This window comes from Odontesthes bonariensis, chromosome 8 (genome assembly GCF_027942865.1).
Source record: "Odontesthes bonariensis isolate fOdoBon6 chromosome 8, fOdoBon6.hap1, whole genome shotgun sequence".
In the NCBI taxonomy this organism is placed as follows: domain Eukaryota; kingdom Metazoa; phylum Chordata; class Actinopteri; order Atheriniformes; family Atherinopsidae; genus Odontesthes; species Odontesthes bonariensis.
In genome coordinates, this window is record NC_134513.1 from 27500033 (window position 1) to 27644211 (window position 144179).

A 144179-nucleotide genomic window follows, 5' to 3' on the forward strand; every position below is an offset into this window, starting at 1 on the left:
GGTGATGAAGATGTAGGCGCCTGCAATGGCTTTTACTTCCTGCTTCTGAAGATTGCAGACGTTTCTGCTTCCTCCTGCTGCTTACAGCTTTATTCACTTTTAAATCATTCTACTTCTTTCCACAAGTCTTGGATATAATTTTATTTGAGGTACAATGTGATCGACACCTCCACCTCTCGGTGTCTAATGAATGAGTTAATGCGATAATAACAAGTTGACTCGCCCAGCCCTGTTTAAAATAATGGATGAAAGTAAACTAAACCCAAATTAATGAAATAAAATACAGCTGAAAGCTAAACTAAAGGTAGGTATTGAGCCTCTTTTTAAAAACAACAGTCTCTGCAGCCCTGAGGTTCTGTGGCAGGTCCATAATGGAAGGACGTCTCACCATAAGTTTTTGTTCCAACTTTAGGAACAACTAAAAGGCCGGTACCAGAGGACTTCAGGGTCCGCGAGGGCCAATAATTTAAAAGCAGATCAGAAAAATAAGACATTTATAAACAACTGAAAGAACCTTAAAATCAATCCTCAAACGGACGGGGAGCCAATGCAGCGGTTTTAAACCTGGTGTCATGTGTTCCCGCCCTCTGGTCCTCGTCAGCACACGTGCAACTGATTCTGTAATTGTCGGTAAGAAATACTTTTTTTTGGGAAGACCAGAGAGCAGGGCATTGCAATAATCTATTCTACTAGAAATAAAAGCATGCATCAGCACCTCCGTGCTGGCAAGAGAGAGAAATGGGTGAACTCTGGCAATATTTTTAAGATGATTAAATCCTGTCTTACATTTCTATTACATTCTATTTCTGTGGGCTACAGAGATAATTGGCAATCTTTCTGGAGAAAACCTGGTCTGATGAGGAGAGACGGCATCCATCCCACTTTGGAAGGAGCAGCTCTCATTTCTAGAAATATGGACGAATTTATTTGTCACCCTAAAACATGACAACCCAGGGCTCAGAGCAGGATGCAGAGTTGTAGTCTTACACACTTCTCTGCAGCTTCCCACCTGCTGCTACCCACCCAATCAATTAACACAAAAGGAGCAAATCCTCTTGTGCAAAAAGAAATTATGAAAACAAAAACTTTAACTGAACAAAAACATCAAACTATTAAATGTGGTTTGCTGAATATCAGATCTCTCCTTTCCAAGTCTCTGTTAGTGAACGAGTTGATTTGTGATCATCATATTGATATATTTTGTCTTACAGAAACCTGGCTGCAGCAGGAGGATCATGTTAGCATTAATGAAGCAACTCCCTCTGACTGTTTAAATGTTCACGTTCCTGGAACCACAGGCAGAGGAGGAGGAGTGGCAGCTATCTTCACACCCTTGATCTTGTGCTGACTTATGGCATTGAGAGTGAACAGTTAACAGTGTTCCCTCATAACCCTGTCTTATCTGACCATTTTCTGATTACCTTTGAGTTTACATTACTTGACTATACAGTTTCTGAGAAGAAATTTACGTATAGAAGGTGTCTATCAGAGGATGCTGTAACCAGATTTAAAGAATTAATTCCATCATCCTTTTCTTCACTGCCATGTGCAGATTTGACAGAGGTTGACTACCTAAACTTTACTCCAGCAGCACTTGACTCTCTTGTTGACAGCACTATAGTTTCAATGCGTACAGCACTGGACAATGTTGCCCCTCTGAAAAGGAAGGTAATCAGTCAGAAGAGGTTGGCTCCTTGGTATAATTCACAGCTGCGTGCTTTAAAGCAGACTGCAAGAAAGCTGGAGAGACAGTGGCGTTCCTCTAATTTAGAAGAGTCTCAGTTAGTCTGGAAAGATAGTTTAATAACGTATAAGAAAGCCCTTCGTAAAGCTAGAACTGCTTATTATTCATCATTGATAGAAGAGAATAAGAACAATCCCAGGTTTCTCTTCAGCGCTGTAGCCAGTCTGACTAAGAGTCCGAGCTCTGCTGAGCCAGTTATTCCTTTAACTCTCAGCAGTGATGATTTCATGAGCTTCTTTATTAATAAAATTGTTTCTAATAGAGAGAAGATTGATGGAGTCCTTCCCACTATTATCAGTGATGTATCATCAAGTACAGCAGCTTTAGAAGTATCTTTAGAACCTGATTTGTATTTAGACGGCTTCTTCCCAGTTGATCTCTCTGAACTAACAACAGCAATAGTCTCTTCTAAACCATCAACTTGTGTTTTAGACCCAATCCCAACCAGACTGTTCAAGGAGGTATCTATAAAACCAGATGAACCCAATAGGTTGGTCAGACTACAAGCATGTCTTAAAGACATAAAGACCTGGATGACTCAGAACTGTCTGCTGCTAAATTCAGACAAAACTGAAGTCGTTATCTTTGGACCTGAGCGCTTCAGGGAGAAATTGTCTAGCTATATAGTTACTGTAGATGGTATTTCCTTGGCTTCTAGTTCTACAGTGAGGAACCTTGGAGTTATTTTTGACCAGAACTTATCATTTGACTCGCATATAAAACAGGTTTCTAGGACTGCCTTCTTTCATCTTCGTAATATTGTTAAAATCAGGAACATCTTGTCTCAGAGTGATGCAGAAAAACTAGGCCATGCATTTGTTACTTCAAGATTGGACTACTGTAATTCTTTATTATTGGGCTGTCCCACATATTCTCTGAAAAGCCTTCAGCTGATCCAAAATGCTGCAGCCAGAGTTCTGATGAGAACTAACAGGAGAGATCATATTTCTCCAGTTTTAGCTTCTCTTTATTGGCTCCCTGTTAAATTCAGAATAGAATTTAAGATTCTTCTCCTCACATATAAAGCTCTTAATGACCGAGCTCCATCATATCTTAAAGATCTCATTGTAAGATATTTTCCTAACAGAGCACTTCGTTCCCAAACTGCAGGTTTACTTGAGGTTCCCAGAAAAGAAAAAGTTTTCAGTGCAATCTGTTGGTTTCCTTAGCTAGGAAATTGTTTTTGAATTGACTCTATATAAACAAATTGGATTATTTTATGAATAATTATGATTACAATTAATTGAATTCCAATTGGCTTGAATTGGACTTTATTATCTAAGTGCCTTGAGATGACATTTGTTGTATTTGGCGCTATATAAATAAAAATGAATTGAAAATGAAAATGAATTAAACCCAATGTACCGTCTTCTAAGTGTGCAGCACTGCTTCAACACAGAACTCTTAGAAATAAACTTCCTAATAATTCCAAGTCGGTCTGTGAATTCGTATGTGTAGTCCACTGATAGTGGATTTATGGCACAGCTTCAGGTATAAAACCCTGGATTATACTCAAGGGCAATACCAAAGTGGTCCATGTATACAGTATATGACTATATAATGAGGTATAAGCAGTCAGCTGTGGTGTAGCTCACAGTATGTATAGCTACAGTACAAAATAAAACCTAAACATAACTAGTAGTTACCTTAAAGTTTACTGCTCTCACACCAGAGGTACTCTTACAGTACATGATAACATGATTTATACTCCCGAAAGATCTATTTGTTGTACTAAATCACGGGACAGTATGACAAATGCGTACTTTCAATGCAAAACAGGATATCACCAAAAATGAAAACTTCAGACAAAACTAGACATCGAGCAGAGCTGGAACACAAAACTGACAACAAACTCACAAGAAGGGAACAACAACAATGAGGGTCTGGCTATGAAAAAAGGAAACTGAGAGCATTCATATTGAGGAGGCTGATGATTAACACAGGACAGGTGGTGGTCTTTGGCTAACTTAAGCCAGTTTTACAGGCTGAGCAGAAAACAAGAGTTTAACTGAGTAAATGGAAGAAGACAAAAGGACACGAAACAGAGATCCAGCATGAGCCAAACGGAACTAACCCAGATTCCTGAAATCAAAATGACCAAGTATGACAAATGGAAGCAAAAACCCACAGGCTGTGACATACAGGGTATATTTTAGAAATACACTAAAACTTTTTTCTTGAGTCCACTTAGTAAAATTCGTTTAAAAATGAACGTTCTTTTATTTTGCCAAGGCTTTCCCAGCTTTCTTATCTTACCAATCAGCTTCAGGTTTGACTGAAAGATCTGCAGGAACACACACCAACACACCAGTTTGCCCGCGTGTGGTGGTTGTAGGCCGTTGTGAGTGTGTGTGTGTGTGTGTCTGTGCACGTGTGTGTAAGTGTTTGTGAATTTATGAGGGCACGATATTATAAGTGAATGTGTTTACGTGCACGCGCATGTGCTACAAATACTGAACCATTGATATTTAGCAGCTCCTCAACAGACAAAAGAGGAAATACAGAATGTTCCACGTGTTTCTAAATCTCAGCTCTGATATTAATCTGAGCTTTAAACATCTCAGAGTGCCCAAAAGGCAATATGCTTGACTTTAGTAAGAATACACCCTCTGCTATGTTACAAACACATGCATGATTGTAGATCCTCTGGATGAGAGAGCTGCAGAGATATTCCTGCCGAGGAGTTAAAATTATTTTAGAGTTATTTCCAAGACTCAGCAGGTTAACGTAATACTTAAACCCGATCTCAGTTTTTCCCCATTTAAAACCTACTAGCAGGTCCCACTAGTGAAGTGGACAAGTGATGTGTTGGACCCGTGATGATTTGGTTTCGTTTCCTTGCCATGGAAAAGTGAGACCAGCTGTTGTGACGGAGGCTAATAATGCACGGCAGTGACAGCGGGCACTGCTGTAGCCTCAGATGATTGTGTTTGGAATTAACACAAAAGACGTACTCAGGGACCAGAAGGACATGAGAGGACCGAGACCAAGACGCAACCAACTCCGGGGGCTCCTGTCCACAACACAAGCCTGACTTGCGAGTGCGGAGCAGACGCTTCCAGCCACAGCCTCATACTGTACGCATGGAAAGAGCCTGACTGCTGTCCTGGCAGCCGAGACTCAACGCCCATCTGCCATCAGCCTCTCAACCTGCTCCCTGAGGGAGGGGAGCCACAACCTCCCAACACAAAGCTGTTGATATCTCTGGGTCCTATTTATAAACTTTCGCCTCTGACGTTTAATGATGTGTTATGACGTATTAATCACGTGTCATGCACGTGTTTTACATTGACGTGCATTGACGTGTGTCGTTGAGGCATTATCATCACATATGTTGTGAGCTCTTTGTGACGTATTAGAACCGAGGTTACCATGGAGACCTTCAGACCAAATCTCTGTCACACCCTTCACACTCCCAAGCGAGAGAGGAGGGGCCCACAGTGACACCCATCCCGAGTGCTTCACTGCGCAGCAAATGTGTCAGTGTTATTTTTTTTTAGTGTTGGTGTAAATTAACAGGGGTTACTATTCATTTTACTCAGAATTGATCAAAATGAACTTCCCTGCAGTTCTTTCCTGATAGTGAAAGAACTCCGTCGTTCTGAGAATCACTCTGGATTTACACTCAGAGTCAGCACTCAGACTGCAGTCACACTTGTCTTCCAAGTCTCTTCTTTCTACGGTAAGTTAAGTTTCGGTCGATAGAATTTTCTCTTTTTTAATGATTTTAGCGATTTTTTTTGTTTGTTTTATGTGGTTGACTTTGGCCTCTAGCTACCTAGCGAAGTTGTCTAGCTAGCTAACGTTAGCTTAGCTCGCTAGCCCTGGCCAACACTCCGCTGGACCAAGGTTTAGCTAACATTAGTTCCTCAAATTATTAAAAGTATCTTGAAAGGAAAGGCTTTTTGAAACAGCATTTCACCTTCCTTCATCACGTCAGTGTCATGTGCATTCCCCCTCTCTCGGCCCCTGCTTCCTGTCTGTCTGAACTTTCCTATCCATTAAAGGCACAAAAGACCTCAAAAAATTTCTTTAAAGAAAATAAAACGTGTTAATGCGGTGGGGACGCGTCCCCGGCACTTTGTCTGATGAGCAGATTTTTCCCCACCACTTTAAAAAAGTAGAGAAAGTGCAAACGCCGCTTTTGGTGCAGAACCTAAAAGGTATAATTCTATATCATGGCATTCTCCTAACCAAAGACTATTTGATCCGCTCTGCTTTCACTCTCCTTGTATGAATGCGCTTGCGATCAGCCCCCATTGCTGAATAGCAACTATGTTGAATCCGCTCCCACACACTGCGCTTGCGGTCTGCAGTCTGTTACAGTGTAATGAAAGACGTCGCTGGTGTTGCAGGTGAAGATTCGTCAGTGTTTATGATGCATATCAGGCGAGAGACAATGAATGAAAACTTATTTCACAGAGGGGTTGCTGCTCGTTCACTCTTGCTCGTCGTTTCATAGCCTGGCAATGTTTGAAAACTTTGTCAGGGCAAGGGCTGTTTGTAGCCAGGCTACGTCTCCTGATGCGCTCTTGCTTGGTCGAGGTTTGTCTGAGATTTGTTGGTGTGTCAAGGGCTGTGCAATAACCGAAATCGTGTCTTGTACTAAAATGCGGATTTTGAAATACGAATAGGGCCTACACTTAAGTTTGTCCCAACCCAGGATGTTTCACTGCGGTCACGCCATCTGCGCTTCGGAGAGGCACGGCGCGCTAGCTACACTTGAAAATCGAGTTCCCGTTTACATCGCGTCGTACGGTAAAGCGTGTGCGCGGTTTTATGGTGCATTCAAGTGCACCCCGTAAACTCAGAAATCTATATCGAAGTTGACAGTTCAGTGTAGGCATTAGGATGGAAAATAAATTATAGTTTGAGTTGTGTAACGGCATCATATACAGTTCTGTTAAATCATTTTTAAATATGTTGAGTTTTAAATATGTTAAATCTGATTGCTACATCAGATTTATCAATCTTAACCCATTGACTCCCAAGTCACGTAAAACTACGTTTTTACTGCCCATGCGTTGGCTCCCACATGGTAAAACTACGTTTTTCCGTTTTTTTTTATGGATTCTGAATCTATACATTCTAATGCACATTCTGTGTGATTTTTGTAATTATGTGATGAACAGAACTGACATAGATGGCAGTCAAAAACTGGTGTCATCATCTGGACATTTTGATCATTACGCCAATGGCTTTGCGTCAACTGAAGAACAATTTTGATAACGCTGCATTGATTGTTGTGCATTTCCACATTTTGTCCAATCGCACGTGTCGGTTTCCAGAGGGTGACGGGAAAGTAATTTAAACAAACAACAAGAAGGAGAAAAAGACACGAGGCGGTCTTATGAACATGTAAACTCCTTTGACACAAAGACACGCAAATCCTCTGACCCGGATATGTATCTAAAGTGTGACAGGCTGACAGAGCGCACGTTTCACAACAAAAGCCCCGATCTCAGCTAGTTGTTGATTTTGGTGGATACCTATGGAGGTAGATTTGTTTCTTTATTATTCAATCAAAAAAAAGGTTGCTTCAATCAAAAAATATATTTTCAATCAAAAAAACCCGTTTCAATCAAAGAAAAAAAGTGTTTGAATGCAAAAATATATTTGAGACTCAAAAAAATGCATTTGAACACTATTTTTTTTGCTTGAAAATGTTTTTTTTGATAGAAGTGAAGGTTTTTTTGTTTGAAGCAACTTTTTTGATTGAAGTATTGTTGTTTTGTGTTTGGGCCATATTATGGGTAGGACATTTGTGTCTTTATAATTCAATCAAAAAAGAAGTTGCTTCAAACAAACAAAAAATATTTTCAATAAAAAAATCACTTCAATCAAAAAATAAACCTTTTCAATCATAGAAAAAATGTTTTTGAATGCAAAAAAATATTTGAGACTCGAAAAATTGCACTTGAACACTTTTTTTTTGATTGAAAATGTTTTCTTTGATTGAAGTAATCTTTTTTGTGTTTGGACCATGTTATGGGTAGGACATTTGTGTCTTAATTATTCAATCCCAAAAAAGTTGCTTCAATCAAAAAAAAAACATTTTCAATCAAAAAAAAATATTTTCAATCAAAGAAAAAACTGTTTAAATGCAAAAAAAAAAAAAATCATTTGAAGTGTTTTTTTTTTTGATTGAACTTTCTTTTTTTTTGAATGAAGTGAAAAAAGTTTTGAATTCGTTTTGTTTTTAAATCATTTTGACACAAACGTACCGCAGTGGGCGGGTGCTTCCCCATTGGTCAGACATGTTTGAGTGACAAGTGTCTACACCAACGACGTCTTTCTGACAAGCAAGTCATGGTCGCCACTCGCCAGCGAGCCAGGAAGCAGTGGTCAGGCAGTGGTGGAGTAGTTGGTAAGTAGATAAAACCGTATTAAAATGATTGGTGTCACGTTATTAGCCTACTCTGTTTGATATTTCGATTAAACATACAGCTTGCTAACTTAGCTCACGTTGACTAATTTGTGTGATTGTGTTAGATATCTGACGCCTCATATTGTCAGGCAGGCTAGCAGGGTGCGCTAACGGCTAATTGAATTGTTTATTTCACTTAAGTAACGTTACAGAGGCTTGCTATGTGCTAGTGCTATATTGTGTTATAATACGTAACGTCATTAGTGGTCAAACAACAGTCCACAGGCCAACTGTTGCCCACAGCGCTGCCTGTTTAGCAGCAACAGGTCATGCAGAGCCTGACTCTATCTTCTCACACAGCCCACAGGATTACAGCTATTTGACCGTCCCGCTCTCTCTCTCGCTCACGGGTAGTGGTCTCCCCACCATCACAGTCAAATGCTCGCAGACACAGAGGCAGATGCTGTTATTTTGAGAGCGGGGCTTACATATGCCGTCCCGTACGGAAAATAATGTTGCATACCACCGGTAACATGAATATATATTCCGTTGCTCGGTGCGCAAACTAGCTATGTCAGGCATTATTTATAAGTAGCCTAATGTCCCGCACAACTCCACATGGAAAACTGGCAGTTCAATGAAGTGATGCTTATTGTCTGACATAGTGTACAAGTAGTTACTAGCTTAAAGTATTGTGCCAATAATGATCCTTCTGGTAAATTTGGCATTCAGTTGAGACACAAAAGCTCTTAGTTTAATGAAAATCCTTGGAAAAGAAGACAAGATGGTTTGTTTAATTAGTATTCATTTATTTAGATTTCTAATATCATATAGTATTGTCCTGTCAACCCATTACAAGTCTTGCCTTATTCAGTGTTGATTTATTGACATGTTTATGTAAGATGTTTTATTAGAAGGTGTGTGAGTGAAAGTTGTCTGAAGTTGTATTTTTCTATTTTATTGCAATGCTGATTGATAATGTAGGACTCTGGTCCTGGCTTGGCCTAAGTTTTGGTGTCTCTAGGTGCTGTGCTCTGTAGGCATGACACATTAATTTCTTTATGTGATACTTTATTTTTTGCATCAAATTATTTGAAGTATTGATAAGCAGTATTGATATCGATACAGGTATTGCTGCACTCTCAATTATAACTGCTCAATAGTGTCGTATGGTTACTTTTATTATACAAGCCATCAATTTTGATGGCTTGTTAGTGTAACCGTTAAGCATAATGGCATTAATGCTATATATAGCGTACACTTAGCCAGATATTTTTTATTTTGTTTTGTTTTTTTTAAAGTAGCTAACTAGCTAAAGCCTTAAGTAGCTGAAATTAAGTTGTCTCGTGTCTCTGTCTGCAGCAACACACACACACACACACACACACACACACACACACACACACACACACACACACACACACAGACAACGATAGCTACCTACATTAACTGCAACATCTTTCCAGGCAGCAGATGGACTAATTGTTTTTCCTGTTGATCAAATTATGTTTTTTTAGGCCAAGAACTCCACTAAAACTTTTTGGAACAGGATTGCTTAATAAAGGTAAGAATGGATGGGTAGATTTTATTTATGGTTTTGCTCTTTTTATGTGTCTGGTGTATTGTAGGTCATAACCATTTTCACAACAGCCATCTTTTCTCCCTCCCATTTAGAAAGACCAATACTACACATCACCTCTGCTGCTGATTCTCCATTTTGGGGTTGTGCTCCCCATTATCTATTGCAGGTAATGCACTGACTATCTCATACAAGTACACTTATACATGAATTTCAAAATTGCTCCTCTTATAATGCTAAATTTTAATTTGCAGGCATCCGATGGCACAACAGCTCTTACTGAGGTTAAGGGATAGGTTGGTTTCTGTCATCAATAGAGTACCCATTGATTTTGAGTACCTCCTGTTTGTGTGCACTCAAGAGTTGCAGTTTATTCAAGCTGGCACACAATACATGGATATTCCCGCAGAGCTGGCTGATGGTCTGCAACAGTTGACTGTAGTGCTCAGTTCACATCTGTCACAGAATCCTGTTCCTCCACTATTTAATGATGTAGCCACCACTTGTTGGAGTGGGAATGTAGGACGGCCAGAACTACAAATGAGTCGTGACACACTACAGACGTTGCTGGATACCTCTTTACCTCTAGTTCATTTAGTAGAAATGCATGGCATTTCACGGTCAACCCTTTACAGAAGAATGAAGGACCACAACATGTCAGTGAGGGCATGCTATTCTGTAATTTCTGATGAAGAATTAGACCAGAAAGTCAGGGCTATTAAGGCAAGGATGCCGCATGCAGGCTACAGAATGGTCAAAGGAAGTCTCCAAGCAATGGGCCTTCGTCTTCAATGGAAAAGAGTGAGGCTGTCTTTGCAGCGTGTAGATGGTGCAGGTATCATTGCCAGGATGATCCAGCTTCGTTGCATTGCTCGACGAAGCTACTCTGTCCCTGCTCCCCTGTCTCTCGTCCATGTTGATACAAATCATAAACTGATAAGGTAAATTAATGTCTTGTCTGGCAGAACTTATTTTACGTTTGTATGACGTTGCTTGTTGACCAATTTACTGTGTTGTATGATGTGGGAGTTCTACATACATGTAATACATAAATGAATTATATATTTTTTCAAATGCATTTTTTAAAGGTATAACATCGTCATCTTTGGAGGGATAGATGGATTTTCCAGGAAGGTAGATATTTTATTTTCTATTCATTCACAACATATTTACCCTTATGAACAACTCCAAAACATACATGGTATGCGTCTACCTCTTTCATAGATTTTGTATCTGGACGCAGCAGCTAACAACAAAGCAGCAACTGCTTTTGGCTTCTTCATGGAGGGTGTTCAGAGAAATGGATGGCCCTCAAGGTATATATTCAAATTGCAGGAGAAATAAAAGAACGACGTGCTGCTGTACATTATGAAGTTATGTCATATATGGGGGGGAAAAGCATTTGCTTTTCTTTCAGAGTGAGAGCTGATCAAGGGGTGGAAAATGTCGACATAGCCAGGTGCATGTTTACTGTCCGAGGAACAGGCCGTGGAAGCTTTATTGCAGGCAAAAGTGTCCATAACCAGAGGTAATTAAATGAACTTGTCGCATCTACACTTGACATCTGCTTTTTTGATAATCCTTCTCAGAGTGGAGGAGTAAGCAGTGCTCTGCTGCTTAGCAACAATAGACCATTTTTTATAGCAGCTCCTTTGAGAGAACTGAAGGTAAACTTGTATTGTATTAATGTGACTAACAGGAAGCATTAATTACATTATCAATTTGTGTCAATCATGTGTCAGTCTGACCGGATGTTGGTTTACCCTCTTCTGTCAAGATGGCTGCTTTCAACAAGCTCCATGGTGTGCTGGTTATAGTTGGCAGTCATCTTTTACATTGAACAGTGGTCACAAACCTTGGCACAGATTTCAGCTTGCTCTCTCCTATACTCTCCATTCCTGATTGAAATTTCCTGGTGTGAACTGGCGGACACACACACACCGGCATAAAAGTGGCTGCACCACTGAAAAGCCATAAATGCCATTTACTTATGAACAGACAGCACCAGTGTTTCTTATTCTAACCATTGTCTGTCTGCCTTTTTTCAGGGTGGAACGCTTATGGAGAGATGTTTGGAATTCTGTAACATCAAAGTACTACAACGCACTACACAGCTTGGAAGAAGAGGGCTTCATTGATCTGTCTAATGCGATCCACCTCTTCTGTGTGCAATATGTGTTCGTACCTCGTCTGCGGTCAGATCTACAGCATTTCACAGACAGTTGGAACAACCACCCGATCCGCACAGAGGCAAACCTTACACCTCAACAGATGTGGAACATTGGAATGCTCCAAGCACCTGTGCCTGAGCCAAATTATGCAGAGGTGGGCATGTAATACTTGATTGGCATGGCAGTTTTTCCCTTAAGCACTTTGTCTATTATCATTAATTTGTTTGTTGGGCCATGCAGCTGCAGCACATAGACCATCAGGAGGAGGTATCTGAAGACACTGACCATGGGATTGTTGTTCCTTACATTCCATCCCCCCTGTCTGCAGAGAATCTTGCTCTGCTGCAACATGAAGTGAATCCTAACTCTGACTCCTTATCCTTTGGTCAGGATATATACCTGCGTGCTCTTCAATTTGTAATGAGTGAGTGACGCTCCACACTATTAAGTGCTTAATGATTATAGCAAACATGTTTTGAAACAATACAAATACACAGCTAATCATTTCAATGTTATGATTAAAAAGCGGCACTAAGAAAATGTCTTTACTTTTTACAAATTCCTAGAAATAAATTTTAAACATATTTTTCTAAATGCGTTCCAAAAACCAACCCAACCTTTGTATGTTGAAACCCACAGCCCATGCGTAAATGGACAGACACCACTCAGCTTTGAATGAAGGTAACTAACACATGGTTACTCACATACACCATGAAACGTTACACTACAGGCATTTAAGTATTTTCTGTCAATGTCCAAAATTTAACCTATATATAATAATCTAAAACCTGATTACTATAACATATAAAACTATTTGTTCTGCTAGACCCCTCCCCCTTTCAACAGCATAAAGAGCAACAGTATAACCCACTGCAGCCCTAACACGCCTGGGGCTGCATGATGGATCACTACACCACCTTACAGATCACCTCCACAAGTTCATCAATGTCCTCTTCTGCCTCCCCGGCTTCCTGTTCCTGTTAAAGAAGTCCTACACCACTTCCTCCACCGACCGAATGAGGTCTTAAAAGTATTTTGAGGTCTATAAAAAGTCTTATAAAAGGTATTGAAATAAACTTTTGCATTCCTGCATATACCCTGTATAATAAGTTTGAAAATACATTTTAAATATGAAATGTTATTGCATGTCTGTTATATTGATTTATACGTGAATTTTTGAAATGTGAAGCAGTTGGAAAACATGTTTTTAAAAATTGTTTATGTTATTGCTAGTAGTTTTATTTTTGTTGTTCATAATAGCACAGTATTTGGAAGTGGTCATTTTTGATCAACAATGAATACGTCCAAGGATCTTTAAACCCTAAAATGATAACTAGTGTTGGTCTTTCATTTCCACATTGTGATGTTTCCCCAAACCATATTTTATTTGCCATAAATCAGAAAGATAATGTATGGAATGTGTGTTGTGGAGCTCTCAAAGCTGCTGATCCTGCTGCTGCTAGCTGTCCATATGGGAAAAACATTCATAAATTATGATTAAATGATAATTAGAGCATTAAAACATAATCTTCAGGAAATGGTGATTTTGAGGAAAACTTGCAATGATGTAACAGAATATGTTTCATATAAAATGTAAAATTGTTTCATATAAAATTCCCATATAAATATGTAATTATACAGCAGGGGAATAAACGTAAGGTGACAGCACAAACAGCTGGTTTTACTGAACATTTGTTTTATATAAAGATTTTTAATTATCTGTTTTCGGTAAGTAGAATCATAACAATATGTAGGTCGAAACAAAATCCCTCTCTGATCAGCTGTGTACACATGATGATACAGATCAACCTGACACGTAAGGGGCTCTTCAATTCAGTGGTGCAGTGGTAGCACACGTCTCTCAGCTGGGACATGTGAGTTCAAGTCTCAATCTTTGCATTTTCCTTCTGTCGCTTCCACGTCGATTTGCCGGCGTTTAATCATCTGTTTGAAAAACGACCTAAGAAAAACTTTCATTTCAGCCCCTCTATTGCCTCAAATAGACGACAGGATGAACCTAACTCCAAGCGACGCTGAAGTTAGGTTCCGATTCGTCAGCTTCCGATTCAACCCGATTCGGTTCGTAATGTACAACATTAATCAGACGTGAGAAAGACATCAAAATGTTTGCTGGGTAATCATATCTGTATGTACACACATCTCTAAACATGAAAAATGCATAAACAGAAGGAGCATCAGACCCTCGCATCCTGACGAGGACCACTTTAATTCAAATTATTTTATTGCTGGAACAAAATACAGAACATTAATGACCTTACAGTAGATCCTGAATCGTCCTGCCGCCACATAGGAAGATTTGAATAGCCTAATCAATTAAGTTTGCTGCCTGCTTGTTGTGTGTAAAAACGATCGGTGAAAAATACAGTATATTCAATATAACAATAATATTTCAAATGAACATTATCATATGACAATGAATTACATTATCGGCTCAAATAATAATAATTATTATTCTTATTATTAACAACAATTCTTATTATAGTAACAAAAGACTATAACTTTAACAAGATTTTTAACACCTCTATGGCACTTTCTGGTCTCTTCAGTGGTCAACACCTAATGTCAAATGTCAGACTTATACCCACCCTTCTCTGGGAAACAAGCAGAAATGCAAAGAAATACATCCCTCTTTAAATTTTGCTTTGTATAATTTTGAGCACAGTGTATCAGACACATGAGAGCAATAGCAACTGTCCAAACATTCAGAGCTTTTGAGTGTGTTGCCAATTGAAATTCTGCTGTCATGTTATCAGTTTCTGCTTGTTTCCCAGAGAAGGAGGGGGTGTCAATGCTGGTATACCATTAATTGTACAGTATATTTCAGAACGTTTCTATATGCAAGACTGATTGCAAGAAAATAACAGAACACCCAGCAGACAACAGGAGACATTTTGCAGGAGTGGTGATTACTAGTAGTCTGAGAGGATCAGGGTTGAACTAAAATTAACTGACTAAACACATCAGGTTTAGTAAAACAAAAAGTTAAACTCTATCAAACCTGGAACCATATCGGATTGCAATTTCAAGGTTGGACTTAAATGCATCACTATCTTTCAGATGTGCTGTGGGGAATGTTATAGTGGTGCTGCATGCACTCACAACAGGGTAGCATACTGTGTGCTTTGGCATGCGTTCAAGACAAGTGTGATCGAACAGGACTGTGATTTTGAAATTCTCCCTTTCTGAGACCAGCATGTGTCTGTGAGCCTGCCCCGTGAGCCACTGCATCACTCGAGGAACCGAGAGCGGTGCTCCATTGTCTTCTTCATCAGGCTGACTGGTGTCCCCATCTTTAGTTAAGCATAGTCAAATGCAAGAAAATGGTGAAAAAGTTTCATATTCAGTTTGATGGATGACATTGACATTGGTGCAGCTCAGTTGATTTGAAAGCAAAACGTGATTTTAGAAAAATTACCAAAAGCGGGGGGGAGTAAGCTGCACTAGTAGAACAAGCATAAATTGCACAGATTGTAGGTCGCTCATGTAGCGTACCCAGACTCCCCACAATGTCTGTGATTTACTTGCATATGACCTTAAACCAGCTGCTGTAGACATGGAGTAGCTCTGCTACCAACATGTAAAAATGTAATGCCAATACATACCCTCCAGCTCGAGAAGGAAATCTTGAAAGAAGTTCAGTATCTGCGTCTCTGTCCTTTGTTTTACTGAACCTGTCTCGCTCATCACTGGAGCCAGGCTGGAGATGATGTAATGTGAATCAACCTTGAAACATAAAGTACATTGGGCTGGTCAGTTTGGATTGCATCTTAGAAGTCAAGACAGACAAGAGCATAGCTAAAACCAATTATATTTAGCACACCAAACAGTATGAGACGTGATATTTAAGTGGGAGTCTAATTCTAAAATTTCATGCATTTCAGACAAACGGAAAGTCACTTGCCGTTAGATCACGAGTAAAATAGTGGGGCGAGGAAATAATGAACCACTTTAAATTGAACAGTAGAGTTATTATAGGTCGGAACCACCAATCAAAACAAAATCCCACTCCATAAATTGTCTAAGAGGGGGACTAAAATGGCTGTCTCTCAACTGAAGGTAACACAGAAAGCCATCTCCAAGTGTGGGGTGTGAGACAGGTTTTGGACTGGTTTTGGACTTAGGCATTCATGTTACTATTTTATAAATGTGGATTCTATATGCAGATTTTTATTTTACTGTGTAAAGCACTTTTAATCACTTTGTGCTTAAAATTTGCTATTTCAATACAGTTGCCTTGCCTTAGGCTCGTTAGCAAGACTGTGTTTTATGAGCACCCGTCTTGTTTATTTTACCTTGTCATCATCCCCAATCACGAAAAGATTCCGACATTCCTTGGGTTTCCTTTGCATGACTGACAGTAGTTGTTAGAGTTCAAGGCCTTCTTGCAGTTGTTGAAGCATTGGTGTACGCTTCGTGGTGGCATGTAGCAAAACAGCTCTAACAAAAAGATAGACATTGGACATTAACTTTAGTGCCTATCTTACTGCAGACTTTTTGAAAATATTGCTGAATCCCAGATTTGTGTGTCAAACGATTGTACGCAAGGTTTAAGCACAGATTTGTGCGTATGCACTGGGTGTGAATGAGGCCCAATGACTTTAACTTGTCATCTGTAGACCATGGTTGGCTCACTGCACCTTGGTAAAAATCCATGAAACGTTTGGTGAGCTATAGAAAAAACAATGCATACCTTACTATGCTGTCTTTGTGCTCCAAGGTGATGGGGCCCGTATATCCACAGTTAAGAATTTCCTCTGTGTACTGTGTCACGTCAGTTGCATTTTCAATCTGAAAGCATATTTTCCAAACATAACTTCCAGAAAAAATATTTTTCACACAAGACTTTCATAATGGGAAGGATATGCGCTTGAGATTTCAACACACCATTTCGATTAATGTGGACAACTCTGCATCATGCACATTTTCTTTTGTGATGTCCTTCAGTGTCCCGGTCACCAGATACTGGTAACACCACTCTTGAAGAAAGCTTGGAGGCGGTCCACCTTGGCCAAGGCTCACTGCAAATATTTCACCAGCAACTCTGGATATAAGAGGGGGAAATAAAAAAGTGATGCTATGACAAAATTATGTATTGACCTCCCTGTTCATTCACACCATTACCATGGATATATTTTTTTCCTCTATTATCTAAAAACTATGCTAGAGAAAGTTGCTTGTTGAAAATACTTCCATGTGAGTATATTCCTCCAGCAACAAGAGTCAGTTTGCCATTTAGGCCAACATCCTCTGCTTACCCCATGTGGTGAAGGCTGAAGGAATATAATTTAAATATGAAAGTGAATATTTAGGTTAATTGTGACTAATTTATCAATCCATCCCAAAGATCACATTCTTCAGACTAAAACCACCTTGTGAGATCACAGTGACCTTAACCTTTGAACTCCAAAATCTAATTAGTTCAGAGTCCAACTGGACCTTCTGGCCACATATAATCAAATTCTGCCAAGCTGTTTGTCCTGAGATATCCAGTTACAAAGAGTAGGAAGTACTACACAAGTCCTTGCTTGTGTTGTAGGAACTCTCAATGTACGTCGCTTTGGATAAAAGCGTCTGCTAAATGACATCGTAACATTGTACTAAGCCGGATAAGACAAATACAATGCACGAGGTGAAAATATAAATTCATTCCTATGTACCCAAGTCCCTGTGACATACCAGCATCATGTCAGGGGGGTGCACTTGTACACCAAGGTGCCTCACGTTACAGAATCAGGAGATAAGTTCCTGGCTGGAATGGCCAGGAGCCAATATTTGGAATGGTTACTTACTATGTACCCAAAGTCACAGAGTCAAAGTGTCTTAAGACAAGATATGTAGAGGTGTACCACGAGCAATATCTTTTATGTAATGTAATGTAGTCTATTCCTCTAGCAGTGAGTAGTTGTACACACCATTATAGTATACACCATTGTGTAAATGCAAGTAAATAAGTAATACTGTTGATTAATATGAGAATATGAATAAGAGTAACAAACTTAAAATAGTTTTTGTCCAGGTCAGTGATGGAGTATTTTGGGATCTTCCCCTTCTTCCCCCCTTCAAAGAGGCGCGTCTCTATCCCAGCAACCATCTCTGTGGACATAAACAAACCAGAGAACAGCCTCAGTCACAGGGTTTTATTGTTGATTTAGAAGTATTACACACTTGTGACTGGCTTACTACTTACCAGACAGGAACTCCTTCCTTAATGCCCCAGTGTCGATGCCAGCTTCTCCTATGAAGGTAATTTTCAGTTTGTTCGCTGGGCCTCCAGTCTTCTGGCGCTGCCAAAGCTTTAGACCTCTCTCCAGCATGTTGTCCCTCGAGACACAAATGTTGAAGGTCTTCCCCGTCTCAACTTTTGAGTCAACCCAACGCAGAACACCTTCTTCACTGTTAAAATAAATTATTACATCTTACAAATCTAAAGATATTTTGGCAGCAAAATCAAAGTTTCAAGATCCCTTTTCTTTTTTTTTACCATGAGATGTCATCTATTGGATCTTGTGTTGGTTCTTGCAGATCATGGGGACTTTCAGGTCCAGCATCTGGGCTCCATACAGGACTACAACTAAGAATGGAAGTTACAATGAATTCCATCTAATCACAGCAAACTAAAAAATGTGATGTTATTATATGCAAAGGACATACACCACTTGTCTGTTTTATTTATTTATTTATTTTTTTACTCTTAAGCACATTGAGTCTGCACCTGTCGCACGAAATGTGCTATATAAATAAATGTGACTTGACTTACCTTGTTCCACAGATACTGGCGTGGAACTCAATGTCCTGGCTTGGGAAGTATTTGTTGCATATCGGGCATTTTGTCTTACTTTGCTAAATGGGAAGATGTATGGACAGGATTAGTTCCAATTTTTATAGCAACCCTCTCAGCATAAATGGTAAATAGTAAATGTTCATTTGATCATTTATGGTTTCACTCAAAATCAGGAGTAATAAAAATATAAAACATTATATTATTATTGCAATAAATATTATTCTGTCCTACATAGAACCATACCTTGTTCGATGGTGGCACATCTAAAGTCGCAGGAACAGAAGAATCAAGCTCCTCATCTTCTTGCTGAAAATGCAGCCAAACAATGTGTCAGATAACTAGATAACACTCTGATTGACAGTTGTCAGTCATTTAACATTTAAACAGGCCAAGAGTTTTTTAATCTAAACAGCAAAATTAATTTTTTTAAACCAGGTTTTCTTATAGTTATGGTTATTTTCACTCAGACTTTTGTGGATGCTTAATCAGACACTCGGCTTTGATATAATATATGTATTTTTAATATTCAAATTCATGTTTCCAGGGGCTTTTTTAATTTATTATGACTACACTTTATTTTCTCATAATGATGTTTCTGTTTATCTTATGCCAATAACAGACATAGATGATAACAATTAGAGAAGAAAAAAAAACACTAAAAAAAACACCATTTCGATTTTGGGACAGTTTACATTCACTTCGGGATGGTTGAGACCGTTTTTCAGGAATGTCCAGGGACAGTTTTAAAAAAAGTTAGTCTGGAGGCCTGGTGGCAACATTCACCTTTCACTTGCATTAAGTGGAAAAATGTGACAAGAAAGGCGTCTCACCTCTGAATCACAAAGAGCTGTCGAAGACGTCCCTTCACAATCACCTTGCACATGAAGGGCTAGCATTTGCAATGGCATGACCATTTTGCACTGTGTGCATGTAGCCTTTGGCATGAGACTGAACTCTGGAGCATCCACTGGCAGTGGTGTCAGATCAATCTTCTCTTGGAGAGGAGCAATATATAACATAAACTTCCCTCCTGCGGAGGCGCTTCTAAGAACAGAGCCAGTGTATCCCTCTGACTCTAAGGCGACAGCGGTCATTCTCCTCCTTCCATGTCCACCTGCAAATTCAAGTTTTATGGGAATTAAAAGTAGTGCCAACCAAGTATATTAACATCAGTGTGCTGAGCATGGCATTCAGCCAGTGTAAGTTGACCCATTCATGGCATACTTGTAAGTGAAAAATAATGACATGAGGAAAAGTATTATCGACTGTAATGATAATGAAATCGAGGACAAAAAGTTAAAACGTGCACAATTAGGTGTTCTGCATTATAATAATCTACAATGTCATGTTTCAGAAAAATATATTAGATGTTTTTATGTTTAGATACGAGCCTCTATGACATCTCTTCTTGAGTTAAGCTCTAACATTATTCACTAAATTTCCCATATCTCCTTGCGGCAAGTTTGGTTATCACATTATGATCACTGTACACATGGATGTGCCCACTTAAAAAAAAAACAAAAAAACTGTCAAGTCAGTATTTTCGAACAGCTTATTTAGGGAAACTCTGGAAACTCCTTTTGAACTCGGAAAAGCCTTGTGTAGTGCAGGGCTCCACACTATTTAAAGATTCTATTCAAATAGCCTTATGTTAATCTAATGTCTTGTTTAACATACCAGCTGCTTTGTATAGAAGCCATCCTCCTTCAAGACTTGCCATTTTCGGGTAGGTGCTCTCCAGTAAAGTGGACAACTACAGTAATAAAGACAGAACATTTCAGGAAGGTATATCTGTAAAAATCGATCGTGGAGAAGGCAATGATAGAGGAGGTAGGGGGAGATAAAGAAAGATGCTGCTCCTCACCTCTTCATGGCTTAAGTCTTTAGTGATCGAGAGAGTCCTCTTTCCCAGCCCTGCCTGTAGTAGCTCCAGTTCATCTTGTGTGGTCGGGGTTGTTTCTGCTTTGTCACTCAATAAGAAAAAAGCCATGTCAAATCCTTTCCATGGTTTATGTTTCTTGTCTCTGTGTTTGTCTGCAGATTTTCTTTTGAAAAATCCAGGGAATGATCTGCAAAAAAGTAAAAAAATGTGAGACCCTTGTTTGTAAAATAGATTTGTAATATTTTACAAAAAGGGGTCAGTAAAAAATGAAATTTGCATGGGATGGCTGTGTATGTGGAATAACATTTCACAAATCCCCTACAACCTGCATGTCATGACTCGGTCCATGTTATAGTTCTGTTTCCTGTGTCATCTTGTTGTATTGACTTCTCCTCTCGTTTCAGATTCCCCTTCCCTCCTCGTGTGGTTTCGTCCTCCTCCTTGATTGTCTGTCCCCACCCTCAATACTTTCACCTGTTCTGTGTGTGTGTATATATAGTCCCTGTGTTTCCCCTGTCCGTTGCCAGTTCGTCTTTTTGTCCCCGTGCGTTACTTCATAGCCTTTATTGCTCTGTAGTATTTTCTAGTTCCTTGGTATTGACCCCTGCCTGTGTTCTGGTTGACCTCGCCTTTGCCTGATCCCTGTCTGGTTTGTTTGCCCCCGCTGATGGATTACTTGTGTACCGAACCTGTTTTTCCAGTAAAGACTGTTACCCTGCCTAACGCTGTGTTTGAGTCGTGCATTTGAGTCAAGACTATTGTTGCTACACCCTCAGCTCTGATACCGCATGGCTGACTTGAAAAATAAATGCACTACTGCTGGCTGGCTACACTACCTGGACATCTCGTTTTGTACAGTTGAAGGGGTAGGCATGTCCTGACTCCTCTGCCTGGGTTCTTCTATGGTGCGATTAAGCACTGACAGAAAAGTCTGCGCAGCGGCAGTGGCTGCCTGCTTGTCATACTGGGATGAGAGATTAACCACTGTTATCAACAATAACACCATCAATCACTTTAGATGAAGCAGGTAGAGTCTAAAAAGACTAATATTTTTTTTTTTTTTTTTTAAAGATTAAAAAGTGTGAATCCAGTCAACAGCAAGTGGAGTGTAACCTGAGTATGTGATAATCGCCTTGCCATGAAGACATGCACAAGAGGTGATGTGTAGTATTGGTCTTTCTAAATGGGAGGGAGAAAAGATGGCTGTTGTGAAAATGGTTATGACCTACAATACACCAGACACATAAAAAGAGCAAAACCATAAATAAAATCTACCCATCCATTCTTACCTTTATTAAGCAATCCTGTTCCAAAAAGTTTTAGTGGAGTTCTTGGCCTAAAAAAACATAATTTGATCAACAGGAAAAACAATTAGTCCATCTGCTGCCTGGAAAGATGTTGCAGTTAATGTAGGTAGCTATCGTTGTCTGTGTGTGTGTGTGTGTGTGTGTGTGTGTGTGTGTGTGTGTGTTGCTGCAGACAGAGACACGAGACAACTTAATTTCAGCTACTTAAGGCTTTAGCTAGTTAGCTACTTTAAAAAAAACAAAACAAAATAAAAAATATCTGGCTAAGTGTACGCTATATATAGCATTAATGCCATTATGCTTAACGGTTACACTAACAAGCCATCAAAATTGATGGCTTGTATAATAAAAGTAACCATACGACACTATTGAGCAGTTATAATTGAGAGTGCAGCAATACCTGTATCGATATCAATACTGCTTATCAATACTTCAAATAATTTGATGCAAAAAATAAAGTATCACATAAAGAAATTAATGTGTCATGCCTACAGAGCACAGCACCTAGAGACACCAAAACTTAGGCCAAGCCAGGACCAGAGTCCTACATTATCAATCAGCATTGCAATAAAATAGAAAAATACAACTTCAGACAACTTTCACTCACACACCTTCTAATAAAACATCTTACATAAACATGTCAATAAATCAACACTGAATAAGGCAAGACTTGTAATGGGTTGACAGGACAATACTATATGATATTAGAAATCTAAATAAATGAATACTAATTAAACAAACCATCTTGTCTTCTTTTCCAAGGATTTTCATTAAACTAAGAGCTTTTGTGTCTCAACTGAATGCCAAATTTACCAGAAGGATCATTATTGGCACAATACTTTAAGCTAGTAACTACTTGTACACTATGTCAGACAATAAGCATCACTTCATTGAACTGCCAGTTTTCCATGTGGAGTTGTGCGGGACATTAGGCTACTTATAAATAATGCCTGACATAGCTAGTTTGCGCACCGAGCAACGGAATATATATTCATGTTACCGGTGGTATGCAACATTATTTTCCGTACGGGACGGCATATGTAAGCCCCGCTCTCAAAATAACAGCATCTGCCTCTGTGTCTGCGAGCATTTGACTGTGATGGTGGGGAGACCACTACCCGTGAGCGAGAGAGAGAGCGGGACGGTCAAATAGCTGTAATCCTGTGGGCTGTGTGAGAAGATAGACTCAGGCTCTGCATGACCTGTTGCTGCTAAACAGGCAGCGCTGTGGGCAACAGTTGGCCTGTGGACTGTTGTTTGACCACTAATGACGTTACGTATTATAACACAATATAGCACTAGCACATAGCAAGCCTCTGTAACGTTACTTAAGTGAAATAAACAATTCAATTAGCCGTTAGCGCACCCTGCTAGCCTGCCTGACAATATGAGGCGTCAGATATCTAACACAATCACACAAATTAGTCAACGTGAGCTAAGTTAGCAAGCTGTATGTTTAATCGAAATATCAAACAGAGTAGGCTAATAACGTGACACCAATCATTTTAATACGGTTTTATCTACTTACCAACTACTCCACCACTGCCTGACCACTGCTTCCTGGCTCGCTGGCGAGTGGCGACCATGACTTGCTTGTCAGAAAGACGTCGTTGGTGTAGACACTTGTCACTCAAACATGTCTGACCAATGGGGAAGCACCCGCCCACTGCGGTACGTTTGAGTCAAAATGATTTTAAAAAAAAAACGACTTCAAAACTTTTTTCACTTCATTCAAAAAAAAAGAAAGTTCAATCAAAAAAAAACAAACACTTCAAATGATTTTTTTTTTTTTTGCATTTAAACAGTTTTTTCTTTGATTGAAAATATTTTTTTTTGATTGAAAATGTTTTTTTTTTGATTGAAGCAACTTTTTTGGGATTGAATAATTAAGACACAAATGTCCTACCCATAACATGGTCCAAACACAAAAAAGATTACTTCAATCAAAGAAAACATTTTCAATCAAAAAAAAAGTGTTCAAGTGCAATTTTTCGAGTCTCAAATATTTTTTTGCATTCAAAAACATTTTTTCTATGATTGAAAAGGTTTATTTTTTGATTGAAGTGATTTTTTTATTGAAAATATTTTTTGTTTGTTTGAAGCAACTTCTTTTTTGATTGAATTATAAAGACACAAATGTCCTACCCATAATATGGCCCAAACACAAAACAACAATACTTCAATCAAAAAAGTTGCTTCAAACAAAAAAACCTTCACTTCTATCAAAAAAAACATTTTCAAGCAAAAAAAAATAGTGTTCAAATGCATTTTTTTGAGTCTCAAATATATTTTTGCATTCAAACACTTTTTTTCTTTGATTGAAACGGGTTTTTTTGATTGAAAATATATTTTTTGATTGAAGCAACCTTTTTTTTGATTGAATAATAAAGAAACAAATCTACCTCCATACGACTGCCCTGACGGCCTGAAAAGGTGAGCTTGATATGTGTACACGGTGCCTAGGCTACAAGACATGATCACAATCAACTTCTCTAAAATCCAATGTCGAGTTTAGGACGTTTAGTGACCATAAATAATCTGACAGCCAGCTACTGTGCCACGTTTAGGTAGCAAAAAAAAAACACCGACAGCCAGCTAGCTTGCAGTCAACGTTTTATATGGCTCAGAAAATAATATAGGCCTAGGCTAATATGATTTCATATTTCAACATGAATTCTTTATAATTCGTAATTTTGACAGAAGTTTCCTAAAATAAAGTCAATCATTCAGATTCACCAGACACCTTGAGAGATAAGCAAAAGGGAGGGGCGCGGGCGTTGTGGGGGGGGGGCATGCACGAGGTGCTGAAGATTTTTGTTGACATGGCTCCCAATAGGCGCCCCCTTTTTTGAACTTTTACACTGTTAGTGTTAAAGTACACTGCTACACTGTTAACACCTTACACTGTGTACCGCTACACGCAGTGCTTAATTTGTAAAGTGGGAGGTCCCGGAGCGCAGAGGATGAGTGGCTCCGGTGTGAAAAAAAAGCGTGCGGGGGGCGCTTTCGAGCAACCCTGTGCGCCACACCGAAAATAATCTGCGCATGTACTGTAGGCCTAATAACGATAGTCACATCAAATCCAGCACTGCTTTACAAGCTCTCTGGCTAACTGTCCAATAGAACGGAAGTGTGCACCCTCCTTTTCCGTAATATAGATATTTTCAGTATCTTGTTTCATGACAGAAATCACCAACAAGACGCATATCAAAACCAGACATTAGCCCAATTCGCACGGGATAAGTATTACCTATGGACCCCCCGTAATTCGGAATAATTGCGGAGAATGTCTGAGTTCTTAGTCCTGTGCGAATGCGCCATGTCCGTGATTTGTGGGGTAATAATTCCGCCGCGAATTACCTACTGTATTTCGGCGATACACAGACGTCCTGTGGTAATTTAAGTCCCGTCTGAACGCACACCTGTGTGTTCAACCTATGTGTACAACCAGGTACAACGGGGCAAAACAGGAAGTTACGACAATTACGGAATATCCGCTCATGATGTCTGTGATTTCAGTAGGCTAAATTACAGACTTTTGCTTGTCCCGTCCGAATGCGCCACAAAAAATTACAGAGGTGCGGGGGTAGTTGCGAATTACCAGTGATCCATAGGTAGGATAATACTTATCCCGTGAGGATTGGGCTGTAGACACTAAACAAACTTTAATTTATTTGTTTAAATATTTCATTATTTTTTTTAAATAAAGATTGTTTGTCAAGAGAGGTGGCGGATCGCGGATGACGGCTATAAATAGCTGGCGGAGCCAACGTCAGAGGTTCCGGAGCGCGCTCCGGCTTGCTCCCCCTCAAATTAAGCCCTGGCTACACGGTTACTGTTACACTGCTTAATATTTCAATAAAGACAGTGTGCTTATAGTGAAAAACCTGTGAGGTTGTTTTGTTGTTGCTGTTTTTTTTTAGGGGGGGGGGGGGGGTTGCCCTTTCTTCAGGTTAGAGCAACTGCCCTTCAAGATTCCTGTGCACGTCCCTGTTCTCAGTTAAGAAGAGGTACATCAATGAGAAAACAAGTGGTCAGTTTAGGGAGGCCATAGCTATGTTACCAACAATGAGCGCAGAGTCAGTTGAAGGACTGCTGGATCATTTCAACTTGAAAAATTTGAATGTAATGGAAGCTGTTGCACCGATAAGAATCAAGAGCACCTTGAGCAACCAGAAAACACCATGGAGAAACACCACTACGGTCAAAAACCTGAAAAGAGAATGCAGGAAAGCTGAACGTAAGTGGATGAAAACAAAGCTTCAGATTTACTATGAGCTGTACAAAGAAAGCCTGCGTAGTTATAACAATGAGCTGTGCAAGGCCAGACAGCTGCATTTATCTGAAATGATTAATAAGAATGTCAACAATTTTCCAACTCTGTTTGCTATGGTTAAAAAACTCACAAATCCTCCTAAACAGTCAAACCCAGACCTCCTCTCCACAGAGAAATGCAACGAATTTGCCAACTTTTTTAGCCACAAAATCAAAACAATTAGACAAAACATTAAACTAATGTGTCTAAAACCTAGAAATAACTCTGATGTTATGTCAAAATTAAATTTTGTTTATTTAAAAATCCTAGAGGAAACAGTTTAGCATCTGAAATCAACAACTTGCACTCTGGACATAATACCATCAGACTTTTTAAAAACCGTTTTTACCTCAGTAGAAAGTGATCTCCTACAAATAGTTATCAGCTCACTGGCATCAGTGAGCTGATAACTCTAGACGCCTCTATGATGAACAGCTACAGACCTGTCTCTAACCTCTCTTTTATATCCAAGATTATTGAGAACGTTGTATTTAACCAGCTCAACGAATTTCTGAATAAAAGTGGAAGTCTTGATAACTTTCAATCAGGCTTCAGACGTCATCACAGCACTGAAACAGCTCTGGTCAAAGTGTTAAACGACATCAGGTTCAATACGGATTCTGGTAATGTTTCAGTCCTGGTTCTGTTGGACCTCAGCGCTGCGTTTGATACTGTAGATCACAGAATCCTGTTGCACAGGCTGAAAAACTGGGTTGGACTTTCTGGAGCGGTCCTTAACTGGTTCAGGTCCTACTTAGAAGGCCGGAGTTGTTTTGTTACAATTGGCAGCTATGAATCTGAGCGAGTGGCCATGACTTGTGGAGTCCCCCATGGGTCAATTCTTGGACCTCTTCTGTTTAACTTGTATATGCTCCCTTTCGGTCAGATATTGCAGAATTTTAACATCAATTATCACAGTTATGCAGACGATACACAACTTTATGTGTCTCTGTCACCGGGCGACTGCAGCCCAGCAGACGTACTGTGTCAGTGTCTGGAGGAAGTAAACACCTGGATTAATCTGGCTTCCAGTCAGTCACAGAATAGATTTTAAAAGCCTGCTGATGGTTTACAAATCCCAGAACGGTTTAGGCCCAAAATACATCTGTGATATGTTCAGAGAATATAAACCCAGCAGAGCTCTTAGATCCAAGGACTCAGGTCAGCTGGTCCAGTCCAGAGTCCAGACTAAACATGGAGAAGCAGCATTTAGCTGTTATGCTGCAAACAAGTGGAACAAACTGCCAGTGGAGATTAAACTTTCACCAAATGTAGACATTTTTAAATCCAGGTTAAAAACATTTCTGTTCTCATATGTCTATGCATGAAATCTGCACAATATCTTTTAATTTCTTGCTTGTTTTTAAATTAATTTAAATTATTTTATTTGTTTCTCTTTATATTCTTTTATGTATTTTTAATGCTTCTTCCACTCCCTGCTGCAATGCTTTTATTTTATGTGAAGCCCTTGGAATTGTTTTATACATGAAATGTGCTATATCAATAAATTTGATTAGATTTGATTTGCATTTACTGGAAGAAAATGCATCCCAAGACTTTCATTGGAGCTTAAAGAGCAAAACATTTAGTCACATAAGCTCACAGAAACATGTTGGCTTACATTTCTGATCAGTCATCATTAACAAAAGAATTACTAACAACGTTGTGGTAGGAGATCGGCACAAAAGCCCAATATCAACCCCTTCTCTTTGTGTGCTTTGCTTGTGTGCTCATCAGAGGTTGGATAAACAAATTAACAATGTTCTCAGGACTAGTTTTTTCCAGTTGTGTCTCCTGGCCAAAGTTAAAATTTTTTTAAATAGTCATGACCTTGAGAAAGCCATCCATGCCCTAATAAGTTCAAGGTTAGACTATTGCAATGCACTTTATGTTGGCGTCTCCCAGTCTTCTCTCAGTCGCCTTCAACTTGTGCAGATACAGGGCGCGGTACAAACACTCGAAAGTTTGGTTACACTTCCCTAAAAAAGATGACAACAGGGCAAAAAGTGGATATTTCATCAAAGAGAGGAAATACTACCAACATGCAATAATTATGAATGAATGTCGTGTTTTCGATCCGTTCCGGACTAACGTTGGTGAATCTTAACCCAGCAGCAGCAGAAACGTTAGCAACGTTAGCAACGTTAGCATGTCCTCGGCTAACACTGCAGGTAACTGACAAACTAACAAACACTGCCTATCATGTTGGCACCATTTGCCTCATTGTAAAACCTGCTATTAGTAATGGTTAATGTAAAATAAAGGCCTTCTCATGCATTACATTTAAATGACCATCCCGAGAGGCAGAGTCCGATTGGCTCAGAGCCAGAGGCTGGTGGTACTACCTGCAGTTCACTTCTACCTCAAGCTTCTCCTTTCACCAGAGCAGGGAGGAGTTAAATTACCCAGGCTATGATAGACCAATGTGGACCTCACCGTTGTTGGATTTGTGAGGTCACGAGTCTTGTTACTTCTAAACTAAACAAAGTTGATGCTAATCGTCCGGTTTGTTTCCAAATGAGAATCGATAAAGAACCGAATCGCTAAGCAGAATCGAAAATGTAATTGGAATCGTAAAAATCTTATCAATTCCCATCCCTACTTATGTCTATTTTATCTAAATATATTTCCCTAATTTTAGTGTTTACTATCGTTCCATAACTTCTAATTTTTTTCTTTTTCCCAACCTGTTTCTAATACAGGAAAAGTACGTACCGAGGTACGTACCGAACCGTGAGTTTTTTGTACCGTTCCACCCCTAATAGTTACTAGTTACTGCTCCCAAAAAGTAATTAAGTTAGTAACTCAATTACCACATTGTAGAAGTAATTAGGGACTCAGCCAAGTAACTTTGGCGTTATTTTTTATGTTCTATAACGGTGTTATGTTCTATAACATCTTTAACATCAAATATGTTTATATTAACTGATTGAATTCATTCAAGGTAAACACAAGAAACTTGTGCTAAAGGAAAAAAAAAATGGACCAGACTCAGTGAATATTTCCCTATACTCCCTATATAGAAGATATAAAAACACTAAATACAGTAATTTAGAACCTTCGGTATTTATTTGAACTCAATAGATTGCAGCCTGCCATATGATGTATATAAATAAATTAATAAATAAATTCTGAGCCGAAAAATGGAGTGTTGTTTGTTTTCGAGTGGCTCCGTCTCCTTCGCTGGGGCTCATGCTAGCTGCCTTTGGGCTTGGGGTTGGGTTAGCTAGCTGCCTTTGGGCTTGGGGTTGGGTTAGCTAGCTGCATTTGGGCTTGGGGTTGGGTTAGCAGCTGCAGAAGCAACAAGTGCTTCATATTCGCATGGGTTGATGTAAGGGGCTTCATTAGATTTGAATTACTTGAGGCAGACGTGGATAAAGTTTTTTCCCTGGGCATAGCGTGCATGTTACATACACATTCTTGCCTTTTATCTCCACGGGTGAGAAGTAGTGCCGGTAATTCCAGTTAAAGAACGCTACCTGTGAACTTCCCTGGCTCGTCGCCGCTGTCTTGTGTGTGTTTAGCGCGTGCAGTGAGACAGCGTGAGCAGGGCATGATCCGCCCACACAGCCAATCATCATCGCATTTGCAACGGTGTCATCATCCCCACCCCTGCTCTCTCCAGGCAGCATGCAGCTGATGTGTAGCCGAAAGCCTACAACCAAATTGTAGTAATGCGCCACTTTATATTCTCAGTAACGATAACGGCGTTGTAATGATGGGGAAAGTAATTAATTAGATTACTCCGTTACTGGAAAAATAACGCCGTTAGTAACGCCGTTATACTTAAACGCCTTTACTCCCAACACTGGCTGTGTGTGTATTTGCATTGACTTGATGCCGCCCGCTGAAATAAAGAAATAATAAGAAAAAAAATAAAACTGAAGAATCAATTTAGGAATAGGGCCAGTGAACGGAAGTTTTTTTATTATTATTATTCTTGCTGGTCACATGCATGTAAAAAGACAAAAAAGGGGTAGAACATTTTCAGTTGGTACCTTGTGATGTGTGCACATTTTGAGAAATTGCCAATGTACTTTTGACCACTGTTAGTTGTATTTCTTTTGTGTGTGTGTTTACATGGCAGTGACTATTTAGGTTTTATTTTTGTCATTTCTCCATTACGCTGGAGTTTAGGGGGTTTAAAGAGACCGTATTGGTGGTTTTAGGTTTATATTGATTGCAGTCACCACTGTCTAACCTGTACTGTTTCACTTTAGTCTTTGTTTTTATTTCTTTATTTATATATATTTTTACCTTTTTTTTTCTTCTCTGTCACCTTGAGAATTGACTAGATTGAAATGGCATGGAAATTAAATCCAGGTTCATTGCTTAAAGTTCTCAGGCACCATGGCTGACTTCTGACAGAGCCATCTTAAATTTTATAGTATACCGTATTTTCCGCACTATAAGGCGCACTTAAAAGCCTATAATTTTCTCAAAACACGAAAGTGCGCCTTATAACCCGGAGCGCTTTATATATGGATTTATTCTTGTTGTGCTTACTGACCTCGAAGTGATTTTGTGTGGTACACGGCGCTCTGTCAAAATGTTTTAGTAAGACTTTGGTAAACTACAAAGCCGCACCGCAGCATTACGGCTACAGTAGTCATGAGCGTAGCGGAGTGATATATATTGTGCTTCACCATAATATTTACGTCAAGAGACAAGATAGCTTTTTCCACATCTCTCCGTCCCTATTGATCTGCGACTCCAAAATTGAACATTCTAAATGTGACGTCACGAGCTACCAAAGCTACCAAAGCTACCAAAGCAAATTCTCAAGCGAAGCTTCTCCAGCTACCTCCGCTACCAGGTAGTGTAGGTCGCCCTTGGTGTACACGCAGCATTATGCTACTATCTGCCAATGGATCGTGGATGCCTGGGCCAAGGTATCAGTCTCAACTGTGGTCCGAGCTTTCACGAAGGCCAGAATCATCACTGAACTGCCAGGTAACAGCAACGACACTGACTCTGATAATGACGAGAGGGATCAGGGCATGCTGGATGCCGTAATCGCCCAACTGTTTAACAACTCGGACACTGAAAATGAAGAATTTGAGGGATTTGGGGACGAGGAATGAACTGAAAAAGTGTGTGTATTGTGTTCAATTATACGTGTTATATCTGAACAATTTTGAGAGTTATTGTGAATACGTTACGGTTTGATTTAGCGGTATCAGACTTTTTTTTACATGTTACAACTGAGCAAGGTTGGGAGTTATTGTGAATAAGTTTAATAAAGTTTGACTGACTGACTTATCTGACTGTTTTGTTTCGCTAAATGCGCCTTATAGGCCGGTGCGCTTTATATATGAAAAAAGATCAAAAATAGACCATTCATTGACAGTGCGCCTTATAACCCGGTGCGCTCTATAGTGCAGAAAATACGGTACTTCATATTTTATACATTTTGTCTTGTGGACAACTTTTCAGGCTGAAGTCTTTTCTTCGTTGAGTCCCTGGAGGTTCTAGTGCCTGAAAGGACTTAGGTGCTGTTTACACATACCTGGGTATTTTGAAAAACGAAGACCTTTCCCTTCGTTTGTGCCTTTCGTTTATACACAAATGGAGTTTTTTCCTCCGAAAACGAAGCTAAAAAAAAACTCCGGCAAAAGTGGAGATTTTTTAAAAACTCTGTTTAGCGTTTGTGTGTAAACTGGTTGAAAGAGACAAAAACGGAGTTTTGGGAATGGAATGAGGAGTTGTCGTCATAGTACAGAGCCCCGCCCCTATCCGCCATGTTGGCAGGATGCTAGCGTGAAAACGCCATTCTCTCCGTCCATTGTTTATCTAGCAAGCATGGAGGTACTAGCAGCATTTCTGTTGTTGAGAGCTATACTCGCTTGTTTGATTTTGAAAATTACAGTCATACAATGTATTGAACAACAAAGACATTTTTCACGGCTTTAGCAGTTTTATAGTCCAGCGCAACGTGTAAAAGTAACTCAGTCTCACTATCAGTCCACACACATGAGCCTGGCGCCATATTTTCTTCTTGAAAAGGATCCGGAAGTTCTTCCTGTCAGCGGTTCTCTATTAGGCTTCTGATTGGCTTGTGTGGAATTCTCATTGTTCTAACACTGCCACCATCAGGCTTGGCTTAATTTAACAGCTCTTGATAGCGTATTTATGCGGATCAATATAGACGTGGTTTTTTTTAAAACGGGGCTGTGTGCACCTAGTTTTTTTTGCAAACGAAGGTTAGAAAATATGCGTTTATCAAAATACGTGTGTAAACAGCACCTCAGTTTCCCCTGACACAGTGAGGGACCTATACAGGGACACATATTTCCATTGATCCTTATTGTTGTTACCTTTGAGTTAGAACTTCTTTTCATAATTTAGCATTGACACAGAAGCAGTTTAAGTCAGAGCAAGTGTAAGAAGGCTAAATTGACAGAGATGATTTACAACTTTCCATTAGTTTAGGTCATGGCACCCCACTGTGAATATAAATGTATAAACACATTTCTAACACTTTGCATGAACCGTACAATAATGACAAGTTTGAGTTCAAGTTGTGTTGAATTGTTTTTTGAAGATACAGGCTGTTGGTATGCCTGCTAGGCATTGCTGCCTGATGCGCCTCCACCAGTGCCCTCTATGCAAAAGTGCTCCCTTGAAACACCTATGGGGAGGAACGGGTCATCAGCTGGGGACCACCAGTCACAGATGTTTCGCTCCTTTAACCCCAGTACATCTCTTGGTGGTGGAGCGATGGCTGGTATCTCTACCTGCCACCCCCTGCTGATGCCCTAGGTGTTCTGCCCCCACCCTCTATCTCTCCTCCTTAGCCATAGCCAGAAGCTGCCCTTCTCTGCCTCCTCCGCCAGTTCCTTAGTGGCTTTCCGGTTCCCTGCTCCTGTACAGCCAATGTCTCGAAGCAGGCGAACTATTGAGGAGCCCACGAAGCCCCTACACCCCACCTCAACAGGGCATGTAATGGCTTTCCAGCCAGCCTCCTGACACTGCCGCCAAGTCTGCATACTTGGAACGCTTGCGTTCATTGGCAGCCTCCATCCCTTGTTCCCACGGGACAGTGAGTTGCACCATCAGGACGGTCTTGCTTGGGACTGACCACAAGATCAGATCTGGCCGGAGTGATGTTTCCACTATCTCCCTGGGAAACTGGAGCTGTCTCCCCAGGTCAACCCTCATGGTCCACTCTCCACCGGGTGAGAGGAGTCTTGGTGTTGCTCTCTGGTGGGTGGGTTTGGGATTCTCCCTTCTTTTCAGTTTCTTGTATTCCATATCTAGTTTGCTGCTCTCTTTATCGGACAAACACATTTTTTCAAAGGCTACTTACCACTCTGAAATATGTTCCTGTACTTTACCTTCACCTGCTTCCAGGTACACTTTTTGCTGTTAAGATAGCTCCTGTTGAGATGTAACAGTGAAAAATTAATATGTGGGTCACACTCACGATAATATAGTCACAAAGTATGATGATGCGTGTCGATTATTGGGTTATTAATAAAGTGAGCAGGGCCAGTATATTTGTGCTGTACATCTCATACAGAGACAATTCAACATGCTTTATGTAAACACATTATAACACAAAGAGGAGAGCTTAAATACATGAGGACGGTAAAATAAATGTGTAACAATTGACAATGGTATGAAACTTTCATAATTTACGCATTTAGTCTGTCTGCAGTTGTTAGCCATGCCGTTTCTTCCCTTTATTGATCGCAGCTGTATTACCATTTCTGATGATGACACTTTTAAAATCCTCATACAGCTCCATAAGCATTATTTGTTCAGCTGCCGAAAAAATAACAGCTCTTGTCTTGCTCTCCTTTTCACACAGATCTCTGTTTTTCCATCATCCACTCGTCAGGGCTTCTTACGTTCCTCGTGCACTCGCACTTAGCCAGGCTATGTAAGCCTCGCTTGGATTAGCCTCGCTGAGATAAAATCTGAACTGGTTTAGTGTAACGACTTGAGGCTTAATTGGGAGATGGTGTTAGTTCAAGCGAGGCGTTCCTGATACAGCCTGGCTCTCTTTAGCTACTTACGTGAAACACCCCTCTGGTTCCATCAGAGTAAAGGCATGTTGTACCGATGCAACTGACAAAGCAAACAATGTCAAAAGAATAACAAGGGCAGTGTCATCTTGGCTACTGACAACTGCTCCACAGAAAATGAAGCCTCAGTGGCCTAATGGATAAGTCACTGGCCTCTTAAGCCTGAGATTGTGGGTTTGAGTCCCATCTGAGGTCTGTAGCAGAGTGGCGCAGCGGAAGCATGCTGGGCCCATAACCCAGAGGTCGATGGACCGAAACCATCCTCTGCTATGTATAAATTTTCAAATCAAACTCAACATCTCTCATTACAAAAACCTGGAAAAGATGATGTAACATTCAGCATAATCACAATTGACACTTGACCAACTCTGAAACCCTTTCTACACACTCTTAATTCAAACTAGTTTGGTGTGCACATGAGTGTTCTCCAAAGTCCACTTTTCTGATATAAGTAAGAAAAAATTATTATTGTTGTCAAAAGACTGAAATCTTTCACTTTTGTTAAATGGATTAGAGGATCGTTTTCCCTGATTTCTTTAAGTTGTGTTTTTTATTTTGAATAGTCACATGGATAAGGCACTGGCCTCCTAAAGCTGGGCATACACTGTGCGATTTTTGGCCCAATGTCGACAAGATTTTCACTCGTGCGACTATTTTGGAGATCGGGCCGAGTTTTGGCTCAATCGTGCGTCTCGCATCGTGTAGTATACATGGGGTAACGACAAACGATTAAGCCCTCCAGACCACCTCCCGATCGTTCGGATGAAAATCAAACTTGTTTGAAATCCTGGTCGCCGCTCGTGAGGCTCTCGCACAGTTGAAGCAGTTGCACGCGGCGATTGACCTCATCCTGTCACACTACGCATGCGCGAACATAGATACGGAAGAGAAAATTGTCAACAGAAGAAGAAGAAGACAACAGAACACCATGGCAGCACAACGTGTCAACTGGACGCCGGCAGTGGAGGGTCGGCTTGTTGAGCTATGGCAGGCACAGCCGTGCTTGTTTGATGTGGCCTCACAGTCCTACCATGACCGCAACAACAGGGATTGGACGGCAATTGCAGGTGACTTGTAAGTTTTTTTCCAGACTAGCTATTTAACGATGTGGATAACAACTGTTATCAACAGCTGTTGTTGTTGTTGTTAGTGTGTGTGTGTGTGTGTGTGTGTGTGTGTTGAATTCAAGATATATAGTTTGACGGTTGGAGTGGAGGAATGTTAACATGTCAACATGATCCGGCGTCAGACTTGCCCTTTTTTTGGTTACAATATGTCCAGCATCTGAAAAGAGACGTTCTGATGGAGTGGAGGTTGCAGGCACAGACAAGTAGGATTTGGCTAGAACTGCCAGGTTGGGGAACCTTCCTGCATTTTCCTTCCACCATTGAAGTGGGCTAGGATCCCTTGGAATGCAATTCTCCCCAAAATACAAAAGAACCTCATTTCTCACAGATTCACCCTCACCACTGTCCTCCTGGCCAATATCCTCAGTGCTGCCCTCCCCCTCAGAGTCCGAGCCAAGCAGAATGTCCAGCAAAGAGGTGTTCTTTTGCTGGGGACTGGGCGAGTGCTCCTGCTCAATCGTTTCCAGTTGTTGCTTGGCTCTTTTGATATAAATTATCAGAGCCTGAATCTGTACTTGTACCTTCAAAGCATTCTCGGGTGACAGGAACTTCATCCTACGAAAGCGGGGGTCAAGGGCAGCAGCAATGATGGCCACATTTTGTCCATTCTCTTCGAAAGCAGACTCAGACTCCCACCTTGCCTTCATCTCTTGGTCTGCAGCAATCTGAAAAGAGTTCACAGAAGCAGACTTGTATGTGGTTTTCTTTGTAGACTTATGGAAACCCTTCAGCAGTGGAGGTAAAACAGATATTGTGACATAGGACTCTCCACTGAGAAAAACAGTGGCCTGTTCGAAAGGCTTGAGGACCTGCTCCAGTTCCTCTAGTAAGATCCACTGATCATTCCTCAAAACCATGTATTGCTTCCCACGCTGTGTAACGTCTGGGTCAGAAAGTGTTGGGACCACCGGCCACCGTTGTTCCAAAAGGCGACTCACCATGTAGTATGAGCTGTTCCATCTTACAGACACATCCTGGAGCAGGGTATGCTCAGCTGTACCCCACTGTTTTTGTTTCTGTTTCAGCTTGCTGCTAGCCGGCCCACTTGTCTTGAAATGCTTCACAAGAGACCGTGCAGCCCCGAGTGTCCTGTCGATCATGGGGTTGTTCTTCAAGGCATGATTTACCACCAACTGAAGCGAATGGCAGGCACAACGATGTGATGCTACCCCATGTTTCTCCTCTAGGATGCGAAGAGCTGCAACAACATTTGCTGCGTTATCATGTACAATCGCCAGTACATCATCTCGAAGGGAGAAATCAAATTTATCTGCCACCATCTCAACCCAAGAGGCAATATTTTCAGCAGTTTGGAGCTCCTCAAGCGGCATTGTAGTTAAGCTAAACAAGGTCAGCTCCCAATTTTCATTAATGAAATGACAGGTGACACCTAAATATGCCTCAGTGGCCAGAATGATCCAAGCATCAGTTGTTAGGGATAGTTTGGAAATGCTTTTTTTTAGTTCACTTTTCACTTTGTCCATGGTAACCATATACTTCTTCTCCATTAAAGACATGGTTGGTAATCCTGTTCAGAAACACATTTTGTAATACTGGGTGAAATGGTCCATCTATCCTGAAAGAAATCTACACAAGATGTATTTAGAAAAAGGGACGAAAATAATCAGACCTCTGTGGCAGCTGCAGGACTGAGAAAAAGCTGACCAATCAGATGCCTCTGCTTTCTGCCTACGCCCCCCTCTGCCGGCTTCCTGCTCCATGTGCGCATGCGGTTCTACCGGCTTTGGATGAAGCACTGACGGAATGGGGAGGGGGGGGTGGAGCTTAGAGGAGGGGACACTTTCGAATCTTGCTAGCTCTCTTGCTAGCTCTCTAGGATTACCTACCATAGCTTTAAGTCAGTGAAGTGGCGCCTGGATGGAAGGGTGTATCCGGAGTGGAAAGTGTTTATCATTTCACGGAAGCCTTCACCTTCAACAATCGCAAGGGGCCTCATGTCCTTCACAATCATAGAGACGATCCTGTTTGTGTACACACTAGCCTCCTGGGGTGTGCAAGGTGCCTGGTTCTTTTTATGAAAAAAGTCCGCCACACTGCTTTGCTTACTCCTGTAAAGGCAAAAAACATAAAGTACATGAATATTCACAGCAGCAAATCAAAAATATAGCATAGTCCACATCATTCCTGTTATTATGATACATTTAGCTAACAGTAGGCTATACTACAGCCATCTCAGAGGCTCAACTTAAAAAATGATTTATGTAATTTAAATTGTAAACTTGTAATGCGTGTTTACTACTTGGATCTGGTTGCTACTAGATCGTGGAATTTCGACAGTCAACAGGTAGACTAGAACTACATAATGGCAGAGTATAAAATCCACCGTCCGGTGTTAGCAAATAGATAACACAGAAGAAACATGTCGGGACTGGTAGCGCTAACAGCTTTAAACTAGGCAAACATGGGACCTGTTCTAGTCATAATTAAAAGACGTAAATTTTACGCCGGGAATATAACTGGACAACAACTCAACAGTCTAAAGTAGCGTTTATTCAGAGAGGATCTTGAATGAACAGAACCTACGGTGTTTTGCTGCCATCCTTACGAGCTCCAGGGTGCTTTCGTTTTAAGTGTTTGTGCATCGTTGATGTACTGCTGTGGTACGCCAAATTAAATTTGCATAGTCTGCAAACAACCACATTTTTAGCAGCATTACGGGTGAAAAATTCACCCTTAATGCTGCTAAAAATGTGGTTGTTTGCAGACTATGCAAATTTCGGTCATTAAGGGTGAAAAATTCACCCTTAATGACCGTGTGCGTGATTCTTTAGCTATATGCTCTTCAGTGCTCCAACTACTGCTTGCCGCCGCCATCGTTATGAATTCTTCTTCTTCCGTTTTAAACTAAGACATCTACACCGATTGGCGACTCTGGTGCATATTTACTGCCACCAATAGACTGGAGTGAGAGTTCATATAGTAGGTCGTTTCGAACGGGGACTTCAACCAAAAAAAAATATAAATTAGCGACGTATAAAACGTAAATTATTCATGTCGACGAATTTATGACGTCGAATAAGTCGAATACGTCGACTATTTGACCCAGCTCTAGTGCCAAAGCATGCTGAGCTGTTTGATGAGAGATATTACAATTGTATTGTATCTGGTAATCTTGCTGTATAGCACCACCTACTTTTCAGTTCAAGTTTGACATAGATTTAGTCAGCAGTCAAATGTTTACTCAAGTCTCATCACGAAAAAATACAGAACTCTTGCATCTACCGCCATGAGGGAGCAGTCAAGCTCGAAGCCACGCCCATTGCTAACAAAGCTAACAAAAAGGCTGAGAGACCAAATGAGGGCAGTTGGGAAAAATTTTGACATTAAATCTCTTTCTTTAAAGCTGCAGTCGGCAGGTTTTCAAAATTACGAGTCTAAAAATTCGAACTGATACAACTTTCAGGTCCCTCCCTCAACCTCTAAAAAGTTCCGAATCGCCCCCCTAACCCCTCCCCCTCTGTGGACGAGGTTGAGCACGTAAGTTCACACCAGTGTGAGCGCACACAAGCTGTGTGCAGACTCACGCTCAGCAGCGTGTGCACAAGCTGTGATTGACAGGTAGGATTCCTCCACCCTAACTCTATTGGTTAAAAACAGTCGGGAGCGCTTGGTTTTTGCAAGCATAATTACAGGCTTCAGAGGGAGGTACAGATTTCGTTATTTTTCCTAAACAGACTATTTAATATTCTACTTCCAGAATCCCATGACAGTTCAAGCTAATATGACTAAAAAAAAGTTGCAGACCGCAGCTTTCTTTAATAAGTCGCACCAGGAAGTTATTGACTACTTGTTTTGTGCTACTTTACTTGTTACCTACACAGCAGATATCAACCTTATGACAAACATAAATAAATCGAACACATACTCTAATGAAGGTATGAGAGGTGGTAATGATCGAGGCCACGCCCACAGACAGCTACAGCAAGTCTCTGTGGCGCAATCGGCCAGCGCGTTCGGCTGTTAACCGAAAGGTTGGTGGTTCGAGCCCACCCAGGGACGAGTGTGTGTACCAACAAATCTACCGGTCAGCAACCAGTTGTAGGTTTGGTAGCAAAGCAATAGCTGTAATGGGCAAATTGTCCCACTGAACTTGGAAGTTATCTTTTAAGTCATTTGGTTGACAAGAATTAAGGTGCCAAAGCCTGCTGAGCTGTTTGATGAGAGATATTACAATTGTATTGTAACTGGTAATCTTGCTGTATAGCATCTCCTACTTTTCGGTTCAAGTTTGACATAGATCAGCAGCAGTTCACTCGAGTCTCATCACGCAAAAATACAGAACGCTTGCATCTACCGCCATGAGGGGGCAGTCAAGCTCGAAGCCACGCCCACTGCCAACAAAAGCCAGGCAGAGTCTCTATATCGTAACTGTTAGCGCGTTCGGCTGTTAAACGAAAGGTTGGTGGTTCAAGCCCACCCAGGGACGTTCTGACTTATGCGTATCACGTGAGTTCAAGTAAACATTCTGCCGCCAAAATGCTCTCCTTACGCATTATACACGCTCCTTGGCAAAATATTTCTCCAAGGGTGACCTGTTAAGTACAGTGTAATGCATGACTCAACCTGAAGGCTCCTCTGTCTTTTGTAAAAATTGCACAAGCAAAGTGAAAAAACAACCTTTTTGTCATATTGCTATGAAAGTCACACACAAACAAGAAAAATTCAAAAAGGTTGAGAGACCAAATGAGGGCACTTGGGAAAAACTTTGACATTAAATCTCTTTCTTTAACAAGTCAGACCAGGAAGTTATTGACTACTTGTTGTGTGCTACTTTACTTGTTACCTACACAGCAGATATCAACCTTATGACAAACATTAATAAATCGAACACATACTCTAATGAAGGTATGAGAGGTGGTAATGACTGAGGCCACGCCCACAGACAGCTACAGCAAGTCTCTGTGGCGCAATCGGCCAGCGCGTTCGGCTGTTAACCGAAAGGTTGGTGGTTCGAGCCCACCCAGGGACGAGTGTGTGTACAAACAAATCTACCGGTCAGCAACCAGTTGTAGGTTTAGTAGCAAATCGATAGCTGTAATGGGTGACTTGTCCCACTGAACACACAAGTTATCCTTTAAGTCATTTGGTTGACAAGAGTTAAGGTGCCAAAGCCTGCTGAGGTGTTTGATGAGAGATATTACAATTGTATTGTAACTGGTAATCTTGCTGTATAGCACCTCCTACTTTTCGGTTCAAGTTTGACATAGATCAGCAGCAGTTCACTCGAGTCCCATCACGCAAAAATACAGAACGCTTGCATCTACCGCCATTAGGGGGCAGTCAAGCTCGAAGCCACGCCCACTGCCAACAAAAGCCAGGCAGAGTCTCTGCGGCGGAATCGGCCAGCGTGTTCGGTTGTTAACCGAAAGGTTGGTGTTTCAAGCCCACCTAGGGATGTTCTGACTTATGCGTATTACGTGAGTTCAAGTAAACATTCTGCTGCCAAAACGCTCTCCTTACGCATTATACACGCTCCTTGGCAAAATATTTCTCCAAGGGTGACCTGTTAAGTACAGTGTAATGCATGACTCAACCTGAAGGCTCCTCTGTCTTTTGTAAAAATTGCACAAGCAAAGTGAAAAAACAACCTTTTTGTCATATTTCTATGAAAGTCACACACAAACAAGAACAATTCAAAAAGGTTGAGAGACCAAATGAGGGCACTTGGGAAAAACTTTGACATTAAATCTCTTTCTTTAACAAGTCAGACCAGGAAGTTATTGACTACTTGTTGTGTGCTACTTTACTTGTTACCTACACAGCAGATATCAACCTTATGACAAACATTAATAAATCGAACACATACTCTAATGAAGGTATGAGAGGTGGTAATGATCGAGGCCACGCCCACAGACAGCTACAGCAAGTCTCTGTGGCGCAATCGGCCAGTGCGTTCGGCTGTTAACTGAAAGGTTGGTGGTTCGAGCCCACCTAGGGACGAGTGTGTGTGCCAACAAATCTACCGGTCAGCAACCAGTTGTAGGTTTGGTAGCAAAGCGATAGCTGTAATGTGCAAATTGTCCCACTGAACTTGGAAGTTATCTTTTAAGTCATTTGGTTGACAAGAATTAAGGTGCCAAAGCCTGCTGAGCTGTTTGATGAGAGATATTACAATTGTATTGTAACTGGTAATCTTGCTGTATAGCATCTCCTACTTTTCGGTTCAAGTTTGACATAGATCAGCAGCAGTTCACTCGAGTCCCATCACGCAAAAATACAGAACGCTTGCATCTACCGCCATGAGGGGGCAGTCAAGCTCGAAGCCACGCCCACTGCCAACAAAAGCCAGGCAGAGTCTCTATATCGTAACTGTTAGCGCGTTCGGTTGTTAACCGAAAGGTTGGTGGTTCGAGCCCACCCAGGGACGAGTGTGTGTACCAGCAAATCTACCGATCAGCAACCAGTTGTAGGTTTGGTAGCAAATCGATAGCTGTAATGGGTGACTTGTCCCACTGAACACACAAGTTATCCTTTAAGTCATTTGGTTGACAAGAGTTAAGGTGCCAAAGCCTGCTGAGCTGTTTAATCTTGCTGTATAGCACCTCCTACTTTTCGGTTCAAGTTTGACATAGATCAGCAGCAGTTCACTCAAGTCTCATCACGCAAAAATACAGAACGCTTGCATCCACCGCCATGTGGGGGCAGTCAAGCTAGAAGCCACGCCCACTGCCAACGAAAGCCAGGCAGAGTCTCTGTGGCGCAATAGGTTAGCGCAGAGGTCTACAACAGGGGGTCTGCAGAGGTACTGCAGGGGGGTCGCGAAATCTTTGGTTGATTAGACGAATTATTTTTTTTTTTTTTCAAACAGTTTTTTCTCACAAATTGTGTGCAAATGTTTGCCATCCACAGATGGTTTGAGGATTCATTGTCCCACCTACATGCATGTTTAAAGTTCAAATCTGTGAATTATTTGAATAGCTCAGTGTTGTATTCAAGATGTTTGTTTATAAATGGCAGTGGCACGGCCACCCTGTACCTTGCACATGTTTAAAATAAAAACATGAATATATTAACCTGTGTTTTATTTGAATAGGTTAATATTGAATGTACAATAACAGAGTAGCTATGTTTATACACGGCACTAGGCCCCGTTAAATATAAAACACAATTGTATGCCATATAAATAGTAGGGGGGTCCCTGCTCCAACTCTCCATCAGTTTGGGGGTCCCTGGCCTGAAAAACGTTGAAGACCCCTGGGTTAGCGGTTCGGCTGTTAACCGAAAGGTTGGTGGTTCAAGCCCACCCAGGGATGCTCTGACTTATGCCCATTACGTGAGTTAAAGCAAACATTCTGCCGCCAAAACGCTCTCCTTACACATTATACACGCTCCTTGGCAAAACATTTCTCAAAGGGTGACCTGTTAAGTGTTTATTTGTAGTCACACATCAAAGCATATCAGCGCTGGGCTCAGTGGGAAAGAGCTCCCGCAGGAAGTCTGTCAGACTGGCCCTGATTTCCGGTTATCATGTTTATTTATAGTCTCATAGGTTGGACTCACATTCGACCGAGTATGATTGGACATGAGTAGGTTCAACATGCTTCGTCATATTCTCTGGATCAGCCCAAAACAATGTGTGTGTGTGAATCTGCCCTTGCTTTCCCAGGCTTTCCTAATTGTTTTGTCTTTTTACTCCTGGATCACTTTAGGTCATATGGAAAAGTACTGAGACTTATTTCATTCATAATGTCTAAGAACAAAGCCAATTATACCAATCCCCCTTTTGAAGTGATTTTATCATTTCAACTAATTCAGTTAAATAACTGAGGTGGGAATGTAATATTCTGTATTGTGTCACATCTGTATTAGCAGTAGCAAGACTTTAGCAGCCACCCCCCAAACTGCAGGAGCCACTTACCTTTTGAGATGTAGCACAACCAGTTAGGAGACGTTTGTCATCCCCCTTTTGATGTGACTTCATTCAATTCAATTCAATTCAAAAATACTTTATTTATCCCAGAGGGAAATTAAATGTTGATGTAGCTCAATTAAATCAAAGAGTTATTATAGATGCTGATGGCTGTGGGCAGGAAAGATTTCCTGTAGCGGTCCGTTTTGCATCCAAACTGAAGAAGCCTTTGACTGAAGAGACTCTGTTTTCTGATAACAGTCTCATGGAGAGGATGTTCAGGGTTGTCCATAATTCTCTTGATTTTATGCAAAATCTTTCTTTGCATTATTGTCTCCAGAGGTTCCACAGTCGTCCCCAGAACAGAACCAGCCTTCCTTATCAGGTTGTTGAGTCTTTTTAGGTCCCTGGTTCTGATGCTGCTGCCCCAACAGATGACGCAAGAGGAAATGACGCTCTCAACAACAGACTTGTAGAAGATCTGCAACATCTTGTTGCAAACCTTGAAGGACCTTAGCTTCCTCAAGAAGTACAGTCTGCTCTGTCCTTTCTTGTAGATGGCTTCACTGTTGTGTCTCCAGTCCAGTCTGTTGTCCACATGAACACCAAGGTATTTATATTCCTCAACCACCTCCACTTCTTCTCCCATGATGGAAACAGGGTTTGATCTGACCCTGTTTCTCCTGAAATCTACAATCATCTCCTTTGTTTTGTTAACATTCAAGATGAGATGATTGTTCCCACACCATGCCACAAAGCGGTCCACCAGCTCTCTGTACTCAGCTTCTTGTCCATCTCTGATACACCCGACAACTGCAGAGTCATCTGAATACTTCTGTAGATGACAGGAGTCTGACTTGTACTGGAAGTCTGAAGTGTACAGAGTGAAAAGGAATGGTGAGAGTACAGTCCCCTGTGGTGCTCCTGTGCTGCTGATCACCTGGTTAGACACACAATTCTTCAGTCTGACAAACTGTGGTCTGTTTGTCAGGTAGTCATTAATCCAGGTGATTGTTGAGGCCTCCACCTGAGTCTTCCGGAGTTTCAGACGAAGCAGATCAGGCTGGATTGTGTTAAATGCACTGGAGAAATCAAAGAACATGATCCTCACAGTGCTGCCTGCTTTATCCAGATGACAGTGGGTTTGTTGAAGCAGGTGTATGATAGCGTCTTCAACTCCAACTCCATGGCGATAAGCAAACTGCAGGGGTTCCTGATATGTGCTGGTTTGCTTACACAGGTGGGTCAACAGGAGTCTCTCCAGGACCTTCATGATGTGGGATGTCAGGGCAACAGGTCTGTAATCATTGATGTCTGAGGGGTGAGTTTTCTTTGGTACCGGAACCAGACAGGATGTCTTCCACAACAGTGGTACCTTCTCTTGGGTCAAGCTAAGGTTGAAAAGGTGTTGCAGAATCCCACAGAGCTGCTCTGCACAGGCCTTCAGGACTCGGGGGCTGACACCATCTGGACCTGCAGCCTTGTTCCGGTTCAGTCTCTCCAACTGCCTCTTCACCTGACTTCTAGAAACAGAAAAGTGGGAGGGGGAGGCAAAGGGGACAGCAGCATCTCCTGATTGGGTTGAAGACAAACTAGTGGAAGCAGAAGAATCCATGACTGAGGTGGAGGTGGAGATGTTACAGGAAAGCTGTGGGTCAGAGGAGGGTGGGATGTCTCTTTGGCTGGGAACAGGAGGGGAGGATGGTGAGCTTGTTCCTGAACTGAACCTGTTGAAGAATGTGTTCAGCTCATTTGCTCTGTCCAGACTCCCATCCATCTGATCCTCCCTCTGCTTGAGGCCTGTGATCTTCTTCATTCCTGACCACACATCTCTGATATCATTCCTCTGCAGTTTACTCTCAAGCTTCTTTCTATACACCTCCTTGCTCTCTCTAATCTTGACTTTGAGCTGCTTCTGTATACTCCTCAGTAACTCCCTGTCTCGCTCCCTAAAGGCTCTTTTTTTCTTGTTCAATAGTTCCTTTAGCTCACTGGTGATCCAGGGTTTGTTATTAGGGAAGCATCTCACTGTTCTGGTGGGGATGGTGTTGTCCACACAGAAGTTTATATAGTCAGTCACACACTCAGTCATGGCATTAATGTCCTCTCCATGTGGCTTACAAAGAGAAATCCAATCGGTTGCATCAAAACAACCCTGTAAGGCTTCTTCAGCTTCCTCTGACCACTTTCTAACAGTCCTTTTTGTGACAGGTAGTCTCTGGACAAGGGGTTTATATGCTGAACAGAGAAAAACAAGGTTGTGATCTGATTTTCCCAGGGGAGGTCTTGATTTGGAAATGTATGAATCCTTGACATTTGTGTAAAACAAATCCAATGTCTTGTTTTCTCTGGTAGAGCAGCTGACAAACTGTTGAAAAGTTGGCAGTGTAGCAGAGAGTGAGGCATGATTAAAATCACCAGATATTGCCACAAAAGAATTGGGGTGTTGTGTCTGTATCTTAGCAACAACGGAACTGATGACATCACATGCAGTGTCGGCAACAGCTGAGGGTGGAATGTAAACAGCCACCAAAACAACACTGGTGAACTCTCTTGGCAAATAATATGGACGAAAACTTACTGCCAATAGCTCAATGTCAGGACTGCAGAGACGACTCTTCACAGTAACATGTCCTGGGTGACACCATCTGTTGTTGACAAGCACTGCCAATCCACCCCCTTTCCTTTTCCTGCTACTCTTTAAATCTCGATCTGCTCGTACAGTTAGGAAGCCTGGCAGAGAGACGCTGGAGTCCGGTATATGATCCTGTAGCCATGTCTCAGTAAAACACATAATGCTACATTCCCGATATTCTTGCTGAGTCCTTGTCAAGGCTAGAAGTTCATCCAACTTGTTAGCTAACGATCTTACATTTCCCATGATGACGGATGGCAGAGATGGTTTGAACTTCTTCTTTCTTTCTCTCCTCTTTGCTCCTGCTCTGCATCCACGACGCCTCCTTTTCAATTCCAGTGGGAATCAGTTGTCGAATTATTTCTGCTTTTCCAATATTAATCAGCTGCTCCCTGTTGTAAACCACCTTGTTGCTATGGTTATGCATCATGACAAAAGAGTAAAATATACAAAAGTATTGGGAAAAATTAATCCAGCTGCACAGCATCCAAGGCAGAAAGGAACAGTTGTCCAAAAAATGCAATTTCTTCCAAGAAATAACGGGAATGAAATTTAGAAAAAAAGAAAAATCTCAATGTTAGGTACAGAGCTACTCCAACGTGCTGCCACACTCAGCAGCGCATTCTAGAATGGGTGACTTGTCCCACTGAACACACAAGTTATCCTTTAAGTCATTTGGTTGACAAGAGTTAAGGTGCCAAAGCATGCTGAGCTGTTTGATGAGAGATATTACAATTGTATTGTAACTGGTAATCTTGCTGTATAGCACCTCCTACTTTTCGGTTCAAGTTTGACATAGATCAGCAGCAGTTCACTCGAGTCTCATCACGCAAAAATACAGAACGCTTGCATCTACCGCCATGAGGGGGCAGTCAAGCTCGAAGCCACGCCCACTGCCAACAAAAGCCAGGCAGAGTCTCTGTGGCGCAGTCGGTTAGCGCGTTAGGCTGTTAACCGAAAGGTTGGTGGTTCAAGCCCACCCAGGGACGTTCTGACTTATGAGTATTACGTGAGTTAAAGCGAACATTCTGCTGCCAAAACGCTCTCGTTACGCATTATACATGCTCCTTGGCAAAATATTTCTCCAAGGGTGACCTGTTAAGTGCAGTGTAATGCATGACTCAACCTGGGAGCTCCTCTGTCTTTTGTCAAAATTGCACAAGCAAAGTGAAAAAACAACCTTTTTGTCATATTGCTATGAAAGTCATACACAAACAAGAAAAAAATCAAAAAGGCTGAGAGACCAAACGAGGGCACTTGGGAAACAATTTGACATTAAATCTCTTTCTTTAACAAGTCAGACCAGGAAGTTATTGACTACTTGTTGTGTGCTACTTTACTTGTTACCTACTCAGCAGATATCAACCTTATGACAAACATTAATAAATCGAACACATACTCTAATGAAGGGATGAGAGGTGGTAATGATCGAGGCCACGCCCACAGACAGCTACAGCAAGTCTCTGTGGCGCAATCGGCCAGCGCGTTCGGCTGTTAACCGAAAGGTTGGTGGTTCGAGCCCACCCAGGGACGAGTGTGTATACCAACAAATCCACTGGTAAGCAACCAGGGGGGTATTCCTTGAAAGTAGCTAAATATAGCCAGGCTATAGCCAGAAAGCGTCGCTTGAACTAGCACCATCTCCCAATTAAGCCTAGAGTTGCTCCACAAAGACATTTCAGCTTTTTAAAAGTGTCATCACCAGAAATGGTAATACAGCTGCGATCAATAAAGCGAAGAATACGGCATGACTAACAACTGCAGACAGACTAAATGCTTTTTAAAAGTTATGAAAGTTTCATACCATTGTCAATTGTTAGACATTTATTTTACTGTCCTCATGTATTTATGCTATCCTCTTTGTGTTATAATGTGTTTACATAAAGCATGTTGAATTGTCTCTGTATGAGATGTACAGCACAAATATACTGGCCCTGCTCACTTTATTAATAACCCAATAATCGTCACGCATCATCATACTTTGTGACTATATTATCATGAGTGTGTGACCCACATATTATTTTTTCACTGTTACATCTCAACAGGAGCAATCTTAACAGCCAAAAGCGTACCTGGCAGCAGGTGAAGGTAAAGTACAGGAAAATATTTCAGAGTGGTAAGTAGCCTTTGAAGAAATGTCTTCGTCCAATAAAGAGAGCACCAAACTACATATGGAACACAAGAAACTGAAAATAAAAAAGATCAAGCTCGAGATTATGAAACTGGAGAGGGATGTTAGTATAAATTCAGATAAAGGAGAATTTCGTGTTGTGAACTGTATTTAATTCTGTTTTCTCTCCACAGCTTGAGAAACATGTAATAATAATTAAACAATTCAACACAACTTGAACTCAAACTTGTCATTATTGTACGGTTCATGCAACGTGTTAGAAATATGTTTTTTACATTTATATTCACAGTGGGGTGCCATCACCTAACGTGTGGAAGGTTATGAATCATCTCTGTCCATTTAGCCTTCTTACACTTGCTCTGACTTAAACTGCTACTGTGTCAATGCTAAATTATGAAAAGAAGTTCTAACTCAAAGGTCACAACAATAAGGATCAAATGAAATATGTGTCCCTGTATAGGTCCCTCACTGTGTCAGGAGAAACTGAGTCCTTTCAGGCCCTGGAACCTGCAGGGACTCAGACTTCAGCCTGAAAAGTTGTCCACAAGACAAAATGTATAAAATATGAAGTATACTATTAATTTAAGATGGCTCTGTCAGAAGTCAGCCATGGTGCCTGAGAACTTTAAGCAATTAACCTGTATTTAATTTGGCCAAAGGTCATTTCCATCCGTGCCCTTGTTTTAGCATGTGCATGTGCATGTGCATGTGCATGTGCATGTGCATGTGCATGTGCATGTGCATGTGCATGTGCATGTGCATGTGCATGTGCATGTGGATGCCCTTGTTCCTGGATCAGGATATGGCGTGAGGAGGTACGGCCAGCATGCATAGCCTCTGTCCCCAAGCAGGACACCATTGAACTCTCCTGCAGAATAAGAGAAATGTTGGATGGATATACATGTGTTAAGACTTTAGGCAATTTGATGCAATGTGTGCCTTATATGGCAATCTATAATAAAGTATGACGAGCACTTTAAATTCCTTAAGATGACCTCTACACCTGACCTCTCATTAGATTACCAAAATTCTGCCTATGCTACACCTTACTTCAAAAGTACACTCCTTCGGGTAAGTAAAATTCTTGCACCTTGTGCAAACCTCTGTGCCAGTGAGGATGCTCGGAAGATCCTAGAATCATGAACTGATCCCGGCCATTGAGCCTCAATGTTGGAAATGAAATGACCTCCATCACAGATCATCTGTATGCTCGGAGGATAGGAGTCAATGATGAGCTTTCACAGGACATAAATGTAACATTGCTCAGCATTACTCAAAGGGGTTGATGTGGTATTTTTCAAAATGAGAAATCCAGTTCAGAGTCTATGGACAATTATCCCCAAGTGTACCTGTACATTTAGGATATGGAAAAAACGTTCGGTTTACATAGTCAGCCTCCACGGGTCCAGCAGGGGCCTGGACAATGTGACAATGTTTAAATCAAGACTGAAAGTTCTATTTAGATGTGCATATGACACCTGAAAGTATTTTATCTGCACTCTTCATTTTTAAATTAATTAATGAAGGATTTTTTCTGTTTTTTGGAATGATTTTATTGCCTTCTTGTGATTTTATGTAGCTCTAAAGCACTTTGAATTGCCTTGAGTACAAATTGTGCTCTACAAATTGCCTTGCTTTGGATGCGTACATGGGTACAGTGTAGTGCACCGATAACATTAGGGAAGACTGAAAGGGGCACCTAAAAAGATTTGGGATTCATGTTTGAACCTTATCAGAGGATGAAAGTCGAAGTGGACTTGACAGATGGGTTACCTCCCCAAAGGACCAGCACGTGTATGATTTCCTGTGAGTTCCATCTTCTTCATTTTAAAACTGATTTGTACTTTTGATTGTGAAACTGCCACCAAGAAAGCAGCTACATTGGCAGTGGTGGGATTTGAACCCACGCCTCCACAGAGACTAGAGCCTAAATCCAGCGCCTTAGACCACTCGGCCACACTTCCAAAAGCCGCTTTTGGACAGACCGTTCTAAGAAAGTAGTTATCAGTACTATCCTCCTTGAATTTCGTTCTGATAACTATCCTTCCCCAGCGGAACTGTTTCAGTCTGCATTCGCACATGAGTCGGGACCTGATAGGGACTGATGCGCCGCGCGCAGCCGTCTGCTTCAGTGACGTGTTAGCCGTTAGCCGTTTAGCGCTACATTCAAACACAAAACAAAACGGTAAAAGTAATGAGAGTAGAAAAAACACCACCAAGAAGCTAATATGGAGAGTGGGGAGGCCACCGTGTTTATGGTCTGCATGATGGTGATATTAATCATGGACAATCACATCAGGCGTCTAATATCGAGGCTGGAAAAGCTCACAGGGAGAGTCAGGAGATACTTTTTCATTTCATGAAGGAAGAAAGGAGAGCAGAGCGCTGCAGACAAATGAGACCAGTGTAAGTTTAACTTATTAAACACCCGTTGTGTCTGTGTATGAGTAAACATTTCAGCCGTCATAGCATCATGACATGGGCCGTAGCTACCGACCACCACACACCTCCGTCAGATCGTTCTATAGAACCATGAAAAGACCCGACCTCGGAGAAGGAGCTAAATAGTTATAGGAACTAAGGGAGAAAGCCCCGAGTTCCTGTATGTCCGAACACGGGAGAAAACGGCCCCGCGGATTAAAAGGTTATTAGAACTGCCAAAGGTTCCTACAGTCCGAAAGCGGCTAAAGATACCTTTGAGCCAACTACAAGGGAGCGTCACCTTTAAAAGACGGACTGAACTGAAGGATTGTAATCAACAGTTGTCAGTCGACCCTGTAAGATGAAACTTTTCTAAATCAGAATAACAACTGATGAGTACCAGTTGTAGTCTTGCCACTATGCAACAACATAGATATTTCTTGTGCTCTTCATCTAACGCCATGAAATCTTTACAGAAGAGAGCATAGCAAGAGAAGAGTATAAACTGGTGGAACTCAACAAGATGATCGACTAGCAGAGGATGGTTTTGATCCATCGACCTCAGGGTTATGGGCCCAGCACGCTTCCGCTGCGCCACTCTGCTTTTGCAGTTTAGTCTGTAGGCGTAAGACAGGAAATTGTGTTGGGAGATACATTTGAGGATTTAAAGCACCTCGGAACAAGCGCTGTGCAACTCAGCTTCCATGTGTCTTGGTTAAGGTTTTGGAAATCTAGGAACCTCCAAGTTACCATCACAACATTAGCAGTCACCGCAGTACTTTCAATGGCGTCTTCAGGCCGTTTTCAGTTCAATCCCTTTACACCACTATGTTAACAGGCCACCTCATTAGTAGATATACAGAAGTTTAAAATCTGCTACTTCAAATGACTTTGGTCTCTATGGCTAGTATCCCCAACATTGCATCTCCACTGGGATGATTTTCTTAGGATTCATTGTATTAATTCCCAGCCAGCATGTCCATGTGGGGCCCATAAGGTTTAAATTTGGGCTGCAGATAAGGGTCCCAAGTGGGTTTGTCCGCAGTTTCCACGGTGGCCCCACCTGTATTCGCCCATATGTATTTGAAGTTTCTGTGTGGCTTTGGTTGGACTTTGCATTTAGCCAATTTAAACTTGAACATTCTTTTACTATGTGATGTGTTTATTTGTATTGCCTTTGGAATAATTGAAGGCTTAGGGTAACCCTAACCCCTAACCCTCAAGTTGCACTTTGAAACCCATATGGGCAAACACAGGTGAGGCCACCGTGGAAACTGCGGACAAACCCACATGGGAACCTTATCTGCAGCCCAAATTTAAACCTTACGGGCCCCACATGGACATACTGGCTGGGAAGGCTTTAAACAGTGCAGAATTAATGGTTTGCCCTCTGAGTCATAGTGTACAAATGTTAGACCTACTGACTGACCACGCATAGCATCTCGCTGTCCTCAGCCATATCCATGACCTGCATTTACAAAACCCCAAAGAGTAACGGCCAAAAACAAACATGAGCCTTGGAAAAGATAGCTTGCCAGCCAGCTGCCAATGTCACAGTGGTAACATCCATTTTTTTGCATGTGCTGTTTCACTGTTTATTCTGTGACCCTGAAGGGACTCTTTAGTTGTGTGTGACATTAATGTATAAGCTTTAATTAAGGACTTATTCTAACATCTGTCCCAGGTAAACTCCTAGGTGTAGATTACCTGTATAGCCAAACAGGACAGGCCTTGCAGGACGTGGATCCTGACTCTGAGGCAACAGACCAGCTGTTGGAGGATGAGGGCACAGAGGAAGAGTTGGAGGACGAGGGCTTTGGAGACAGCAGTTTGGACCTCAACCTGGATCCTACTATTGAGATGCTGGATCTGTCCGATGGCTCATCACCTGCCACGACCAGTGTAGCCAGCACTCCTGCCATTGTCCTACTACAGAACTGGTAACTATTCTTAATAATAACAGTACATGTAGTATTATTTGTATAGCACTACTAACTTTGACTGAAAACACTTCTCTTTTCCCTGGAGTTCCCCTTCTACTTTTATTGTTATTGTTATTTTATATTTTATAATATAAAAAATATAAGCAGTATTAGGTGTGTGGTGGTTTAATACTCTTCTCTGTATTGTTATTATTGCAACAAATTGCATTATTATTCTTACCAACTGTATTTGTATCAGTTTTAAAGCTATATTTGTTAGATTTACAGCACTTTGTTAGAGTTTGCATGAATTGATGCATGTTCCAATCAGGATTTGAACCTGCAATTTTCTAATTTTTCTTTTCTTCTCTTTCCCCCTCCTTCCTCTTCTTTCCTTCTTCTTCCCCCCCTTATGAAGACTATTGTTCCCCAGCTTTGGTGCAGTGCCTTATCCATTAGGCCACTGAGGCGCTTCCGCTGTGTCACTCTGCTATACACCTCAGATGGGGCTCGAACCCACAATCCCTGGCTTAGGAGGCCAGTGCCTTATCCACGTGACTATTCAAAATAACATACATAATAAAAACAAATCGGGTAAACGATCCTCTAATCCATTTAACAAAAGTGAAAGATTTCAGTCTTTTGACACAATAATTCTTTTTTCTTACTTATATCAGAAAAGTGGACTTTGGAGAACACTCATGTGCACACCAAATGAGTTTGAATTAAGAGTGTGTAGAAAGGGTTTCAGAGTTGGTCAAGTGTCAATTGTGATGCTATGAATGTTACATCATCTTTTCCAGGTTTTTTTAATGAGAGATGTTGAGTTTGATTTGAAAATGTATACATAGCAGAGGATGGCTTCGGTCCATCGACCTCTGGGTTATGGGCCCAGCACGCTTCCTCTGCGCCACTCTGCTACACACCTCAGATGGGACTCGAACCCACAAATATGGGATCAAAAAAGGTTCAGAAAGATTTTGTACTTGTACAATGATGTTCACATGTGTAATAAAGTTTTGAAGTTGTAAAATTATTTTGTGTCTATGTAAAAATAGTTTGTGCATGTGTAACAAAGTTTTGAAGTTGTAAAAACATTTTGTGCATGTGTAACAAAGTTTTGAAGTTATAAAAATAGATTGTGTATGTGTAAAAAAGTTTTGAAGTTGTAAAAACATTTTGTGCATGTGTAACAAAGTTTTGAAGTTATAAAAATAGTTTGTGTATGTGTAACAAAGTTTTGAAGTTGTAAAAATAGTTTGTGTATGTGTAAAAAAGTTTTGAAGTTGTAAAAACATTTTGTGCATGTGTAAAACTAAATCCGACGGACACACAACCATCCAATCAAGGAGCAGCAATTTCTGCCGGCTGGGATCTGAGCGCCAACGACACTCAGTGGGCACACGTTGGTACTGATGGAGGAAAAACAGGATGGAGTCAAACGCTTCTGCTCAAGTAAGTTAATTAAAGATATCGGCAATTTCACGATGTAGCAAAAGTTTCTCAATGTCGTCATATAAGCGGTCATATAGGCCTAACGATGTGAAATGACGGCTCTTCTGACAAAAACTGTAGTTTCATGCGCGCGTGCGAGAGGCGCTAGTCCGTGTCACCGTGTCAGCCGACTGTGTGCGTGCGTGCGTGCGTGGTGCGTGCGTGCGTGCGTGGCTGCGTTGTTTTACTGCAGTTCAACTGACATAACTGTGCTGACTTCCAACCAGCTAATGCTAAATCTCCCAGTTCATAATCAGGGCTTTCCTTGTAGCCGGCCAGCACATATAGCCGGCTACACAATTAAGTCTAGCCGGCTACTTTCATAATGACTATTATTTTTACAGCCTAGGCTACAGGCTATACATTTTATTTTTCTATTTTAATAAAATTAAATGTTTTTCTAACAGACTGACAATAATGCCAAACTGAACCGCACTCCATTAAAGTTGTGATTCGCTCTGCTTATACTGATAATAACCACAAATTACTCTGATCACCGCCGACTTCATTGCTCACAAGTAAGAAAAACTCATCCGCGGCCCCCGGCATGCCAGTTACTCAGGCTATCCACTGCAAAATTTCGTCAGTTTAATCAGTGAGTATCAAAAAGACAGACACCAAAAGAAAGCCTAACCGCATCGCTTGTTTAGCCCAAAACGTTGTCCTACCGGTAATCCAATCTTTTCTTCAAGCGTTCAATTAGCACCACCTGCGACACGTGAGAGTGTATTTTCATTCATTCATTTCATCAGTGTACATGATCATGGCTATGACGTAACCTAACCACCAACAGCCCCCCTCCCCCTTAGATCCCTATCTGACAGCATACCTTTTGTGATGGATACAGAGAATAAAGCTCTATGTCTCCCACAGGATGATCACTCTATAGTTGAGGTAGCAACTATTTTGTCAAATGCGAGGACACAAGCTGCACCACATCAAGGAGCCAGACAAAGGTATGATGAGATGGGCATGAGTGTAATTTATTCATTGCTCAGTATTGTCAACATCTATAATTTTCAACTTAGAACATGTCCAATTAAGGCAGAATAGAGAAAATAGAAGTGCTGGCCAGAGGATCTGTACAAAGAAATAACAGAATGAGGTTAGCAAAGTCCAGCTCTTTTCAGTCTGCCAGGAAGCCCTGTTCAAGTGGCAGCAGAAAAAGTCAAATAACTTCATATAAATAAATACATACAAGGACAAATAACTTAAAACACAAATTTTGAATGTTGGCATTAGAACAGTGTTAACTTTGCATGGAAGGTGGAGTGTCTGACTTATTCTACAATGTCAGTATAATTTCATGTTATCCTAAGTCGTGTTTGTGTTCCAGCCCCCAGCCACCAATTCAGATGCAGCCACCACGGCAACAGCCAGCAGCTTCCAACACTGGAAGAGAAATGCAAAGGTAGAACAATGCTGACTTTGCATGGGATGTGGAGTGTGTGACTTATTCTATAATGTCGTTGTACTCAGAATAATTTTATGTGATCCTAAGTCGTCTTTGCGTTCCAGCCTCCAGCCACCACTCCTCATGCAGCCACCACGGCAACAGCCAGCAGCTTCCAACACTGGAAGAGAAATGCAAAGGTATGACAGTCATATGTACAGATTATCCATCTGTTGTTAGAGTTAGTAATGTTTGTGCACATATTTGTGTTATTCATGCTTCATATCCTATGATGACATAAGTTATCACTGTGAATAGCTTATGTCATAGCCCAACTCGGGCTCTGAGAACCTCAGGGAGGGGTCTCCTGCTGGTGCCCAGAGTCAGGACTAAACAAGGTGAGGCTGCGTTTCAGTTTTATGCTCCTAAAATCTGGAACAGTCTTCCAGAAGATGTGCGACAGGCCTCAACGAAAACTCACCCTTCAGACATCAATGACTACAGACCTGTTTCCCTGATATCCCACATCATGAAGGTCCTGGAGAGACTCCTGTTGACCCACCTGTGTAAGCAAACCAGCACATATCAGGACCCCCTGCAGTTTGCTTATCGCCATGGAGTTGGAGTTGAAGACGCTATCATACACCTGCTTCAACAAACCCACTGTCATCTGGATAAAGCAGGCAGCACTGTGAGGATCATGTTCTTTGATTTCTCCAGTGCATTTAACACAATCCAGCCTGATCTGCTTAGTCTGAAACTCCAGAAGACTCAGGTGGAGGCCTCAACAATCACCTGGATTAATGACTACCTGACAAACAGACCACAGTTTGTCAGACTGAAGAATTGTGTGTCTAACCAGGTGATCAGCAGCACAGGAGCACCACAGGGGACTGTACTCTCACCATTCCTTTTCACTCTGTACACTTCAGACTTCCAGTACAAGTCAGACTCCTGTCATCTACAGAAATATTCAGATGACTCTGCAGTTGTCGGGTGTATCAGAGATGGACAAGAAGCTGAGTACAGAGAGCTGGTGGACCGCTTTGTGGCATGGTGTGGGAACAATCATCTCATCTTGAATGTTAACAAAACAAAGGAGATGATTGTAGATTTCAGGAGAAACAAGGTCAGATCAAACCCTGTTTCCATCATGGGAGAAGAAGTGGAGGTGGTTGAGGAATATAAATACCTTGGTGTTCATGTGGACAACAGACTGGACTGGAGACACAACAGTGAAGCAATCTACAAGAAAGGACAGAGCAGACTGTACTTCTTGAGGAAGCTAAGGTCCTTCAAGGTTTGCAACAAGATGTTGCAGATCTTCTACAAGTCTGTTGTTGAGAGCGTCATTTCCTCTTGCGTCATCTGTTGGGGCAGCAGCATCAGAACCAGGGACCTAAAAAGACTCAACAACCTGATAAAGAAGGCTGGTTCTGTTCTGGGGACGACTGTGGAACCTCTGGAGACAATAATGCAAAGAAGGATTTTGCATAAAATCAAGAGAATTATGGACAACCCTGAACATCCTCTCCATGAGACTGTTATCAGAAAACAGAGTCTCTTCAGTCAAAGGCTTCTTCAGTTTGGATGCAAAACGGACCGCTACAGGAAATCTTTCCTGCCCACAGCCATCAGCATCTATAATAACTCTTTGATTTAATTGAGCTACATCAACATTTAATTTCCCTCTGGGATAAATAAAGTATTTTGAATTGAATTGAATTTTGAACTCTGACAATGTTTAAATCCAGGCTGAAAACAGTTCTATTTAGCTGTGCATATGACACCTGAAAGTATTTTATCTGCACTCTTCACTTTTTTAATCAACTAATGATTATTTTAATGGGTTTTTTATTATTATTTTATTTCTTTTATTTTTTTAATGATTTTATTGCCTTCTTGTGATTTTATGTAGCTTTGAAGCACTTTGAATTGCCCTGTGTATGAATTGTGCGCTAGAAATAAAATTGCCTTGCCTTGCCTTAATAGAAATTAAAACATCATTTGTCTTCCTATAATAATTTTTGACCATATAGGATAATTTTCATATTTTACAGTGATTATAGTATTTAATACAGCTTATTCCATTTCTTTATTAGATCATTTCCAGCATTGTTCCAAATGAGGAGGGGCAGAGGAAAGAGGCCAAGTATTACAATTCCAGTTGGCAAACAGCTGGAATTGAATTTCTGTCTGTTACCAGAAACAACAGACAGAACTCCAAAAGATGATTCCAGGCTCCTAAGGGCAGGACTTGGAAAACACACCATAAGCATTAATGACAATGCTGACCACATAGAGGTATTACATTTGTATGTTTTTTAGCTAAAACATACATGAGTAAAATTCCATGGTGTTCTGCTCACTTTTTGGCACCAGACAAGGTATTGCAATGTTATCATAATGTTTGGAAAGATACATGTTTAGTTACCTATACTATGTAAACTTCAGGAATGCATCATAACAAAAATATATTCTTTTCATTAATTATAAATACCTTTTGCCACTTTGTGTGGTATAAGAATCTGATTTGGCCCATGCATGAGCTAAATTGTGTATGTCCAAAATTGGGAGAAAAGCAGGGAGAGTAAGCACAAAAAAAACTTATGATTTTCATGTCTATCTGAATGTAGATTGCCAGAGCCCTGACTGAAACATACCCCAAAATGAGGGAACTGACGGGAGGTTGGCTGCTATAAAAAGCAGGAGGTATGGAATATTTCTGTATTAATGGTTTATTAATGTATTGTAATGTAATGTGTGCTCACTGATACACCCAGCAGTTTGGAAATACAGGGGACAGAGAGGTTGATTTCAATCAAATGCTGGAGGTGGTCTTTGGAAATAACCAACTTTGGACACCCCCTTTCTCCAACAGTCCTGTCCACTACAGCTACTTTTCTTCTCCCATCTAATTCAGTGCTGATGAGGGTGTGCAGCTGGAGAAGACCTTCAAATACCTAAAAGAAAGAAGGAAGAACATTTTCATTTGTCACTGCAGTCAGTGGACCTTATTTATCAAAGTGGTGTAACATTAAATCCAAGAATACCATAGTTTTTTATCTTTGGCATCTAACTTCTGTCTGTGGACTGATTGGAACATGTGAACAAGATACATAAATGTCTGAATTGGCTGTAAATATTAGACCAACCTGGGGGCTTTCCATGACTATTGCAGGTTTTATCAAAACCTAGGAACCCTGCAGAATAACCAAGCCACATCGCACAAACACCATTTAACTTAGCTCCTGTGTGAAGTCTACGTGAGCAGAGAGTGACATAATCAGAGTCATTTCACTCATGCATATGAACTCGAGATAGTCCAGGTCCAAGGGCAGTCGCTGCAATGCCTGCTCCAACCTGGACTGCAGTCGGTCCAGAATATGCCGGCCCACCATCACGTCCTGCCATAGAGGAATTGAAGAGGTTATCATTTATACCTCCCCAATAAGCAAGTGTATAATACATTCTGTGCAATTTATGAACTCCAAAAATATACAGATGTTGCCTATCTATTATAAAATCTAAACATTAGCAACACCAAATAGACTCATGTGGGAGTATCCATCAGAAAAGGTACGCTGCCTGTCAGGTAGGGATATAACGGTCAAATCTTGTAAATATAACTCTGCAGAGTTATAAAAAGTCATTTTGAGACTAAAAAGAAATATCCAGTATCCAAATGTCTTTATAAGCCTTATAGTAAGCCAGATATAAATCACCATCTATCCAACAACGATAAACACAGATAAAAAAAAAAAAAACATTTGATGATTATAGTCAACACACGATCGTCATTTTCGTCTCACATATATGAGCCACATACCAGTGTTTCTTCCTTCCGGTCCTCGGGACCCACTGCCCTGCATGTTTTATGTTCCCTGCTCCAACACATCTGATTCAAATGAATGGCTCCTTATCAGGCCACTGCTGAGCTTGATGGCGAGCTGATAATTTGAATCAGGTGTGGTGAGTGGAGGAGGGAAACATCGAAACACTGAGCTACGCTTTTCAAATTGAACAGACTGTGCGCGCTCCCGCGTGCCGGAAATCAATTTCTGGCAGCAATCAACTTTTGGCACGGCACCTGTCATTTCACGTTAGGCCTATATGACCGTTTATATGACGACATTGAGAAACTTTTGCAACATCGTGAAATTGCCGATATCTTTAATTAACTTACCTGAGCAGAAGCGTTTGACTCCATCCTGTTTTTCCTCCATCAGTACCAACGTGTGCCCACTGAGTGTCGTTGGCGCTGAGATCCCGGCCGGCAGAAATTGCTGCTCCTTCATTGGATGGTTGGTTGGCGCGTGGGTGGGCACCGGGTTGATTGGCAAGTCAGTAAGCAACATGCTGATTGGCTATTCACTCAGGCGTCAAAATAGGGTAAAAATTCGTACTCGTAACTTGAGTTTTGTAAACTTGTAGCTTCAGGGTCGTACTTGAAGGTCGGATTTAGTTTTACACATGCACAAAATGTTTTTATAACTTCAAAACTTTGTTACATGTGCAAAAAATGTTTTTACAACTTCAAAACTTTGTTACAAATGCACAAAATGTTTTTACATAGACATAAAATATTTGTACAACTTCAAAACTTTATTACACATGTGAACATCATTGTACAAGTACAAAATCTTTCTGACCCTTTTTTGATCCCATATTTTTCGTTCTATGCTGTCATTTCTGTACAGAAATCGAGAGCACTGTACTGAGTACTAACCAAATAAACACATGGTGAAAGCTGGTAAGTACTTTGCTAGTTGTACTCCATGTCAGAAATCCAGTGTGCGTACGACCTGTCTAAGAACGTTTGATGAATGCCGATTTTTTTTGTACTTGGGCACATTCTAAATTTCACTCCTACGACAGGATTTAGAAGGGATTCTACGCACTAATGATAAATGAGGGCCCAGGACCTTCCCTCAGGCCTCCTTACCGTGCAACTGATCCAAAATATCTCCCCTGGGGGGAATCTACATGATATTCTGACCAGATGCCCATACCGCCTGATCTGGCTTCATTCAAAGAAGAGTGGCAGAAACTGTATTCTCAGCGTATTCCAGATGACTACGCTTATCACCCTGATCCAAGAGGGTGAGCCTAATCACCACAGAGTGGAAGATGATTTCAGCCCTTATGCATTCGCAATCTCATTCATTTAGTCACCACTCATAAGGAGTGACCAGAGGTGAGCGTTGGAAGGAAGATCGACTGGTAGAACGAGATCCTCCAGTCGTGGTCAAAATGGTCTGATCCCTAAACTCTTCCACTTGAGGCAGCAACTGGTTCTAAGCAAGAAGAGGGTCCTCGACCCTTTTCCAACTGAGGATCAGAGCCTCAGACTTGGAGGTACAATTTTATTCCTGGCTGTTTCACACTTGGCAGCAGACCACCCCTGTACCGGCCGGATGACTCAGGTGAGACCATGTGGCCTAACGGACAAGGCGTCTGACTTCGGATCAGAAGATTGAGGGTTCGAGTCCCTTCGTGGTTGTCTTGTTTAGTTGTATGCTGTCATATATGTACAGAAATCAAGAGCACTGTACTGAGTACTAACCAAATAAACACATGGTGAAAGCTGGTAAGTACTTTGCTAGTTGTACTCCGTGTCAGAAATCCTCTGAATGGGATGCCATTAAAGTCAGAGGATTTTACCAGTCTGTTACTGGTAAAAAAATCCAAAGTTAAGCTGATGTTGCGCAATGATCTTGGCTTCCCCATACTGCCTACACTCAAGCTATACAAAAAGATGAGAGACTTGAATGAGTAAGTTCTATCACGTCGAGTCATTGTAGCATATAACAAATGATAAAATAATTGCATTGAAAGCAGTTTTTTAAGAACTAAAAGTCTTTCAACTCACCTGCTGATAACATCCAAATCCGCAATACCAAAGGGAAGCTGTATAGAATGTTTGTGTGACTTAAATAGGTAACAGAGAAAACACTGAGAGCACTTATTCTCGCATGGTTTATTTCTTGTGAGTCCTGGACCTTCCCTCAGGCCTCCTCACCGTGCAACTGATCCAAAATATCTCCCCTGGGGGGAATCTACGTGATATTCTGACCAGATGCCCATACCGCCTGATCTGGCTTCATTCAAAGAAGAGCGGCAGAGACTGTATTCTCAGCGTATTCCAGATGACTACGCCTATCACCCTGATCCAAGAGGGTGAGCCCAATCACCCCAGAGTGGAAGATGATTTCAGCCCTTATGCATTCGCAATCTCATTCATTTAGTCACCACCAGGGCTTGAAAACGAAATTATTTTTCAATCGTTCCGTTCCGAACGGTTCAGGCATGTTTAACGTTTTCGTTCTTGCGTTCCGCCACCAACATATCGTTCCTGAACCGGTTCGGAACGTAAAATATCGTTTGTTCTTATCGTTCCGGCAGTGTTTGGCGGGCCTATCAAGTCTACGTGTGTGGACTTTACCTTAGAATAGACGTACTCATTAGTATTTGCCCTTGATTTACACCGTAGCTCTATGCCCAAAAATAATAAATCACCGGCAGCATCCAAAAACATTCAGATGGGCTAAAGCTGCGTCGACGTCACTTCCTTGATCTGGGAGCTTCAATGTAAGATGAGGGTTGATCTACTACTGTAGACAACAAAGTATATGCTATATTCTACATGAATTTTTATGTTGTAGAGTTGTGAATTTATTTTATCAATGGAGAAATTGAGCAGCCTTGCTTTGTTGTCTACAGTAGTAGATCAACCCTCATCTTACTTTGAAGCTCCCTGATCAAGAAAGTGACGTCGACGCAGCTTTAGCAGCAGAGAAGCTATCAGGCTTGTGTTGATAATAATAAACTCCTGGACTATGTACAAACTTCCAAATGCATCGTTTTGTGAGTACAAACCATATTTGTACTACTGTAGAAGTTTGATTGTGATTTTAGCGTGGTCATTTTGGAGATACTGCCAGTGTCCGTTAGCGCTTGTACTAAGCTATTCGGGATAACTGAGTAACTCAGCTGATGTTCAGCCAATATCAGAAAAACTGCGGGTGGGCTACTTGGCTGGATGTCACGGTTCAAATGACCCCAGGGTGAATCTACTCCGAACCATCACTTAACTAGTGGATAACTAGACTAAGTAGGGATAAAAGAAGTGATTCGTGACAGCTGCCTGCATTGAGCCTAGCGGGCAGCGAAGTGAACGCACAACCGGAAGTAGTTTTTTTTTTTTCCCCTAACAAAGGCTATGATTTTGTGAAATTTTATAAAATATATAGAGAACGAAAAAAAAAAACGTTATTAACCGGTTTTGTGGATTTCAGAATAATGTTTCTGTTCCGGAACAGTTGAAGACCATTTCGTTTTCGTTTACGTTTCAGTTCCTCGTAAAATTCCGTTCGTTTTCGGTTTTCGTTTTCGTTCCTTGAACCGGTTCAGAGCCCTGGTCACCACTCATAAGGAGTGACAAGAGGTGAGCGTTGGAAGGAAGATCGACTGGTAGAACGAGCTCCTCCAGTCGTGGTCAAAATGGTCTGATCCCTAAACTCTTCCACTTGAGGCAGCAACTGGTTCTAAGCAAGAAGAGGGCCCTCAAACCTTTTCCAACTGAGGATCAGAGCCTCAGACTTGGAGGCACAATTTTATTCCTGGCTGTTTCAGACTTGGCAGCAGACCACCCCTGTACCGGCCAGATGACTCAGGTGAGAAGATGTGGCCTAACGGACAAGGCGTCTGACTTAGGATCAGAAGATTGAGGGATCGAGTCCCTTCGTAGTTGTCTTGTTTAGTTGTATGTTGTCATATATGTACAGAAATCAAGAGCACTGTACTGAGTACTAACCAAATAAACACATGGTGAAAGCTGGTAAGTACTTTGCTAGTTGTACTCCGTGTCAGAAATCCTCTGAATGGCATGCCATTAAAGTCGGAGGATTTTACCAGTCTGTTACTGGTAAAAAAATCCAAAGTTAAGCTGATGTTGCGCAATGATCTTGGCTTCCCCATACTGCCTACACTCAAGCTATAAAAAAAAGATGAGAGACTTGAATGAGTAAGTTCTATCACGTCGAGTCATTGTAGCATATAACAAATGATAAAATAATTGTTTGAAAGCAATTTTTTGAAGAACTAAAAGTCTTTCATCTCACCTCCTGATAACATCCAAATCCGCAATACCAAAGGCAAGCTGTATAGAATGTTTGTGTGACTTAAATAGGTAACAGCAGTAGCGAACCGTGAGCACTACGGCTGGGCCTTCACCTCAGCCCTCATTGCTGAAGAAAAAAAATCATTGCCGGAAAAAAGGCTATCCAAGCTAGCCACAACATTGGTTTCGTCTTCCGACAAAATTTAATTTCCTTCGGGATTAATAAAGTATCTCCAATCTAATAAAAAACGAGCACAGACCGCTCATACAGTCAATGGCACGTACCCATAGAAAAAATACACGATCACACACACACATCACACAACCTGACTATCGACTGCTAACCTACACAAACCCACACACAAAATGGCTCGGCAGCCAGCAATCAGATAAACCAATGAAGTGAATCAATCCTGTGAAATAATGAAAACATGTGAATGAAACCTGCACTCACCCATTATGAAGTTAACTCTGCCCCTCCATAATCTTGCCCCTGCTCAGCTAACTCTGACGTCGGGTATGGTTGGTAACGTTACTGCGGCTAGCATTAGCAACTAGGCTGCTAGGCTTGCTAAATCAGTAAGCATGAGGCTACTGAAGAAAGCTGGTCTTTTTAGTTACGTTATATTATCATCTTTCTTCTAGGCTATAAGTTAACCTATGTTTACGGCCACTGGCCCTAACCTGACGAGCTAGCTGTCAAATCACCGGAAGTTTTCACCGGAAGTACTGGCGCACACACAAAAGTTTGAACGTCAACCGCTCCACTCTGCAAGCTTTTTGGACTTCCCGAAGGCCTACGATCTTTTTTTTTTGTCCCGCCCACTTCAAATCAAACCGTGATTGGTCAATTTCCCCATCACTCTCCAAACCAAAACACATAGCTTGGCCTTCCCCGAGATGCGTGAAGTCCTAACCAATTAATGAGCCGGTTAATTTTGCTTCGATAGAGATGGACGATTCTGATTGGATAGTATGTTTCAGGACAGTAACCCTTTCATTGCTGATGTGAATTTGAAAGTAAACTTAACTTTGGAACATAGATTAGCGAGAATGTAGTATTAAATGTATTGTATTAAATTAAATGAGAGTGATTGAGTTTTTTTATGTATACATATATTATTATTTAATACTAATAAGTTTTTGTTCTGAATTTTTTAAGGCCTTCTCTGAAGGCGTAGAAGGCCCTGAGGGTTCCCCACTGGGTAACAGAGAAAACACTGAGGGCACTTATTCTCGCAAAAATTTGCTCATAGGGCAACTCAAAATCAGGCCGGTTAGCTCAGCTGGTCAGAGCGTGGTGCTAATAATGCCAAGGTCATGGGTTCAATCCCCATATTGGCCACGAATTTCAGCAACAACAGCACATGTGTAGGTGCCCTTCCATAACACGTGACTTTTAAAGATATATCAATATATTTGATGCTGCTTGTCCTGGAACGGATCACAGGGGAAGCAATGTGAGCAGACATCCCTTGCCCCGATTCTCACAGGACATAATCTACACCTCTTCTCGGGTGGACACACAGAAATACAAATGCAAGACCAGCATGGTTTTTTTCTTGTGAGTCCTGGACCTTCCCTCAGGCCTCCTCACTGTGCAACTGATCCAAAATATCTCCCCTAGGGGGAGTCTACATGATATTCTGACCAGATGCCCATACCGCCTTATCTGGCTTCATTCAAAGAAGAGCGGCAGAGACTGTATTCTCAGCATATTCCAGATGACTACGCCTATCACCCTGATCCAAGAGGGTGAGCCTAATCACCATAGAGTGGAAGATGATTTCAGCCCTAATGCATTCGCAATCTCATTCATTTAGTCACCACTCATAAGGAGTGACCAGAGGTGAGCGTTGGAAGGAAGATCGACTGGTAGAACGAGATCCTCCAGTCGTGGTCAAAATGGTCTGATCCCTAAACTCTTCCACTTGAGGCAGCAACTGGTTCTAAGCAAGAAGAACCAGTTGCAGTTTTCCAACTGAGGATCAGAGCCTCAGACTTGGAGGTACAATTTTATTCCTGGCTGTTTCAGACTTGGCAGCAGACCACCCCTGTACCGGCCGGATGACTCAGGTGAGACAATGTGGCCTAACCGACAAGGAGTCTGACTTCAGATCAGAAGATTGAGGGTTCGAGTCCCTTAGTGGTTGTCTTGTTTAATTGTAAGCTGTCATTACTGTAAATAAATCAAGAGCACTGTACTGAGTACTAACCAAATAAACACATGGTGAAAGCTGGTAAGTACTTTGCTAGTTGTACTCCATGTCAGAAATCCTCTGAATGGCATGCCATTAAAGTCGGAGTATTTTACCAGTCTGTTACTGGTAAAAAAATCCAAAGTTAAACTGATGTTACGCAATAATCTTGGCTTCCCCATACTGCCTATACTCAAGCTATACAAAGATGAGAAACTTGGATGAGTAAGTCATTGTAGCATATAACAAATGATAAAATAATTGCATTGAAAGCATTATTTGAAGAACTAGAAGTCTTTCAACTCACCTGCTGATAACATCCAAATCTGCAATAACAAAGGCAAGCTGTATAGAATGTTTGTGTGACTTAAATAGGTAACAGAGAAAACACTGAGAGCACTTATTCTCGCACAAATTTGCTCATAGGGCAACTGAAAATCAGGCCGGTTAGCTCAGCTGGTCAGAGCGTGGTGCTAACATCAGCAACAACAGCACATATGTAGGTGCCCTTCCTTAAGACATGACTTTCAAAGATATATCAATATATTTGATGCTGCTTGTCCTGGAACGGATAACAAGGGAAGCAATTTGAGCAGACATCCCTAGCCCCGCTTCTCACAGGACATAATCAACACCTCTTCTCGGGTGGAGAGAAACCAATGCAACACCAGCAATGTATTATTTTGAAGGAGTTCAAGTATCTCTGGGTCTTGTTCACTAGTGAGGGATGAAGGGAGCAGGAGATTGACAGGCGGATCGGTGCGGCGTCTGCAGTGATGCGGGCTCTGCAACGGCCCGTCGTGGTGAAGAAGGAGCTGAGCCAGAAGACGAAGCTCTCGATTTACCGGTCAGTATATGTTCCTACCCTCACCTATGGTCACGAGCTGTGGGTAGTGACCGAAAGAACGAGATCGCGAATACAAGCGGCCGAAATGACTTTCCTCCGCAGGGTGTCTGGGCTCTCCCTTAGAGATAGGGTGAGAAGCTCGGTCATCTTGGAAGGGCTCGGAGTAGATCCGCTGCTCTTCCGCATCGAGAGGAGTCAGATGAGGTGGCTCGGGCATCTGGTGAGAATGCCTCCTGGACGCCTCCCCGGTGAGGTGTTCTGGGCCCGTCCCACTGGGAGGAGGCCACGGGGAAGACCCAGGAGACGTTGGAGAGACTATGTCTCTCGGCTGGCCTGGGAACGCCTCGGGGTCCCCCAAGAAGAGCTGGAGGAAGTGGCCGGGGACACGGACGTCTGGGTTTCTCTAATTAGGCTGCTGCACCCGAGACCCGATCCCCGGACAAGCAGCAGATAATGGATGGATTAATGGGCACCCTTATAGTTGGCTTAAAGTTATCTTTGGTAGTGTGGCCGAGTGGTCTAAAGAGCTGGATTTAGGCTCCAGTCTCTGTGGCGGCGTGGGTTCAAATCCCTACAGAGCGTCCTTAATAAAGCTTATACATTAATGTCACACACAACTAAAGAGTCCCTTCAGGGTCACAGAATAAACAGTGAAACAGCACATGCAAAAAAATGGATGTTACCACTGTGACATTGGCTGCTGGCAAGCTATCTTTTCCAAGGCTCATGTTTGTTTTTGGCCGTTACTCTTTGGGGTTTTGTAAATGCAGATCATGGATATGGCTGAGGACAGCGAGATGCTATGCGTGGTCAGTCAGTAGGTCTAACATTTGTACACTATGACTCTGAGGGCAAACCATTAATACTGCACAGTTTAAAGCCTTAATGCAATGAATCCTAAGAAAATCATCCCAGTGGAGATGTAATGTTGGGGATACTAGCCATAGAGACCAAAGTCATTTGAAGTAGCAGATTTTAAACTTCTGTATATCTACTAATGAGATTGGCCTGTTAACATAGTGGTGTAAAGGGATTGAACTGAAAACGGACTGAAGACGCCATTGAAAGTACTGCGGTGACTGCTAATGTTGTGATGGTAACTTGGAGGTTCCTAGATTTCCAAAACCTTAACCAAGACACATGGAAGCTGAGTTGCACAGCGCTTGTTCCGAGGTGCTTTAAATCCTCAAATGTATCTCCCAACACAATTTCCTGTCTTACGCCTACAGACTAAAATGCAAAAGCAGAGTGGCGCAGCGGAAGCTTGCTGGGCCCATAACCCAGAGGTCGATGGATCGAAACCATCCTCTGCTAGTCGATCATCTTGTTGAGTTCCACCAGTTCATACTATTCTCTTGCTATGCTCTCTTCTGTAAAGATTTCATGGCGTTAGATGAAGAGCACAAGAAATATCTATGGGTGTTGCACAGTGGCAAGACCACAACTGGTACTCATCAGTTGTTATTCTGAGTTGGAAAAGTTTCATCTTACAGGGTCTACTGACAACTGTTGATTACAATCCTTCAGTTCAGTCCGTCTCTTAAAGGTGACGCTCCCTTGTAGTTGGATCAAATATATATTTGGTAGTGTTGCCGAGTTGTCTAAGGCGCTGGATTTAGGCTCCAGTCTCTGTGGAGGCGTGGGTTCAAATCCCACCACTGCCAATCTGGCTGCTTTCTTGGTGGCAGTTTCACAATCAAAAGTACAAATCAGTTTAAAAAAAAACATCGCCATGAAGAAGATGGAACTCACAGGAAATCATACACATCTGCTGGTCCTTTGGGGAGGTAACCCATATGTCAAGTCCACTTCCACTTTCATCCTCTGATAAGGTTCAAACATGAATCCCAAATCTTTTTAGGTGCCCCTTTCAGTCTTAATGTGTGACAACAGAAAGAAAGCTCATTTTACCCAGTCTAACTTGTTACTGACATTTTGAAGAACTTCAGTTTCTTCTACTGCCAGAGATAAAGGGGACCTTGGTCAGAAATAATTTTTATATGTGGAACTACAGAGAGTCCTTAATAAAGCTTATACATTAATGTCACACACAACTAAAGAGTCCCTTCAGGGTCACAGAATAAACAGTGAAACAGCACATGCAAGAAAATGGATGTTACCACTGAGACATTGGCAGCTGGCTGGCAAGCTATCTTTTCCAAGGCTCATGTTTGTTTTTGGTTGTTACTCTTTGGGGTTTTGTAAATGCAGGTCATGGTTATGGCTGAGGACAGCGAGATGCTATGCGTGGTCAGTCAGTAGGTCTAACATTTGTACACTATGACTCAGAGGGCAAACCATTAATTTTGCACTGTTTAAAGCCTTGATGCAATGAATCCTGAGAAAATTATCCCAGTGGAGATGCAATGTTGGGGATACTAGCCATAGAGACCAAAGTCATTTGAAGTAGCAGATTTTAAACTTCTGTATATCTACTAATGAGGGTGGCCTGTTAACGTAGTGGTGTAAAGGGATTGAACTGAAAACGGCCTGAAGACGCCATTGAAAGTACTGCGGTGACTGCTAATGTTGTGATGGTAACTTGGAGGTTCCTAGATTTCCAAAACCTTAACCAAGACACATGGAAGCTGAGTTGCACAGCGCTTGTTCCGAGGTGCTTTAAATCCTCAAATGTATCTCCCAACACAATTTCCTGTCTTACGCCTACAGACTAAAATACAATAGCAGAGTGGCGCAGCGGAAGCGTGCTGGGCCCATAACCCAGAGGTCGATGGATCGAAACCATCCTCTGCTAGTCGATCATCTTGTTGAGTTCCACCAGTTTATACTATTCTCTTGCTATGCTCTCTTCTGTAAAGATTTCATGGCGTTAGATGAAGAGCACAAGAAATATCTATGGGTGTTGCACAGTGGCAAGACTACAACTGGTACTCATCAGTTGTTATTCTGAGTTGGAAAAGTTTCATCTTACCGGGTCTACTGACAACTGTTGATTACAATCCTTCAGTTCAGTCCGTCTTTTCAAGGTGACGCTCCCTTGTAGTTGTTTCAAATGTATCTTTGGTAGTGTGGCCGAGTGGTCTAAGGAGCTGAATTTAGGCTCCAGTCTCTGTGGAGGTGTGGGTTCAAATCCCACCAATGTGGCTGCTTTCTTGGTGGCAGTTTCACAATCAAAAGTACAAATCAGTTTTAAAAAAAACATCGCCATGAAGAAGATGGAACTCACAGGAAATCATACACATCTGCTGGTCCTTTGGGGAGGTAACCCATATGTCAAGTCCACTTCCACTTTCATCCTCTGAAGACGCCAGTAGCCCCTTTCACACTGCCAAATAACCCGCGTTTAAATCGCGAATTTCGCGTGTCAGCTGTTGCGTTCACACTGCCGACCAGGGCTGCCGCGTCAACTCGACCCGCGTCGGACCCTAGTCTTTTTGCCGAGCCGAGTTTGATGTGAACACAATCGACGCGGGTCGGACATGGGCGTGACGTGAGGAGTTTAAAAGACAGAATGGACAGCTGATTCAGAACAACAGCGACAGGTGAGGACAAGTTTTACTCTGTTTTAGCCTACATCAAGTTGGAGACATTTCTTAATATGGCCAACTAGGGAGACAAGGAGGTCCGCGAGCTCCTCAGCCCCCGAGCAGAGGACGTTATTTACCGCCATATGTCGGTGAAAGATGGACCTCTGCTGGAAGGGCTGGTGAGAAAGATGGGAGAGCGCGGTTTCACCACGCACCGTAAAGTAACATCTCCATGAACTGCAATTGCATAAACGATATCTCAAGGTGTCCCGCCATCGTTTGTTTGAAAAATTTGATGCAGACAGGTGTATTTCACCCTACCTCCGACGCATGGCTTGTGCCTACATCATTGTACACGCCCAGCATTTTCTGTGTTTCGTGTGACGCTCTGCCACTAGGCAACTCCCCCTGAACTCGGTGTCAGGCGACACGGGTCACCAACACGCCAAGCGTTCACATTGCTCGACGCGGGTCGAAGGTGTAATTTGGACCTGCTAAAGTAGCGGGTCGCAGTGTGAAAGGGGCTATTGAAAGTACTGCGGTGACTGCTAATGTTGTGATGGTAACTTGGAGGTTCCTAGATTTCCAAAACCATAACCAAGACACATGGAAGCTGAGTTGGACAGCGCTCTTTCCAAGGTGCTTTAAATCCTCAAATGTATCTCCCAACACATCTCCCAACACATTTTCCTGTCTTACTTATTTATCAATTCCAGCTGAGAGGCTCTGTGGTATGTGATGTCTCACCTCTGTGTTGCTAGTTGAATCTTTTTTGGATTCTTCTTGCATATTCATGCTGCTGAGCAAAAATGGCAACCTTGCCATCAAGGAATCGAACCTTGTTCCTCCGCTTGACAGGTGGATTCTAACCTTTGACCAGCGAAGATACAGAATGTGTTGCTTGACTGTCGTGCCAATGCTGAGAATACAAACTGTAAGAGTATCAATGAAAAATTGACAAAAAAAATAACAGGTTGCTAAAACCCTTTCATTGTCAAGCATTTGCATGACTGAGAGCGTAAATTGACTGTGGAAGGGGTTCCATGGTGTAAAGGTCAGCACTCTGGGCTCTGAATCCAGTGATCCGAGTTCAAATCTCAGTGGAACCTTCAGGTGTGTGCTGTCATAGGTGCTGTCATGGATGCTTTCTGGAAAGAAGATGAGGTGAGTAGGCTATTCAGTTGTCAAGTGACACCTGAGTGCACAATTGATCAGTTCCAGCTGAGAGGCTCTGTGGTATGTGACGTCTCACCTATATGTTGCTAGTTGAATCTTTTTTGGATTCTTCTTGCATATTCATTTGCGATGCTTCTATTTTTCCATGCTCTCCCAGAGGAGTGTGTTACAATCCCACTTCTGACTCTGTTTGTAGCGACTCCACAATCTCTTTCCGCAAGCAACAAAATTTGGGAAAACTTAACTCATTGTTTGGTTTTCCGGAACGATAGCTAATATACATGGTGCCAGTTTCCGTAGTGTAGTGGTTATCACATTCGCCTCACACGCGAAAGGTCCTCAGTTCGAAACTGGGCGGAAACATTATTTGCTCCTCCTTTATTTATTTCATCCTTGTTTGAAGATGTATGACTGCACGTTACTGATAGCAACATCAACATATTCCTAATTATGGATAGGAGGGGAGCCTCATCTGCTATTCTTGACGTGTAAAGTCAATTTTTGAAGGTTTTTAAGAGATTCTCTGAGGCTAAAGTGTGAAACGGACTTTGGCGAACCCCAAGCTGCTGAGCAAAAATGGCAACCTTGCCGTCAAGGAATCGAACCCTGTTCCTCCGCTTGACAGGTGGATTCTAACCTTTGACCAGCGAAGGTACAGAATGTGTTGTTTGACTGTCGTGCCAATGCTGAGAATACAAACTGTAAGAGTATCAATGAAAAATCTACAAAAAAAAATAACAGGTTGCTGAAACCCTTTCATTGTCAAGCATTTGCATGACTGAGAGCGTAAATTGACTGTGGAAGGGGTTCCATGGTGTAAAAGTCAGCAGTCTGGACTCTGAATCCAGTGATCCGAGTTCAAATCTCAGTGGAACCTTCAGGTGTGTGCTGTCGGGTCCTTTCAGGGATGCTTTCTGGAAAGAAGATGAGTTGAGTAGGCTAGTCAGTTGTCAAGTGACGCCTAAGTGCACGATTGATCAATTCCAGCTGAGAGGCTCTGTGGTATGTGACGTCTCACCTCTGTGTTGCTAGTTGAATCTTTTTTGGATTCTTCTTGCATATTCATTTGCGATGCTTCTATTTTTCCATTCTCTCCCAGAGGAGTGTGTTACAATCCCACTTCTGACTCAGTTTGTAGCGACTCCACAATCTCTTTCCGCAAGCAACAAAATTTGGGAAAACTTACCTCATTGTTTGGTTTCCGGAACGATAGTTAGTAGACGTGATGCCAGTTTCAGTAGTGTAGTGGTTATCACGTTCGCCTCACACGCGAAAGGTCCTCAGTTCGAAACTGGGCGGAAACATTATTTGCTCCTCCTTTATTTATTTCATCCTTGTTTGAAGATGTATGACTGCACGTTACTGATAGCAACATCAACATATTCCTAATATGGATAGGAGGGGAGCCTCATCTGCTATTCTTGACATGTAAAGTCAATTTTTGAAGGTTTTTAAGAGATTCTCTGAGGCTAAAGTGTGAAACGGACTTTGGCGAACCCCAAGCTGCTGAGCAAAAATGGCAACCTTGCCGTCAAGGAATCGAACCCTGTTCCTCCGCTTGACAGGTGGATTCTAACCTTTGACCAGCGAAGATACAGAATGTGTTGTTTGACTGTCGTGCCAATGCTGAGAATACAAACTGTAAGAGTATCAATGAAAAATCTACAAAAAAAATTAACAGGTTGCTGAAACCCTTTCATTGTCAAGCATTTGCATGACTGAGAGCGTAAATTGACTGTGGAAGGGGTTCCATGGTGTAAAGGTCAGCACTCTGGACTCTGAATCCAGTGATCCGAGTTCAAATCTCGGTGGAACCTTCAGTTGTGTGCTGTCGTAGATGCTTTCTGGAAAGAAGATGAGTTGAGTAGGCTAATCATTTGTCAAGTGACACCTGAGTGCACGATTGATCAGTTCCAGCTGAGAGGCTCTGTGGTATGTGACGTCTCACCTCTGTGGTGCTAGTTGAATCTTTTTTGGATTCTTCTTGCATCTTCATTTGCGATGCTTCTATTTTTCCATGCTCTCCCAGAGGAGTGTGTTACAATCCCACTTCTGACTCAATTTGTAGCGACTCCACAATCTCTTTCCGCTAGCAACAAAATTTGGGAAAACTTACCTCATTGTTTGGTTTCCGGAACGATAGCTAGTAGACGTGGTGCCAGTTTCCGTAGTGTAGTGGTTATCACGTTCGCCTCACACGCGAAAGGTCCTCAGTTGGAAACTGTGCGGAAACATTATTTGCTCCTCCTTTATTTATTTCATCCTTGTTTGAAGATGTATGACTGCACGTTACTCATAGAAACATCAACATATTCCTAATTATGGATAGGAGGGGAACCTCATCTGCTATTCTTGACATGTAAAGTCAATTTTTGAAGGTTTTTAAGAGATTCTCTGATACTAAAGTGTGAAACGGACTTAGGCGAACCCCAAGCTGCTGAGCAAAAATGGCAACCTTGCCGTCAAGGAATCGAACCCTGTTCCTCCGCTTGACAGGTGGATTCTAACCTTTGACCAGCGAAGGTACAGAATGTGTTGCTTGACTGTCGTGCCAATGCTGAGAATACAAACTGTAAGAGTATCAATGAAAAATTGACAAAAAAAAACAGGTTGCTGAAACCCTTTCATTGTCAAGAATTTTCATGACTGAGAGCGTAAATTGACTGTGGAAGGGGTTCCATGGTATAAAGGTCAGCACTCTGGACTCTGAATCCAGTGATCCGAGTTCAAATCTCGGTGGAACCTTCAGGTGTATGCTGTCGGATGCTTTATGGAAAGAAGATGAGTTGAGTAGGCTAATCAGTTGTCAAGTGACACCTGAGTCTCACCTCTGTGTTGCTAGTTGAATCTTTTTTGGATTCTTCTTGCATATTCATTTGCGATGCTTCTATTTTCCCATGCTCTCCCAGAGGAGTGTGTTACAATCCCACTTCTGACTCAGTTTGTAGCGACTCCACAATCTCTTTCCGCCAGCAACAAAATTTGGGAAAACTTACCTCATTGTTTGGTTTCCGGAACGATAGTTAGCAGAGATGGTGCCAGTTTCCGTAGTGTAGTGGTTATCACATTCGCCTCATGCTGTCATGGGTGCTGAAAGGTCCTCAGTTCAAAACTGGGCGGAAACATTATTTGCTCCTCCTTTATTTATTTCATCCTTGTTTGAAGATGTATGACTGCACGTTACTGATAGCAACATCAACATATTCATAATTATGGATCGGAGGGGAGCCTCATCTGCTACTCCTGACATGTAAAGTCAATTTTTGAAGGTTTTTAAGAGATTCTCTGAGGCTAAAGTGTGAAACGGACTTTGGCGAACCCCAAGCTGCTGAACCAAAATGGCAACCTTGCCATCAAGGAATCGAACCTTGTTCCTCCGCTTGACAGGTGGATTCTAACCTTTGACCAGCGAAGATACAGAATGTGTTGCTTGACTGTCGTGTCAATGCTGAGAATACAAACTGTAAGAGTATCACTGAAAAATTGACAAAAAAAAACAGGTTGCTGAAACCCTTTCATTGTCAAGCAGGTGTGTGCTGTCATGGATGCAAGCAGACTGCAAGAAAGCTGGAGAGACAGTGGCGTTCCTCTAATTTAGAATAGTCTCAGTTAGTCTGGAAAGATAGTTTAAAAATGTATAAGAAAGCCCTTCGTAAAGCTAGAACTGCTTATTATTCATCATTGATAGAAGAGAATAAGAATAATCCCAGATTTCTTTTCAGCACTGTAGCCAGTCTGACTAAGAGTCCGAGCTCTGCTGAGCCAGTTATTCCTTTAACTCTCAGCAGTGATGATTTCATGAGCTTCTTTATTAATAAAATTGTTTCTATCAGAGAGAAGATTGATGGAGTCCTTCCCACTATTATCAGTGATGTATCATCAAGTACAGCAGCTTTAGAAGTATCTTTAGAACCTGATTTGTATTTAGACGGCTTCTGTCCAGTTGATCTCTCTGAACTAACGACAGCAATAGTCTCTTCTAAACCATCAACTTGTGTTTTAGACCCAATCCCAACCAGACTGTTCAAGGAGGTTTTCCCATTAATTGACACTTCCATATTGGATTTGATCAATCTGTCTTTGTTGACAGGATATGTACCTCAGACTTTTAAGGTTGCTGTAATTAAACCTTTACTTAAAAAACCTACTCTTGATTCAGAGGTGTTGGCTCATTATAGACCTATATCCAATCTCCCTTTTATGTCTAAAGTTCTTGAAAAAATAGTTGCAGCTCAGCTTTGTGGTCATTTACACAGAAATAATCTGTTTGAAGAGTTTCAGTCAGGATTCAGAGTGCATCATAGCACAGAAACTGCACTGCTGAAAGTTACCAAAGTTACCAATCTCCTCTTAACCTCTGATAGCGGACTTGTGTCTGTGCTTGTCCTGTTGGATCTCAGTGCTGCATTTGATACGGTCGATCACAGTATCTTATTACACAGACTTGAACATGTTATTGGGATTAAAGGAACTGCATTAGGCTGGTTTAAGTCATATTTATCTGATAGATTTCAGTTTGTTATTGTAAATGAAGAATCTTCCTCACACACCAGAGTAAGTCATGGAGTTCCCCAGGGTTCTGTGCTTGGACCGATTCTTTTCACTCTATACATGCTTCCATTAGGTAACATTATTAGACAGCATGGCATAAATTTCCATTGCTATGCTGATGATACTCAGCTGTACTTATCTATAAAACCAGATTAACCCAATAGGTTGGTCAGACTACAAGCATGTCTTAAAGACATAAAGACCTGGATGACTCAGAACTGTCTGCTTCTAAATTCAGACAAAACTGAAGTCGTTATCTTTGGACCTGAGCGTTTCAGGGAGAAATTGTCTAGCTATATAGTTACTCTAGATGGTATTTCCTTGGCTTCTAGTTCTACAGTGAGGAACCTTGGAGTTATTTTTGACCAGAATTTATCATTTGACTCGCATATAAAACAGGTTTCTAGGACTGCCTTCTTTCATCTTCGTAATATTGTTAAAATCAGGAACATCTTGTCTCAGAGTGATGCAGAAAAATTAGTCCATGCATTTGTTACTTCAGGATTGGATTACTGTAATTCTTTATTATTGGGCTGTCCCACATATTCTCTGAAAAGCCTTCAGTTGATCCAAAATGCTGCAGCCAGAGTTTTGATGAGAACTAACAGGAGAGATCATATTTCTCCAGTTTTAGTTTCTCTTCATTGGCTCCCTGTTAAATTCAGAATAGAATTTAAGATTCTTCTCCTTACATATAAAGCTCTTAATGACCGAGCTCCATCATATCTTAAAGATCTCATTGTAAGATATTTTCCTAACAGAGCACTTCGTTCCCAAACTGCAGGTTTACTTGAGGTTCCCAGAGTTTCTAAAAGTAGAATGGGAGGCAGAGCCTTCAGTTATCAGGCCCCTCTCTTGTGGAATAAGCTGCCAGTAAATGTCCGGGAAGCAGACACCCTTCCCAATTTTAAGACCAGGCTTAAAACTTTCCTTTTTTATAAAGCTTATAGTTAGGTCTGTTGAATCTGATAGTGTGTCTGCAAGTGTGTCTTGTTCTGCCTCCACTTCTGGCACCCTCTATGCTTTCATTACCCCCTACCCGAACCAGGGTTTGCATCCCATTCCCGCCTATCTTACCTCTTTTATTTCTCCCCCTACCCGAACCAGGGTTTGCATCCCCACCCCGCTGTGACTGGTGTGCAGTTGGTGAGAGTGAGTTGTATGGCTTTGTTTTTGCTGGTATTTTTAGTGATTATAGGACAGTTTAGGTGAGTTTGTCTGCTGAATCTGCTAGTGTGTCTTGTCCTGCCTCCACCTCTGGCACCTTCTATACTTTCATTACCCCCTACCCGAACCAGGATTTGAATCCCATTCCCGCTTATCTTACCTCTTTTATTTCTCCCCCTACCCGAACCAGGGTTTGCATCCCCACCCCGCTGTGACTGGTGTGCAGTTGGTGAGAGGCTGAGGTAGCTTGTGGCTGTAAAAAGATGGTTGTTGTGGTGTGAGGAGCAGATATATATAGGGAGAATATGGAATTACTCACTGAGTCTAATCCTTTATTTATTTATTTTTTCGTTAGCACAAGTTTCTTGTGTTTACCTTAAATAGGGATGTCTCAGGTAATCCTGAAACATCCCATAGTTAAGCTGCTATAGGCCTAGACTGCTGGGGGGCCTCATCTGTCACACCTTTCCTCACTTTACTCTCTTTATGTATATGTGATATTATTGTGGTCATTAACTCGTGTTTCCCTGTTCCAACAGATATCCTTTGAATGGTGTTACAGTGCCGCCGAAAATGTGACATTTGCAGACTGCAGGCAACTGATTGGCCAGGGAGTGATGTCACTGGATGAGTCATGAAAGCCACTCCTTAACAAGAACCCGGCAACAGCAACAGTTGGATTTGATGTATTCTGTGATCATCAACGAGGTGGATTACTAGACGCAAAGACACAGACCAAGTAGCAGGTATACCTTCGCCTTGATGTCCTAAATTGTTGTGTCATGTTTTGTCCAATAAAAGTGACATCACAGGACTTTTGGATCTCCTTGCTATAACGACCCCACCCACATTGAGGTGGTTGTGAGTAAGTACGAGTGGAAAAGAGCTTAATGTAGCAGGAGAACTGCCTCATCACACATCAGAATTGTGTATGTTAATGGGAGGAATTGAAGGCCCGTCTTCAGAGATAAATGCCCTTTTTCACCATGGCCTGACATGGCTTTCTTTAAGGTCTTCTAATAAGAAAGTAAGATTCAAGCAAGAAATTAGTCTCAGGAGTGGGATTTGAACCCACGCCTCCTTTTGGAGACCAGAAGTCCCTGTGCTAAGGAAGGAATGAAGCCTTGAGTCTGGCGCCTTAGACCGCTCGGCCATCCTGACACCACTACTTGCCTGACTGTGTAAAATATGACAAACTTGAACCAAAATGCAAAACGCTACTCTACTTGACTATATTCGACTCAGGTTTTAGGGTTTTTCATGAGGTAGTAACAGCTGGTAGCAGCTACATTTTTAGCACCTACACGGCAGGGATTCGAGTTGAGTCCAGCCGAAAATGTGACGTCTACAGACTACAGGCCACTGATTGGCCAGGGAGTGATGTCACTGGATGAGTAATGAAAGCAAGAGAGGGCCAGAGGCCATGGGTTGTTATTCAGATTTTCCTTCTTTTGTTTTAAAGTGAATGATCATACTTGAGCAAAAAGGGAATACAGAAATGACATGAGCCCAAAGAAAGGTAAATGTAATGCTCTTGCGCTAGTTTGAATGTTTTTTATTCATATTGTGCATTACAGGAGGTTTGTGATCATTCAAAGAGGCACCACTGAGGACGCTGTGATGGTGGTAACAGTGCTGAACTTTGACTTTAAGTGCTGGATGAAACTTCTGTTGATTATTAAAACTGCTACGCCCAACGTGGGGCTCGAACCCACGACCCTGAGATTAAGAGTCTCATGCTCTACCGACTGAGCTAGCCGGGCTATTCACATGTTACAAAACATGCCTTCCGAAAAAAAAAGAAGAGATAAAACAAGCCAAAGTCAACTTTCAGAGATTTCAAATTACATCGGAACACATTCCTCCCTTTTCAACCTCTACCTACTCCACTCGACTGGATCCCACTCAGCTGTTAGGGTTTTCCATGAGGTAATACCACCTGGCACAAGGTGGAACATTTTTAGCACCTACTCGGTCGGGGTCGAGTTGAGTCCAGCCGAAAATGTGACATTTACAGACTGCAGGCAACTGATTGGCCAGGGAGTGATGTCACTGGATGAGTCATGAAAGCCACTCCTTAACAAGAGCCCGTCAACAGCAACAGTTGGATTTGATGTATTCTGTGTTCATCAACGAGCTGGATTACTAGACGCAAAGACACAGACCAAGTAGCAGGTATACCTTCGCCTTGATGTCCTAAATTGTTGTGTCATGTTTTGTCCAATAAAAGTGACATCACAGGACTTTTGGACCTCCTTGCTATAACGACCCCACCCACATTGAGGTGGTTGTGAGTAAGTACGAGTGGAAAAGAGCTTAATGTAGCAGGAGAACTGCCTCATCGCACATCAGAATTGTGTATGTTAATGGGAGGAACTGAAGGCCCGTCTTCAGAGATAAATGCCCTTTTTCACCATGGCCTGACATGGCTTTCTTCAAGGCCTTGCTCCCCCATAAGTACCATAACAACACAACACTGATTAATTAAAAATTCACATCATTTCTATTGTACTGACACTCAAACTTTGCATAAGGCAATTAACATTACCAGCAGGTTCGTCCACCGTTTGCAGCGAATAGGAGCGAAAACCTGATGGCTGAACCGGGAAAAATTCACCTATGGCCCCAGTTCCACTTGGCGACCGACCAACTTATTACCGTCTAAGTCTAAGGTCCCGCTCCAAACAGCCGAGTCACCCCACTGGTAATTGACATTCTGAAAATGATTCATTATCAGCCTTTAAGAGGAATCAGCTAAACACTTTACAAATGAAACACAACACATATAAATTTAACCGAGGCTCGACTATATGAGTATATTAGCCTCTTGAACACTTATGATTAACTTTTCTTTTAGATTATATATCTTTCTTAGATGACCATATGACGAGTCGTGTGGTCTCTTGTGGTGCAATCCTGTCGGTGCTCGGTTCTCCTCTTGGCTGAACGTCTGTTCAGTACTCTGATCCGGAACTAATCTTGGAAGGAGAGGTCACCAGTACATCGCTTCCCTGAGGGATATTCAGCATCCCCTCCCTAACTAATTTTCTTTTGTGACAATTTTGTTGTGTAGATCTCCACCATCATCTTGGCATGATGGGAAAGGCCCCCCAGAACTCAAGCTTATGAGTCCTCCGGCCGTACGTCCTGTAGTGGTTCTGAATCTGTGGAATAATATTAACAAATCTCTTGATTCCATGTCTTCCTCTTCCAGGTCCGGGAAGTCTTAATGCAAAAGAAGATATAAACACACACAGAATTTTTGGGAAAATTTGAAAAGTTTTAGTAAACCATGATTAATTGTTAATTTATTGCCGAACTGCTCCACTGCAGTTTCTCCTCCTGTGTTGTTGTTTGCTGCAGGACAGAAATATTTGTGGTTAGATCTCATTTTGGGAGCAGCACAGCATCAAGAAAGCAGACATTTTTCCAATGACTAACTGATTAACTTGTTTAGGTTAAATATTGTCTGTCCTCTCTTAATTCAGGTCAGAGCGTTAAAAATAAACTTTCAGCATAACCTGCTTTATTCTTACTTGTTAGTTAGTAATAATGTTGTTTAATTTTTACAAGTGGCTGTGTTTTTTGATGCTGAGCGGTATACAGATAGTTCAGGATCAGCATTAAGTTTTTTCCGGTTCTAATTGAATCAGAAACACCTCATGTGGTACCAACGGTGTGACATCAGAGTTGTTCCTAACCGTAACATGTTTCCATACAGATATTAAAAGCCTAGTTTAATTTTATTTCTTAATTTATCCTAATTCATCCTTTATTTTTCTTTAAGGATCACATTGTGGTCCCTGTTTCCAGTATGTGTGGTGTGTGTGTGTGTGTGTGTGTGTGTGTGTGTGTGTGTGTGTGTGTGTGTGTGTGTGTGCGTGGCTTTATATGTGAGTGTGCATGTGTCTGTATAGAGCTTGAAAGTCCCGCCCCCTTTTTTGCTTCTTCTTCCTACTTCCGTCGTCCCCATGGGACCTCATGCCTGGATCTATTGACATGGGCAGGATGATGTCTTCTGTTCCCAGTCATTATATGCCTTTTTACAGTACACGCATGATGTTCTGGGGTTAAATATGGATGAGTTCATGCAAAAACATTGGCGATTTGTCGTAGGAGTGCCTGGTTAAACGTTGTAAAAAAAAAGTTAGGGTAAAAAGACTACATTGCGTCGCATATGCTACGTCACTGATCCCACCATCTTCGCTGGCTGGCATGGACGAAGCCAGACATATCACCACCAGCATAGCAGAAGCTCTCCATGTGCCCCGACTGGTAGTGGTTCTCTCCTCGGCTCACAAGTTTTCATTCGCCCTCGAAAAACTGAGTGAAACTGGCCAACGACAGCGCCATTCTTCCACTCCTCCGTGCGCCCAAACGTGATGACGTTTATTTTCCGTGCCAAACGCTACATGCTGTAGTTCGAGAAATGCTCAGAAAAAAGCTTAACAATGAAGCACTTATGCCCGCTAAACTGTTACACTACTGGTATGAAAAAACATTAAAAAATGTCCTACACAACATATGTGAAATGCAAGACTCAATACCATCAAGCGCAAAAAATAGTTTTATTCCGTCATGGCTCCGTCATTGACTTGAATTGCAAATTATTACACTTCCGTGGTCCCGAGGGGAGGAAGTTGAATGACGTCAAGGAGGCGGGACTTTCAAGCTCTATGAGGCCTTGGGTTTCACTGCTTCGTTTGATCTGAAAGGTCTTTGTTCTATATTTTCTTGGGTTGAGAAGTGCTATATAAATAACGTCTGATTGATTGATCGATTTAGTGTAGTAGATTAAAAACTTTCTGGTCATCTCTAATGGAATGTCTTCCGATGACCCAAAACACCTGATTACAGAACATTTCATTCATCCCATTCATATCCTTTTTCTTTCAACCACAGGCACTGACTCAGCACAGTTTGAATTTCCATCACGCCACCTATTGGCGTCCTTCTCCTTCTCCCTCAGGTAGCCCTTGTCCCCCAAGCCGTTAGTGCCCCCTTTGGGAACTCCCCCTTTGGGAACTCCTCAGCCCCCACTCACCATGGCTGTCGCTTGGCAACCGAACCTTTTTCCCACATTGACACAAGTCCTCATAGTGTCCCAAAGAAGCTATGGACAGGGTATTTTCTCCCCGTCCAGGCCTCACGTGGGACAACCTGAAAACATTTATATATAGGTCATATATTATATATCATATAAAATAGTAGGTTAAATCATGCATAATATAATGCATAATAGGGACGGCTTCAGCCAAATTAAGTCTGTGTCTGCATAGATCTTTATTTTGGTGAACCAAGTTGCACTCTGCTCACTGTTTTGAAATGTTTCATAAAAACAAACCTTGACTTGTCTTGTTATGGCTCAGTCTTTGCTGCAGCTGTCTTTCTGTATTCTTCCAGTGGATTTAAATCTATTTGCTTTTTTTTTTTTTTTTTAAGGGAGCATATTAATAATTTCATAGATCTGCTGCAGTTAACTAGTCAAATGGTTTAGTTTGAATCTAAATATTGGTGATAACTATTGACTATTGAATTGGTGACCTGAGGCAGAGGAAATTTAGAGCAGCTAAAATTTTAAAGTCAAGTTAATATCTCCTAATAAGAATACAGGCCAAGCCTCAATAACTTTAATATGTTATCAAATCTGACCGTCTGGCCGCGATATTAAATCCTAAATCCTGTTTTTTTCCTTTTAACTTATGTCATTTGGTCTGACTGCCTGCTCTCAGTCCTGTTTCAGGTGGAGAACATTTTTTCAGATTGTATTTCAATTAAAGGAGCAAATCTCCTAAACACTCTGCTTGTGTATTTGACTTTAGCTCTTTAAGAGAGCTGTTAAATCCTATTTCAGCAACAATTTGTATGAATGTCTCAAACAATGTTCTTCCTGGATTTTATTGTTTCTTATCTCATCTCTGCGATTTTTTTCATTGTAAAGCTGTTTTCAGTTTATCTACATACTTTGGTGTCTTTCCTAATCATATGCATTTTAAAATAGATGGATGAATCAATCCTATTTGCTCTAATACAAACTTAAACCTCTATTATAAGCAGTATATCATTATAAACATAGGCCAATGATCACCCAGAGTCTGTTTGGATTGTTGTCACTCAGGGCTGAATGAGAGAAAGAAAAGACAATCTTAGGGTGTGCGCATTTATGATAAAGAGAACAACTATAACCTAAATTGTGAATATTATGGCTCAAAAAGCGTTTGAGGCTTTTCATTATTCATTAGTCATTATTCCTGTAATGCTGCTGCACAGCTGATCTTTAGTTAGTAACTTCAGGCCTCAGGTCAAGCCTCCAAATCTGTTAATTCTTTCTTACAGGTCTCTTATTAGTGCGTTGATGCTGAAAAAAAATTATTAACTTTTGTCAATAACATTTGGGATCAAATATATCATATATCAACTTTTTCCTTCTGTATCCTGCATGTGCTTGATTCTTACTCTCTCGTTTGTTTTGAAAACATTTTGAACACACACAATGCTTCAGTGGAGCAAACTCACACACTCTTTTTTCTGCATTTCTCCAGTCCAATTTATCTGTCCCTCGTTTTTCTTCTCACCTCGGGACCATTTCTTCCATCTTTCATTCAATTTTTTGTGACATATTTTCGAAAGTTATACACGTGTTATTCAAAGTAGCGTATATGGAAGACGTAATTGCCCAAATGTTGAAAGTAGTGAAGAAACTTCTAAGCAGAACGCTGTGTTCTGTGCGCTCCACCTCTCGGTTACCCCACTTATCAAAGCATTTGTTTATTCCAAAACTTTGGGTCACACCATAAAAATACTGATTTCCCCAAACAAAGCGACCCGTATAAGCACGCGCAGCCACTTGTTCTACCCCCTTTTTATCTATGCCAAACCCCAATATTGAACAGAAACCACTCGAGATCTGCTGGCGCAGTCAAATATCTTCGAGCGGCGAACCCCAACCCACAGTTGCATGAAAATTAAAAAATCTGACCCTTAGTATCCTTCAAGTATAAATTGACTCTTGTCAACCCGACTATATTTCGGTTTTACAGACTTCTTCGACCCCCGGAATTCTCAATCCCACGTTCTAACCCTCGTCAGAGGAGAGACTTTCCCGTTCGGAATCCCAATTAGTTGACCCACTCAAGATGGGCTTTTATAAACTACTTCGTATCACTTACAAACAGTGCACGGACAAAACATTTTTGAAGACAAGCTCCACAACTGGGATATTCATTTATAAAATGAATTTAACTTGTCTTAATTTCCGAATTGACTTGACATGACACTTATTTACTTTCCCTGTGTTTATGTGTTTTTATACTCGACGTGTCACCATTCAATTCAAATAGACAGACAGTACATTAACACTCGAATTATCATGACCAGAGGACAACTCAATTCAGACAACTTCATTTAGGTTATTCAATATGCAGAAATCTTACATTTAGACATTAAGTGGTGTTCTGCTCACCTTTTTTCTGGCGCCTGATTGTCTGAAAAAAGCTGTCCCTCCAATCACCTCGAGGCGTCCTCCCTCGGACGGGGGTCGGTCGCACGGAACGGTGGTCCTTCAGCCTTCGAACCTCGTGTCACGACACCATTTTGTTAGATTCGGTTCTTTTAGTAGGAGGCTCAAGAACGGACCGAAGTAATTCAAGTGAAAATGAAGTGTTTATTGGTAGTCACACATCAAAGCAGATCAGCGCTGGGCTCAGTGGAACAGAGCTCCCGCAGGAAGTCTGTCAGACTGGCCCTGATTTCCGGTTATCATCTGTATATACGTCTCATAGTTTCCCACGGTGGATCCCTTGTTGATCAAAAGTGATTGGATATGCATACTAACCCAAATAATATGTGTGTGTGAATCTGCCCTTGCTTTCCCAGGCTTTCCTAATTGTTTTGTCTTTCTACTCCTGGATCACTTTAGGTCATAATGGAAAAGTACTGAGACTTATTTCATTCATAATGTCTAAGAACAAAACCAATTTTAACACTATTGACCTGAAATGAGATGCAAAAGTGGTCACCTCACAAAACAGCAAATCTCCATTAAGTCAATTATTTAGATGTTGAAAAGGTGATAGGAATAGCCTCAACTTAAAGGATAAGACCGGTTTTTTGACATTGGGCCCTTGATTTCACATTATAACATGATGTTCTACTCACCCCTGCTTGTTGTTGAACATTTGGAGCTGTTCCGAAGATATTCGCGAGGCGTCTGGCTGCTCTCTTGAGATATTCGGCCATGAAACGGTTTCCTATGGGCAAGCTTATACAGGCACAAACTATGCTGTTTATAATTTATTAATTACTCTACACTAGCACTGATAACGTGGAGGTGCGTCGCTTACTTAAAAAAAAATCTGGGTTACTAATTTTGAATTTTAGCCGAATGAATAAATAGGCAGCAGGTCTGTGGGCTGTCTGTGGCAGTAGCACCACGATGACGTCAGTAACACCCATTTTACGACAAAAAAATCAAAATTACAATAACCCGGATTTTTTTAAGTAAGCGACGCACCTCCACGTTATCAGTGCTAATGTACAGTAATTAATAAATTATAAACAGCATAGTTTGTGCCTGTATAAGCTTGCCCATAGGAAACCGTTTCATGGCTGAATATCTCAAGAGAGCAGCCAGACGCCTCTCGAATATCTTCGGAACAGCTCCAAATGACCAACAACAAGCAGGGGTGAGTAGAACATCATGTTATAATGTGAAATCAAGGGCCCAATGTAAAAAAAAACGGTCTTATCCTTTAATATGGTCATGGCTCTATTTGCTCAATTGTGTATAGCCTGTTATCAATAAATGTGTCCCTCTAGACCCCATAGCGGCCGTTGCCGGCCGTTCCTTATTCTCCCATAGCGGCCGCCGCCGGCCGGCATGAAAATACACTACGGGAAAATTATGTTGCTGAACTGTAAATACACACTTCACTAGTTCACAACAGCTTAATGAACATATTGTTGTATTAAAATATATATGTTTGTATTCAATTATTTCGAGATATTGTCATGTTTTTGAGGGATTTCTCTTGGCCGCAGTTGAGACTGATATGAGAGCGGAGGGCGGAGGTTCTGCGTTTGGGCGCAGCTTCACTAGCCGGCTAATTGTGCTATCTACTGTAGTTATGTTTGATATTGGTTCGTAGTGTGCCAAGTATTACTTTTTAGCTACCAGCTTCGTTCATTATCACTCGATTACCTCAGCCACTCAATTCAATAAAATCAAGATCAAGAAAATGACAGCTCCGAAAAGACCGCGGGTGTTTACCTGGCAATTTGCACCGGTTCGCAATTGTCCGACTCGGATTTCAGTGACACTAACCTAAGTTGTAAATGTGATTTTGATAGATATACAAGCTAAATTTGAGACGTAGTGGCCAACCTTGTCACCTACAGCCGTTTTGATTAGCCATGCTAACTCCAGCTGATTTATCTTTATTTATTTGGGAGTTTGCCGGTCAGTGTCCTTCAACAGAGCATACTACAGACTACACCTAAACTAAGAGATAATAAAGCACAGATGATGATGATCATTACCTTATCTGTTGGTTACCATTGAAGATCCCGAAATAGTAGTAATATTAGTAGTAATGTCCAAATCCAAGTCCTTCCTTATTGTAGCGATGTAATCCAGTGACAGTGCTAGCAAGAGCAACTCGAAACGCTGAACTCCGGAGAGGAAATATCTAACAAAACTGTAGATTTTTTGTAAAGTCTAACTCCTTGTTTGCTACTGGTAATCTAACTACCTCCCCGGTATACTCTAAGTAGCCTACACGTATTTCCCGGTTTATGTAAGGCGCTTAACATTTCAAGTGATGTCGTGCCTGATTATAATGCGAGAATTTCAAACCGGACCTGTCACCATCATTCGTCCACCGAGTGATAGCCCCAGCATTTAGGTTGCCAGAGTTAGACTACGATCAACTCGATCTTATAAATGTAATTGTGCAAACGTATTTGAAATACTTAATACATTTTGTGGAAAATTGTTTGTGGTAGTCTTGTCATGGTACTGTAGTGAAGTTCTGAAGTGGGCCCAAACTTTTTTTCTCTAAGGAAGGTTACCAAATAGATGTCCCTATTTCTCTGCATTACTATTGTCTATAATAATGATAATAATAATAATAATAATAATAATAATAATAATAATGATAATAATAATAATAACAATAATAACTTAGTTTTATATAGCGCTTTTCAAGATACCCAAGGTCGCTTTAAATTACATGTAGGCATGTGTGTAAATGTGTGTGTGTATGGCAGCGGGTGAGGGGAGAAATTGTCCGCATCGCTGAGATTGAATGACTGATGGCGCAAGTCAAAGTGTCTAACTTCTGAAGGCCTATCATATGCCGTGTGTTGCTAACTGAACAAATTTGAATCCAAAACAAACACCTCAATCACCTGAGATTTTGATATGTTATGCAAAATAATACTTAAATATGCCTACAGTACTATAACTATCCATTTCAAGTTAGAAAGAGGAGTTAATTTTTGTCTTAAAATATCCTTTTTGAAACAGTTCAATGGTCGTCTGTGGAATACATGAATGAATAATTCCTAATGGATCACATATCATTTGAAAGAGCCATTTCCAATCTTTAAATAGAAATAAACTTACAATGAACACTTGTCATTAGTTTTCAAGTTATTCTTGGTTATTTTAAATGTTTCTCAAATTGCCCATTTCTTTCGGAATTCTCAGGATTCTGGATCATTGTTGTAAAATTTTGTTGGGGTCTAGTGGGTTATGCATTTCAAGTAGGCCTAGCTTAGGCCTAAGTTCTGTAGAAAAAACATAAATTTAGAAATGTAGGCCTACTGTTATTTGCGCATGGTTGGGACAGGAGAAGAATTATTCTAAAAATCACTTGTATGCACGAATAAACAACTTGACGTCTTCTTTCTTTGCGTAATTTATTCTGGCTCACTGCAGTTTTGAAGTGTATCCAGTAGTAGTACATCCAAAGTAAGCATCCATTACAATTGTCCATTAAACGCAAATTAAACATGACAGAAGTTTATCATGCATACGCAGAGTGCAGCGGTCAAAACTGTATGTGTTCCCCTCCGTCAGGCAACACCTGTCACCTGAACAAAGGTTCCCCCATTTATTGGTGTGATCACAATTACATTACGGTGCCACCCAGTGGACAGTTACAACATGACATGAAACAAAGGAAAACTGGCTCTTACAGATTAATTAATAAATAACAACTTAACATGTAACATTGAACATTTAACATATAGAAAAAAGATCGAAATAGAATGAAGACATTAATAATAGTAACAATAGTAATAATGGGCTAATATTTAATAGTAATATGTAAATAATAATAGGCCTTTATAAACTCCTGACAACCCATTGATCAATATTTTGGATGTAGCCAGCCTCGAAATGTGCTCGTTGATTTATAAACAATGAAATGTGAAATCAAGCTGAAATGGTGCGTCCCTTATAGGAGGACTGACACCCATGCAAGAGTGTTGTAGGATTTACCACAGTTGACTTACCGCATAGGCTTAGGCATAGTACTTTTGTGTCACTAACGTGCTCTGTCTTCATTTCTGTTTAGTTTATTCACAGAAACCTGATCTGAAATGGTTGATTTGATGCCCTTTCTACCGATGTAGGCCTAGCCGATAGGAAACTGTGCCTGTATCAAAGCCCAAAACTATGTGTCAGTAAAAACATGCTAGCTGTTTTATTTTTCCTGTGATAACAAAGTGGCCATGAAAGAAATACCTTGGCCTAGGCATATACGTTGTTTCAACAATTAGGTGAATTATCCGCCTATGGAAAAAGCTCGACATGCAGAGAAATTTTGTCTTTTCAACTTTGATGGCCGGAGACTTCCCATTTACGCTACTGCATTGCGTGACGTCATCCTCATGTTGTTTTTTTCCTTTGTTTTCATTATTCTTTGATATGAAAGAGCACATTTTGAGGGTGGCAACATCCAGAATATTGCCTTGCATACCGTCAGGAGGTTATATTTGCAAAGTCAAGTTGCCTAGTAGGCCTACCTATTTTCTTACACCGTTTCCTTAAAGTATTAATTATTAGACCATGTACTCAATTACATGGCATGCTCATTTTGAAGTAGCAAATTAACGAACAATTACCTGAAACAGTTATTGTTAGAAAGTTAGTAGGCATATGTACCAATTTTGCCACTCTGATTTTGCCTCCAAAGTGATTCCTCTTTTCACATTTGTTTGTGTCCATTCATTTTCACAGACATACTAAGAACATAATCTTTCCATTGTGATATAGACTACAGGACTTCAGGCCAGGTGGTAGGCCTCAGCCCTACAGGAGAGGCGCCAGGGCACGCAGGCCCCGCCAGATTACATTCAAGGTGTCAGTACTGCGAAGTGCTGATGTCACAATGTAGAGGACAAGGCATGGTAGGTGGATTCATTGTTCTTTTTATTTTACTGTGTAATTCAGTTTCCCAAATTGGGGGGTCTTGACCCCTGGGGGGTTCGCGGAGATACTGAAGGGGGGACACAGACAGAATTGACTTTTTACAAAAACGGGGTAAAACACAGGCTAATAGTTAACATAACTTCATAAATTAGTAACATACTCACTTATGGAGCCAATACATGTTTTTACTTTTCCTGTGAATACCAAATTAGAATTCAGTAATATTAATGGACAAATAATTTTGGTGTGTAGAATATGGGGGGTGGTTTGCAAAAATATTCTTCGGTCCAAAGGGGGGTACAAGCAGAAAAAGTTTAGGAACCACTGGTGTAATTTGTTTTAAAATGTGGGTTTGCAACGTGTCACACTCTTATAAATTTGGTTTGAAAGCATCCACCATGAATGCAAAAATGTAATGCTTTGGCCTGGTTAGGTACAGTAAGTGGGCTTAAGATCAAAGAGTTGCAGATTTGAATCCCACCCTAACCTCTCCCTAAACCTCCATTCATGGCTGAAGTGTCCTTGGGCAAGGCACCAAACCCCACACTGCTCCAGGGACTGTAACTAATACCCTGTAAATAACTGTAAGTTGCTTTGAATAAAAGCCTCAGCTAAGTGCAGCATAATTTAATTTTAGAAATTAGGCTCTGAGCAGTATTACCTCTTGTCTCCTACAACAACATATTTTCTAATGTTCTTAGATGCCACAGCGCCCATCAGGGTGGTAGTGCCCCTGGACCTGACTGCAGAGCAGTTTGACCAGGTGCTACGGGACACTGTCACGGAAGCACCTGCTCAGTACCAGCTGTGCAGGATGAATGGGCAGCGGCAGGTGGAGCCACTGCAGGAGGCAACTCCTGCTGACATACACCGTCTCCGCAGCCTGCACAGGTCCAACCTGTATATCAGGCCAAAGGTCAGCTAATATGTTATACATTGATGTGAGGGGGGGTGAGATGGCATGGCCACACAACAAAACATTGTTCTGAAGTTGGGGCCTGGTGATCATACATTTTTGTGTTTTGTTTGTGCTGATCAAATAATATTTGGTATAGACAGTAATGCTTGGAAATGTTTCATTCACTTTCCTTCAGAATTCCAATGCTGCCGAAGCAGTGAGGTAAGTGTTATCATTTTGCAGCCTATTTTTAAGTTAAGGTGTAACAAATCTTTTCAGCTGATATCTTATTCATGCAGCATCCCCTGACATAAATGGACTGACCATGTATGTATGAACATGTGTATGGCTACATATCTGATCCGACAGAGAGAATAGAGTCCTGTAGCCAGTTTGTCCCTCTTCACCAGCCTAGAGTGTGTACTGAATCGTGTGTGTACTGACTCGTACCTACAGTATTTAGGCATTGCTTTTCTCATGTTAGGTTCTGCACAGTTCAGACTGCGTAGTGAGGTAGGGACCTCCCTAATGTAAAGTATATCCTATTATGGACATACTGCCATTTGCCATTCTGCGTTCTTCTCTGTTTTTTATAGAGGTGACCCAGTCTTTGCTACCACCGCCACCCAGGCCACCACCGCCACCCAGGTCGCTGCCACCACCGCCACCACTGCCACCCAGGTTGCTGCCACCACCGCCACCCAGGCCACCACAGCCACCCAGGCCACCACTGCCACCCAGGTCGCTGCCACCACCGCCACCCAGGCCACCACTGCCACCTAGGTCGCTGCCACCACTGCCACCCAGGTCACCACCGCCACCACTGCCACCCAGGTTGCTGCCACCACCGCCACCCAGGCCACCACAGCCACCCAGGCCACCACTGCCACCCAGGTCGCTGCCACCACCGCCACCCAGGTCGCTGCCACCACCGCCACCCAGGCCACCACTGCCACCTAGGTCGCTGCCACCACTGCCACCCAGGTCACCACCGCCACCACTGCCACCCAGGTCGCTGCCACCACCGCCACCACTGCCACCCAGGTCGCTGCCACCACTGCCACCCAGGTCACCACCGCCACCACTGCCACCCAGGTCGCTGCCACCATCGCCACCCAGGCCACCACTGCCACCCAGGTCGCTGCCGCCGCCGCCACCCAGGTCGCTGCCGCTGCCGCCGCCACCACCCAGCCAGGGGGCACTGCCACCTCCAGCGAACCCACGCCCTCCACCCAGGAGATAAGGTAAAGGGTCTATTAGCGACTGATCAAACAAACTTTCAGTTGCCGAGCAGCTGAGCAGGGGAAGTAATGAGCCCGTCGCGCTGTCTGTTCAAAAGAGTGTAATCCATCGGATTGGATCCCGGATCTTTGGGACACGAAATCTGTGTCAGTTTCACAAATTTAGCCAAAAGTCTGTGCCCCTGGTCACGGAAGTATATTGCGTGATGGACTCACGGATGTGCTTTCTATATTCCCATTATTTCTAAATAAAACATGTTGTAGGAGCCATAATTATTTTCTTTATATTTTTTGTTTTCATTATGGTACACTTTATGGTTATTGGTTCACTTTGATTTGTGTTTTGGTTTATTGGTCATTATTGGACATGGGTGTGACATTGGGCGTGTGTGGTGCGCAATTGGAAGCCTTTAATTAGCCCTACCTGGCACCTGTGCGCGAGTTCAGTTTGGCGTGGGGTGACTACGGGGGAAGGCTATCCTTTTGCGCACCGCAACGCATCGCAATTCTCGCATCGCACTGCTCCTTTGGCTCAACGTGTGTGCTCTACCTTGCAATTGGAAAGGACTATTGAAGTCTAAATTAAATTGAGAGCAATAAATGGAAGAAACCGGAATGAGTGTGTGGACATTACATCATTGAGTGCGCGTAAGACAACTGATTTCCCCCTGCTTAGCCCACAGCAGCGCTGAACGAATAGGTGTTGGATTTAGCCGCAATACATGTTTTTGAGAAATACTTTTTCCAGTTGGTTGATAGGCTGTCAAATTAATGAAATAAACAAAATAATAATAGTTATGCCCAGACCAAAACAATCCCTAACCCTAACCTGTCAGTAAGAAATGTTTTTTGATTAAAAAAAAAAATGATATTACAAAAATCCTTAGAAAACACAACTGTGGAAACAAGGAGCTGTGGGAATATAAAAAAAGGAGTTCCATTATTTGTTTGAAACATTCCACACATTTCTCTCCAGTTCCCAAACAAAGACCAATATCCAAGGGTGACACCACTGTTGGATCTTGCTCATTTGGAACTGTGGGGGTTTTGTTTTAATTTTTGGGATATTCATTGTTCAGTGCACTTTTTGTGACCCCCCCCCCCCTGCACTTTTGTTATTAATTTAAAACCCCAGGTTTTTAAAGGTGATAGAGAATGATTGAATGGGGCATTAATCCTTGTTCTGTGATGTGATATGTAGCCCAAAAAAAATCGGTTGGGTCTGTAATGGCTCAGAACCTCCCTAAAAGGCTCTCTGAAACTGCTATGTTACTATGCTGGGTTTAGAATGCGTCTTTTTCCCTTATTGGCGTAGTTTCAGAGCTTATCTGGCAACCTCATTATGAAATGCAGGTAGGTGTTGGCGCTATTCGGTTACCGATGCTTGATTGGCTGCCCTTGCTCTCACTGAAAACAGAGCTATAGAGTAATACACCGACTGGAAAGAAAGCTCATCAGAATCAGAATTCGTTTTATTGCCATTGTTAGTGAACAGTGTTCACTAACTAGGAATTTGCTGCGGCGTAAGGTTCAAACATGCAACATAGGATAAAAAATAAAGAATAAAAATATATGAATACAAAATGTACAAGGTGTGTACAACAATACACAGTATCCAATATACAGAGCAACAACAGTGCAGCTTCATTAGTGCAATTTTAATGATGGTAAAGTGACTGGGGCAGGTTATGAGGTGATTATGAAGTGTTCATAAGTCCAACTGAAAGGGGGGAAAAACTGTTTTTGTGACGGGAGGTTCTGGTCCGAAGGGACCGAAGCCTCCTGCCCGAGGGGAGAGGTGCAAATAGAGAAGGGTCAGCTGTGATCTGACCTAGTGTTGTCAAGATACCAATATTTTGGTACCGGTATCGATACTAACATGTATTTCGATACTTTCGGTACTTTTCGGTACTTTTTTAAATAAAAAGAGAACACAGAAAATGTCATTCATTACAGATTTTGATAATAGAAAATCGTAACATAAATAATAATGCATAACAATAATGTTACTGTTCAGCAATTTTACAATAATCAAATAAAAGGAATTAAACGGGAGCAGACTTAAAATTGTGTTTTTACAGCAGCATCTTTTAAATAAATTCCTCAATGCTTCTCAAACTCCAGTTGTGTCGTTATGTACAGTAAAAAAACAAAAGAAAAGAAATCACCGCGATACTTCGTTAGTACCGGTATACCGTGCAACACTAATCTGACCTGCTCGCCCCATAGTCCTGGAGACGTTCAGCCGATCAGCTTCTCAGCGGAGCGCACAGCTCGCTGCAGTCTGTGTCTGTCCCTGTCGGCACTGACCATCTACTGAGCTGCTCGGAATCGTGCAAGCTTTGTGAAACTGTACTCCGTGAAATGCGCAGTGCAAAGGAAAAGTCGGCGGTTGTATGTACTGGGGATGCTGTTGAAAATAAATAAAAGCCATTGATGGCGAACATTGCTTTCAGGGGGAAGAATATGTAACGATCGTAGTCCGCTTTCACAGCCATGGAAGGCTCACCTGTTCCTGTTTCTCGCCGAAGGGGCGTGTCTGAAACGGGGTGGCTGTGGACTTGGGTGTGGGGGGGCGATTGCTGAAAAACATTCTGGGGGATATTCAAAAAAGGGGAGAACTTGAAACAGAGGTTCTGACACTTGCTGGCACTTTGTGTGTACTCCCCACAGCAGGGATACTCAGAACTAACACCAGAAACGTGAAAAAGACGATTTTGATTCTCTATCCCCTTTAATAAACCCCTGCCCTTTCACGGACCTCGTTTTGTGTCCAGCATTTGAGTGCCCATCTGTGAAACCCTACACAGCCACACCTAAAGGTGCACTGTGTAGGATGGTGGCCAGAATAGGTATTGCAACTATGCTGCTCATTGAAACTGTGCTGCCTATTGTCAAAATATTTTCATGAATATTTACTAAATATGAAACCAATATATACTAGTATGGCCAAAGTACAGTAAGTTTGGCAGCTAAAAATGTCTATTTCTGGAAATTCAAAGTGGTGGACATGGAGAAGATCCACCTTTTCATGTATGAAAAGTGCAATTTTCCCAGTCATAATGAATAGTTAAAATTTGATGTTGGTGGTAAGAATTCATGAAAAAGGTACCATTTGTGAGTAGGCCGCATGAATTTCGGAAAGAAACTGCTAAAACCTTAACCTTTAATTACGGCTCTGGCTTGAAATTGAACTGTAACATTGCCTGTGGTTGCCATGGATTTAATGTGCTGTTTTCTGTTCTGTTGCATAGCATTGAATCCTTCATGCTTTGGGAGGATGGGGACAATGAGGAGCCGGTGATGCTCGCCTCACCATCTCGGAGTCCTAGCTCAAACGTAAGCATTTTTAACCCCCATCTCTTTTTCCTCTTGGTTGAACTTGTTTTTATTCTATTTTTTCTCATTTCGGTGTAATGCAGTCATCAATTTTCTTGTCTGGAACAGGACGAGATGGATCTTCAAAGGTTGCTGCAGGACTTCCAGGACATGAACTTGGACAGGCAGAACAGTATAATTGTAGTGGCACAGAGACGGCGCATCCTAAAAAGTGCCTGCCTGGCGCTTAGCAGGAATTATTTTGAATGGCACAAAGAGCCAAAAATCGAATTCATCGGCGAAATGGGTGATGACTATGGGGGCCCAGGAAGGGAGTTCTTCCGGTAAGACACTGATATGAGCTGGATGTAGGCAGTGGTGTAGTCGACTTTTTTATTTTAGGTATACTGTATATTTGGGCAGCCATAGATAGTTCCCAAACTAGGAGTCGGGCCGCAAAGGCAATGGATTATTTCCGAGGTGGGCGGAGGCATTGTGAACATGTGTGTGTGTGTGTGTGTGTGGGGGGGGGGTAAGAGCAGTTTCCTGCGTTCTACTGCATTTCAGGGTGAATCTTAATCTCATGACAAGGATTTAGCATGGCCACCCTTGTGTGCCACCATCTTGGTATGTGGTGTTTTTCACACTATCAGCATATTGACAATTGATGTTCATGCAAATAGCGTTAGCCCTTTATAAAATTACTATTGAATTTGAGACGTTCATCACTATAGACAGGGATGGTCCATGAAACATCTAGTATTCTATATCTTTCCCCCATGACTATGAAGTCCAAAAGGGCATTATTAGGGCATACAAGGACTTAAGCCTGATTTATACTCGGAAACCAGGTCGTCTGCGTGTGTGTCGCAGTTAACGCAGACATGCACCCCCCCCCTACGTAGACACTCTGGTGCACCTCCTCAAAATTGTAACTCACTGCAGACAGTGCCGCAGACATCGCCGCAGGGAGGAGAGAAAGGAGGCCTCTGATCGGTCAACTCTACATCCGCTCTACACTATGCGTATTTCCGGTTTGCTAACCGGCTGACGCTAACCGTGCTAACCGTGACGATTCTTTCGCCTCTCTGCCAGCTCCAGTAGTAGCAATATTTCTTCTATTTCTAGATCGATCAGCTGCATCTCAATCAAAGTGCGCATTCGTCCAGTCGCCATTGTTGTTGAATGACCTCCGTAACCGTAACACCCACAATCCTAGCTTGTTCGTGATTGTCCCTCTTGCGTTGTGGCGTGGGATTAACATAGCGCAGACAGCGCTTCAAGGCATAAATAAAAAATAACTGCGTCGTGTCTGCGACAAGCTCACTGCGACACACTGCTGCGAAGTATACACAAGCCTTTAACAATATATTAAAAAAAATAAAAATAAGAAAAATAACATTGGCAAAGGGCCTAGTGCTATAAAGAATGCATAGCACATCTAAAAAGACAGGCTACTGCCTATATTTACTAGGTGCTGGAAGATGTTCGTATTATTTGAATTATGAAAAAGACATAGGTCATTTAGTCATATTTTTGCAACAGAACAATGAATTTTAAGTGGTTTTAAAAAACAATTAGAACATTTAGGTGAGTATGCTGAAATCCCCGATCTTTTCTGGTGGGTATACTGTATATGCAGGGTATGAAATTAAGAAAATATTTTGGCGGCAATTTTGGCCCCCACAGTCCCAAAAGTGGGGGCATTTTCAAAATGTTTGGGGGCCATCAAAAAAATAAAATTAGATCTTCAAGTTATTTTTAGATTTAAATGCACAACGTCATCATTACTTTGCCGTCTGCCAACCCAAATAAATGTAAAGCTTGCCATTTCTTTTACAGAGAAAAGTGTGGAAGTAGTAGCTATAAACAGAAAACAGGAGACAGCTGTAAGCAAACTAATGCAGGCTTTATTTATCTAGTCCTTGAAAGCATATTCATATTCATAGCAACAGCATATTCAAGTTTAACTCATAAAAACACATAAATTCGCTTTGCTTTTTGCGCATTTTCACAAAATACACTCTTAAATTCGATACGACTTGGATGGAAACACAACTACTCCCGCCGCTCGCTTAATAATCCCGTCAGGAGAATAAAGAGACACGACGTTAAATTAATGAAAATAAAAATTGTAGTTTAATATCACATTATAATAATGTACAAATATTTGTTTCAAAATCTTTGGGGGAATTTTGGCCCCTCGAGCATTATTTTTGGGGGCATTTTAGGCTAAATTGAGGGCCAAATGGCCGTGGCCCTCGCTAATTTCCGACGCTGTGTATATGCCTGCGTTTAACATAGACTACACCACTGGATGTAGGCAAAGTAACTTGTACAGTGACTTTGAACTCAATGCCTTAACCCATTTAAGCCTAAAGCACCTGCAAAAAATGCCTGCTGAATGCCTAAGCCCTTTTTGGGAAAAGGTGCCCTCAGCCTATAAAAAAAACCTAAATATGTCAGCCTCCGAAGCACATAAAAACATGAAATAAGTTGGATTTAAAAGGACCCTCATCTTGCATTAGAATGTGTTCATTCAGCTCTCACATACCCACATTTTAAATAAAAAAACTCAAATCTCAAGAGCCTGAATGCAGCGTCTATGTCGCTCCAGCCGCCTAGATCAATGCAGCAATATGTAGCATCAGGATTAAATGGGTTAAGTCATGAATTCAGTTGTTAGTCTTTGGAATGTTTGTTTTGAGGATTCAAGGCAGGCAGTGTTCAAAAACAAATAATGTTTCTGTATTTCTCTTCACAGGTTGCTCATGAGGGAGGTCCAAACTATGGACATTTTTGAGGGAAGTCCTGAAGAATTATTTTTCTCATATAATCTTGGGGCACTGGCGGCGAACCGTTTTTACACCGCCGGTAAACTGACCGCCTGGTCCCTGGCTCACAATGGGCCAGGCCCAAGGTCCCTGAACAGGCTCCTTTTTCTTTTGATGTGTGGCGAGACCCCGGACCTGTCCGAGTTGGACATCACTGTCCTCCTGGATGAGCACCAGGGGGAAAAGTTTGCTGAGGTATTTGTTTGTGGCTGAGTACACGAGTATACCATTCATCAGCACATTTATTTGCTTAAAGGTGATAGAGAATGGTTGAATGGGGCATTAATCCTTGTTCTGTGATGTGATATGTAGCCCAAAAAAAAAATCGGTTGGGTCTGTAATGGCTCAGAACCTCCCTAAAAGGCTCTCTGAAACAGCTATGTTACTATGCTGGGTTTAGAATGCGTCTTTTTCCCTTATTGGCGTAGTTTCAGAGCTTATCTGGCAACCTCATTATGAAATGCAGGTAGGTGTTGGCGCTATTCGGTTACCGATGCTTGATTGGCTGCCCTTGCTCTCACTGAAAACAGAGCTATAGAGTAATACACCGACTGGAAAGAAAGCTCATCAGAATCAGAATTCGTTTTATTGCCATTGTTAGTGAACAGTGTTCACTAACTAGGAATTTGCTGCGGCGTAAGGTTCAAACATGTAACATAGGATATAATAATAAAAAATAAAGAATACAAATATATGAATATAAAATGTACTAGGTGTGTACAACAATACACAGTATCCAATATACAGAGCAACAACAGTGCAGCTTCATTAGTACAATTTTAATGATGGTAAAGTGACTGGGCAGGTTATGAGGTGATTATGAAGTGTTCATAAGTCCAACTGCAAGGGGGGAAAAACTGTTTTTGTGACGGGAGGTTCTGGTCCGAAGGGACCGAAGCCTCCTGCCCGAGGGGAGTTGTGCAAATAGAGAAGGGTCAGCTGTGATCCGACCTGCTCGCCCCATAGTCCTGGAGACGTGCAGCCGATCACCTTCTCAGCGGAGCGCACAGCTCGCTGCAGTCTGTGTCTGTCCCTGTCGGAACTGACCATGAGCTGCTCGGAATCATGCAAGGTTTGTGAAACTGTACTCCGTGAAATGCGCAGCGCAAAGGAAAAGTCGGCGTTTGTATGTACTTGGGATGCTGTTAAAAATAAATAAAAGCCATTGATCGCGTACATTGCTTTCCGGGGGAAGAATATGTAACGATCATAGTCCGCTTTCACAGCCTTGGGAGGCACACCTGTTCCTGTTTCTTGCCGAAGGGGCGTGCTGAAAAAGTGACATCACTTTTTCACAAAAACGGATTGTGGGATATTCTGGGGGGTATTCAAAAAAGGGGAGTACTTGAAACAGAGGTTCTGACACTTGCTGGCACTTCGTGTGTACTCCCCACAGCGGGGAGACTCAGAACTAACACCAAAAACGTGAAAAAGAAGATTTTGATTCTCTATCCCCTTTAAGTAAGAAAACAAAGCCAGTTTTTTTTCAAGATTTCCTTTTCTTTTACCAATTCAAACAGTTGAAACGGTGCACCGTGTCAAACGATGTGGAGAGGGTCAAGGAGGGACTGGCCGAGTGGGTGGCCGATTGTGGCGTCCCCACAATCTACACGGCCACCAACCAGGAGCTACCCACCATATTGAAACAAGTTACTGCCCACTTCGCATTCCACCGGTAAGATTGAAATTGAACTCTATTGTTTGTCCTCCACCTCTGTCATAACTCAGCATTGAGTGTTACTACTAGCCAAGACTATACAAATACAAGTAAACAACCACATTGGATGTCCACCCATCTTAGTGTCATGGATAGATGAATAATTGATGTAGATGGGGGGATTGACATTGTTTGAATAACGATAGGATGTTTTTATTAAGACGTAAATCCACATCTCCATCAGTAAAGAGAGTCATATGAGTCTCAATCTAGCACTACGAAATAATTTAAAGTTTAACCATCAGCACTTGTACTTGGACTTGTAGGTGAATGGTGGATGGGCTTGGGAGAAATGAATTGGGTACACAGCATCAGTAGTGTTCCTAGAGGCTAGTGTTTCTCAACAGGGGCTCTACAGCCCCCACCTCCCAGACTTATGAGGTCCAGGGGGTGTTGGGAGGCTTATGATGAGGTCCTGAAAAAAAAAAGTTGAGTACCACTGATCTAGGCCATGGGTGTTTCATAATACTAATTAAAGACTTGTGACACAAACATTTGTAATGTTTCCGATTCTAATGTATTTGGACTTTTTTTGTATCAATAACAACGTATACTGTATTTCTGTATTAAGTGTTTTGAATCATCATGTCAGGCAAACATAGGAAATACACAGACATACTAGAATACATACATTTTTGATGAGACAGTGGAGATAAACAGGACACAAGTGTCGCATCAAAAATCTGATGAATAAATCTTGAGTGTGTGCCGCAGTTGAGGCAGAGGCTTAATTGAGGAGCTGTTTGACATTTGTTGGCTGCTGGCTTCATCCCTTTACCCAAGCAGTTATTCTGGCGTTCATTGGTTTTTGTGGAGTCAACAGTGCTGATTGGGCGAGACAGTTGAGGCAGGTTCCAGAAAACACTGAATGAGGTGTCTTGTGCGAGCACATAAGCTTAGTGGAATTGTAGGTGGATGGTGGACTTGAGGGAGAACTGAATTGCAGGTACGCATTATCAGTAGTGGTCCTCTGGGTCGTGGGGCCCTTAACACTATACCCTCTCAAGAGGCGGCCAGCTGCAGGGTGATCAATCCTCAGCTTGTGTCCCAAGCCCAATTAGCCATCAAAGTTAACTTTTTTGGCAGATATCACAGGGGACTATTTTCAGGCCTACAATGGCTGGCGGCATACCTCCTACTGGGGAGCCCAACTGGGGTCATTCCTATTCAGCCCAAGCCACTTGCTATTCTTTTCAGCTGCCTCTGAAGCGTGACTTTGACAGTTGTACGCAGGGTCTGACCTCTAACTCCTGAGTCCCTCAGAAGTTTTGTGGTCGTGATCATGAGGATGATGTGTCATGACAAAAAACTGTCCAGTGCATTTTCTTTCTTTTGTAATTTATTTCCTTCCCTAATTTCCTTTCCTTCCCTTCTTTTGTGAGTGTGTGTATGTGGATGTGATTGTTTATGTCACTACAACATTAATGTATACATGAAACTTGGAGTACTGTTTAGTCTGACATGGAGATTAGACAAATAAGCCAAAAACTGTATCGGAATGGAAGCCGTTGTGGCTTGACCCAGAGAAAATGTCAATGGTTTTGTAATGGCACAATTTAAGTTTCTAAGATCATTTGAATTATTTTACTATTTCCTCTAGGTGAAGGAAACTGTCTTGGGATCATAATTCTATCATAAGAATAACATATTAATATGTTGAATTTTAGTTTCAGGTGGACAGTGGGAAAGAGTAACTTTTGGGAAGGAGCTACATGTGTATTGTTAACCCTAATCATAAACAAGTAATCTAAGGGCAGTGTTTCTTGCAGTTCTTGATGGTGAAGGACGTCTATGAATAGCAAAATGTTCTTTGTTGTATGTCAGTATGCATGAATGTAATAAGTTTGACATTCATAACAGAACACACAGGATTTTCAGCTAACAAACACACAGCTTTAAGGTAAAGGTGGAATGGCAAAAATAAAAAAAAAGTTAATGGTGAAAATGCATCTGTTTCAGAGTTTCCAGCATGGTCCAACAGTACACACAAGGACTGAATTCGTGTGGGGCACTGTGGACATTGGTATCCCGGAACTGGAGGCAGTTCCTCCCTGTTTTTACAAGCACAGGGGAGAAACTGTCAAGAATAAAAATCAGGGCAATGTTCAGGCCCAATATGAGTGAAGAAATGACCATGAGGAGGCAGCAGGAGGAGGACACTCTCTACGCCTTCGAGCAGTGGCTGGTGGCAATAGAAGGTAGGTGCCCACACATTTGCAACTGTTGGAACTGCCTGAAACCATGACCTATCCTTCAGATGCAAGAAAAAAGTTTTTTAAAATAAGCTATTGCCCTAGCCACTTGCAATACAGGAATTGTATGGAGGCAGTCGTGGCCTAATGATTAGGGAGGTGGTCTTAAGATCAGAGGGTTGCAGATTCAAATCCCACCCTCACCCCTGCCTACACCTCCATCCAAGCCCCACATTGCTCAAGGGACTGTAACCAATACCCTGTAAAATAACTGTAAGTCGCTTTGGATAAAAAGCGTCAGCTAAGTGTAATGCAATAATGTGATAATAATAATTGTGCAGGTAACAAGTTGTTTGACCTGTCATTAGAATGTATCTTAAAACTGTAGACAAGCATGGTATCAGCAGAGTTTAACATAAAATAAAGCCACATTTCTTCCTCGTTGCAAGGTTGGCTGGCAACCATGGGTTCTTCTGGCTATGTAGCTACACTTTGTGTCCTTAGATGAAATTATGTGCTATTAAACTGACCACATTAAACACTGAGCCACTAACATTGTAATTCTCTACAGAGGGAGAGATCGAAGTCCATTTTGAGGACCTCCTGGTCTTTGCTACTGGGGCGGACCACGTCCCAAGCCTGGGATTCCCCACGGAACCCAACATTGAGTTTTATGACCAGGACCCTGGGGTGAGGAGGCTGCCCTATGCCTCGACCTGCAGCCTCACGTTATACCTGCCGAGAGGTGTAGCCAGGGACGAAGAGCTTGCGGAAATGCTGCTACTGGCCCTGAAGGGATCATTGGGCTTTGGAAAAGTGTAGTGACCCTGACTACCACTGCCTCAGTCTCCCACCCCATCCACCCATGAGGAAGAACTCTAGGGATCTAGTGACCCTCACAGGCCCTGCCCCCCACCCCCAACTCTGAGAGAGGACTCACCCCCATTGTTTATAGTTCTCCCTACCACTCACTCCCTGCCACTCTCCCTCACTACCAATGCCCCAGTCTCCCACCCCCCAGACCCATGAGGAAGGACACCAGGTTTCTGGAACCTCAAAAACCCAATGACACCCCCAGCCCCCCACCTACCCGTTGAGGAAAGACTCTAGGGTACTAGCGACCCTCACAGCCCCTGCCCCCCACCCCCAACTCTGAGAAAGGACTCACCCCATTGTATATAGTTCTCAACAAACCTTTGACATTGCTTCCCCACTAGGGCCGGCACGGTATATGTATTCGTACCGAACCGTCAAGGTACGGGGTTCACGGTTCGGTACGCACATTGCCACGCAGAATACACACGGTACGGAAGTTTAATATTGATCTGAACGCGGAACTGTTATTTTGCAAGAGTTTCCTTCAGGACCCATTTAAACACTGCCACATGCAAGCTCTGATTGGTCCGTAGAGATATACGCTTTCGGACAGAGTAGTTATAAGAACGCAGTTTTAAGAACTGTCCTACTCGAATTTCGTTCTGATAACTGTCCTTCCCCAGCGGAGATGTTCCAGTCTGCATTCGCACATGAGTCGGGACTGATGCGCCGCGCGCAGCCGTCTGCGTCAGTGACGTGTTAGCCATTTAGCGCCACATTCAACAACAAAACAAAACAAAACCAAACCGGAGAGAATAAAAAACACCACAAAGAAGCTAATATGGAGAGCGGGGAGGCCACCGTGTTCATGGTCTGCATGATGGTGATATTAACCATGGACGATCACATCAGACCTCTAATATTGAGGGTGGAAGAACACACTGAGAGAGTCAGGATCAAGCGCAGGCGATACTTCTTCGTTTCATGAAGAAAGGAGAGCAGAGCGCTGCAGACAAAGGAGACAACGTGTAAATTTAACTTAATAAACACGCGCCGGTTCTGTCTGTGTGGTATTATGAAACATTTCAGCCGTGACAACATGACAAGGGGCGTAGCTACCGACCACCACACACCTCCATCAGATGCATTCTATAGATCCATGCATATGCACCTTGAGAAACCAAAGGCCCATGCTAAGACTTTGTTATTGTACTTTTCGTCTGCTTGTCACAATATGCTCTCGAAGAGTCCTGTCTAGACACAGGCTAATGGTTTTATCTTAACACTGGTCTTACTCACTGGGTTATGGACTACCTCACTGTCAGGAGTGCAGAGTCAGTCGGTTCTTTCCTCTCTGATTCTATGACCACATGTGTTTTTTGTTTTTGTTTTTTTGGTCCCCTGCTTGTAATTGCATATAAAAAAATCATGCTGGCACCTCACTTAACAGGCACTTTATAATTATACAGCTTTGGTGAGGCTCCTAAGAGATGGGGGAAGTGCGATGGGCCAGTTTTGTATGTCTTGTTAAGCCTGGAGTAAAATCTCAAAGCTAAATTTAAACTGGAAAAAAGAGTAAAGAAATGTATTCGTTTGAGAAGGTTACAACAATCCTGCACAACAGTCATTATGGAATAGACCATTCAGGCTGTCACTAATTGCAAATACCTTGGTGTTGTACTTGATCTCCAGCTTGAAATAGGCCTCATGGACTTATCTCCTGTATACTAATTAAGGCACAGCAAATAATGTTCTTAACTGCCTGGTTCTACTGTTGACATGTTATGCTGCTTTTATTGAAAGTGTTATTTAACATACTGCATTATTTGTAAACCAAAGAACTCACAGTGGAAAAGGGCAGGCCAGCACCACCGCAGCATCCCGTGCAATACCACACATTTTAGGGACAGTACCTACCCACACGCCATCCGCCACTTGAATATGCACTAGCACTTTACAGTTACTCCACTACTTGGCCTTCCTACCTCCCTTGCTTATTTTGAACAATGTAACAGTTTTCTGTACAACCAATGGCACTTCTCAATGTTTTCGTATGTGACATTCCTTGTTATTTAGGTACTCTCTTGGTTTTCTGTCTTGTTCTGTCTAAATCAAATCAAATTTATTTATAGCACATTTCATGTACAAACAGTTCAAAGTGCTTTACATAAAATAAAAGCATTGCAGCAGGGAGTGCAAGAAGCATTAAAAATACATAAAAGAATATAAAGAGAAACAAATAAAATCATTTAAATGAATTTAAAAACAGGCAACAGTCTAGATAAGTTAAAAGATATTTCATGCATATACACATGAGAAAAGAAATGTTTTTAACCTGGATTTGAAAAAGTCTACATTTGGTGAAAGTTTAATCTCCACTGGCAGTTTGTTCCACTTGTTTGCAGCATAACAGCTAAATGCTGCTTCTCCATGTTTAGTCTGGACTCTGGACTGGACCAGCTGACCTGAGTCCATGGATCTAAGAGCTCTGCTGGCTTTATATTCTCTGAACATATCACAGATGTACTTTGGGCCTAAACCGTTCTGGGATTTGTAAACCTTCAGCAGGCTTTTAAAATCTATTCTGTGACTGACTGGAAGCCAGAGTAAAGATTTTAAAGCTGCTGTGATGAGTTCAGATCTCTTAGTCCGGGTTAAAACTCTAGCAGCAGCGTTCTGGATGAGCTGCAGATGTTTAATGCTCTTTTTGGGAAGTCCAGTTATAAGAGCATTACAGTAATGGAGTCTCCTGGAGATGAATGCATGGATGAGTTTCTCCTGCTCTTTATGGGAGAGGAAACCTTTAATTCTGTTAATGTTTCTGAGGTGGTAAAAAGCTGCCTTGGTGACAGCTTTGATGTGGCTGCTGAAAGTCAGATCTGAGTCTATCAACACTCCGAGGTTACCAACTTGGTCAGTGATTGTAAGGTCCCGAGTCTCAAGATATTTACCAACGCTGACCACCTTCTCTTTGCTACCACTTGAACTTATTGCCAACACTGGGAGTTTATAAGCTTCTATAGAGTCATACATACCACCATTGACACTGATTGGCTTGCCAAGATTTCAGTGTGAGAGAAAATGGTTACGAACTTGTCTTACAAAAATTAAAATTCACAATTTTCAGATGGAAAAAGAGGCATAATTGCTTCTTTTCACACAAACACTGGTAATGCCAAATCCACCACTAATGCTGCTAATGACTTAAGCTTAAGGCAGGTTTTCATCTTGATTTGTCAGTCAGAGTACTATAAAATGTCGTATTAGCACCTACTGTTAATGTCAAGCGATCAGAAACTCGTGTAGGGTCATTTCATGTGTTCTAAGATTCCAAGAAACTATGAATTTGGCACTGTTAATCTGCTCAATGGATTCTCAAAGGGTCATTTGCACTGTCAATGTCACTTCTATGCTGCTAGCCACTTTATTTTGAAGCCTGTTACTAAGTTAAGAAGTGCACTTCCAAGGGTTTGCCCAAGTTGTTATGTATAGTGGATAGCTGTATAGGCTAGTAGTTTATTGTACATTATGTGTTTGTTTGTTTATGTTTATTTGTGTGCACTTTATGGGGAAACTTTGGCATGTCATTGTGCTAATAGAATGACAATAAAGTGGCCACATGTGTTCCAAAAAAAAAAAAAGTGTGTCTGTCTGACTTGTTTTCTGTATGTTTCCTGCATATGAGTAACCTTTTCCCAAGCTCATAATGCTTTCTACAGCCATGGAGGAACTGCTGTTACGATTAAATGTGACACAGTCACATAGTAGACCTGTTCTCTGGATACACCCCCGATGGAAGGTGCTGCACCCATACCTCGTCTCCTACTCTCACACATTTGGATCTTGTTCTAGTACACAGATGTTAGGGTATTGGTTAGGGATCAAGGGTGGTGTGAAATAGATAAATAAAAGTTCCTAATAAATAATAGACATGAAAGAATCTATACTGTCATCTTGACCAGGTCTATCTTGAAAAAGAGATACACATAGTATCTCAGCAATAACCTGGTTTAAATAAAATAGTATTACAAATCACACCTTTTCCAGCCATAGAATATTTAAATATTGTATGTGTGTGACACATGTATGAAAGCCGTTTTGCTTTTATTTAAACAAAGTATGTTGATTTCAGTTGAGCTGCCTTGTTGCTGCTCTGCCAGTAGCCTACTCGTTATGTGCCGCCATCTGCAGACTGAAAGAATTGTAGACTGAAAGAACATTCCTGTGATGTGGTAAAGAAAAAGTTTCAATCCACAAAAGTACAAAAAGACAGCAACATGATGAACATTAAAAAAAAAAGCCAAATTATGTTTAGCAGAGAGAGAGAGAGAACACGAGCTGGGGTTCTAACTTACACTGATCTAATCAAGTGTTCATCATTGCACTACTAACACTTTTAATCAGAAATTTTCCTGTTACATTGTTGGCCTTCTTTCGTTTAAAATACAGACAAATGCATTGTTGAAATGAAAAGGGAACCTAAATGAGCATTGTTTGAACACTGCCACAGCATAGCCTACAGAACACACTGTAAACAGTCAAGTTGTCTTGATCATTAATTACATAAATCATTTGCCACTGTTGACACAACTCCTATGTTTATTGTTACAGTAGGCCTAGCAAAAACAATTATAAAAAGGTATTTCCAATACCTTGCTCTTATATTTCCACATGTTCCATATTTAATGTATTTAATTAAAGTATTGCACTTTTTTTTATCATTCATAAACAGTTTGTGATAATTATCGACATGTTTTGCAACATCTTCGTTCCATTGGGGCAATGGACAGTAAAACGTTGTCTTACTGTAGGCTCTGCCGTAAAACTGATTGTGTTGCGCCACCTACAGATCAAAATAGATGTCAGAATTGCTGCACATTCCTGTGAAATTGTAACCTAAAAGACAGCGACATGGTAAAGGAATAAAAAAATAGAAAACGATAAAATGTTCAGTGGAAGGGAGACAGATAGAGAGGCAAGAGTGAGTATGTAGGGTAGAGACAACTTTGCCACGGTGATATTCAAAAGCTCAAATCGAGGGGAAAACTTGAAATTGCCACTGCGGGATTCGAACCTGCACTGACGCAATAGATTTGCATTCTAAGCTGTCACTCTAACCACTGTACCACCGTTTTGTTGTTTTAAGAAGAACTACTCCAAGTACCAATTGCTATCCACAAAACATTAGTCAGCAATGTATGTCGATGAAAAACACTTTTACACGAACACATGCATGGAAATGGATTCAAAATAACAGCGAAGTGCATGTGTAGGAGTTGTATTCCTAAAATTAAAGCTGTGTGAAACGACAATGCAGTGAACTTTGGAAACATTGCCACACAGAGATCTGTGCAGAGTTTTCCACAAAGCAGATCTGTGCTGAACTATCTTGGTCTGGCTGGCTTGATCAGCGATTGGCCGCAACCACTGAAAATGCATTGGCTGTAGGAAAAGAAGGAAGGACATTATTATCATATTAGGAAAACGCACGTCTTGAACGCGCGTTCTTTACGCGCGTCGTTACCTTGACAACGCGCGTCCGTGACGCGCGTTTTCCGGAACTATCATTGCGGACGTAAAAAGCGGCGTTTGTTGGTGAAAGACGGCGAAAAAAACGGGCGTAATTTGGGGAAACGGGCGCTTTTAGCGGGTGATTTTCAATCTTAACGCGATGCTTAGATAAGCAATATGGCACTGTAGGCTTGCCATACTTGAGCACGCGTGCCGAAATACACCACGCGTCCTCTAGATGACTAGTTTTTAGCTTCTTGTCTTAAGCCACTGCTTTTAACATCTTTGTGTGCCTAAATTGCCTTGTATGTGTCTTATTATTTTATGCTACATAATTTTACCATGTGTTGGACATTGCTGTCAGTGTTGCAACTGCACACTGCGCCTATGTCTTTGTATATTATATATAATAAAACATAATAATCAAGCTGGAACATCCCCTGTGTAAAGGTAAGTTCAGTGTGGCACTGGCCATCTAGAGGACGCGTGGTGTATTTCGGCACGCGTGCTCAAGCATTATACAGCGCGTCCCGTAAGGGGCGCTTTTTACGGGTGTCCTTATACCACGCGTGATATAAAAAAACAGAACGCGATCTTTAAGATATATAGCGTGTGCTCTCGACGTGTGGATATGGCAGCTTTGGCTTGCGATAGGTTATGTCCGCTGTGCATTCATGGGACGCGTGCTTGCAGCTGAAAGCTATTTCACACCCGGCAACAAGAAATTCTGTTTTCTGATTGGCTGAGAAATTCTATTTTGTGATTTGCCGATGGGTTGCTAAATCAAGACAGCTGTACCAGAGCTATAGTTCTGAGCTGTAAGAGCGTACAGTAACATGCCAGTGATTCGTTTATAGTATAGGCCATTGGAATATCTGTGCGACGAAGTTGATCATTTCTCAGCGTGAGAAATGGCATGTGTGGCGTGTGAGCGTGTGAACTTGTTGAAATGCGTGTGTCTCACGCTCATTGCGTGAGACTTGAGAGCCCTGGGTTGGGAATAGGAGACGTCTTTTAGCTGAAGCTGTTCCAACTATTGACATCGCTGGACCTGGTGTGCCGACGGAGACTGTCCCTGCTCGAACTACTGCTCGGGCGCGAAGACAGGTGAGTCTGAAATTTCCAGATCGGACATTACTGGACTTGTTTTTTTTATATATAATAATGTTCGCTTACTGTTCACTTCTGAGAGGCAAGTGTCGACCACTGCTATTGGCTGAGAGCACGGTGGATCGTATCACTGTGTGCTGCCGCCTGCCGATAGCTGCACCTGAATTGCTGCTCGGAAGCAGGGGACTGCTCGCTTTGCTCTTCGGTCTACACACATATCCAGCTAGAATTGCTGTCTGGTCTCTCCGGTGATTGCGCCGGCTACGACATCCGAGGCTCCGTGGATCAGTCCTACCGATGGCTGCTGTCAGTCGTGCCGAGGCCGGGTGCCCATCTCCCTGCCGCCGAAGTGAGGATCCGCAGATGGGGCCGCGCACTGGAGGATCTCCGACCCGTTAATCCACGCCATTGTTTATTAAGCTTATATTAAAACCATGTTATTATCACATACGTTTTTTTTTAAGTGGCTGGATTTCAAAGTGCCCCTTTGTTAGGTTTCAACGTGTCAAAGACAGCGCAGCAGAATGCTATATCTGCGAAACCGGCATGTTCAAATCTTTTCCAGTTTACCACAGCAAACATACACTATTGTGTCATTTGATTGATAACATCTTAATAATAATCAGCGTGTAGTAGGAGCGATGGCTGTTTTGTGCCCGCCGATCCTGTACCAAAAATGGTAACTTTCTTTCATTTCCATTACCCATACGGGAGGTGCAGAGAGCCTCTACAATATAGATACTAAATCGATTTGTGTGGATTAAATTCAACGAAAGTTTTTCCACATAATGTTAGAGGTGTGTTCTTTCGACCTGCTGATGTTTGTATCAGAATTTTGGTTCCTTTATGAGATATAAGTCCATCAAATGTATGTTATTATCGCAGCCAGCCATACTAGCAAATAAGGAGTCAACCCTATGATGTCACGGTCATGTGGCCAATTTCGCACCAAAGGCCACATAATTCACACTTTTAAATGGCCGTTTTAACAAGTTATGCCCGGAAAATTTAGTTCAAGTTGGATTGATGGTTTTAGAAAAAGACAAAAATTTCATTTGAATGATAGATGAACATTCGTTTCAGTTCATCTTTAAGAGACAGACTAGTACACACGACATCAACCACCACCCCCAAACAGCTGACGTGGTTGTCAACTCCACCTTTAGGGTTCTACAGATGTGGTCACTGTACACATTGCTCCAACTCCTCTGACACAAAACACTTCTCTCATCCACACACGGGCAAACGCTTTAATATCAACAACTTCATTAATTGCAACACCACACACGTTGTTTACATTCTGAAATGCCCGTGTGGACTACTATATGTGGGCCAAACCAAACGCCCTCTCAAGTTGAGAATCGCTGAACACAAAGCTGCTATACGCAACAAAAACTTGGATTATGCGATAGCGCGCCACTACATCTAGGCAAATCACGGCTCATGCGCATCTTTGAAATTCTGGGGAATCGAAAAAATCATACCTCCCCAAAGAGGAGGGGACCTAATCAAGATGCTATTAAAAAGGGAAGCATTTTGGATCTATACCCTCAATACTGTTGAGCCACATGGCCTAAATGAGGAACTATGCCTATCCAGTTTTCTCTGAGTCTGTCATGTATATATTTTTATTTTATTTTATCATGTTTTTTCACTTTGGTTCATGGTGTTTTGGTTTTTATTCACAATGGAAATTGCAATTGATGAAGTTACCTATTCATGAGTGCCCTTACTGGACAATTGCTTGAGACCCACCCCTCACTACTAACCAATGCGTGAAAAGAAGGAGGGAATAATGTCTTTATATTCTATGCTTTGATACCAGTATGGTTTGACTCTGATGAAGACGCACGGCGTCGAAACGTTAGTCATGCTTGCACAATAAAATAACAGTAAAACGTATCCTGTGTGCTCCAGTCATCTTTGGCCCAGTCTCTCTGAAGTGGACAAGCCTGCTCTCTACATACAACCATTTATACCCATTCTTCTAATTTGAACTAATAACCCTTCTCTCCACATCATATCATACGCTCTATCAATATAAAAAAATACTGCTACAACACTCTCTTTATTTACTTGAGCCTTCCTAATTTCATTCTCTAGACATATTACTGGATCCATTGTACTCCTCCCTCTCCTAAATCCACTTTGATACTTTGAAATAAGTCCTTTACTTTCTATATAATATAATAATCTTTCATTTATCATTCTCTCCATTATTTTACATATATTGGATGTTAAAGCTCTTGGTCTATAATTTTAGATTTTTGGTTTTGATTCATCTTTTCCTGGCTTTCTAATTGGTATAACCACAGCTTCTTTCCAACTTGTTGGTAATTCTCCCTCCTCCCAAATTCAATAATACAATTCCAATCAAATATTTTTAGAAAATTCACTTAAATTACTTACCATTACATAACAAATCTGATCTTTCCTGGAGCTGATCATTTATATTTTTAAACTGCCCTATTCAATTCCATTATTGTAAATGACATATTCAATAAATCATTTGATTCGATCATTTTCTCCAATAACTCCTTATTTTCCAGAATTGTCTTTTCTCGCCCTACTACACTGATATTTTCAGAACTACGAATTCTAACAAACACTTTTCTCAACATCTCTGCCTTATCTTTATTTTTCACTGCTGTTGTTTCTCCATTATTTAATATTGGATATCCATTCACTCTTTTAATTCCTTTCATTCTTTTAATCACTTTTAACAGTTCTTCTTACCTTCGCTTGCAATTTTTTTAATTCATTCAAATTCTGAGGGCTATGATTTCTTTTTAATACTTTAAAGGCTTTATTTTGTTTCTTCAATAGCTGCAGTACATTCTATTGTCCACCATGGTACCAACTTCCTTTCCTTTTTCCCACCTTTTATCCTTATAGTTCGACTAGCCACTTCTACAATAGCATTACATATATAAAGATTAAAATCCTCAATACTACTATTTAAATCCACTTTTGGTATTTTTAATTCACTATTATCTGAATGAGCCCTGAATCTTCTAAATCTAATTATACCTGATGAGCAACAGCTGTGTCACCTCCACGAGGAGCTGATTTAAACCTCACAGGTGGGTTGGGATGTTGTTTGCTGACTGGAACAATGGGAGCTGTTGGAGTGCTGCTGATTTCTGTGCTGACGGCTTGGCTGGCCAAAGGTTTTGCATTTTGTCTGCTCTTATTGGTGTTAAGTCCTAAAACTGGATTGTGTCTGTTGTTCTGTCTCACGATTAGCATTTGTGCAAAATATGCTCTCTCCATAGGATCATGTTGGCCAATAGTTGGGATGAATCATGGAGCTGCCAATAAGGTTCAGAAAAAGCAAAGCGGTAAGGACAGCTGTAAGAAATGTTTTAAAGCTGTAGGTTTTCATAGTGACTCAATGCCTTTTGTGTCATAGACTTGTCTTCAAGGAAACCCCTTGAACTTGTCCAGCCAATGGATTCCATGTTGGGGAAGAACTCAAAAGAAGGTATGTAGAAAGAGTTTGAGTCTTCCTTGGATGGTGAAACTTTATAAACTGTGTTTGAGCATCGACTGGAAAATGGTTTTCAGAAGACTTCTGTCTGAACAGTGACCCGTTTCAATCTGCTGCTGTCTACCTGACTTCTGCATAGTTGTATAGTACGTGTCAGGATATGGTAAAGCCCTTTAAAGCTTTGTCACACTGCAAGAAAAGTAACTAAACTGAGTTTAGGGCCATCTATTGGGGCAGGTCTGAAGTATTTGCATTTTCTGTTTATGACCAACTTGTCTATATTTCTTAATCCACTTTTGAACTTCTTTGCAGTCTTAATGGAAAGCAAAGAAGTTAAAGCTGCTGCATCCATTGGCGACATGAAATATAAGCAAGCTGAAATCTCACAAGTAAATCTGAAGGCTAAAAGAGAAGTGAATGTTTCTCTGGCTGTCGCCGCCAATCCGACGGAAGAAGCTGCCGCAGCAGTGGCGGTCGTTGCCGCCAATCCGACGGAGGAAGCTGCCGCAGCAGTGGCGGTCGTTGCCGCCAATCCGACGGAAGAAGCTGCCGCAGCAGTGGCGGTCGCCGCCGCCAATCCGACGGAAGAAGCTGCCGCAGCAGTGGCGGTCGCCGCCGCCAATCCGACGGAAGAAGCTGCCGCAGCAGTGGCGGTCGCCGCCGCCAATCCGACGGAAGAAGCTGCCGCAGCAGTGGCGGTCGCCGCCGCCAATCCGACGGAAGAAGCTGCCGCAGCAGTGGCGGTCGCCGCCGCCAATCCGACGGAAGAAGCTGCCGCAGCAGTGGCGGTCGCCGCCGCCAATCCGACGGAAGAAGCTGCCGCAGCAGTGGCGGTCGCCGCCGCCAATCCGACGGAAGAAGCTGCCGCCGCCAATCCGACGGAAGAAGCTGCCGCAGCAGTGGCGGTCGTTGCCGCCAATCCGACGGAAGAAGCTGCCGCAGCAGTGGCGGTCGCCGCCGCCAATCCGACGGAAGAAGCTGCCGCAGCAGTGGCGGTCGCCGCCGCCAATCCGACGGAAGAAGCTGCCGCAGCAGTGGCGGTCGCCGCCGCCAATCCGACGGAAGAAGCTGCCGCAGCAGTGGCGGTCGCCGCCGCCAATCCGACGGAAGAAGCTGCCGCAGCAGTGGCGGTCGCCGCCGCCAATCCGACGGAAGAAGCTGCCGCAGCAGTGGCGGTCGCCGCCGCCAATCCGACGGAAGAAGCTGCCGCAGCAGTGGCGGTCGCCGCCGCCAATCCGACGGAAGAAGCTGCCGCAGCAGTGGCGGTCGCCGCCGCCAATCCGACGGAAGAAGCTGCCGCCGCCAATCCGACGGAAGAAGCTGCCGCAGCAGTGGCGGTCGCCGCCGCCAATCCGACGGAAGAAGCTGCCGCAGCAGTGGCGGTCGCCGCCGCCAATCCGACGGAAGAAGCTGCCGCAGCAGTGGCGGTCGCCGCCGCCAATCCGACGGAAGAAGCTGCCGCAGCAGTGGCGGTCGCCGCCGCCAATCCGACGGAAGAAGCTGCCGCAGCAGTGGCGGTCGCCGCCGCCAATCCGACGGAAGAGGCTGCCGCCGCCAATCCGACGGAAGAGGCTGCCGCCGTCTGAGGCGGCTGTCTAACTTGCCAGCCTGAACCTCTTTTTAAATAAAACAGTGGTATTGTACAATGTGTGCTGCTGAAACCAATTCCTTGGCTCTGAAGAAGTTACTTATTTGTCTCGATGGAAGGGTGGCTGTCCAAGGCCTTCCTAAGGAAGGGAACCAGGGAGAAACATCCTGTGATGTTTGGAAATGGATTTAAGTTGGAGCTGCATGTTCTTATAGATGCAGCTACTCAAAATGATGGCTCTGTACAGCCAGTTGCCAGCAGGGTCCTATCCAGTTTTCAGCCAAGTAACACCACCCCCAGCCATAACAACAAAGTAATGTTATGTCCTTAATCAAGGAAGTGAGCTGCAATGCCTTTTCTCCACATGGGGAGGAGCAGTGACTGTTGAAGCTAAAACTGTGTACAGCTGTCTCTGTATTTTTAGTTTCTCGTGGAGTCATCTGAATGTAAAATATTATGCCAGAACTCCTTTTTAAATGGTGATGTAGGCACCTGCAATGGTTTTTACTTCCTGCTTCTGAAGAGTGCAGACGTCTCTACTTCCTCCTGCTGTTTACAGCTTTATTCACTTTTAAATCATTCTACTTTCCACAAGTCTTGGCTATAATTTTATTCTTTTATTCCTTTAATTGTATATTTGTAAACGGTATTGGCCCTCCTGTTTACAAAAATAATCGAATAGAACAATGTCTCCTCACCCTGCAGTATCAGTAAGCTGCACAGTGTGAGCTCCTCTGTTAGGATAACACAGCTCGAGGATTAAAACACTGCAAGACATATGTAAGAACGAGGAATTTATTGAGTCTAATATAGCTCCTGTGCAGGCTGTAGTGCCTTCATGTGCCAAAGGACTAACTCAGATCTTTCTACATGGGATCACAGCTGATGTGGAATCTCACACTGCAGAGGCAAGAGGCAACATGTACAGATTAAAAAGCAATGGGCCTAAAATTGATCCCCACACTTAATTTGAATTCTCGAGGAGCATGTATGCATACTTATGAAAAACTGTCAATCTGTGAGAGGTGTAAAGCCATTTATGAACAGTGCCAGAGCACCAGACTTCTAACTCTGTTTAATAAAATCTGGTGATCTACTGTGTCAAAAGCTGCACTAAGATCCAGCAACACCAGGGGCCCGTTGCACAAAAGTAGGATTTAGACATCCAGGATGAATTACTTAGCCAGGTTCAAGGAATCCAAAACATGGGCGCCCAGGCTTAGTGTGTTGCACAAAGGCCAAGCCAGGATGAGCAGACACGGATTCATTAAGCCAGGTGAAACCGATCCCGGATAAGTGCTGCACACGGCTTGCTTAAATAGACCCCACGATCGATCATAGGTTCACTTATTCACCATGGCAACAAGGGTGGCGTAATTCTCCCCAGCGGAGCAAGAACTATTAATGGAAGCATATGAAGAGGTGAAGGAGAAAATAAAACAAAAAGGAAATACTGCCACAGTTAAAAAACAAAGGGAGCAAGCGTGGCAAACCATTGCTGACCGCCTGAATGTGTGTGTGTGTGTAGATTTAACATGACTGGGCCAAAACGGACATGGCAGCAAGTCAAAGTAAAATATAAGAACATCCTGCAGAATTGTAAGTCCCCTGACAAATACTTAACAAGTGTACTTTTTATTAAGAATGTGCCTGCCGTCACATTGCCTCTACTGTGCATTCATTAGTTTAACATCTTATCATTTCAGATGGTCTGCAATGCTGACTATTTGATCAGTAATGTTGTGGCAAAGTGGCCCGGCTCGGTCCACGACTCCCGAGTGGTTCGGAACTCTATTGGCGCCTATCACAAGGTGAGCCACAGAACCTCTATTGATAACCACTTTTAACATCATGGCTGTGTTAAGAATGTCACTACTTATGAGGTTGTGATGGTAACATTTTGTATTCACAGGTGAATTCCTGGGTGTATTGCTGGGTGACAGAGGGTATGCCTGCCAGCCTTTTCTGCTCACTCCATTTGCGGACCCTCTGGAGGCACAACTGGCACACAACCATGCCCATGCCAGAACAAGGGCCCGGATAGAAATGACATTTGGCCTACTGAAGGCACGCTTTCAGTGTCTGAACCACCTGAGAGTCAGCCCAGACAGGGCATGTGATATCATTGTGGCCTGTGCTGTCCTCCACAATGTGGCCTGCCTGAGAAAGGAGAGGGCCCCCAGAGTGCCAGCTCTCATAGACTGGGACAATCCTGCCATCCTCCCGGATGACGACTGTGGTCGGCTGGTCAGAGACCAATATTTGTTAAATTATTTTAATTAATATGCATGTTGATTTAAGTTGGGCCTGCAATGGCAGAGGAATTTTTGTTAGGTTTTTGTGCTGTATAGGCAAGGCAATTTTATTTGTATAGGCCATTTTTACAAACAGTTTGTCTCAAACTGCATGCTTTGATTCTGTGCTTTTTGTCTTGTAGAGCACTGTGTGACTTCAGTTTTGAAAGGAGCTGATGGTTTACTTGCTTTGATTCATCCTTGTTCAATAGAGGAACATCATGGTACTCTCTAATGTGTATTTATATTTATATGGTGATGTACTTTATGTGTAGTCTGTGGGAAACTAAATTGTCTAATGATTGCAAGTTAATCTAAAATCATCAGTTATCTAAAAAGATTGCAATTAATGATCACAAATGTTTCAATAATGATAGTGGGTATAGTTAAATGTTTTAACAATATGTTCTAGGCAGTGGAATAAATATTGGTTTCCATTTCTGGCGACCGCTGACTGAGATAAGGAATGAGATTAAATAGATCCTGGAACTTAGCCTGGTCTGGAGCAGGCTAGCTTCACAGAATAAATCTCCATGGTAACTTAGGTCTGAACATATCCCACTTCCCTCTATCCCACTTTTGTGCAACTGGATTACGGATAAATTGAGCCAGGATAGCCAACATATCCCGGCTTAATCCCTTATCTTAGTTTTGTGCAACGGGCCCCTGGGGGGTGTTCCTAGAAAGTAGCTAAAGAAAGCCAGGCTATAGCCGGTAAGCGTCGATTGAACTAGCGCCATCTCCCAATTAAGCCTCAAGTCGTTCCTCGAAGATATTTCAGCTGCATCTCAGTGAGGCTAATCCAAGCGAGGCTTACATAGCCTAGCTTAGTGCGAGTGCACGAGGAACGTAAGAAGCCCTGATGAGTGGATGGTGGAAAAATGGAGATCTGTGTGAAAAGGAAAGCAAGACAAGCGGTGTTGTTTTTTCGGCAGCTGAACAAATAATGCTGATGGAGCTGTATGAGGATTTTAAAAGTGTCATAACCAGAAATGGTAATACAGCTGCGATCAATAAAGCGAAGAAACGGCATGGCCAGGCTAACTGCTGACAGACTAAATGCGTAAGTTATGAAAGTTTCATACCATTGACATTCATTTTACTGTCCTCATGTATTTATGCTCTCCTCTTTGTGTTATAATGTGTTTACATAAAGCATGTTGAATTATCTCTGTATGAGATGTACAGCACACATATACTGGCCCTGCTCACTTTATTAATAACACAATGATCGACACGCATCATCATACTTTGTGACTATATTATCATGAGTGTGTGACCCACATATTATTTTTTCACTGTTACATCTCAACAGGAGCAATCTTAACAGCCAAAAGCGTACCTGGCAGCAGGTGAAGGTAAAGCACAGCAAAATATCAGAGTGGTAAGTAGCCTTTGAAGAAATGTGTTTGTCCAATAAAGAGAGCACCAAACTAGATATGGAACACAAGAAACTGAAAATAAAAAAGATCAAGCTCGAGATTATGAAACTGGAGAGGGATGTTAGTATAAATTCAGATAAAGGAGAATTTCGTGTTGTGAACTGTATTTAATTCTGTTTTCTCTCCACAGCTTGAGAAACATGTAATAATAATTAAACAATTCAACACAACTTGAACTCAAACTTGTCATTATTGTACGGTTCATGCAAAGTGTTAGAAATGTGTTTTTTACATTTATATTCACAGTGGGGTACCATGACCTAAACGTGTGGAAAGTTATAAATCATCTCTGTCCATTTAGTCTTCTTAGTCTTTTAGTCTTCTCTGTTAAACATAAGATGATCTTGAGCAGAAAGCGAACACCATGGAGAAACACTATGATGGTAAAGGCCTTGAACACGGAATGCAGGAAAGCAGAGCGTAAATGGAGAAAAACTAAACTTCAAATTCACCATGACCTCTACAAACAAAGTCTTTGTAATTTTAACCACGGGTTACTCCGCGCTAGACAGTAACACTTATCTAAAATGATTAATAAGAACATCAACAACACTCGTGCTCTGTTTGCTATGGTTAATAAGCTGACAACCCCCCCAAATCAGATAGTTTCAGAACTCTGTTCCACAGAAAAATGCAATGAATTTTCTTGTTTTTTCAATGAAAAATCAAATCTATAAGGCTAAATATCAACATAAATCAGCAAAATAATAAAATGACGCAATCCTTAAAACCACCTAGGAATCAATCAACTATGATGTCAGAATTCAATAAAGTTGACCAAAAAACCATAGAAGAAACAGTCCAGCATCTTAAATCATCGAAATCCTGTCTTGACACAATGCCATCTGACTTCTTTAAAACTATTGTAAGCTCTGTCCAAACAGATTTGCAGCAAATAATAAACTGCTCACTTCAATCAGGCACGTTTCCTAAACCCTTAAAATTAGCTGCCATCAAGCCACTCCTAAAAAAGACAACATTGGATGCTTCCATTTTAACCAACTACAGACCCATCTCAAATCTTCCTTTTATAGCCAAGATTGTTGAGAAAGTGGTTTTTAATCAACTCAGTAACTTCTTGAACTCCAGTGGACTCCTTGACAAATTTCAGTCAGGCTTCCGACCTCACCACAGTACAGAAACGGCTCTCATTAAAGTGTTAAATGACATAAGGTTGAACACTGACTCAGGCAAGGTGTCAGTTCTGGTATTGTTGGATCTCAGTGCTGCATTTGACACTGTGGATCACAGTATACTGCTGAACAGGTTGGAAACCTGGGCAGGACTCAGCGGGACAGTCCTAGAATGGTTCAGGTCCTACTTGGAGGAGCGGTGTTATTTTGTGACTATTGGAAGTAATCAATCTGATCGAGTGGCTATGACATGTGGAGTTCCTCAGGGGTCAGTTCTTGGACCCCTTCTGTTCACCCTATACATGCTGCCTCTGGGTCAAATTCTGAAGAATTCTAAAGTCAACTACCACAGCTATGCAGATGACACACAGATATATCTCGTACTGTCTCCAGATGACTGCAGTCCTATAGAGTGCGACTGCTTAGAGCAAGTCAAAAAGTGGATGAACCAAAATTTCCTTCAGTTAAAACAAGAAAAAACTGAGGTCATTGTGTTTGGCACCAAAGAGAAGAGGTTTGCTGTCAGTAAACACCTTGAGTCACTGTCTCTAGAAACTAAAGACCAAGTCCGGAACCTCGGCGTGCTGATAGACTCAGACCTGACCTTCAACAATCATATCAAATCAGTCACCAAATCAGCCTTTTATCAACTTAAGAACATATCCAGAATTAAGGGTTTCATGTCCCAAACAGATCAGGAGAAGCTGATTCATGCTTTCATCTCCAGCAGACTTGACTACTGTAGCGGTCTTCTGACTGGACTCCCCCAAAAGAGTCTCAAACAGCTGCAGCTCATTCAGAACGCTGCAGCCCGAGTTTTAACCAGAACAAAGAGATCAGATCACATCACCCCAGTTCTCAAGTCTTTACATTGGCTCCCGGTCAGATACAGAATAGATTTTAAAGTTCTGCTACTCGTCTACAAATCACGGAATGGTTTAGGTCCAGAATACATGAATGACATGCTAGCAGAGTATAAACCCAGCAGAGCTCTGAGATCTACTGACTCAGGTCATATAGTGGAGCCCAGAGTTCAAACTAGACACGGTGAAGCAGCTTTTAGCTGTTATGCTGCACACAACTGGAACAAACTACCAGCAGACCTGAAATCAGCCCCAACTGTAAGCACTTTTAAATCCAGGTTGAAAACATTTCTCTTTCGGTGTGCTTATGGTTGAGTATATATTTTCTCTTTTCCCCTCTTCTTTGATTGCTTTAATTTTTATTCTATTTTTTTTCTCTTTAAATGAAATGCGCTATATAAATAAAGATGCCTTGCCTTGCCTAGATTATGTCCTGTGAGAATCGGGGCTAGGGATGTCTGCTCACATTGCTTCCCCTGTGATCCGTTCCAGGACAAGCAGCATCAAATATATTGATATATCTTTAAAAGTCATGTGTTACGGAAGGGCACCTACACATGTGCTGTTGTTGCTGATATTAGTGGCCAGTATGGGGATTGAACCCATGACCTTGGTGTTATTAGCACCACTCTCTGACCAGCTCAGCTAACTGGCCTGATTCTGAGTTGCCCTATGAGCAAATTTGTGCGAAAATAAGTGCTCTCAGTGTTTTCTCTGTTACCTATTTAAGTCACACAAACATTCTATACAGCTTGCCTTTGGTATTGCGGATTTGGATGTTATCAGCAGGTGAGATGAAAGACTTTTAGTTCTTCAAAAAATTGCTTTAAAAGCAAATATTTTATCATTTGTAATATGCTACAATGACTCGACGTGATAGAACTTACTCATTCAAGTCTCTCATCTTTTTTTATAACTTGAGTGTAGGCAGTATGGGGAAGCCAAGATCATTGCGCAATATCAGCTTAACTTTGGATTTTTTTACCAGTAACAGACTGGTAAAATCCTCCGACTTTAATGGCATGCCATTCAGAGGATTTCTGACACGGAGTATAACTAGCAAAGTAAGGCAAGGCAAGGCAAGGCAATTTTATTTATAGAGCACAATTCATACACAGGGCAATTCAAAGTGCTTTACAGCTACATAAAATCACAAGAAGGCAATAAAATAATTAAAAAGGAATAAAAAAAAACTAAAAGAAAGAAATTAAAAAAGAAAGAAATTTAAGACCCATTAAAATAATCATTAATTAATTAAAAAGTGAAGAGTGCAGATAAAATACTTTCAGGTGTCATATGCACAGCTAAATAGAACTGTTTTCAGCCTGGATTTAAACATTGTCAGAGTTGAGGCCTGTCTCACATCTTCTGGAAGACTGTTCCAGATTTTAGGGGCATAAAACTGAAACACAGCCTCACCTTGTTTAGTCCTGACTCTGGGCACCAGCAGGAGACCCCTCCCTGAGGTTCTCAGAGCCTGAGTTGGTTCATATGGCTCTAACATGTCAGAGATGTACTTTGGCGCTTGACCGTGAAGAGACTTGTACACAAGCAGAGCTGTTTTAAAGTCTATTCTCTGAGCGACAGGAAGCCAGTGCAGAGACCTGAGCACTGGACTAATATGGTCGTATTTCCTGGTTCTAGTCAGGACTCGAGCAGCAGCGTTCTGGATGTACTGCAGCTGTCTTACAGCCTGTTTAGAGAGCCCAGTGAGCAGGCCGTTACAGCAGTCTAACCTGCTGGAGACAAACGCATGGATCAGTCTCTCTAAGTCTGGTTTAGACACTATTCCTTTGATTCTGGCAATGTTTTTTAGATGGTAAAAAGCTGCTGATGTTACAGATTTAATGTGGCTGTTAAAGTTCAGGTCTGAGTCCAATATTACCCCGAGATTTCTAACTTGATAGTTAGGGTTTAGAGAGAGAGTCTCAAGGTGACTGATAACACTTTCTCTTTGTTTCTGTGGGCCACAGACAATGATTTCAGTTTTGTCTGAGTTTAGCTGGAGGAAATTGTTTTGCATCCACACACTGATCTGTTCAATGCAGCGACACAGTGTATCTACAGGCCCGTGTTCTCCTGCCGTCAGTGACACGTAGATCTGAGTGTCATCTGCATAATTGTGGTAGGACACATTATAGCTGCGTATTAGCTGGCCTAGTGGAAGCATGTACAGATTGAACAATACGGGTCCCAGGATTGACCCCTGGGGAACCCCACAGATCATAGCCATTTGGTCTGAGAGTACTTACCAGCTTTCACCATGTGTTTATTTGGTTAGTACTCAGTACAGTGGTCTTGATTTCTGTACAGTAATGACAGCATAGAACTAAGCAAGACAACCACGAAGGGACTCGAACCCTCAATCTTCTGATCCGAAGTCAGACGCCTTGTCCGTTAGGCCACATGGTCTCACCTGAGTCATCTGGCCGGTACAGGGGTGGTCTGCTGCCAAGTGTGAAACAGCCAGGAATAAAATTGTACCTCCAAGTCTGAGGCTCTGATCCTCAGTTGGAAAAGGGTTGAGGGCCCTCTTCTTGCTTAGAACCAGTTGCTGCCTCAAGTGGAAGAGTTTAGGGATCAGACCATTTTGACCATGACTGGAGGATCTCGTTCTACCAGTCGATCTTCCTTCCAACGCTCACCTCTGGTCACTCCTTATGAGTGGTGACTAAATGAATGAGATTGCGAATGCATAAGGGCTGAAATCATCTTCCACTCTGTGGTGATTAGGCTCACCCTCTTGGATCAGGGTGATAGGCGTAGTCATCTGGAATACGCTGAGAATACAGTCTCTGCCGCTCTTCTTTGAATGAAGCCAGATCAGGCGGTATGGGCATCTGGTCAGAATATCATGTAGATTCCCCCCAGGAGAGATATTTTGGATCAGTTGCACGGTGAGGAGGCCTGAGGGAAGGTCCAGGACTCACAAGAAAAAAACCATGCTGGTCTTGCATTTGTATTTCTGTGTGTCCACCCGAGAAGAGGTGTAGATTATGTCCTGTGAGAATCGGGGCAAGGGATGTCTGCTCACATTGCTTCCCCTGTGATCCGTTCCAGGACAAGCAGCATCAAATATATTGATATATCTTTAAAAGTCATGTGTTATGGAAGGGCGCCTACACATGTGCTGTTGTTGCTGATGTTTGTGGCCAGTATGGGGATTGAACCCATGACCTTGGCGTTATTAGCACCACGCTCTGACCAGCTGAGCTAACCAGCTTGATTTTGAGTTGCCCTATGAGCAAATTTGTGCGAGAATAAGTGCTCTCAGTGTTTTCTTTGTTACCTATTTAAGTCACACAAACATTCTATACAGCTTGCCTTTTGTATTGCGGATTTGGATTTTAACAGCAGGTGAGTTGAAAGACTTTTAGTTCTTCAAAAAATTGCTTTCAAAGCAAATATTTTATCATTTGTTATATGCTACAATGACTCGACGTGATAGAACTTACTCATTCAAGTCCAGCATCTTTTTGTATAGCTTGAGTGTAGGCAGTATGGGGAAGCCAAGATCATTGCGTAACATCAGCTTAACTTTGGATTTTTTTACCAGTAACAGACTGGTAAAATCGCCCGACTTTAATGGCATGCCATTCAGAGGATTTTTGACATGGAGTACAACTCGCAAAGTACTTAGCAGCTTTCACCATGTGTTTATTTGGTTAGTACTCAGTACAGTGCTCTTGATTTCTGTACAGTAATGACAGCATACAACTGAACAAGACAACCACGAAGGGACTCGAACCCTCAATCTTCTGATCCGAAGTCAGACGCCTTGTCAGTTAGGCCACATGGTCTCACCTTAGTCATCCAGCTGGTACAGGGGTGGTCTGCTGCCAAGTGTGAAACAGCCAGGAATAAAATTGTACCTCCAAGTCTGAGGCTCTGATCCTCAGTTGGAAAAGGGTCGAGGGCCCTCTTCTTGCTTAGAACCAGTTGCTGCCTCAAGTGGAAGAGTTTAGGGATCAGACCATTTTGACCACGACTGGAGTATCTCGTTCTACCAGTCGATCTTCCTTCCAACGCTCACCTCTGGTAACTCCTTATGAGTGGTGACTAAATGAATGAAATTGCGAATGCATAAGGGCTGAAATCATCTTCCACTCTGTGGTGATTAGGCTCACCCTCTTGGATCAGGGTGATAAGCGTAGTCATCTGGAATACGCTGAGAATACAGTCTCTGCCGCTCTTCTTTGAATGAAGCCAGATCAGGCGGTATGGGCATCTGGTCAGAATATCATGTAGATTCCCCCCAGGAGAGATATTTTGGATCAGTTGCACAGTGAGGAGGCCTGAGGGAAGGTCCAGGACTCACAAGAAAAAAACCATGCTGGTCTTGCATTTGTATTTCTGTGTGTCCACCCGAGAAGAGGTGTAGATTATGTCCTGTGAGAATCGGGGCAAGGGATGTCTGCTCACATTGCTTCCCCTGTGATCCGTTCCAGGACAAGCAGCATCAAATATATTGATATATCTTTAAAAGTCATGTGTTATGGAAGGGCACCTACACATGTGCTGTTGTTTCTGATATTCTTGGCCAGTATGGGGAATGAACCCATGACCTTGGCATTATTAGCACAACCCTCTGACCAGCTGAGCGAACCGGCCTGATTTTGAATTGCCCTATGAGCAAAGTTTTGCGAGAATAAGTGCTCTCAGTGTTTTCTCTGTTACCTATTTAAGTCACACAAACATTCTATACAGCTTGCCTTTGGTCTTGCGGATTTGGATGTTATCAGCAGGTGAGATGAAAGACTTTTAGTTCTTCAAAAATTTGCTTTCAAAGCAATTATTTTATCATTTGTTATATGCTACAATGACTCGACGTGATAGAACTTACTCATTCAAGTCTCTCATCTTTTTTTTATAGCTTGAGTGTAGGCAGTAGGGGAAGCCAAGATCATTGCGCAACATCAACTTAACTGTGGATTTTTTTACCAGTAACAGACTGGTAAAATCCTCCGACTTTAATGGCATGCCATTCAGAGGATTTCTGACACGGAGTACAATTAGCAAAGTACTTAACAGCTTTCACCATGTGTTTATTTGGTTAGTACTCAGTACAGTGCTCTTGATTTCTATACATATATGACAGCATACAACTAAACAAGACAACCACGAAGGGACTCGAACCCTCAATCTTCTGATCCGAAGTCAGACGCCTTTTCCGTTAGGCCACATGGTCTCACCTGAGTCATCCGGCCGGTACAGGGGTGGTCTGCTGCCAAGTGTGAAACAGCCAAGATTAAAATTGTACCTCCAAGTCTGAGGCTCTGATCCTCAGTTGGAAAAGGGTCGAGGGCCCTCTTCTTGCTTAGAACCAGTTGCTGCCTCAAGTGGAAGAGTTTAGGGATCAGACCATTTTGACCACGACTGGAGGATCTCGTTCTACCAGTCGATCTTCCTTCCAACGCTCACCTCTGGTCACTCCTTATGAGTGGTGACTAAATGAATGAGATTGCGAATGCATAAGGGCTGAAATCATCTTCCACTCTATGGTGATTAGGCTCACCCTCTTGGATCAGGGTGATAGGCGTAGTCATCTGGAATATGCTGAGAATACAGTCTCTGCCGCTCTTCTTTGAATGAAGCCAGATCAGGCGGTATGGGCATCTGGTCAGAATATCATGTAGACTCCCCCTAGGGGAGATATTTTGGATCAGTTTCACGGTGAGGAGGCCTGAGGGAAGGTCCAGGACTCACAAGAAATAAACCATACTGGTCTTGCATTGGTATTTCTCTGTGTCCACCCGAGAAGAGGTGTAGATTATGTCCTGTGAGAATCGGGGCAAGGGATGTCTGCTCACATTGCTTCCCCTGTGATCCGTTCCAGGACAAGCAGCATCAAATATATTGATATATCTTTAAAAGTCATGTGTTATGGAAGGGCGCCTACACATGTGCTGTTGTTGCTGATATTCGTGAACAGCATTGGGATTGAACCCATGACCTTTGCGTTATTAGCACCCCGCTCTGACCAGCTGAGAAATCCCGGCCTCATTTTGAGTTGCCCTATGAGCAAATTTGTGCGAGAATAAGTGCCCTCAGCGTTTTCTCTGTTACCTATTTAAGTCACACAAACATTCTATACAGCTTGCCTTTGGTATTGCGGATTTGGATGTTAACAGCAGGTGAGTTGAAAGACTTTTAGTTCTTCAAAAAATTGCTTTCAAAGCAATTATTTTGTCATTTGTTATATGCTACAATGACTCGATGTGATAGAACTTACTCATTCAAGTCTAGCATCTTTTTGTATTGCTTGAGTGTAGGCAGTATGGGGAAGCCAAGATCATTGCGCAACATCAGCTTAACTTTGGATTTTTTTACCAATAACAGACTGGTAAAATCCTCCGACTTTAATGGCATGCCATTCAGAGGTAAATGAGGGCCACTGTGAGTTATCTTTGGGGTGTAACTGAGCTGGTATACCCAGGGAGTAGAAGGTTGTGGTGGCTACAAGCTAAGTGCCACCGAGAAGCTTTCGTGGGAGTTCAATAGCTGACGCGCAAATACTTGTCTCTTCTTTGATGTCTTTTATTCGTTGTTAAAAGTTCAAATACAAAGGTTAAAATGCCTATCTAAAACCGCCACCGTGCAGTGCGCAGCCGGTGAGAGTTAAAGTGCTATAGTGCGTAAAGAGAGCAATGTTTCCATCTAGCGATGCGGTCAACAAAAATTGTGTTCTCCCATGCCTGCCCCTCTCCCAGCCAGTAAACAGGAGCACAGGCGCACAGGTGCCTAAATACAAAACAAATTGATACGCTACCCTCACGTGACACACGGTGAACGTCAAAATAAAGCCATTACAAAAACACATGACAAGGCATATGGCCGCTACAGAAGGTTTAAAGCGATCCCGTTCTATAGGTGTGGGGGAAGTGAGAGACTAAAACCAGCCTGCCGAGCTAGCCAGGAGTTTCGTAAAACAGCATATTCCAAAAGCTTTGAAAGGATTGACGGAGTTGGCCAAAAGAGCCTCTGTATACAAAAGCTTGGCACATCCTCCGAGCCAGAATTGAACCAGCGAACTAAGGATAACTGTTGTTGGGCACCTACAGTCCTCCACTCTACCAACTGAGCTATCGAAGGGAGCAAAGCCAACATCCTTTTCATGAAACCTGTATGAATGCATGTAATCAGGCTTAAGATGCGTATCATGGGACACCTGCAGTTCTCTGCTGTACCAAATGAGTTATGGAAGGGAGCCAGGGGCTTGGGCCTCTTTATCAGTTAAATAAACACAAAAAGTGATGAGAAACCATCAGTTTCAGATGCGTTTCAGATCAAATCAGCCTCAGTTTCTATCATGCATTTAGTCGTTACAGAAACATATCTGGCATCTATCTGGGAAAGTCTCCACATCGTCCAACACAGATGTTGATCCTCAATATACCCTCACATTGTCCAGTGCAAAAGTCCAGCCTTTTTGTTTTGGTTCTTTTTTTGTCAGGTCTATCCATCCATTCATTTGGCACACGATTTTCATCTTCTGTTGTTAGGATGTTTATACTTTGGGTGTGGCGGTGTGTGAAAACCCTCCCTTTAGAAGAGCTAAAAAACACAGAACAACTTGGCGACTCATTAAAAAGGCACTATTTCTCATTGGGGCCTGTTTGATACTTTGACCCCTTTTATGCTCTTCAAATGGGCAGACCTTCTGCATTTGTGCTGTTTGATTCTTTCAGACCTTTGATACGGGACAGAGGCCTGTAGACAAATTATTTTCTTTTAAAGTTTAAGAAATCTAAGTTGAAAGTGGGATCTTTTTTCAGCGATGCAAACAAATTCGGTCGGGGGGTTGCCGTGACCACAACACAGAGTACTAACCACTATACGATCACGGCCGGTTGTGGGTTTTTGTCGTGTGTGGCTTTGATGTGATCCGAAACACCTTCGTATCCCAAGGATAGCATATGTAGCTCTGCGGCATGTGGCTGGCAGGCATGTTTTTTTTTGTGTTTGGAGCAAAATCATTGACAGCAGAGATAAAGAGGAAGACGAGCTTTCCTTACGGTGTGGGGTCAGCCACATGTGTTGCAAGACGACACACTGTGAGGTATCTTTGGGGCGTAAGTGAGCTGGGATACCCAGGGAGTAGAAGGTTTAAAGCGATCCTGTTCTAAAGCAGTGGGAGAAGTGAGAGACTAAAACCAGTGTGCCAAGCTAGCCAGGAAGTGAACCTACAATCTACTGATCCATAGTCAGACGCTTTAATACATTGCGCTACTAGCCCTTAGCAGATCTGATAGAGAGTGGTACAGGCTTTCGTAAAACAGCATATTCCAACAGGATTGAAAGGATTGACGGAGTTGGCCAAAAGAGCCTCTGTGCAAAGAAGCTTGGTACATCCTTCGAGAAACATATTAGTATTAAATAATAATGTATGTATACATAAAAAAAACTCAATCACTCTCAATTAATTTAATACAATACATTTAATACCACATTCTCGCTAATCTATGTTCCAAAGTTAAGTTTACTGTCAAATTCACATCGGCAATGAAAGGGTTACTGTCCTGAAACATACTATCCAATCAGAATCGTCCATTTCAATCGAAGCAAGATTAACCGGCTCATTAATTGGTTAGGACTTCACGCATCTCGGGGAAGGCCAAGCTATGTGTTTTGGTTTGGAGAGTGATGGGAAAATTGACCAATCACGGTTTTATTTGAAGTGGGCGGGACAAAAAAAAAGATTGTAGGCCTTCGTGAAGTCCGAAAAGCGTGCAGCCCCAGTCTAGCATTAGAGTAGGCTCTCTTGCATCCACACCCCGATCCAGCAGGTGGCGGTAATGCACCTTTTTCGTTAAGCTGCCAACCTCCATAATAACCCAACAAGATTGTTTTTTTTTTATTTTTAAAAACACAACTTTATTTACATTTAATTACTGAAAGCCACAGCGGTAACGACAGCTCAGTCAATAAATCAGGTCAAAAAGGATGCAAATAACATTGTCAACGACAGCGAAGGCAACAAAGTAATTCAAAAAGGATGCAAATCATAATTTTCCGTGAGCTACTCGGCAAAAAAGCTCTTTGTTAGCCCACTGCTGTACAAAAACATCCAGGTTCCCGTTGAGCCTGTGGAAACAAAACTCCAGTTTTAACCTGGCCTTCACATGGAACTTCCACAGAGTTTCTGGGGCAAGGGTCGGCTCACCCTTCAGCTTGTCTCTGCGAGTTAAATAAATGGAAAACTTAGCTTCCCCAACTGAAAAATTAAGGAGTGTACACTTTTCCTTTTTTTGTTTTACAATACTTATCTCCTCAAATAAAGATGGGTGCAGTAAAAAGAACATCAAACAAACCAAAAACATGAGTGAGAACACTAAAGAAACTTGTTAATCTGCTGCACTCAGTGAAAACGTGGAGGAGGGTTTCGGGCAGGTTACAGAAAGGACAGACTTTGATAACACTGGGACTAAACTTAGATAAAAAAGGCGTTTGTCGCGATGGCGCCATGTAGAAGTCGCCACTGGAGATCCCCTGTTCTCTTTTTCAGAGGTGGTTTGTACAGGACCCTCCATTGTGGGCTCAGCTCACGCAGCCTCCCGGTCAACACACACTCTGCCCTGTCGCACAGGCCCTTCTGTTGGATGGCTTTAACACAGGACATGTACAGTGCCTTCTTATCTGCCGAGTGCAGGCTCAGCTTCACCGCACTGCAGGACGTCAGCAGAGGCCCGCTCAGCTCTGCCAACCCAGGCCTCAGGTGGATGTCAGGGTACAGGTCCCTGGGGTCAGGTTCCGCCTCTCCCCTGCCGTATGCGAGGAGAAGGCCTCTCTCCTTCTCCGTCAGCCTCGCCCTCCACAGCTCCAGGCACCTCTCCACCAGGCGGAGGGAGCGCACCCCCAAAGCGGAGCCCAGAGCCCGGCTGTCCGTGAGTGCTGGACCTGCAACACTCACCAGCTGATGCAGGCAGACGACCTTTGACCTGCAGAGCGCCCCCTGCAGACCGGGCACAGCACTGCAGCAGACGTCCAGCCTGGCACCGCAGATCAGAGGCTCCTGTAACAGCCAGTGCAGAGAGTTACACTTCTTCGAGTGTGGAACAGCGCCCAGGACTTAAAAGCACCACGATAAAAAGGAGGCAACCCACTTAACTTTAGAAAATTAAAATCGGTAAAAACAGAGCAGCATCCAGCCCCAGGTCGTTAACACGCCTGAGTATGCAGCCGGCCACGTCCCTCCACACCAGATCCTCCGGTCCAGTCAAATAACGCTGAAAGAAGCGGAGTCTGAAGGTGGCTGGTTTACTGGCCAGGTGGACCAGGCCCTGGCCCCCCTCGTCTCTGGATAAAAACAAAACAGACTGAGGCCCCCAATGAAACCTATCCCAGAAAAAGGTGACCATCTTGGCCTGAATCTGGGCCAGCAGTCCAGGTGGAGGGTCCAGACAGGCCAACCGGTGCCACAATAAGGAGGCCACCAGGTTATTTAAAACCAGGACCCTCCCCCTGAAGGACATTTGCGAGCGGGGCCACCGCCACTTAGCTAGCTTGCTCTCAACCTGGTCTAAAACAGCATCCCAATTCTTTCGTACAATATCGTTCCTCCCTAAATAGACACCCAGATATTTGAAGCCGTCCCTTTTCCAGGTCAGGCTTTGGGGGAGAACAGGGAGGCCTTCGCGCCACTCGCCAACAGCCAGGGCCTCGCTCTTCCTCCAGTTCACCCTCGCAGAACACACAACAGAGAACTTAGCGATGATAGAGTCTAAAATACACACATCCTGTTGGTCCTTAATAAAAACAACGACATCGTCGGCGTAAGCAGATAAAACTACACTGCTGTTAAAACCAGGTAAAAACAGGCCTCTGACAGACGAACGTATCATGTGTAAGAGGGGTTCCAGGGAGAGCGCATAGAGCATCCCAGACAGGGCGCAGCCCTGCCGGGCGCCTCTATGCACCCCTAAAGGAGCACACAGGCTACCGTTAACCTTCAGCACACTCTCAATGTCACTGTACAGCACCTTGATCTTGGCTATGAAACCAGCGCTGAACCCAAACCCTCTCCATGACCTTCCAGAGGAAGTCGTGTTCAACACATTCAAAAGCCTTTTCTTGATCCAGTGAGATCAATCCTGTGTTCAAGCCTAATGAACGGGAGACCTCCAAAACGTCCCGAATGAGGTAGATATTATCTACCATAGACCTGCCGGGCACACAGTACGTCTGGTCCCGGTGGAGAGCCTGCTCCATGGCTCCTCTCAGCCTATTGGCTAAGACCTTGGACAGGAGCTTATAGTCGGTGCAGAGCAGAGAGACGGGACGCCGGTTCCTCACGTCCTGCAGGTTGCCTTTCTTAGGTAACAGAGTGATGACGGCTCTCCGGCACGATACTGGCAGTGACCCAGACATCAGGCTTTCATTAAAGACATCTAAAAGATCGTGGGCAAAGATGTCCCAGAAAGCTTTATAAAACTCAGCCGTGAGCCCGTCTATGCCCGGAGCTTTCCTCCCCTGCATGCTCTGCAGAGCTGCCTGCAGCTCCTGAGGAGCCAGAGGCCTGTCCAGCAGGGAGTTGAGCTCCTCAGACAGCTGAGGGAGGCCAGCACAGACCTCGTCCATCAGCACGTCATCTTCGTTAAAATCACTCTGATACAGTGAGGAATAAAACCCAGCAGCCCTCTCTCTGATTAGGCCGGGCTCCATCAGCACCTGCCCCGTCTCAGAGAGCAGGGAGTGGATCTGTCTGCTCTGCCCTTTTTTCTTCTCCAGCCCGAAGAAGTAGCTCGTCGGAGCGTCCATCTCCGTGATGTGTTGGAGCCGGGACCGGACCAGCGCACCCTGTACTTTAGTGTCCAGCAGGTTGGCCAAAGCCATCTTTTTAGACTTGAGGATTTCAATATATCCTCGATTTCCTGTGGACTCAGTTGCACACTCGAGATCCACAATATCAGTCTCCAGATCCCTGACAGATCTGGTGATGTCACGTGTGACATTGAGCGTGTGCTGTTGACATAAAAGCTTGATTTGCACTTTGCCATGGTCCCACCACTGCCTCAAGCTGACAAACTCGTGTTTCCTCTGCCTAAAATCACTCCAGAAGAAACTAAAAACCTCCCTGAAAGATTTGTCGACAGCTAAAACCGAGTTAAAATGCCAATAGGCGCTTTTAGGTAAAATATTTTTTATAAAAACCTAACATAAAACTAAAGAGTGATCAGTAAAACCAACTGGTAAAATCGTACACTGTTTTAAAACACCAACTCTATGATTAAAAATCTAAAACCGATCGAGTCTAGCTGAGGAAATCCTGTTCTCACTGACGTGGGACCATGTGTACTGTCGGCAGCCCGTGTGCATCCTTCTCCACACGCCCACCAGGCCATGGGAGGAGACCAGCTGCCCCAAGGCATGCTGGGATGCTGGATGAGGCTCTGCATGGTTTCGGTCTAAAACTTCATTGACAGTACAATTAAAATCCCCCCCCACGAATAAAAAATCCTCCTGGCCGCAGCCATTTAAAATGTCATTCATGTTCTCAAAGAAGTGTTTTCTCTCTGCACCACTGTTCGGAGCGTAGATGTAGATAAAAAACACCTTAAAATGCTCAAAGTGAGCTTTGACCAAGAGGCACCTCCCCGCCACAACATGCTGAACATCCAGGTGAGTAGGAGTGAAGCTTCTGGAGAACAGGAAACCTACTCCACCACTGCGGGTGGTGTTGTGGCTCAGCACCAGCTCCCCTCCCCACTCTCTGCTCCACTCTGCCTCATTCCCAGGGCCGCTGTGCGTTTCCTGAAGAAACAACACATCAATGCGTTTCATCCTGGCCATGTCAAACACAACAGCCCGTTTTGTCATCTCTCTGGCACCATTTACATTAAGACTGCCCATCTTAAACCCATCCATGGTGAAGGAGAAGTGGAAAAACAGACCAAGAACAGACAATGAGAAACCCAGAGAAAGAAGCTGTGAGTACATCATCATTAAAAGCCGAGTTGTTTCCTGACTTTACTCATGTGCTTCTTCAGCCTGAACAGTTCCTGGTCTGTCAGGTCTGACACAGCTCTGTGTTTCACGGTGTAGCTGGCAGAACTGTAGAAACCCTGCAGGTCAGGGAAGTGCTGCTCCAACAGCAGACCCTTCATCCCTTTGGTCTGCCGCAGAAAGGACTTTAAGTCTTCAGCAGGATACACTGGAGCATCCAGCTTTGCCACCAACCACCACAGTCGTCACCTTTCTCCTCTTACTGCACAGTTTACCAGGAGCAGAGCCACCCACAGCCTCACAGGCCTCCATCTCCTCAGCTGCTCTGCTCCTCTCACACAGCAAACCCGCCTCACCAGTCACCTCGCTTGCCTCACCCTCCTCACCCACTACACACAGGCCCCCAGCAACCTGAGACCCTTTGCAGAGCCCCCTCACCGCCTTACCTGCTCTATCCAGCACACCTGCAGGCTCACCTTCCTCTACCACCTCACCTGGTCCCCCTGCCCCACCTAACTTACCCAGACATCCCAAGTTCCAAAAACTCATTTCAGGGAGATGCTTATCGACCCCCCCCCCCCCCCCCCCCCCCCCCGCGCCTATTTAATTTTGGGGGTCTCTAATTTTGCCTATTTATCAACATATTAAATTGGGGATTTTTTAAAAGGCTTAGACAGGCTGGATATAGATAGTTAGATATTGTAGCTGGCTAGTTAGATATAGGCCTACACAATTTAGTAACTAAATGTGTATTGATACTTTAAATAAGTATTTGATACGTTTTGCTTTATTTTATAACATTTTATAACATATATAGCATTTAACCTACAGAAATAAAATGCAGATGATGGCGCGTTCACCTACCTCCACATGTTTTACAGTCATTAAGTCCGCCGTGGGCAATACTTAAGTCACTATTGCATACAGTGCACCTCGCCACGGTGTCATCATTCTTCACATTCACTAGACATGGGTATACTTTAGTATATTCTGCTGTAAAATGAGTCTTATATTTTCGTTTTTTACTCGAGGATTCACCCTCTGCCATTTGGCAGGATGCACAGTTTTGAGTGGTAACTTAGGTGACTGTGAGAGAGTAAATCGAAGCCCTCCCACACCGAACATTATTGGCTTAGTTTGCTGACTAAACCAATCAGCTGAGGGTACCACACTGGCGTGTGGGGACAGGTTTCACACCTGTCCCCACACCCCTCTTCCTCGTGCCTGCGCAGTCGAAACGCGCATGGTGCACGAGTTATTGTGTTACCTGCACGCTCTCACTCGCATTGAAAGAAAAAAAAAAAAAAACTCCCTCGAATAGTCTAAAATCCGGGATATTTTATCCAACTCGCGGGCATCTGTAATTCACTATCAATATCAGGGAGGCTCCCGGAACTTCCGGGAGACTTGGGATGTCTGCTTACCTCGCACTTTATATGCTCCACTCACTGCTCCAGAACCCTCACCTGACACATCCTTGGCACCTGTTACACCCACATCCTCCACCAGTTTACCTGCTGACTGACCTGAGGTGTTATCTGTGTTTCTCCCCTTCTCTGCTGCACCGGCTCTGCCAGCAGCGACCGCCGCCACCGGCCCCGCGGCAGCCGCCACTCGTGGCCCCGCAGCCGGCTCAGCGACGGTAATGGCCGCCGCTCCGCGGGTGCGGCCGGCTCAGCGGCGGCCGCCGCCGGAGCAGCGCAACCGGGATAGGCTTTAACTAAGTGTCCCTCCTCACCACAACCAAAACACTTCACAGTGGATGATGATGCAAACAGAATGTATTCAAAGTCGTCCACACGGACACGGAAGCGGTACTCAAACTCGTCGTTCTTATTTTTAAGAATCATAAAGAGCTGCCTGCGGTAAGACACCACGTGTCTCAGCAGCAGGGACTTAGGGCTGATTCATACTCGGCGCAAACGCACAACTGTTCTGGCTCGAGAACCATTAATGACGTCATCGAAAGCGCCAGCCCCTTCACAGTTCCTTCAGCTCATAAGCGCAGTTTGTGCCGAGTATGCGTCACATTTGCAGTTCTCTCCAAACCAGCGAGCGTCACTGTTGAGGAAACAAGCTGAAAAGCATATGAAGAAAGCATACACAATGCCACCTGTGGTGTCACGTCAGCAGAGGCTGGCACATCTGATGCGGAATGAATTTACTCTGGGTGTAGAACTGTATATGTATCTCAGAGCTAAGCGGCTGCGGCAAAAACAGAAGAGATGGTGGAATGTTCGTCCTTTGCAACAAGACGAACTTTGTCAAACGTTGTCCCAGTGTAACTTCATAGACGTGTCGTACAGATGTTTGTAGAGGCGCATCCTCTCGGTCACCGCGGTCTCTGCAGTGTTCATTTTTTCTTTTTCTTGGTCAGCTGTTTCCAGTTGAGCGCGCATGAAGTCAGAAAAAAAGTTGTGTGCGCGCCCTTGCACCGCGCGAGGATTTTCTTGCTTGCGACGGGGGGCGTGGCGGAATTTTGGGACACGTGACCGTTTGCGCCATTTGCGACCAGCTAGTATGAGCGAGGTCGCGCCGAGTATGAATCAGCCTTTACAGCCCGACATCACCTTCCTTATGGGCGACACCACCTTACCGTGCCTGGACAGCTCTTTAACCAGGAACTCATCGGTGATGAAGGGAGGCACGTTAGACAGGGTGACTTTAGTAGCCGGCTGCGTTAGCGGCATCACCGGCTCAAACCTCCCGTTAACAGTGATGCCCAGGGGCGCCGCCAGGAATTTTGGGCCCCATTAAAGATTCTAATTTTGCCCTGAGGTAACTCTTGATCAGTTTAAGTTTGCTGAATGCCCTTTCTCCACCTGTGACTGTAACGGGCAGTGTGCAAAAAATCCTTATAGCTGTAAAAAAAATGCTATGCAGCTGCATTTTATAAATTGCATTGAGCAGGTCAATACCAGAACAATCAGATGGGAAAGTGGCAGAATATACATCGTTGAGATGCCTGATTTCACACTCAAACTGAGGTGTGAGGTCCTTAGTGTATTTGTGGATCAGTGGCCGGCACACAGCAGCAACATCACTCTCCCTTAAAGCTGCAGTCTGCAGGATTTATTGTTGTCATACGTAAAGTCCTAATTTTTGGCATTTTAAGAGTTTACATGATCTATCATAACGCTTGAAGTTGAAAACGGTGACCTCCGTAGTCGCAAAATGCAAGAAATGCTTATTTTTTAACCGAAAAATAAAGTTATTCAACTTCCTGTCCCGCCCCTTCAAAACACATGAGAACTCGTGCACGTCTACGTGCACGCCAGATGCGCGTACACGACTCCTCACTCATCAACTCACCTGTCATTTGCGATCATGGAAGACACAGTAAGTAGACTAGCCCGTAATGAAGTTCAATAGTCCAGATAAATAAGCGTGGGGACGAGCCTACCTTGTATCGCGCGTGCACAATCGGTGATTGACAGGCAGCAGAGCCCAGCTCGTAACCTGATTGGTTACCTTTTACCGGTCCGGTCTGCAATTTTGTAAACGAACCTGCTGGCTTTGGAGGGACCTAGCGGGACATATAGGGGACCTAGAGAACTCATTTTTTTTTTTGCATTGGGGTATTTAATATACTACTTTCAGAATCCCCGGACAGTTCCAGGCATTATGCTTGAAAAAGAGTTGCAGACTGCAGCTTTAACTTTCCAACTTTGATAATTGAAGCAAATTCCTCAACGATATTTGCTGTGCTTTGAAACCTTGTGTCCAAGTCACTAATTATATGATCCATGGCACTGTAAAAGACCGTGTTTCGGAATGTGTCTGCCGGATTGCCCTGATAGTCCAGTAGAATTAGGGTTTCACCCGGAACAAATTCATAACAAGCTGGAAATTTCAGGATATGTTTAGAATACCTTTAGGAATCACATACTAAAAGTCCCCAGGAATCCCCCTTGGGCTCTCTGAGAAATTCAAGATGGCGTCCAAAATGGCCGCCTTTTGGAGATTTGTCCATATCTAAGGCTTGAAATGTAATTTAAATGCACTTTAAAGGTGAAAATGTATGTTGTGATGGTAGATGTAGAGTCAATGTCAACATTAGGTTTTGATTAAATGCTTATATTAAAAGGTAACAACTTATTATAACAATATCTACATGTATTATGTGTAAAACGTTTTGTAATTTTTTTTTCACTGGGACTTTACCTTGAACCAAAAACATCATGAACTCCAAAAACTGTTCTTAAAACCACTGTAAAAACTAACAATATATCTTTGAAATGATAAAGAAACCAATCCTACTCAAGCACAGTGACTGAGCTGTTTCCTCAAATAATGAATGTATTTGCAAGAATAAAATCGGTAATTTTTCAACACGTTGCAACTTAAACATAAAATGAAATCAAATAAATCAACTAGGGCCTTTCATCAATAAATGTACCATAACTCAATTTATCAAACAATTAGACAATCAACTAATCAATGAATCAATCTATCTATTCATCAGTGCAGTTATCATCCTCATTGTCATCAGATTCTACAGAATCTGGTTCTTCAGTTTATCCCTCATTATTTAGCAAAGATGGCATTGGCGCTGCATTGTTGCATGATTGACCACTGCACTTTGTACACAGGGCAGAGCAGTGTACCCCCATCTTCCTGCAGCCACACGACACTCCGCAACCATCTGCTCTGCAGCCGCAAGAGATCATATTGAGCAGAGTGTGTCGAGCAATGGGGCGGTCAGTTTCAACTGGAGCCAAAATGTCATCCAGTTTCCATCCCCAAGCTGTTGGCTGCAAGGGCCTTCCCATCCATTGTTGAACAGTAAGATATGTTCTAAATGAATGTTGCTTTGCTGCGGCACTTGTTGGAGGCAAAGTGGCCAACTGGAAGGTTGATGGAAGTGGAGTTTTTTATTGCCTTCTTGTAAGCAATGTATCGAAATTGATCAAGTGACTCACAACTGGATGCTCCATACAGCTTCAGGAGGAAAATTTCACCTGCTTTTTGCACTTGCGGCTGGGAACTAGCAGCATTGCTGAAAGTGTGAAGTAGACCATAGTCTTTCTTGTTATGCACCAGATTAAATGCCTTTCGCTTCCCTTGGCGGTATAGAGCAGACACAGTGTCTCACCCAGTTATAGCATGCAACGCCATCAAATGTTTACTGGTGGATCCAATGCTCTTTTGAATGTCATGAACCCTATACACAGTTAGGGGGTTGCTTGAGCCACCAGCATTACCAGCAAGTCAGTGTCAGTTCCGACAACAACAACTGGTTTGCCTGATTCTGCCAAAGACCGAGCAGTAGAGACTATTAATGCATGTGCATCAGCTTGTGTCTGCTTCACATGAACACCTGCCTCATTCAGCAAGTCCCTGAGCATCTCTGTCAGACGCTCCTTGTTGTTGCCATTTGCCAGGAATGCTGCCTGAATAGTTGTGGTTTGCATGTTCTGGTCAAATAAGATGTCACTGGATGTGGACTTCTTTGCCCTACGCAATTGCTCTGCTGCCTTGGTGGAGATCATGCTATAGCCATCAAACACAATAACAGTACCAGCCCCATAGTGTTTTAGTGTGTGTGCAATATAACAATTGCATACACCTCCATAAGTAGATGGTTGTGGCCACATCACGGACTGCAACAGATGACCCCCATCTAGAACAAACTGGCAGTTGTTTGGGATAATAATAATAATAATAATAATAATCAATTTAATTTGTACCGCACTTTTCATAGCAAAATCTCAAAGTGCTTACACAGTTGGACTAAAATCAAAAATAAAATCAACATCATAAAAACATAAAATCATGTGGAGGCAGAGTAGGCTTGCTTAAATAAAAAAGTCTTCAAGCCTCTTTTAAAATCAGTCAGTGATTGTGGAGCTCTCAGGCAATCCGGGAGGGAGTTCCAAAGACGGGGGGCAGCCACAGCAAAAGCCCGGTCTCCCATGGTCCTTAATCTGGAGCGAGGAAGGTGGAGTAGGTTGCGTTCATGTGATCGTAGGGATCTGGAGGGTGAGTGTGGGGTGAGAAGGTCCTTCAGATAATCCGGTGAGGTTCCGTATAAACACTGATGGGTGATGAGAGCGATTTTGTATTGAATTCTGAAGGTGATAGGAAGCCAGTGGAGATCATGCAGAATAGGTGTAATATGGGCTGATTTACGGGCCCTCAGAAGGATCCTGGCTGCGCTGTTTTGGATATATTGGAGCTTCTGGAGATATTTTTTATGTATTCCAACAAACAGAGAGTTGCAATAGTCAAGCCTGGAGGAGACAAAGGCATGGATGAGGGTCTCAGCATCAGAAAAGGAAAGAAACGGACAAATTTTGGAGATGTTGCGAAGATGAAAAAAACAGATTTTAAACAGATGCTTAATGTGGTTTTCAAGTGTAAGATGGGAATCCAATCTAACTCCAAGATTTGTGACTGTATTGGAAAGGGGGATGTTTTGTCCAGCAAAGAAAACAGTTGTCAAAGTTGAAGATTGCACCTGGTGAGGTGTTCCGAACAACATGGCCTCAGTTTTGGAGCAGTTTAACTGAAGAAAGTTCTGATTTAACCACGTCCTTATCTCCTCCAGGCACGTAGTGAAGGCATTGAGAGGAGGCGATGATGATGATGCTCCAGTTTTAATGTATAGTTGAATATCGTCGGCATAGCAGTGGAAGGAGATATTATGTCTATTGATGATTTGACCCAAAGGCAGCATATACAGGGAAAACAGCAGGGGCCCTAATACTGACCCTTGTGGGACGCCGCAGGAAACAGAGACAGCCTGGGACTTGGCCTTGCCAAGGCTAACACATTCCAGCCGATTGGAGAGAAAAGATCTAAACCAGGCCAGAACAGTGTCACAAAGACCAACCTCCACATGAAGACGGTGTAGTAGGATGTGATGATCCACCGAGTCAAACGCTGCAGTTAGGTCAAGGAGAACAAGGAGAGAGGTAGACCCAGTATCCACTGTCATGAGTATGTCATTAGTAACTCTCAGCAGAGCGGTCTCAGTGCTGTGAGCAGAACGAAACCCGGACTGAAATTTCTCGTACAGAGAGTTTTGTTGCAGATGGAGCTGCAGCTGAGCGGCAACAGCTTTTTCCAGCACTTTAGACAGGAAAGGAAGATGAGAAATTGGACGGTAATTAGAGAGAATGTCTGGATCCAGGGAAGATTTCTTTAGATGAGGTTTAATGACAGCTGTTTTGAGAGGCAGTGGAACATGACCAGATTTCAGTGATTTGTTTACTATTTGTGTAATTAGTGGGCTTATTGCAGGATGATTAGATTTTATAAGAGACGAGGGGAAGGGGTCCAGGGCACAAAATGAGGGCTTCATTATCTTGAGGATGTTCTCCACTTCGCTCTGTGAAACCTCATCAAAGCAGCTCAGGGACCCATGATGTAGGAGGGTAGGTGCCAGCCGAAGATCAGGAGGGCAATGGAACTGAGATCTGATAGAGTTAACTTTGTTTTTGAAGAATGAGAGAAACAGGTTGCATTTACGAGTCGAGTCCCCATCCTCAGTTTGTTGATTGGGTTTAAGGAGATGGTTTATTGTCGAGAAAAGCTGTTTAGAATTTCCCGGACAGCTGTTGATGATGTTGGAATAGTACTTAGATCGTGCTTCCTTAAGAGAGAAGGCATAGGTTTTCTGATGTTCCTTAAATGCCAGCTTGTGGACAGAGAGACGGGATGTTGGGTTGTGCGGGGGCAAATGACTTCAGAAGAGAAGTGTTTTTTCAACACTGGCAGCACTGCAGATTAGCTCAGATCTCTAAAAACTCACTAGCACGGCCCTTTTGCATTATGAAACATTTTCCAGAGATCAGTGTGACAATGTGACGTCATGAAAGTTGGCCATCCTGACAGTGTTGGCCTGTTCAATTTTGTGCAAATCTGCTCAACCATTTGGAAATCATGGCTGAAACAAAATGCTGGCCATCTTGCAAGTCGGCCATCTTGACGGCGGATTATGTACCTACTATAGAGTGTTAGCACACAAAATTTGGTGGAAATCAGTTCAACCGTTCGGAAATTATGGCAGAAACAAAATGTCGGCTATCTTGAAAGTCGGCCATCTTGAAAGTGATGGCCTCCAAAATTAAATCCGTTCACTTATTATTTATAAAATGTCAGTACACAAAATTTGGTGAATATCCATTCACCCGTTCAGAAGTTATTGCATTAACACAATAATATCATAATTTGGACGCCATCTTGAATTTCTCAGAAAGCCCAAGGTGGATTACCGGGGACTTCTAGTATGTTGTTCCTAAAGGTATTCTGAACATATTCTGAGAAATGCAGCTTGTTATTAATTTGTTCCGGGTTTGACCTAATTTTGAGCTAATGCTCTTGGACTATGAACTGTTTCTTCTGTGCGTGTCTCATCAAAAAACCTCTTTCTTTTTCTCTCACGGCTCACTTCCTTTTTGAAATGGGGTGGTAAAATACCTTTGAAGACCTACAGCTTCTGCTCTGGCATCATTAGTTAAACCGCATGTGCTCAGTATCTTTCCAAGGGCCTCAATGACACTTGGTAAGTGTTTGGCTATAGGCTTCACTGCATCAATCCTCGCACTCCAGCGAGTGTCAGATAAGCTGTGGACCGAGCATCCAGTAGCTTGCTTGTAAATGGACCATCCTTCTGGACTGGCACTTACAAATTTGTAAAGACAGTTGATGAAGCCAAAAAAAGCAGAGACTTCTTCGCTTGATCCTGCATCATGTACCCCAGTGAGATTTAAAGTGTGGGAAGCACAAGGTGAGAATGTGGCCAGATTGTTTGTCTTCAGTATTTGGGCTTGTACACCTTTAACTTTCCCAGACATATTTGCACCATTGTCGTAGCCTTGTCCCCTGCAATCACCGATATCTATGTCTAGTTCCTTAAGCAAATTCTCAATCATGCCCGCTATTTCACTCCCTTTTTTTGTGAAATTGTTTAAATTCAAGGAACCTTTCGGTTATCTGCCATTCCTTTGTATCGTGATTGTAATGGACATATCGAATTAGCAAAACATTTTGCTCTGCGTGGGAAATGTCAGGTGTGGCATCACAAATAATGCTGTAATAAATGGCATCCTCCCTTTCTTTCAAAATAGATTTCAAGACTCTATCTCCACAAAGCTGAATTAACTCGTTTTGAATGTCTGAAGACAAATAATGAGTTAGTCTGCTTTCTTTGGTTGCGTTCCTTACTTTGTCAAGGTGGTCCTTTAAAAGTGGGTCATAATGGGAGAATAGTTCAAATGTCCCCAAGTAATTACCATTGTGGATATCCCCTAATGTTTTTGTTTTACCCCGAAAAGGCAAATTTCTGGATGCCAAGTGCAGGGTCACATCAAGGAGGCGTGTCAAAAGAGCTAAATTTTTCTCTATTTCTGATTGCATCTGGCTTTGTATGTGGTGGTCTACACCTTTTGCAGCTGTAATAGAGCACTGTAGGTTTTTCCATTTTAAGTGTAACGCCATGTCACGAGTTTTAGGTCATGTTTTGGTTTATAGTTCATGTCTTAGTTTAATTTTTTTTCTCATGTTTTAGGTTCAGGTCTTGTTTAGTTTTCATGTCACGCCACCCTCTCCTTCCCTGCAATCAGCCTCACGTCCCTCACCTGTGTTTTCCCCTTCAGCTGCACTCAATCCCTAATCACCCTCCACAGTATTTAGTTTCCAGGTTTCTTTTCAGTTCTTGTGAGATCCTTCCCCGTCACCATCCACGCCACGCCACGCCACGCCACGCCACAGATAAGTCACAGATAAGTCACAGATAAGTCACAGATAAGTCACAGATAAGTCACAGATAAGTCACAGATAAGTCACAGATAAGTCACAGATAAGTCACAGATAAGTCACAGATAAGTTCCCATGCTTTTGTTTTGTTTTGTTCAATATTTTTCCACAGTTTAGGTTTTTGTATCCGGCTCAGCCGCGCCTTTTGTTTACCTTTTTTTTGTGAAATAAACTCAGTTTTGCTTTCATCCTCAATTCTGCATCCGCGTCCTCCCTTCAAACCCAACCTTGCTGACATTAAAGCTATGGTAGGTAATCCTAGAGAGCTAGCAAGAGAGCTAGCAAGATTCGAAAGTGTCCACTCCTCTAAGCTCCACCCCCCCCTCCCCATTCCGTCAGTGCTTCATCCAAAGCCGGTGGAACCGCATGCGCACATGGAGCAGGGAGCCGGCAGAGGGGGGCGTAGGCAGAAAGCAGAGGCATCTGATTGGTTTTTTGTAGGCGACCAATCCGAGATCAGCGTCCCGCTGATCTCGGATTGGTCAGCTTTTTCTCAGTCCTGCAGCTGCCACAGAGGTCTGATTATTTTCGTCCCTTTTTCTAAATACATCTTGTGTAGATTTCTCTCAGGATAGACGGACCATTTCACCCAGTAATACAAAATGTGTTTCTGAACAGGATTACCTACCATGCCTTTAAGTAGCAATCCCTGTGTGCCCTATTGTTCTTATGGCTAGGGAATTTGTTATACATGTGATGCCATTTGACATCACACATTTTGAAACCACATCCACCCAGTGCGCTTTGACAGGGCCTTTTTACATTAGAGGCAAAAAGAACACATGGGATGCAGAACAGTGCATTCACACTTTCCCTGTAAATTAGCCAGTCCCTTTTTGTCTTTTCCCTGCCATTTGCTGCCTTTGTGTACCTCAAGTACTCTGGAAAAGATTTCCCTTCAGAATTGCTTTGACTCTGTAGTAGCCAATTTCCTGACAATACCAGTTAGGTCACTGTCCATGAGCTTTACTGGCCACAACCCTGGATCATTTGAAAGTAGATCCTCACTTTCAGACTGGCAAATGTCCATTAACCCTGCCCCCTCCTGCTCTTGCTCCTTACTCTGTGCTGCGCTGTCATCTGCACTGCTGGCACTGGCCCTGTTGTCGTCATCATGGCCTGATGAGGGGCTTGGTTCTGTATCATGGATTCAAATGGAGTTTAGTTAAAGCATGAAGGTTAGTGATGCATGGACGTTAATGCATAGAAAAGTTAAATGCATGCAAGTTACAGTTATGCATGCAATCAAATTGACTCCATACTTAGCTGTAAAAGTGTAACCCTTAAAAGAAAGGAAACATCTTATTGTGAATCAATTTGAAAGTGACATGGTACTCTTTGCTACTTTCTCACCATCTTCACTGCTGGTCCTCCTCCTGTCCTCCTGCACTTCAGCAGTGGTGGTGTCACTGGCCGCTGCAACATTGCCTGATGTGGAGCCTGGCTCTGTATCAGTGATGAATGCAAGATAAGTTAATACAGGAAAAGGTTAAAGCATGCAGGTTTCAGTTATACATCCAAATTAGATGTATATTAATATGTTAGCCTACCATTCGCTAACATCTAGTGTTTGAAAGCTCAAAGTCAGTGAGTGAACTTACCTTTCTTTGAGAAAAACTGAGTGACCAATTGCCTGCCTCTACTGGCCCTCTCGTCTTTCTCCCGTCTTTCCTTCCGCTTCTGATAACCCGACTTCATTCTAGATTATTTCAGTCAGCTCACCGTCCATCATGTGTTTCAGACAGCCGCTCCGTACACCTGCCTGCATTTCGGATGCGTTCAACTACAATTCGATCAGAACTGGACCGCACCATTTTGCAAGAGGGGGAGGGCCGAGTAAATGTCAATATGCC

The 144179-nt window shown here is 42.5% G+C and overlaps 1 protein-coding gene, 1 long non-coding RNA gene and 18 other non-coding genes across 20 annotated transcripts; 12 read left to right on the top strand and 8 right to left on the bottom strand.

Annotated features, from left to right (window-relative positions):
- The first annotated feature begins 12133 nt into the window (after positions 1-12133).
- Positions 12134-13050, top strand: LOC142385524 (uncharacterized). The gene is made up of 3 exons (XR_012770201.1): positions 12134-12285; positions 12501-12542; positions 12688-13050. It is a non-coding gene; the product is annotated as an uncharacterized LOC142385524 (long non-coding RNA).
- A 1265-nt stretch (positions 13051-14315) lies between these two features.
- LOC142385522 (G2/M phase-specific E3 ubiquitin-protein ligase) lies at positions 14316-18247 on the bottom strand. The gene is made up of 7 exons (XM_075472144.1): positions 18070-18247; positions 17879-17975; positions 16767-16923; positions 16573-16670; positions 16175-16319; positions 15485-15605; positions 14316-15172 (listed from the first exon to the last, which is right to left on the bottom strand). Exons 1-5 carry the CDS (start codon positions 18194-18196, stop codon positions 16247-16249), a joined length of 552 nt encoding a protein of 183 aa, XP_075328259.1. The 5' UTR covers positions 18197-18247; the 3' UTR covers positions 14316-15172; positions 15485-15605; positions 16175-16246.
- Positions 18248-39270: 21023 nt separating this feature from the next.
- Positions 39271-39344, top strand: trnan-guu (transfer RNA asparagine (anticodon GUU)). The gene has a single exon. It is a non-coding gene; the product is annotated as a tRNA-Asn (tRNA).
- Positions 39345-40240: 896 nt separating this feature from the next.
- On the top strand, positions 40241-40314 carry trnan-guu (transfer RNA asparagine (anticodon GUU)). The gene has a single exon. It is a non-coding gene; the product is annotated as a tRNA-Asn (tRNA).
- Positions 40315-46744: 6430 nt separating this feature from the next.
- On the top strand, positions 46745-46818 carry trnan-guu (transfer RNA asparagine (anticodon GUU)). The gene has a single exon. It is a non-coding gene; the product is annotated as a tRNA-Asn (tRNA).
- Positions 46819-47288: 470 nt separating this feature from the next.
- trnan-guu (transfer RNA asparagine (anticodon GUU)) lies at positions 47289-47362 on the top strand. The gene has a single exon. It is a non-coding gene; the product is annotated as a tRNA-Asn (tRNA).
- A 2480-nt stretch (positions 47363-49842) lies between these two features.
- On the bottom strand, positions 49843-49924 carry trnal-uag (transfer RNA leucine (anticodon UAG)). The gene has a single exon. It is a non-coding gene; the product is annotated as a tRNA-Leu (tRNA).
- Positions 49925-60620: 10696 nt separating this feature from the next.
- Positions 60621-60693, top strand: trnar-ucg (transfer RNA arginine (anticodon UCG)). The gene has a single exon. It is a non-coding gene; the product is annotated as a tRNA-Arg (tRNA).
- Positions 60694-64583: 3890 nt separating this feature from the next.
- trnai-aau (transfer RNA isoleucine (anticodon AAU)) lies at positions 64584-64657 on the top strand. The gene has a single exon. It is a non-coding gene; the product is annotated as a tRNA-Ile (tRNA).
- Positions 64658-67939: 3282 nt separating this feature from the next.
- Positions 67940-68021, top strand: trnal-uag (transfer RNA leucine (anticodon UAG)). Its single transcript has one exon. It is a non-coding gene; the product is annotated as a tRNA-Leu (tRNA).
- Positions 68022-69040: 1019 nt separating this feature from the next.
- On the top strand, positions 69041-69112 carry trnam-cau (transfer RNA methionine (anticodon CAU)). The gene has a single exon. It is a non-coding gene; the product is annotated as a tRNA-Met (tRNA).
- Positions 69113-71311: 2199 nt separating this feature from the next.
- On the top strand, positions 71312-71384 carry trnav-cac (transfer RNA valine (anticodon CAC)). Its single transcript has one exon. It is a non-coding gene; the product is annotated as a tRNA-Val (tRNA).
- Positions 71385-72252: 868 nt separating this feature from the next.
- Positions 72253-72325, top strand: trnav-cac (transfer RNA valine (anticodon CAC)). The gene has a single exon. It is a non-coding gene; the product is annotated as a tRNA-Val (tRNA).
- A 441-nt stretch (positions 72326-72766) lies between these two features.
- Positions 72767-72838, top strand: trnaq-cug (transfer RNA glutamine (anticodon CUG)). Its single transcript has one exon. It is a non-coding gene; the product is annotated as a tRNA-Gln (tRNA).
- Positions 72839-77787: 4949 nt separating this feature from the next.
- trnal-caa (transfer RNA leucine (anticodon CAA)) lies at positions 77788-77900 on the bottom strand. Its single transcript has 2 exons — positions 77863-77900; positions 77788-77835 (listed from the first exon to the last, which is right to left on the bottom strand). It is a non-coding gene; the product is annotated as a tRNA-Leu (tRNA).
- A 529-nt stretch (positions 77901-78429) lies between these two features.
- On the bottom strand, positions 78430-78502 carry trnak-cuu (transfer RNA lysine (anticodon CUU)). Its single transcript has one exon. It is a non-coding gene; the product is annotated as a tRNA-Lys (tRNA).
- A 41701-nt stretch (positions 78503-120203) lies between these two features.
- Positions 120204-120277, bottom strand: trnai-aau (transfer RNA isoleucine (anticodon AAU)). Its single transcript has one exon. It is a non-coding gene; the product is annotated as a tRNA-Ile (tRNA).
- Positions 120278-121961: 1684 nt separating this feature from the next.
- trnar-ucg (transfer RNA arginine (anticodon UCG)) lies at positions 121962-122034 on the bottom strand. The gene has a single exon. It is a non-coding gene; the product is annotated as a tRNA-Arg (tRNA).
- A 737-nt stretch (positions 122035-122771) lies between these two features.
- On the bottom strand, positions 122772-122845 carry trnai-aau (transfer RNA isoleucine (anticodon AAU)). The gene has a single exon. It is a non-coding gene; the product is annotated as a tRNA-Ile (tRNA).
- A 1892-nt stretch (positions 122846-124737) lies between these two features.
- On the bottom strand, positions 124738-124810 carry trnar-ucg (transfer RNA arginine (anticodon UCG)). The gene has a single exon. It is a non-coding gene; the product is annotated as a tRNA-Arg (tRNA).
- Positions 124811-144179: the final 19369 nt, after the last annotated feature.

Excerpts from the sequence above, each read along its gene's own strand:
- LOC142385522 (XM_075472144.1), bottom strand. The coding sequence starts at position 18,196 with ATGCTGGAGAGAGGTCTAAAGCTTTGGCAGCGCCAGAAGACTGGAGGC. Across the intron at positions 16,924-17,878 it reads CTGGACAAAAACTATTTTAA|AGTTGCTGGTGAAATATTTG; the intron begins GTTTGTTACTCT and ends TCTTATATCCAG. Across the intron at positions 16,671-16,766 it reads TGTCCACATTAATCGAAATG|ATTGAAAATGCAACTGACGT; the intron begins GTGTGTTGAAAT and ends ATATGCTTTCAG.